This window comes from Bubalus kerabau, chromosome 22 (assembly GCF_029407905.1).
Source record: "Bubalus kerabau isolate K-KA32 ecotype Philippines breed swamp buffalo chromosome 22, PCC_UOA_SB_1v2, whole genome shotgun sequence".
Lineage (NCBI taxonomy): Eukaryota > Metazoa > Chordata > Mammalia > Artiodactyla > Bovidae > Bubalus > Bubalus kerabau.
In genome coordinates this window covers 15,267,378-15,389,273 of record NC_073645.1, presented here as the reverse complement: position 1 = coordinate 15,389,273, position 121,896 = coordinate 15,267,378, and the positions used below count along the sequence as shown (strand labels likewise).

The 121,896-nt window shown below is 42.3% G+C and overlaps 2 long non-coding RNA genes across 2 annotated transcripts; both read right to left on the bottom strand.

Annotated features, from left to right (window-relative positions):
* Positions 1-9,105: 9,105 nt before the first annotated feature.
* On the bottom strand, positions 9,106-67,673 carry LOC129636688 (uncharacterized). The gene is made up of 3 exons (XR_008707077.1): positions 67,354-67,673; positions 10,246-10,351; positions 9,106-9,560 (listed from the first exon to the last, which is right to left on the bottom strand). It is a non-coding gene; the product is annotated as an uncharacterized LOC129636688 (long non-coding RNA).
* A 25,082-nt stretch (positions 67,674-92,755) lies between these two features.
* Positions 92,756-105,196, bottom strand: LOC129636687 (uncharacterized). The gene is made up of 3 exons (XR_008707076.1): positions 105,034-105,196; positions 94,973-95,122; positions 92,756-93,229 (listed from the first exon to the last, which is right to left on the bottom strand). It is a non-coding gene; the product is annotated as an uncharacterized LOC129636687 (long non-coding RNA).
* Between the last annotated feature and the right edge of the window lie 16,700 nt (positions 105,197-121,896).

Genomic DNA, 121,896 nt, shown 5'->3' with positions numbered 1-121,896 from the left:
TGCACAATATGGGTAATCACTAGCCACACTTGCCTGCTTAAAGTAACTAAAATTAAAAATTCAGTACCTCTGTTAACTTAGCCACATTTTAAGTGCTCAATAGCCAGACGAGGCTAGTGGCTGCCATATTAAATGGAACAGATACACAGCATTCCCATCACCAAAAAGCCTACTGGATAGTGCGGTTGCCAGGTAGAGGTGGTGGGGGAGCAGGGAGTTACCCTTAGTATGCAGCTCAGATTCCTTAATACGGCTACAGAATCTAGACCTACCCCTTCCTGACCTCATTACTGTCTCTCCCCATACTAGAATACCCTTCTCAGCATGACCAATTTCAACGTCACTTCCTCAGGCAGTTCTCTGTGATCGGGAGGCTTCGCCGCGTGCACTCTATTCTTGCTGTCTACTGAAACTAATACTTAACAGAAACCTCTTGCTTTTTATTTTTATTTTTTTTTAATTTATTTTATTTTTAAACTTTACATAATTGTATTAGTTTTGCCAAATATCAAAATGAATCCGCCACAGGTATACATGTGTTCCCCATCCTGAACCCTCCTCCCTCCTCCCTCCCCATTCCATCCCTCTGGGTCGTCCCAGTGCACCAGCCCCAAGCATCCAGTATCGTGCTTCGAACCTGGACTGGCAACTCGTTTCATACATGATATTTTACAAGTTTCAATGCCATTCTCCCAAATCTTCCCACCCTCTCCCTCTCTCACAGAGTCCATAAGACTGTTCTATACATCAGTGTCTCTTTTGCTGTCTCGTACACAGGGTTATTGTTACCATCTTTCTAAATTCCATATATATGCGTTAGTATACTGTATTGGTGTTTTTCTTTCTGGCTTACTTCACTCTGTATAATAGGCTCCAGAAACCTCTTGCTTTTTAAATGACACCTCATTCTCTGCTTGAATACAGGCTCTGTGAGGCCAGGGATGTGTCACTGTGTCTATCCTGCTTAACTTCTGCTGTGCTGGACAAGCAACTGGCACTTAGTGAATATGTGTTCAGTAAATAAATGTCTGGTTTGCACACAGCCTTGAAGATGGGAGTATAAGTGACTGCATAAAAAACTACAATATAAGTTGGGGCAGCTCTCCTGCATCTGGATGCAACCCATGTGTGTGAGAAGCAGACATGAATCGAGAGAATGAGGAAGGGGAAGATGAGCAGGTGAAGAATCAGAGTGACAGAGTAGAATTCCCTTGGACACAGGGCAGAGAGTCTCAGCAATCACTCCTGGTGTGTCTCCTCACTATCAGGGGAGGTGGGGATGGGAGAGTCAAGAGTTCACATGGAGGACCCACACAGAGCATGTCCACGTAGCTCCCATAAAGGCACAGCCTCCAAGGCCCTGCCCAGGGGAGGCAAGAGCTTGGTAGCATGGTCCACAGAGAAGTTTGCATTTCTCCACCTCACTCTCTCACAAACATTTAAGTTCGTCCCCAAACCTGGTTCTTAGAAATTCATTAAAATCTCCTGTCCTCATCTATCTTTCAGTTCAGTTCAGTTCAGTCGCTTAGTCGTGTCCAACTCTTTGCAACCCCATGAACTGACTGCAGCACGCCAGGCCTCCCTGTCCATCACCAATTCCCGGAGTTCATCCAAACTCATGTCCATTGAGCTGGTGATGCCATCCAACCACCTCATCCTCTGTTGTCCCCTTCTCCTCCTGCCCTCAATCTTTCCCAGCATCAGGGTCTTTTCCAATGAGTCAGCTCTTTGCATTGGGTGGCCAAAGTATTGAAGTTTCAGCTTCAACATCAGTCCTTCCAATGAACACCCAGGACTGATCTCTCTTAGGATGGACTGGTTGGATCTCCTTACAGTCCAAGGGACTCTCAGGAGTCTTCTCCAACACCACAGTTCAAAAGCATCAATTCTTCAGCGCTTAGCTTTCTTTATAAACCAACTCTCACATCCATACATGACCACTGGAAAAACCATAGCCTGACTACAAGGACCTTTGTTGACAAAGTAATGTCTCTGCTTTCTCATATGCTGTCTAGTTGGTCATAACTTTGCTTCCAAGGAGTAAGTGTCTTTTAATTTCATGGCTGCAATCACCATCTGCAGTGATTTTGGAGCCCCCAAAATAAAGTCAGCCACTGTTTCCCCATCTATTTGCCATGAAGTGATTGGCACCCCTAAATTCTTTACAGTTTCTGTCTTCTGCCCTGTCTCTGTTACCCTAGTCCCTGCGTCCCCTCTCTCCTCTCCACATGTACTTCTATACAGGCTCCAGAGGAGTCCCACAAGCACCCTGAAGATGGAGGTTTGTGTTCTATCTTAATGACTTTTCTCACAAGGGTCAGATTTTATTCCCATTTTATTTTTCCACAGGGAGTGAGGGAGAAATAAGGAGCTGAGTGGACAAAGGTAGAAAGAGAATGCTGTGACCTCCAAACATTCATAATTTTTATCCCATCACGTGTAAATTGAAGTGTCTAAATTAAACTCCATGGAGTTCATCTATGGAATACCTTTTTAGTGTCAATGTTCTTAAAAAAATGAGCTAAAGGATTCTCTTCAGATACTTGGGGTCTAGCTGAAGCAAGTATACATATTTTTTTCTTATTCTTCCTGTACTGTAACAGTATAAAGTAAATAATGAGGACTTATAAAACTGGTTCCTTTTCAGGGTGCCAGCCAGTCCATGTAAAATGGATGAGATACCATTTTATATCAACAAATTAAGGGGAAAGTCTGCCTCATACAAAGCCTGGCACACAGCAGGGCTCAGTGAGGGAGTTGAGCACAAGCTAGAATCCAGAGCAGTGGTTCTCAAGCCTCCTACACAGTGGAAGTACATGGGGCACTTGAAAAAAACACCATTCTCTGGTTCCCAGCCTCAGAAACTCTGATGTAATTGGTCTGCAGTACGGCTGGGGCAGTGCGTATTTGAAAGCCCACTGGGGTTTCTGCTGCAGTCAAGATTTAGAAATATACCATAGTTTGGAGGGAAACTCTGAGTCCTTCTCTCCAATTTTCCTTCAGATCTTTATTATGATGCTGCACCATCTTTGGCTTGGTCCTGGGATTGGAACGTCTGGGGCTAATTGCTTTGAGATAAAAATTTCATTATAGAATTTTTCTACTAGATGTAGTCTGCTAGATGTTTACATAGTGGTGTGTGTGTGCGTGTGTGTGTGCCTTTTGAAATTTCATGTCCTCAGCAGTATCCTCATGCTTAGAAATTTGGGAGCTTTCTTTCAAGTAATGTTGTCATTTTATATGCAAAGTCAGAGTCAAAATAGTAGTAATTATTAGCATTTATCAGCAAGCACAATATGGCAACCAGTACAGAAAGGCTGGCCTGATAATCCTCAGCGATACCTTTATTTTCACATATCTGCTAGGTTCAAGATTAGTTTATTAATTCTGCAGCAGGTTAAGGGAATAGAGGCAGCTGGTAATCATTTATTCATTTATATTTTCATTCAGCAGCCATCTGCTGAATGCCTTCTACGTGCCAAATCTTAGTTAGGGTTGGGGATACAATGGTGAATAAAATTACATAGCCACTGCCTCAGTCCAGTGGGAGACACAGAAGAGGGAATGGGCACTTGCTATCTGTCTGAATGTGCAGTGAGGTGGGGGTCCAGGCTGCTGGGAGAGACGAGGTTAGGACATCTGGCCTAGATGTGATTGGCAGGCTGTGGGGGGTGGTGATGGGGAAAGCCTTCTGGAAAAAATTACTTTGGGCAGAGTGGCAGCCATGGAATAATCCACTTGGATTTCCCTTTAAGAAAGAACTTGCCCTTCAGCTACTGAGAGTGCAGTAATCTGAGGGCATCTGGCTATTAATGCTGTCAGGATTTGCCCTCACTTTCAAGTGAGGCCATGCTCTTTGAGGCTGGGGAACAGTGTTGTCTCTCTTCTGTGTCACTGAGCATAAAAAGCCTGAATAGTAGCAGGGAAAGGAGAAGAATGAGGTAAGAGGGGGCTGGTAGGCTGAATCACAGAGCACCTTGGAGGCCATTATGGGAACACTGGTTTCTACTCAAGGTGGGAAGGGGTGGAGAAGGGCATTCAGTGGGCAGGGACATGAGCTGAGCTTGATGCTATCTTTAGCCCCTGCCTTTGCTACACCCCACTTCCTACCCTTCAGACAATAATACCCAGCCCTCCTGAGGCCTGGCATCTGGCAGAGCGATACACCTTCTGGCTGATTCCTAGTCCAACAGCTTCGAGCAGCCTTTCTGTAGTGAGAGTTCCAAAGAAGCTGTAGATTTCATCTCTGACCTAAGAGGGTTATATCTTCATGGATGCAACCAAGTGCATTGTGTCTCAAAGTTGTAGAGGTTCTCAAGCATCAAGACCAGGAAGGATGCTGTGGGAAAGCCCAGTCTTCTATGGTGACAGGTGAAATAAGTGGTTCTGTTTCTTGGAAAAGGAGCCAACATTCCTTCTTGTCTTTAAGGTACAATTGCCTTCTCTGATTTGTCCCATTTGGTGATCAGCGAGTTTGGCAGGCAGGTGGCCTTGGAGAGGTCCTGGGTGCATGATCCCAAATTTGGAGCATCATATTTATTTCCCATTTTCTGCCTTCTGTAGAGTTCCAAGTAGTGTTGAGCTAAGCCCAGTGATAAAGGCTCAGGCAAAAACAAAACTATGTAGGAGAAAATTAATTCCTCCCTGGGCAAATGGTTTTTCTCTTTAGAGATAAGGAAGATGCATGCTTGTTTGCTTTTCTTCTGTTAATTATCCTTCCTAGGATTTCTTTCCCTTAGGTGAGCATTACGTATATATATGCTCCTCTGTCCACAGAATCCTCCAGGCAAGAATATTGGGGTGGGTAGCCATTCCCTTCTTCCTGACTCGGGGATCGAATCCAGGTCTCCTAAATTGCAGGCAGATTCTTTGCCTTCTGAGCCACCAGGGAACTGTCTTGAGAAGTCTCAGGACCTGGTAGCTTCTTGTTCAATTTCAGGCACCACCCCAGGCCTGGATGTCCTTGCAAACTCACTTTCTAATAGATTTCTTGGCAACCAAAATAACTATTTACAATACTATCTGGTCCCAGGAAAATGCCAGTGTCCGGAAGATAAATACTGTTCTAGTCTATGGTTCTCTTTTCTACCCAAGTTTTGGTGTTAACCTGGTCTTGACCATTCTTGGCCCCAAATGATATGATGAGGACAATGATCATGAACATCATCATCACTAGAAAAATTGTCAGAAATGACAATTCATAAATACTAGTGCTGAATAAACATAAAAATATTTTGCATCACTAATAATTATAGAGGAAAAAGGAGAAGGAATGTAGGGTAGACAAAACAACAAAATTGAAAACAACCAAAAAATGGCTTACAACAGGCAATTGGTTAAAATCTGGAGACAATGGTGCATTTTAAAAATTTCTGTTTATTAAATAGTTTTTTTTTTAATTGGCATCATAAAATGCTCACAGGACACAAAACTATATATACAAAAATGTTCTTAACTTTTAAAATAAAAGCATTTACAAAGAAGAAAATATGCCAAAAAGCCAACAATATTTGTTTTTGGGTGGTATAATTATGGATAATTTTTTAATTTCCTCAAAATATTTTTGTATGATTTCTAATTTTCTAGAATAAACAAAATAGTCAGAAAAACCAGACAAAAATAAATTTTAAGAAAAAATAAATAAGAGGGGTATTAAAATTATACTACTCCACATTTTTTCCTACAGTGTAATTTTCACACACAAAAAAAGTTTTGAGAAAATACTTTTAGGAAGTCACCTAATGTTGATGTTGGCCTGTCTTTGCAAGAATATGATGTGATGGCAATAAAGCATTTTTCATGAAGCTGGGATTTAAATGGTTAGACAGTCTCAGTTAACCTCAGGGTCAGTTCCACAGTTTAATCATGCTGTCTCTTTTGGCCACCAAGGGTAGCAGCATGTGGGCATAAGCACTGCCATTTCTTAATTAGTGCAAGAAGGCACATTTAAGGAACACAAAGCCACTTGCTTCTAAGCCCTTCACCACTTGCAGCAGGAATGGGAGAAAAAAAAAGGGAAACCTGAAGAAACAGTTAAAATGATAGAAAAGAAAGAAGGAAAGATGAATGGGTGGGGAGGGAGCCTTAGGAAAGCTTGTGATGCGCATGGACATTTAGAAAGTTTTTTCTCAATCCCAAGTGCTTTACTTAGACGATTCCATTCATTTTTATAGAACCCTTTGAAGGAGGTAATATTACCTCCAGTTCACAGATTAAGACATTGAGATTCATTCAAAAACTATTAATAACTTGGCCAAGATTATATGTGCTTGTAAATAGTGAGGTTGGGATTGAAACTACCTTCCTAAATCATTCTGAGAATAAGTGTATATGTGTATGTTTGCATGTGAGAGCACAGTGAACATACCTTTGCCAGTCTTGGAGTTTCTCCCATCTAGTCACCTGGAACTTGGAGACATGAACTGACTCATCTGCAGCCACAGAGACAGCATGAGAACACAAACGACCTGATTATCAGTCCAGTTAAATAAACTGTAATTTAAATTCAAACTGGCCAGGCACAAGCTTTGAAGTAAGAGTGGAGGCTTCAGGTGCTGGCAGCCATTACAGGAGAAACGACAGTTATGAAAAGCAAGTATGGAAGCTGACGCCTGTGAGGAGTAGGTTCAGGAAGAACTTTGGGGTGTGCTGACCAGAAGCATCAACATCTCCTTGGTGGCACCCAAGGAACCAAGGATCCCCACTTTCTCAGGATCTAGGAGTGGTTCCTGAGGGGGGGCAGATCAAATGGTGTAACTGCCTCAGGTCAAGAAGACTGAGAGCAAGTCTTCAGCATTTGGAGAGAAACAGCAGCAAGCGGGACTGGAGAGAAAAATCACTCAAGGAGCCAGACCAAAAACTACCCGGGATCAGAAAGGACGGATTCTAAAACTTCCTAGTCCTGACCAGGCTTCCTTGAGATGTGTTGTAATATTGCGCACATTGTAGTAAAGTCCTTTCTCTCCATCAATGACCCACTGTGATGCTGCCAGAAGTCGTCTTGTGGGAAGGGAGATGGAAAATAAAGAAGCAAGGCTGCAGCCCCAGAATGGTGGTCTTACAGAGCGTCGTTGCAGTCCTCTTCTGCATCTTTTTTGATTGTTTGTCACAAGACATGGAGCTCTCTTCTGTGTTAAAGCAACCAGGGCAGCTAAGAAGCAGAAAAGCTTCGGGGAAGCTACTTGATGGAGATAAAAATCAGTTTATCTTAATCTTGGATGATCTTGTGAGTCTTATGCAATGTGATGAGACTGTGAGTTCTTAGAGGGCAAGACCCATGTTTATCCATCTTTGACCCTCCCATGGGGCCTAATGTGGCATCTTGCTCCCAAATATGAGTTGAATGAGTGACACTCAGATGCTTTTCCAAGGTTACATTGGAGAACCCACAACCAAATATCCTATATATATATATATATGGTTTGATTTAGTTCTTCTCGAGTGCTTCCTCTGAATTTCTCATGTTGAAATGCCTCAGTCATCCGTTTGCCTGTTACCCAGTATATGCCAAGAGATTCTCCTTTCAACAGTTTTCACCTTCCAAGGCCAACTCTAGTCATCAGAGAGATGTCCCTGAGAAATTTAATAGGCTTTACTATCTTTGTTTGATGCAGAATGTTGGAGAAGGTGGCAGGGCAAGATGCCTCCAGTTGCAAACACAATCCAAATAAGTCTCCGAAGGGATCACTTTTTTCTTTTTGCATGTTGGTCCTTTCATATGTGGAGCTAACACTTTAGGCCCTTCCTCAGTAAGACATATATTTCAGGTGGTTTTTGCATAGTGTGATAGATTAATCTGGCCAGATAGGGGACATAATGGACAAGTAATGGTCTAGGCACATAATGAAACATGGTCTAGGAAACTAGACCATGGACAGAAGCATTGCCATTTCCTGTCCCTCTTCCTAGGGGCTGTTGAAATGGCATCCACGTTCTAAGTCCCCTTATTTGTTCACTATAAGTAGATAGATTAAAACTCATTTATACTCTAACAAATTACTATTAGGGAGCCTTGAAGTTTTAGAACATCTGCCATGCACCAGGTATCGTGCAGTGCCCTTTACATGTCATCCCTCACTCTTGTATTATTCCACTTTATACTAGAGGAAAGGACTTTTGCAGAAATTAAGTAGCCTGCTGCTGCTACTGCTGCTGCTAAGTTGCTTCAGTTGCGTCTGACTCTGTGCGACCCCATAGACGGCAGCCCACCAGGCTCCCCCGTCCCTGGGATTCTCCAGGCAAGAACACTGGAGTGGGTTGCCATTTCCTTCTCCAATGCATGAAAGTGAAAAGTGAAAGTGAAGTCGCTCAGTCGTGTCCAACTCCTAGCGACCCCATGGACTACAGCCTACCAGGCTCCTCCGTCCATGGAATTTTCCAGGCAAGAGTACTGGAGTGGGTTGTCATTGCCTTCTCCAAATTAAGTAGCCTAGCTGAGGCCAAACCACTCTTAAGCAGCAGTTATGATTTGAAAGCAACTCTGTCGAAGTACAAAGTTTTGCTCTTTCTACTAAACCACAGTTCCTTGGTCACATTTCTACTGGAATGGAAGGTCCTTGCTTTGTGAATTATTTATCCCCAAATTGCCTTAATTATGGATTCCTATCAAAGGCTTTTACAAAAATCTAAATAAATCATGAACACTGTATTCTGCTTTTTGGAATCTAAATTTTGTCCCTCAAAGAACCTATGGAGCCAAAGAGATGGTCAAGTGAATCCTTTGATCCTCCCAGCTCAGTCTTCATTCCATTTAGGAGCAAAGCCTCCATGAAGAGTTGAGCAGACGATTGCTTTTGCACAAGACTCAGATACCACACAACTATTTTCTTGCAGAGATGGGCCAGGTTGTTCTAACACCTCTTTGAAATCACTCTTGAAAATATGAAGTCGGACAGAATAAACTAGATAAGACAGTCTATTGTGGGAGACATTTATCATCTACTTCAAATTTTTTTCCTTTTTTAGAATTATTTTTGAATTTGTAAAAATAGTATGTCTATTGTAAAACATTAAAACAATACAGAGGTACACAAATATGAAAGTGAATATCTTTTTTTATAGCCCCTTTCACTCACTCCCTCCTTGGGAAGTAACCACTGATTATACTGGAGTGTACACTGCAAGATTTTTTGCCACAACTTCATAGCCCAACCCTCCAACTCACACACACACACACACACACGTATGCATACACATAGTTATTATGTGGCCTTTCTTTTTTATAGAATGAGAGTTTATCCTTTATTTCATCTGCAATTTGCAACTGAATACATCACACAGAGATTTTTATGTCCACCAGTCATAATTGTTAGGTTATTAGTCAGAAATAAGAATAACACTGTTTTCCCCTCTCTTACAAGCTTGCCATGAGGATTATTCGCATGTTAAAAGGTACTCAATTTTTTTTTTTTTTTAAGAAGATGGTACTCAAGGTTTTGAGATAACCACTGGTGTATTATTTCACAGGGAGGCATTGTACAGGTTAGGTGGTGAGCTCCAAAGAGAGGAAGGGCAAGGAAGTAACTTCTCGTTTTCCCACTCTGAATGGGACACTTCGTGATCTGCATATTATAGAAACATGAAAGTGAGGTAAGGCTTGGCAGCAAAATTGCTGGCTACAAGCTTTTAGGACAATTAAGAAACAGCAGGATCATTCTGGCACAAGCTTCAACCAGTTGGCAGAAAAATGCCTCTTCTGCTCCTATGGTGACTGGCAGTTCTAAGTAAATGGCTAAAATTGCCTTTTATGTCTGTCAGCAACTTCTTTCTTGAAGTTTTAAAGTCTCGTTGAACTCTTTTTGATAATGGGGTATCTTCTCTATTAGGGCAAATCTGACATCTATAAGGTTTATTTCAACTCTAACAGACAAAAATTTATTCATTTCTAGAGTTAGGAATCCTTGAAACCTTGCTCAAGTCTAGAAATGAAATTTGTCTCTAAAAGTCTTTTTCTTTAAGGCTTTGTTACCATATACTATGTTTTATATTATTGTGACATATTAATAAGCATTTTGAAATATTCAAAATAGCTCACAGACCCCTGTTATTATCCTTGGTGAAGTCCAAGGACTTGGAACCCTAGGTAGGACATATTAACTTAAAATGTCCCTACACACTTAAATTATAAGCTGTCAATAAATATTGTATTTCTTCCAACTTCAGTTTACAGTTCTCTCTGAAACTACGTAGCTCCTCCCACCCTCGACACATAGCCAGGGCAGCTCCAATAGTTGCTTGCTGACTTACCACAGAAAGCCCAAGATCGAGAGACTTGGTGGTATAATGGCGAGTGTGGCCTTGGAGCTCCAACAGCTGGTCCAAAACCAAGTTCTACCACATGTTTGCTTGGTCTCTGCAAAGTGGAGAAGATAGTGGCAACTGCCTCATAAGGTTGTTGAGGAAATTAATGAATTCATATAACAAGGCGGGTTTCCCTTGTGGCTCAGCTGATAAAGAATCCACCTGCAGTGCAGGAGACCTGGGTTCAATCCCTGGGTAGGGAAGATCCCCTGGAGAAGAAAAGGCTACCCACTCCAGTATTCTGGCCTGGAAAATCCCATGGACTGTGTAGTCCATGGAGTCGCAAAGAGTTGGACACGACTGAGCCACTTTCACCATAACAAGGCATCTAGAACACGGCCTGGACGATAAAATGTTAGTTATGACTATACTTTTTATATTTAAGGCCACTCTTTTTAACTATTCCTATTGGAATGAGGTCAGTAGCTATTTATGCTACTGAGTGAGGAAAACCTCCTCATCTCATTCTCTGTGTCATAAAAACAACCAGGAAGAAAATGATATAAGTCCAAGTCATACTTTCTCTCCCTGATATCAGATCAGGTAACAACAAAGGCTTGGAGCCAGGCTGCCTGGCTAGACTACCCACTAGCTTGTACCAGGAGCAATAACAATGCCCATCCTGGCCGTAGGGCTGTTGGGAATACTCAGACAGTGTGAACAAAGCACTCACACATAGTAAGTGCTCTATGAAGTTAGCTACTAAGTTGGTTTAAGTGCAATAGATTCAAGGCCATCTTCTGAGCACCTACTGTGTGTCCACTCCAGGGACTTCACTTAACAATAACCCTACAAGGAACACTCATTATCTTCACTTAACTGATAAGGATATTAAGGCTATGAAAGGATAAATTATGTGTAGCAGCTCTCTTTGTTAGAAGGTGATGGAGTTGATTGCATCAAAAGAATAAAAGACCTAGGAGATAAAAGACCTGTATGTAGAAAACTGACACTGATGAAAGAAGCTGAAGATGACATAGACAGATGGAAAGATATACCACATTCTTAGAATGGAAGAATTAATATTGTTAAAATGACCATACTACCTAAGGCAATCTACAGATTCAGTACAATCCCTATCAAAATACCAATGGCATTTCTCACAGAACTAGAACAAATATCTTTAAAACTTTCATGGAAACAAAAAAGACTCCAAATCTTGAGAAAGAAGAATAAAGCTGGAGGAATTATGCTCCCTGATTTAGGATTATACTACAAATCTACAGTCAGCAAAACAGTATGGTACTGGCATAAAAACAGACATATAAATCAATGGAACAAAATAGAGAGCCCAGAAATAAACCCACACACTTATGGTCAGCTAATCTATGACAAAGGAGGCAAGAATATACAATTGAGAAAAGACAGTCTTCAATAAGTGGTGCTGGAAAAGCTAGACAACCACATGTAAAAGAATGGGATCAGATCATTCTCTGATACCATATGCAAAAATAAACTCAAAATGATTTAAAGACCTAACTGCAAGACTGGATACTACCAAACTCTTAGAGGAAAGCATAGGCATGATACTCTCTGACATAAATTGCAGCAATAATTTTGGACCCATTTCCTAAAGCAAAGGAAACAAGAGCAAAAGTAAATAAATGGGACCTAATTAAACTTAAAAGCTTTTGCACAGCAAAAGTGACAATTGACAAAATTAAAAAACAGCTTACTGAATGGGTCAAGATATTTGCAAATGATATGACCAACTCAAATCACCACCATGCTGAAATATCACCTCACACTTATCAGAATGGTAATTATCAAAAAGAATGCAAATAATAAATACTGGCGAGGATGCAGAGAAGAGGGAACCCTGGTACACTGTTGATGTGTAACTTGGTAAGCAGTAAATTGGTAAATGTAGAATATAAATTGGTATATAAACATTATGGAGATTTTACCAAAAAATTAAAAATAGAACTACCATATGACCCAGAAATTCCACTCTTGGGTATATATTCAAAAACAAACAAACAAAACACCCAACCAAAAACATTAATTTGAAAATATACATGCATCCCAATGTTCATAGCAACATCATTATTTACAATTGCTAAGGTACATAAGCAATCTAAGTGTCTAACAACAGATAAATGGATAAAGAAGATGTAGTACATATATACAATGGAATATTACTCAGCCATCAAGAAGAATGAAATGCCATTTTCAGCAACATGGGTGGATCTAGAGAGTGTCACACTAAGTGAAGTAAGTCTGACAGAGAAGGAGAAATATCATACAACATCCCTTATTTGTGGAATCTAAGAAGAAATTATACAAATGAACCTTCTTACGAAGCAGAGACTTAGAAAATGAACTCATAGTTGTTGGGGGGAGGAGAAGCTAGAGACTTTGGGAAGGTCATGTACACACTGTTATTTTTTAAATGGATAAACAACAAGGACTTATTGTATAGCACATAGAATTCTGCTCAGTGTTATGTGCCAGCCTGGATGGGAGGGGGTTTGAGGGAGATGGATCCATGTATATGTATGACTGAATCCCTTTGCTATTTATCTGAAACTACTACCATGTTGTTAATTGGCCATAACCCCAATACCAAATGAAAAGTTTATAGTTTGGAAAACAAAACACAAAACATAAATAATAAATACTGGCAAGGATGTGGAGAAGAGGGAATCCTGGTACAATGTTGATAGGAATGTAAATTGGTGTACCACCATAGAAAACAGTATGGAGATTTCTTTAAAAATTAAAGGTAGAACTACCATATGACCCAGCAATTCCACTCCTGGGTATATATCCAAAAGCAAAAACATTAATTCAAAAATATATATGTACCCCAATATTCATAGCAGCATTAATTATAATTGCCAAGGTACAGAAGCAATCCAAGTATCCAACAACAGATGAATGAATAAATAACATATGGTATATACACACAATGGAATGCTACTCAGCCATAAAAAAGAATGAAATTTTGCCATTTGCAGCAACATGGATGGATTTGGCAGGCATTATCCTAAGTGAAATAAGTCAGACAGAGAATGAAAAATACAATGTAATATCATTTATATGTGGAATCTCAAAAATACAACAAATTGGTGAATAAAACAAAAAAGGAGGAGATTCAGAGATACAGAGAACAAACTAGTGAGGAAGAGGGGAGAGGAGAGGGACCAAGCAGGAGTAGAGGGGAAAATGGTTATTATGGGGTTATATGAAATCATGTGTGTGAAATTTTTGAAAAATCATAAAGCACTACAGAATTTAAAGACTGTTTCATCCAATTAAAAAAAAAAGAAAAAGAAAAGAGGGACTTCCAGGGGTTAAGATTCCATTCTCCCACTGTACGGCACTGGGTTCATTCCCCATCCCGATCTGGTAGGAACTAAGCTCCTGCATGCTGTGTGGCATGGCCAAAAAGGAAAGGAAAAAAAGAAGGTAATGGAGGTGAAATGTGAACCCAGGTCTCCTGAATCACAGGCTAGTGTTTCAACTCTAGATACCTGGCTATCTCCCTGTGCTATGAATATCTGGTTGACCCAAGGACTTTCAGGGTCACTTAATAACCAGGGTGCAGGGATTGTTAGTCCCTGACTTCTTACTGCCAGAAACCTTTTCAATTATTTTTTAATGACCAACACATGTGTAAACACACAACCTACATTTAACAGTTAAAGGATATAACGTAGTTTTTCCATCATCATACTCTTGGGTTCTTTCCCCTCAAAGTTTCACAGACTTTCAAGAATGTCTAAACGACCCTCTGAAAGTTTTCAACCAGGAAAGTTTTTACTTTTCCATTGATTCTAAAACAGTTAGTTGACTCCTCTCCTTCCTGGAATCCTTTTTAAGTCATTACAAATAGCATTTATCTTTATAGTTCTCAAGTGACCTTTAGTGCAAACATCTCTTTCTTCTCCCTGGAATGGGTTCTGACATCATTCTTTGGGAACACAAAGGCCTCCACTAGATTGATTTATCCTGCTGAGACCCTTTGGAAAGGGTCTCTTCTTTGCTGACCATGTCTTAATTCAAACTGCAGGGGAAAAAATATTCTCTTCTCCTAGTTTTCCTTGAGGTTATTATTTTTTAAAAGTCAGTTATTCTAACCTCTGCTTGGAAAACTTTATTGTCCCCTGTCAAAAGTATGGCTTTGTATTTTTTAGCCAATTATTTCTTATCTTTGGCTACTTCTGCTCTTTTTTAATTCAAATCAGCCAGCATCTGTTCCCAGGATTCAGTGCCAAGGTGCCACCCAGCTCAGAGAAACAAACCTTTGATCTTTTTCTTTTGCCTCTTCCTGGTACCACACATTAATTATCATCCCAAAGTCTCCCACATTCTCATGATTCCCTTCCCAAAGTTACTTGGGATTTAGTAAAGAAAGCTGAGCTGAAAGAAGAGCTGAGAAGCTTATTCGTATTAAGTGCTGAGTTAAGGTAGCCAAAGGTTGTGTGATTATCTTTGAGTTTGCTCTGTTTGCCTAGATACCATGTGGCTTAATGGAGAGAGACGCACCAATTTAGAGGGGTTTTCACTGCCAGCTCCTCCCACATTGTGGGTCCTGCTAAATTTTCCAGGTAGTTCTTTCATGTACTGGATATAATGATGGAGGCCACCCCTGGTCAAAATTAATGTCAGGAGAGCGACAGAAGTGACAACTTTCTTACCAAGAGCAGTCTCATACTTACACTTCCTTTTCTTTGGCTTCTTGGGGCCAACATGCCCCCGCCCCCACTACACAGAGCCAGCAATGGCTTTGTAGTTTTACAGTGACATGGGATTTTGGCCAACGTTTGAAGAAAATCTTCTATTTATGCATGATGATTCTTCTGAATTCTAAATCACACTTACAGGCATTTTTAAAGTGAGAGTTACATAACGCACATATGATGGAATAACATAAGTTCTGAAAAGGGCTAAAAAGGAGTTTTCAGTCACTCCCCCAATAATTCAATCAACAATCATTCATTTAATGCCTACTCTGTGTCAGATACTGCTTTAGACCCCAGCAAGACAACAGCAGGGGAAAGTAGACGCAGGTCCTGTCTACTTGAGGCTTAGAGCCCAGCTGATAACTTCTGCGAACACAAAAGTAGCTTGTATGAGAATCGTGGCTTTTCTTAGCTTGTCACTTGCCTTGAAACCACATAAAAAGGGTAATTCCTGGGGAAATACTGTGTGTAAATATTCTGCGATTCCCAGGAGACTTTATCTCCCAGGCATTTTTAAAGAAGTTGAACTTTTTAACCAGACCCATGCATGTGAACAAATTAATCCCTCTCGAGTGCAGAGAGCAGTGGTCAGTAGAAAGGTTATAAAACTGTTGCTTGTGGACCAAATCCAGTCCACTGCCTGTGTCTGTATGGTCTTAAAGCTAAGAGTAGGTTTGACATTTTTGATGCTTTGAAAACAAAATCAAGGGAAGAATAATACTTTGTGACATCTGGAAGCTATGAAATTCAAACTTCAGCGTCCGTCATAGTTTCATTGTTCCCCATTCGTTTACGTATTGTCTGTGGCTGCTTCTGTGCTGCATAGGCAGAGTTGGAGAGTTGCAACAGAGAAAGTATAGTGTGGAAAACCTCAAGTACGTCTTATCTGACCCTTTAAAGAGAGTATTTTCTGACCTCTGGTCTAGAAGACTTACTGGTCGTGACCTCACACTGCATGGTTATAGTCATCTGTTGAGATGCTGAGAGACCCACTAACCCCAAACAGCCTTTCTCTCTATATGATGTGAAAAACAGGGCAAGGTATAAGAAGAAACAGAATGACAGGTTTGAATTTTCTTAAGCCACAAACTTGGGTAGGCCAGAAATATAACGTTATTTTCTGTAATGAAGCTTAATGCGCTGAATGTCAGAACATGCAACTGTAATCATTTCTACAAAACCTCTGCACTTTCTCATCTCTCAGTCTTTTCATCTCAACGTTCAGTTAATCCTGGATTTTCTCTACTGTCCTCCTTCTCCCTTAGTGTGGGAAGCCTACATGGCATCCTGCAAAGTCTGTTTCTTTTGAGATATATCCTGATCTGGTTGCTGGCAATCCAGGGGTGTTCATGACCCCATCTGGTCTGGCTGCTTTCAGCTTCAACTGTCCCATTGTTACTTCTGCCAGATACTAGCAGGGTCCATCAGCACTCTGCTGCCCCGAACCCTTCTGGAAACATACACGGTGCCTCCAAGCTTCCTCTGCTGGAGATGTAGACCACCCCAGGCCTATGAGCTAGTTTCCTTGCACTTGATAACACCCTTCCTTCCTTTTCATACAGCCCACTTCTCAGACGGAAACACCCCCAGGTCACCTAATGCCCCATCTGCTGGGTGGTGAAGAGTGGGATGGGTTCCCTCTCAGGGCAGTGCTCTGAGACAGGTGGGGAAGAACAGACTTCTGCTAGATAGGCTTTTCAGAAAGGAGCCTATTTGTCTTTCCCAGCTCTGTGCATGTTCCAGCCAGCTCCAGTCAGGCCTACTGGCTCTGTTTGATTCAGTAACTTTGAGCTCTGGTTAGGCCAGATGGAAAATCAGTCCTGGAAAAACGAAAATGTGGAACACCAAGTCAGAGAAGGTCATTCACCCCCTCATAAATCTAAACACACTAAGTCCATTGAAGGACTTGCCAGGAAAATGTTATTTTCAGTTTTCTCTGTGGGTTCAATTTATCTTTACTGCTAAGTAGTCAGGTTGAATTGGTTCCAGAACCAGATTACAATTCGACCCTTTTTTCCTTGAAGGGAGTTATCCCCATCTCTCTGTCAGGGACCTGGCTACCTTGTCCTAAGGGCTGGCTTTTCCCAAGTTAGGACTTGTAGCAGATCTTCCTTTTAGACACCTGAACTGGGGGCCACTTAAGTTTCCTCTTCTCAGATAAATGTGTCATTGACTCTTCTCTGTTACCTCTCACAAAGGATGAGAAACAGTTACTCACGATTACACTTTACTTTTCCCTCAAAAAAGCTTTTGCTTTTCGAAGATAGTAATTTTTCTGCATCTTATGAGCCATGCTGGCCTGAAGCACAGCCACATCTATCATCCTGACCATTCAAGTTTGGAGTTTTGAAAGATACGTCATAAAATGGATTACAAGGGAGCACATGCCTGTCCAGGCAACTTGGATGATCAGGTGGCTCCTAATCGCAATGGAGTGATTGAAACAGGCATGAGAATGCCCACACCTCTGTACCATCACCCAAACTAAGAGTAAGAATGAAATACACAGTGTTTCAGAGCATTCTCCAAGCTTTTATCAACAAGAATCAGTTCCCATCATACAGAGATAGGAGCAGAGTAGGAGACAGCAGTCCAGAAGTACCTCCCATCTGAATGGCATAGTGGAAACTGATTGCTAATTTTCCACATGGAAAGTACTTATTCCCCCACATTGGTTGCATAAATAAGGGCATGTGCCCTGAGGCAGATATCTACAGGACAGAGTGAGAGAAACCTCGTTCTCAAACTCCCTGTGCTGGTCTTGTATATAATCACACATTCTTTGATGTGAATCCTTTCAAGAGGTAGGGCTTAGCTCTCCTCCCCTGAGTGTGACTTAGTAACTCACTTCTCATGAATAGAATATGGCAGGTGCGACCTTGTGTCACTTACAGAGATTTGAACATAAAAGGTACCATGGATTCCTCCTCGCATCACTCACTCTGGAAGACGCCAGCTGTCATATCGTGAGAACACTTCAGCCATCCTATAGAGGGGCCCACATGGTGGGGAGCTGAGGTCACTTGTCAACCCCTGACGAGGAACTGTGGCCTCCTGCCAAGCAGACACATGAGTGAGCACCACTGGAAGCAGATTCTTCAGCCCCAGTTAAGTCTGCAGATGACACAGCCCTGGGCAACACCTTGATGGCAACCTCATGAGAGACTCTGAGTCAGAGCTACTCGGCTAAGCTGTTCACGAGTTCCTGACCCACAGAAGCTGTGAGATAATACATGTTTGTTGTTTTAAGCTATTGAATTTCAGAGTAATTTGTTATGCCGCCATAGATAATAAAGTTGCCTTTTGAGAATATTTCATTGTGGTGAAAATTTTAGTATATATGTTATTTATGATCTTTATGTTTACTGGTCATAGGAAACAACCAGTCAGCTTTCCAAAGGAATAGAGCTGGTAAAATAAACTACGACCAAATTAGCTTGTATCTGAGCCACTTGAACTTGATCCAACATACATGTTTGTAGATAATGGAGTGAATACATTCAGCTATTCCTCCATGTGGATCATTTGATTGGACAAAGAGGAAGGAGGTTCCAGTTTATCCATTCTACTCCACTCTGAGAGCAGAGTGAGGACAATATTGGGGTGGTTTTACAATATGCCTGCAGATTCTTTGACACCTCTCCTATGGAGAGCAGCGTGAATCTGTCCCCCACCCTACTCCCCACCCCAAGCAGTGTGAATCTGTCCCCCACCCCTACTCCCCTCCCCATGGGATCTGGGCCAAGCAGAGTGACTTCTTTATCACCAGTAGATGGCTCAGCTGACAGCCCCTGCTAAAGTCTCAGCTGACAGCCAGTATCAACTACCAGACACAAGAGGAAAGACATCTCCCAGTGATTTCTGCCCCCAAACCAGCCAGGCACTCCCAACTGTCAAGTCACCCCCAACCTGAGGGGCTTGAGTCTCCCAATCTGAGGCTCCAGATATCATGGAGCAAAGTTCCATGAGCATCACAGAACAGTTGTTTTATGCCACTGAGGTTTGGGGTGGCTTGTTACATAGCTGTAGTAACTAGAACAGACTTACAGAGACCAGTTTTCTTCATCTTTCAACTTAGTTGATAACAATCCAATTTGGAGATAAGAACTAATTAGTCAACTGAGTTTAAGTGATAGCCTTTAGTAGACTTAACTTCAGGGCAAAACATCAGGTTTAGTAGGGGGGGACAACGGGAGAGACCAAGTGGACCGACACAGTAGGGTTTTTACTCTGTTGTAGTTTTCGCTGCACATTGCAGTTATCTGAGGAGAATCTTAAAAAGCTTGTTAGGCAGATGTATTGAGACAGAAACAGTGAGCATAAATTTCCCCCTAGAGGCTTCCCTCCCCCTGTTTAAAAAAAAAAAAATTGGCAATTGTGAAAAATTTCAAACACAGAGAAATACATCTAAGTGTTCAACCACCCAGAACTCATCCAAGGTTAACATATTTGGATGTATTTTCTTCAAATCTATTTTGAAACAAGAAATCAGCAGTTAGATACATTTGGAGCTCCCCACAGAGCTCCTCACTCCAACCCAATTCCAATGTATCCCCTCAGAGGGGTAACCATTATCCTGAAGTTAGTGTTTCTCCTTTGCTTCTGCCTCTTAATTATTTTAAGAACAAATAGTTCTGAGAATTATCTTATAGCTACATTTTTTGGAAAGACATTTTTAATGATATTGTCATCAATATAGAAGTTGATTTGGTTAAGACACAAAAGACAAATGTTTGCTTTCTCACTAATGGATTGAAAATCCTAGGATACGTGCTCTCCATCTAGTGGTAAAAACGGGATAACCATATGTGCACGTATGTCTGATATAGAGGAATGAACACATAGAAAATGACTTCTCTGGATAGGACACTCTTCTGGACTCTGTGAAGAATCTGAAGATGAATGAAACACAGACTCTGGCTCTCTGGGTTCACAATCCATAGAATATTTACCATGTGCTCAACCACCATACGAAGAATATGGAGGCTCAGAGAGGCTGAGGAACTTTCTCAAGGTCAGATAAGAAGCAAGAGGCAGAATGGCAATCCAGACTCTTACCGTTCAGACTGCCAAACCCATTCTCTAAACTTCAAAGCTTGATAGTATTTTAACATGTTATTTTTATATTAAACAAATACAGAGTTCTTATGAAGCAGAATACAAACTTTGATGAATTATAAGGTTTCAAATAACCCTGGCTTGTTTCTTGGGTGGCCCCATAACTTCATATTTAGGAATTTCTGCCTTTAGCAGACCCTCAGAGAAAACTTTGAAAAGTCCTGCCTGAGGACGGACTTCTAGCATAGAGCAGGAAATGGTTCAGAGGGGGACAGGCACTTGAAAGACCACTAGCAGCCATGATGTTAAAAACGGGCGCTGACCAATCAGACCAGACACTGAACATAGCAACCAGCTTAGCTATGACTATGCTTGTGTATCCTAGACAAGGGAAAGGGATCAAAAGAAGGGTGAGGGTTTCATAACCGATGCCCTGGAAGTTCCTTTAACATGTCCCATATTCGTTCTTCCTCTTCTCTTTTCCTGCCCCCATCAGAGTGCCAAATGAGCAACGTAGATGTTATCCTCCATTTAATACCTCAATTGGACTAGAATCTAACCTTGATTTCTGCTATTTATTTCATTGGTCCTCTGGTCCCCACTTTGAGGGACAGAGAGAGAATATGATGTGTCTGGGACAAAAAGCCAAGAAGACATGAGTCTGTTGGGAAGGGAATTTTCTGGATGGAAGAACAGGAAAGAATTAGCACGGGTGAGGTTTGGGCAAAGAAAGTGGTCATCCATAGTGGAGGAGGAGGCAAGCACAAGAGGTAAAGTCAGAGAGCTAATCGGGGTCAGGCCATGGGGATCACGGAAGGCCTGCCACATGGCTTATGCTTTAGTGTAAGTGTAGTTGGGAGCCAGTTGGAGAATCTTAGGTAGCGGGGTGAGGGGGAATGTGATAAGATATGATTTGTGTTTTCCAAAAGATTACTCTGGGTGTGACAATGGATTTTAGGATAGCAAGGCAGGAAACAGGGAGACATCAACCTACCTGACTTCAGGCTCTACTACAAAGCCACAGTTATCAAGACAGTACGGTACTGGCACAAAGACAGAAATATAGATCAATGGAACAAAATAGAAAGCCCAGAGATAAATCCACGCACATATGGACACCTTATCTTTGACAAAGGAGGCAAGAATATATAATGGATTAAAGACAATCTCTTTAACAAGTGATGCTGGGAAATCTGGTCAACCACTTGTAAAAGAATGAAACTAGAACACTTTCTAACACCATACACAAAAATAAACTCAAAATGGATTAAAGATCTAAATATAAGACCAGAAACTATAAAATTCCTAGAGGAGAACATAGGCAAAACACTCTCTGACATACATCACAGCAGGATCCTCTATGACCCACCTCCCAGAATATTGGAAACAAAAGCAGAAATAAACAAATGGGACCTAATTAAACTTAAAAGCTTCTGCACAACTAAGGAAACTATTAGCAAGGTGAAAAGGCAGCCTTCAGAATGGGAGAAGATAATAGCAAATGAAGCAACTGACAAACAACTAATCTCAAAAATATACAAGCAACTCCTACAGCTCAACTCCAGAAAAATAAATGACCCAATCAAAAAATGGGCCAAAGAACTAAATAGACATTTCGTCAGAGAAGACATACATATGGCTAACAAACACACGAAAAGATGCTCAACATCACTCATTATCAGAGAAATGCAAATCAAAACCACTATGAGGTACCATTTCACACCAGTCAGAATGGCTGCTATCCAAAAGTCTACAAGCAATAAATGCTGGAGAGGGTGTGGAGAAAAGGGAACCCTCTTACACTGTTGGTGGGAATGCAAACTAGTACAGCCACTACGGAGAACAGTGTGGAGATTCCTTAAAAAATTGGAAATAGAACTGCCTTATGATCCAGCAATCCCACTGCTGGGCATACACACTGAGGAAACCAGAAGGGAAAGAGACACGTGTACCCCAATGTTCATCGCAGCACTGTTTATAATAGCCAGGACATGGAAGCAACCTAGGTGTCCATCAGCAGATGAATGGATAAGAAAGCTGTGGTACATATACACAATGGAGTACTACTCAGCCATTAAAAAGAATACATTTGAATCAGTTCTAATGAGGTGGATGAAACTGGAGCCTATTATACAGAGTAAAGTAAGCCAGAAAGAAAAACACCAATACAGTATACTAACGCATATATATGGAATTTAGAAAGATGGTAACAATAACCCTGTACTCGAGACAGCAAAAGAGACACAGATGTATAGAACAGTCTTTTGGACTCTGTGGGAGAGGGAGAGGGTGGGAATATTTGGGAGAATGGCATTGAAACATGTGTAATATCATGTATGAAATGAGTTGCCAGTCCAGGTTCGATGCACGATACTGGATGCTTGGGGCTGGTGCACTGGGACGACCCAGAGGGATGGTATGGGGAGGGAGGAAGGAGGAGGGTTCAGGATGGGGAGCACATGTGTACCTGTGGCAGATTTGTTTTGATGTTTGGCAAAACTAATACAGTGTTCGAGGTTTAAAAATAAAATTAAATTAAAAAACAAAAACAAACAGACAAACAAAAACAACAAAAAAAGAACCTTTTATGATTGTAGAGGAATGAGACAGCGCCGGCGTGGACGGGAGTCGTCGTGGACATGGAGGCAAGGGTATAGATTTGGGATATGGTCTGTAGGTAGAGCCTATAAGGCATCACCTGCTATTATGATAATGCAAATCCTTCCCATACAGAGGAGTTCAGAGTGGGGTTCAGAGAAGCAATGTTGAGTCACTATCGGCAAATGGCAGAACCACTGCCATGATATGGGCTCTTGATTTCCAACCTAGAACACTTCCCACTGAAGCACACTACTTTATATATCTTTTTAATGTGTATGTGGCTTTATCTCTTACTAGATTATACATTTCCTGAAAGCAGAGAAGTTGCCTTGTATTTGAATGATTGATTCATTCAACTTTTAGTTTGCAAAGGCTCCTGGCAAGCCATGTGGTAGATGAAATGTGATAAGACTTAGCCCAACCCTACCAGGATCACTCAGTCCTAGGCACAGAGAAGGAGCTCCTTTGACATGCCTTAAAGTTAAAATAAAGTTGAAAAATATTTCAATCTACATAAAGCAATATCCTGCTGAGATTTGGACTCCAGGAGAAGTTTAGAATCTTGGTTAAGAGAAGGGAAAATACTAGAGGAAACCCACATTAACTTTTTACAGAGGATAATAGCTCTTGTATGAATGGTCCAAACTGACCCTAAATTGGAAAGTGTTTGCATAATGTTTCCCCAGTTCTGAGCCCAAGAAGGAGCTTTACGTGGCCTTAGCAGAGGGTTCACACACCCTCCTCCAGACCTGGCAATGGAGATCCTGGTGGAAAAGATGAATGAATGACAGATAACCCTGGGGAAAGTTTCTTTCTCACTCCTGCTTTCAGAATGGTAAGAGAGCATTGGTTGAGCCGTCGTCATCTTAGGAGGTGTTTTTATCCAGAAGGATATGCAGGGCCAGGTGGAAGCCCAGGCCAAAGCAAATCAAAGGACTGATTTCTCCTGATTGGTTCTGACTTAGGCTTCAGGCTAAAATAAGGGAAAAGGCAAGAGACTTGGAGTTCATATGTTGTTTGATCTGATTCATTAAGATATAGGAGCAAAGAGGGATTAAACTATAACCAGGAATAAGGAATGTTCATTTAACCCAACCACATTCCATGTTATCTCACTCAGAAGTCCAAGTCTGACAGGTAACAACTGCAGGGATGTACAGATTCAGTCCAGCTAAGGGTACCCTTCCCATCTGGCATCGTTGGCAGAATCCAAGGCGGCCATCTGGAAAACCTCTAATAAGAGGATGCTTCTTGGCTCCAGAGGGCATGCCAAACACCTGTGTCTATTATTAATCACCAAGTCATTGAAAATTAGCTTTGACTAGCTCAGGTACTAATGACGAGTGAGTTTAAGATCACTTCTTATACTTTAGAGCGCTCATACTGCACTTTTTCTCTGTGCAGTGTTGGGGAAGGCCCTCTTTGGGATAGATCTGTTTTCTGTGCTCTTAGCTTCTCATTCTGTCTTATTCTCCCTCTTTCTCTGATCTGGCACCTTCTTGCTGCAAACAGGGGTTTCTGGAGCTTCCTGACCGGATTTGTCCACCAAACAATTTCCAGCATCCTCAAATTATTCCTTTAGTTTCCATTGATTTCATTAATCCTCCTACTTCCTGAGAACACTGATCTCATGCATCTGTTTGATGGAAAACAATGTGATTGAACTTATTCTTGCTACAGCGTGGATGACTTCCTGCGTGAACTCATCCGACCCTCACATGGATAGATCCCAACGGTAGAACATTGGAGAAACGAGGTCCATGCCCTAGCACTTCAACTGAAAAGGAAAAGTTAAAATTTTACATAACCTCCTGCTCCTTCTGCTTCTGTAACTCAGCTTGGTCTTTGCAAAGTTTAGATCACGCAGGTCTCAGAAAGTGGGGACTCACAATGTTAGGAACTGGAGCTTATCTCACTTACCCTTGTCTGGCTCTTACAATCGCCCAGCCCCTGCAAACCTGCAAACCCGCTTAATCATGCCTATCCGTGGATAAAAACTCTGTAACCCCTTTGGAGTGTTAAGTCCTCTGAGTCCGCCAGTATAATAAACCTAAGTTCTCCGACTCTCCAAGTGTGGTGCTTGCTTTCTTGAGTACTGGTTTCTGCAACACAACAATATCATGTGTTTTTTCTCAACACTCGCATCACAATTTGCAGTTGCATTTCTTTCTTTCAATAAGATGACAAGCTTTGAGAGGGCCAGGCCCATGTCTACGTGCATTTCTCAGCCTAAATCACCAGGACCGACACAAAGAAGACGAATAAACAGTCGTTGTGCGAATGAATGAACAAACAAATGAGGTAAAATTTTAAATACATGTGAGATAAACCCTTTTACATCTGCTCCCAAGTGTAAAAATTTGTTTGACAACGGTGACACAGGCTCAAGAAAAAGGAAAGATTTTAGGGAGCAGAAAACTTACTACTGTTTTGTTTTAAAATAAAGCAAATTTTACAAATTTCTTTCTATTAAAAAAAAAGAATAGAACTCATTGAGGCTGACAGGTTTCAAGGAAGTGAGTCTATATTTAGTGCCTTTTACTTGCAGGACACCACCCCTCAGATCAGAAAATGAACCAATACCACCCTGTCTTCCCTCTCTCCCCTCTGCTCTCATGAGATGAAGGACTCAGAAGCATAACTGCCAGCCCAAGCCCTTTTTTTTTTTTTTTATGAAAATGAGATAAAATAAGTAAAAATGTTGAGTGCCTTGTAGGTACTCAAAACATACAAGTTTTTTTCCTCCTTCCTTCTTGGTTCATAAAATAATCGTCCAGCCAGGATCTCTCTTTATCTTCTGGCCTGAGAGGGAGGCTAAAATGTTTGTAATTCATTACACTGGAGGACAGTGAACTGGAGTTAGAAATGTGTACATGTGACAGGCCACTAAGAAACACGAAGTGTCAACAGCCTGTAATTCCTGAAATGGAAGGCTTCTTCAAGAGGGTGATTTATCTTTAAGGCATCACTCAGGTGCCTTTGTTATATTCCTACTGTTGCTATGGAAACCACCCCTCTAAGAACACATGCAAATGTAGAATATATTGCCAGATGCATGAATAGAGGGGTGTGTGCAAGCGGTGGGCATGTTGACACTTGTCAGTCTCCAGCTTTGGATCTGAAGGAAGAGAAGTATTACTTGAAGGTGGTTGAGGACGATAGGGAGGGTGCTGTGGAGCAGGGACCATGACTGATACCTCAATGCCTGATAGAACCCAAGATCTAGAATCTCCAAATCCCTACCCTACTACTTAGGTGACCATTCTGTCCATTGTTTCAGAATTCCTATTAATAGCATCTCCTTTCACTGTCCATGGGCTTCCTGGGTGGCTCACTGGTAAAGAATCTGCCTGCCAATGCCTGATCCACAGGAGATGCAGGTTCGATCCTTGGGTGGGGAAGATGTCCTTTAGAAGATAATGACAACCCACTCCAGTATTCTTGCCTGGAGAATCGCATGGACAGAGGAGCCTGGAGAGCAACAGTCCATAGGTTCTCAAGAGTCAGACACGACAGAGCACACAATCCTTCTTTCCTTCACTGTCCATATCATCTGGGTTTAGCTGATAAACCAAATTGTCACACAATCACCACAGAACCTAACTTCCCCCCATAAAATGAGAGAAGCATCACTGAAGTGATCCCATGAGATCTGTGATTTTATTTTATGCACAGAACTGAAGTTTATAAATAGCTTTATAAAGCTATTTTCTGCGTCCAAACCACCTCTTCCTTCCTTTGCAATTCTATCACTTCTATTGCTGCTCCAATTGACTGGCTGTGCCTCCTCCCCTGGCCCCACCAAAAAAAAAAAAGAAAAGAAACCAGCTGCTAATACCATTTCACAAGGAAAGAATCAAGTTGTGCTGAGTCGTGGATCCTGGGTGTCAGGCTCATTCACCAGCAAAGCAACTAGATCTTACATGTGAACCTTCCAGATGAAATATTTCAATTTGCGCCACAAGAGAAAAACAAACTGTTGCATATCATGAATACATTGAGGGTGCATCATTCATGGTTTCTAGCTGTGAGCAATTTAAAGAAAAAAGAACACTAGGAAAATTACACAGTCCTTGGGGAAGGCTGTAGAATCAAATTGAGAAATGAGCAGTCACAAAGTGGAGCTAGGCAGCCAGTCCTCAGCCAAGATCAATGCCATAGACGTTGTCCGACATGGACATTACTGCCGGGCTGCAGGGCGCTTGACCCCCAGAGGCACCAAGGCCAGGCTTTCCCTGCATACTGGATGTTGCTGCTGTCCTTGCTGCCATTGCCAGAACGGATAATTTGTGAACCTTTCTTATTTGCTGAAATAGCTTCCAGGTCTCAGTTGTGTGCATTTGACAGGCCACTCTTAATTTAGGTGCTGACATTCTAGCTGCAAGAGAGGCTGGAAGAGTGACCATCAACTCTTTTCAGCTTCTATAGGAGGTGAGTTCTGTCTCCTACCAATTTCAGAAACATAGGAGGGAAATTCAAATGTTCTGCAGGCAACAAATGCCTGCCACACGGGGAGATGGTTAGTATTCAGTCTGAGACTGTCAAGGGCCTCTGCGTATAATCTTTAGAAATAAGATCCCTAAAAGCCTATCGGAATTGAGGTCAAATGTTTCAAATGAAGCCTCAAAGTAGGTTTTAAAAGAGAGGATAATTTTCAATTGTCCAGGGGTTTGCATCTAATGCTAACAGAGGAAAGGGGAAGGAGAAAAAAGGAAGCTGATTAAAATTCTTAGGGGCAGGGGGAGTTCACAGTTCTGGGTAGAGGAGGGGGCATCATTGTTCAGTTTTGTGCCATCACCTGCTAGAAATCCCAAGCAAGCAGAGAGAAGGGGTGGGGGTGTTGAGGTAGTGAATAGGGGGGCGGGGCACTGAGCCAGGAGACATGGAATTTCTTCCCCAAGGAAAAGGTAAGGACGTGACTACAGCAGGGAAGAGCAATGTCATGGTGAACTCTGGGCCACCAAAAGTGGCGTTCTCAAAAAATCTTGAACACCTGGGTGCTGCAAATAGTAGGCTGTGACTCAGAGGCATCCTCGAGGACAGAGAGGACAAATGGATGATACGAAGCAAAACAAAACAAAACCAACCAACCAACCAAACAGGAAAGCTCATCTAACTGTGGGCCAGGCCAGCTGTCAGGATGAGAACATTTGCCAATGTGTCATTCTGGCTGCAAGTGATAAAAACCCATCACTAATTAACTTGGGCAAAAGAGAATTTATTGAAAGGATAAGGGGCTGCCTCATATAACTGGCAACACAAGGAGAAAAGGGCAGTTGGACCCCAAGAAATAGTGTCCCCAGGACTCCCTGTCTCTATATCTCTCTCATCTTTGGCTCCCTCTGAAGAGAGCTGGCATCACTGCCTTGAACGCAGATCATTGCTCAAAGGGTTATGGTCTTGCCCATGGTTTCTGCCTCCAAAGGGGAGATGACCCTTTTCCTTTGGTTATGCAGACAAACTCTACTGAGCTTGCCCACCCAGGTTAGGTATATCAGTTCAAATTTATGCCAGTTTTTAAGGACAATTGCTAGTTGTAAGCACACTGCTCACATTTTAATTTACCCCTGGGGTGATTGATTATGCATAGGAAGGTGGGGTCCTGATGCATCCACATTGGGCTCACTTTCCCCTTGGATCTGCCAGCAGCGCAAGGAACAGGGCCATGTGACACAGACATGGCTGCTTGGGTCCCATCCCCAGGAGTCAGAGAAGTTCTTAGAGAAAGGAGAAGCACTGTGAGCTCCAGTTGGTATCTGTTACATCCAGGAATCTAAATGGGAATTTGAGCTCAAAGCCTTTTCCTGGGAGGAAACTGGTAATACTTTGCCACGCTGTTCCCAGTAAAAAGGGAGCTAACTTGAAAGACATGTCTGTCTCAAGGGCCAGGATAATACCTACATCACCTCTGGGTATATCACAGTGCCCCTGTGGGTGCTCCATGATGGTAGAGTTGAAGAGAGCTTGTTCCCCCAAATCCAGTGACGTATAGTCAGCTGCACATTGGGTGTGTCTTACAATGGAAGAGGGGATCTCAGGCTTAAGGGGGGTTGGGGCAGGGCTGGCACACACCATGTACCTTAAAAACATGGGGATCGTGGTTGTGGCGGTGCTAAGAGTGGTCAGGTTCTCATTCCACACTCAACTTATTATCCCAAGTTTCCATACCTCCCCCCATGACAAGGCAGCTGTCTGACTGGTTTCACAAGTGGCTGGCTGGGAACTGGCCAAATATAAAGTGAGTCTATCTTTCCTGCCTACTGCTCACTCTTAATGTACCTAAGAACACACCGTTCACATTGGAAAAGCAAAAGACAGAACAGACTTTGGTGGGCAGGGTGGGGTAGGATGGACTGGGAGTTTGGGATTAGCAGATGCAAACTATTATAGATAGGATGGATAAACAACGAGGTGCTACTCTACAGCACAGGGAGCTGTATTCAATATCCTGTGGTAAACCATAATGGAGAAGAAGATGAAAAAGAATGTATATATAATATATACACAGACATGTATGCATATGAAGATGTATATGAATCATTTTGTCATATAGTAGAAATTAATACAGTGCTATAAATCAACTGCTGCTGCTGCTGCTAAGTCGCTTCAGTCGTGTCCGACTCTGTGCGACCCCATAGACGGCAGCCCACCAGGCTCCTCCATCCATGGGATTTTCCAGGCAAGAGTACTGGAGTGGGGTGCCATTGCCTTCTCCGATAAATCAACTATACTTCCATAAAAGTAAGAATGAATTAATTAATTTAAAAAAAGAAAAGTAGGGACAAGCCAATCTATATTTATGTTCCAAGCAGCCGCCCTGAGAGATTCTTGATGGAGCTGACTTCATCACACCATTGTTTTGATATCTGACAAACGGAGCCACGATTTGTAGTTTGGAAAAAAGTCAGTGTGTATTTCCCTGCTCTGATGCTCTCTGATGTCAGCTCTGTCTCCCAAACTGGCCTGGCTTTGTGGAAATCAAACCCTGAAGAGAGGACTTTGGCTATACATTTGTAGCTCATGGGGCTGGTAGACTTTTCACAGTGGCTTTCTAAACAGAACTGGATATTTGGAGAAGGACAGGGAGAAGCTCCTGGCAAACTCTAGTCCAGTTTTTCCTTCACTGCTCATGGGAGTTGAGATTGGCACCTGCCTCCTGAGTTCCATGTGCTCCTAAACACAGGTTTAGGAGCATGTGATGTTTTAGGGAACCAATTACATGTTCCATCCAACTCTCTGTCTCCTGAGTCATGGTCTTACAGCCTCCTTTTAAGGAAAAATAAAGTTACACGTGCCATGCTTAGTCAGTCATGTCTGACTCTTTGCGACCACATGGACTGTAGCCGGCCAGGCTCCTCTGTCCGTGGGGATTCTCCAGGAAAGAATACTGGAGTGGGTAGCCATGCCCTTCTCCAGGGGATCTTCTCAACCCAGGGATCAAACCCAGGTCTCCTGCATTGCAGGCGGATTCCTTACCATCTGAGCCACCAGGGACGCTACACAAGTGGATTCAATTATCATTTGTTGCTTGGAAATACTTCAGGTTTATCCTTTGTTATTTCTACTTTTACTCATTCTTGTTTTAAAGTTTCTGACTTTCGGACACTTCTTGCTTTAAGAAATTAAAGCAAATTAAAGCAAACTTCTTGCTTTTAGGGATCTATGTCAACGTGTCAACTGCCTTGTCACGTTCATTGCTAATGCCAATGTCATCAGGATTTAAAAAGCTGAAGCAAGGAGTTGCATTTTGAGATGAATGCCACGTGAGCAGGGAGGCAGAGAGCCAGGACATTCTGCTGAAGAGAATGAAAGCATAACGCTGGTGGAGAATGTTTAAATCCCCTTTATAGTCCTGGTCTTCTTCCCCACTTTCCCAGCCTCTGAGCACTGGAACAAAGGTGGTGTCTCATTCCCCAGGCACACTGCCTGCCGCCACACGCACCAAGCGTTCACTCTTCCTGTCCCCACCTGTCAAAGCATGCGTCTTAGAGTCATTTTCTCACCACCAACTTCCCCATCCGGGTGAGAGAAAATCAGATTACACACGAAAGTCCAAGCATCATGCTTCCCCATTGGTTTCCTGGCACCCGGTGTCCTGTTCAGGCTTAGGGTTTTCCTGTTTGGAAACCAAGTGCCTTGGCCACCTCAGTGGCTGTATTTTTTATTTTATTTTTAACCAGATATAATCAATATATTCAGTGTGCCAGTCCATGCATCTGAGCACCTTCTGTGTATTTGTCTTTATTTGAGATTTCTCTATCATGTGAACGATAATGGTTAAAGTTAGGAAGCTCTTTGTATTGGGCATTTTTTTTTTTACATCAGGAGAGGCACAAAAATGTCTCTGGGAGCCCGGCATTTCAGAACAGTTAGTGGCATGTAGAAAAGTGTCCAAGAAGCTATTTCATTTCCATGGCAGCCAGGACCCAGACGCCAAAGCTTTATAGATTAAAATCAATGCCTGAATTGCATTCAGAAAGCCTGAATTGCCTGTCAGACTTCAGGACCACAGCGCTATGTGATAAATGAGGTGGAGAGCCTCATCCAGGCAAGGGAGTGCGAGCCGCATTAGTGAGCACTTCTGTGCCTTTCTCAGAGCAAATACCAAGCAGAATGAATTACTGGGAAACAGCAAATGAATGTCAAGAATTTGAGATGCGCGGGTTATAATTTACTAATTACTGGGAAAAGATGAACACAAAGTCAATGTGTGAAAGAATGTGATAGGGGGAAGGGAAGAGCAGGGGAAAAAACGAAAGTGAACAGTACAGAAGGCTCTTATTTTCTTCCCTGGTAAAAAAATATGGATTTGACAGGTATAGATACCTGGTTCAGGTCCCAGATGGGTCACTGCCAGTCCAGGTCATAAATTGCAACGAGTGTTAAATGAGATACATGTATAAACACCGAGGCCAGTGCCTAACAGATAGTCGGCAGTCAGCCAGTGTTCTTTCTCCCTCTTCCCAGCCCCTATCCTATGCCTTTCTTATTTAGTACAGGAATCCCAGCACTAAGACATGACTGATGTTGCTCAACCATTCAGCGTTAGAGCGTGAAACTCACTGCCTCACACAGCAGGTCATCAACATTTAGAGACAGCAAAGCAAGGATGGAAGGATGGAGCATGGAGAAATTCATAGAGATGCCTTCACAAAGACTGGGTCCACTATAAAAGTGCATGCTAGCATGACTTTTGATGCTGTCCTATGTTCATTGGTGCAGATCTGTTCAACAACAAAATAACAACATTCTTGAGTGTCCCTGCCTTTCCTGTGTGATGCTAATGCATTCTCTGAGCCCAGGGGGAGCTGGGCAGGGCAGCCTATCACACGGGGGCTCCTAACAGGGCTGCAGCTTTCAGCAGTGAAGATAGGAACTCCCTGGGGCCCCTTGGCCATGAGGGATAGGAAGGATGATCTCTAGAGAGGAACCACAGAGTGAATGAGCATGACCTGGAGTGGAAGCCAAGAGATGCTTCTCCTGGCTCATCCACCAAGAAGTTGTAGAGAATGATGGGGTTAGACCACAGCAATATTTCCCAAACTCTTTTCTACTATTCTTATGAGACTGTGATGGAAACAGCTTGTTTTTCCCTAATATTCACTGCCTTCTTCTGGGTAATAGTACTCTTGATTTTTAGCTATAAATATGGTTGCTCAGAATAGAGACCACATTTCCAAGCCTTCCTTGCTTCTCTACCATGTGATGAAGTTCTGGGCAATGAGATGAAAGCACAGGCAGTGTGTGCAATTTGGAAGTGTCATTGGAAAGGAGAGTGTATGTGACCTTCTTGTGTCCTTTTCAATCACATACAAGCTCACACATGGGCAGCTTGTCTGGCCAATCAAAATACCAGTAGAATTAGGTTATATGATTTGTGAAACAATAACCAGTTGGATCAATCCCACTTCCTTTCTGGGTTATGGTTCATCTGGTGGTGGTAGGTTAGGGGCTGTACAAGGCAGTGGGAAACACCTTGTTCTCTGGAGCATGTGCTGGTTGCACAATATAGCTCAAGCTACTTAATTAACCTCTCCAAGGCTCAATTTCCTCATCTATAAAATGGGAGTAAAAATGGCATTTACCTTCTAGATTTGTTGTGAGGATTACATAAGGAATGAATATGAAGCACCTTGACTTGTTCCTGGCACATAGAAAGCACTATAAAAATAATAAAAATTCAAATACATGTACCTTTATATACATAGCTAATAAGTTATTACCATTATATTGTAATCTGAGGGATCAAAATCTAAATTATGCGGATACAAATCTAAAAGTGAGGAAAGAAGTCTAAATGTTGTGTGAACTACCACCAAGTTTTTCAGCCCTGTTTCTCCCAAGGGGTATTAGCTAAACAAATAACTGTTTCACCAAAGCAGAACAGGCAATTTGAGCAAGTACGTATTCACTAAGCATCTACTGAATGCCAAGGTGGGCACTATGGGGAAGGAAGTGATGTAAGAGATGAGGTACCTGCTCTTTCTCAGTTGAAGAGAAAGACAATTGCACAAGTATCTTCATTCAAAGACAAATGTTGAAAATGCTTTAATATGTTCTATGAAAGCTGAAAACCACATAGTTAATGATAATAATAATAATATATGCCAGGAATTCTACATGAACATTGCATGCTAAGTCACTTTAGTTGTGTCCAACTCTGTGTGACCCTATGGACTGTAGCCTGCTGGGATCCTCTGTCCATGGGATCCTCCAGGCAAGAATACTGGACTGGGTTGCTGTTTCCTTCTCCAGGGGATTTTCCCAACCCAGGGATCAAACTCACATCTCCTAACATACATTATTATTTTGATATTCAAAACAAGCCTATGATGGCAGTGAGAATCATACTCCATTTTATAAATCAGTGAGTGGAGCTTTACAGACATTAAGAAAATTGCTAAGTTCTCATACCTGATGAGTGAAAGACTGGGATTCAAATTCCAGTCTGTGTAACGCCAGAGTCCTTTCTTCTTCTATCACACTAGTCTGACTGCAAAGATGAACAAATGCTTCACAGAGGAGACATTTCCACTGGGCATGGGAAAAGGAGTCAAGTTTTCAGTCAGAGATGGGGACTGGAGAAAAGGGAGCTGTGGGGAATTGAGGAGCCTGGCCCAGTGCAGAGGGGGCTAGGCTAACAGGAGAGCAGACCGGGGCTGGGAGAGGTAGAAGACTGTGAGACATAGTGATGGGAAAGTGGACAGCGGTGATATGGTGGAGGATGTTGAGCAAGAGATAGAAGAGCTCAGACATCGCAGATCCATGTCTACCACTCAGATGTCTGCAGGAGCGTCAGCGAAGAGGAAGGAGTGACTGGGGGGGTGGGGCTCCAGAGGGTAGAGCGTGAGGCCGGAGGTGATGCCCCACGTATAAGGGAGTCTTCGTTTGAAGGCATTAGAAATCTAAATGGAGAAGGCAATGGCACCCCATTCTGGTACTCTTGCCTTGAAAATCCCATGGGTGGAGGAGCCTGGTGGGCTGCAGTCCATGGGGTCGCTGAGAGTAGAGCACAAATGAGCGACTTCACTTTCACTTTTCACTCTCATGCATTGGAGAAGGAAATGGCAACCCACTCCAGAATTCTTGCCTGGTGAATCCCAGGGATGGGGGTGCCTGGTGGACTGCCGTCTCTGGGGTCGCACAGAGTCAGACACGACTGAAGCGACGTAGCAGTAGCAGCGGCAGAAATCTAAAATTCCAAAACCAAACAATCCTTGCAAAGCCAGGTCTGCAGTGAGCCTGGGTCCTCAATGACCAGGTTGCAGTTTCTCTGAGGCCATGCTATCCTAATGAAAAAGGACGTAAACCAGGAGGCAAAGAGACCCACTGGTAGGTCTATGTGTGGACCCACCGGACCACTGGAGGCCGTGTGTAAAGGATGATAAGGGACAGAGCAGGACACTGGTGGTGGGGGTGGAGTCTGATGTTGAGTTAGGATATTTAAAAATTCTCCTATAGATCCCTAAACAGCTGGATTTAAATCCTGGCCATATGCTTCTCTGGTGCTTCAGACTGTGAAGGAGCTGCCTGTAATGCAGGTGACTGGTTCAATCCCTGGGTCAGGAAGATCCCCTGGAGAAGGAAATGGCAACCCACTCCAGTATTCTTGCCTGGAAAATCCCAAGGACAGAGGAGTCTGGCATGCTGTAGTCCATGGGGTCGCAAAGGGTTGGACACGACTGAGTGACTAAACAACAGCAACATATCCCTTCTTCAGTGATCCCTTGCAGGGGAGAAAGAGACATATTCACGAAGCATTCTCCACAGGTCTGCTTTTGAAGCCTCTAAAATTCAAATGGATGAAATTATGTTCTGTAATTCTTGTGGTTTAACTGCAAGCAGCCTCACAGCCTGTGAGGGTGGGGGTAAGAGAGAGGAGAGAGGATGGTTAAATAAAAACAGTTCTATTTTTGGCGTGCTTTAATGACAACCTCGTCTTCGAAATATTTTTCATGCGGTGCCTTTTCTGTTCGGTGTCATTGAAAGTGTTTTTAATTTCAAAGAGAGGCTGTGGCACGGGATGTTAATCAATGAAATTCTGGCATGCGTTTCTGTGAACATGGCTCATTATTTCTATTTACCAGTGACAGAGATGAGTTCCTAAGCCCAGGCAATATTATCATTCATGCCTGGTTAATAAAGGAAAAAACAAATGTCGTAGGAAATTCATCCTGATGGGAGGGGAAAAGAAGGACCTATTTTAGGTCCTTGGCTATTTCACAGTCCCCAAGTCCTTCCTTGTGAGTCACAGCACAGAAATCCGAGGCAGAGAAGGCAGAATAGCATAGTCGTTTGGACTAAAAGATCAGTTTCTGCTGTAATGCTGGATAATGGTATTTATGTATTCCTTGCTGCGGATTTCTGCAATGCTTTCTGTTATGTATGCGCAGGATACAGCCGGCAATGCCAGCGTTTTTGTTCCTCTGAATTCCTGTCGTTGGACACTGCCAGGATTTAGGGTGGGGTCAGCCTGGGGCCACTTTTGCCCCAATAAAGGTCTGTTTCATTAAAGGCCTGCTTGTCTCTTGCCTGTTTACTGCTGCCTAATACAACACTTTCTTTATCTCCTTTTGGCACTGCCCCAAAGAAAGCAGAGAGCCTTGCTGCCGCTGGGATTCTAATTTCTATCTCCAGTCTGGTTTTATGGGGTTTAGGGGCTTGAAATGGGGCAAAACTAGAGCACAGCATGAAATTCAGGATTAAATTTCATGTATTCCAGATACCAGTTTAAAGCAACAGTAACGACGATGATGATGGTAGCGATGTTGCTTCTGACCTACCTTATTGGGCTGCTTCTCCCATGTCATTTGGATGAACTCTGCTGTGTCACTCACAGGCTCCCCTCCTTACTCCTGACAACAAAGTTGGTAGATCTGAGACATGAAGACTGAACAGGAAGGGCAGATTTCCTTGGGGAAACAAGCGGGTAACTTGGGAATGCGAGCTCTGATTCTATCGAAATTATTACCCTGTTCTCACAAGCTTATCTGGTCTTGATAGTCACTGAGCTAATAGGCTGGGGCAATGCAGGCCTGGCTTCCTGAGCCTGTGATAACACAGGCCTCCACACTCTGAAGGGCCCCGAGCTTGTCTTAATGCCTGCTGTCACTGTCTTGAAATTTCCTAATACTTTTTAAACAATGGGACCCACATTCTCATGGGTGATGGTGAGACCAGAGCCTCAAGCATTCCTCAGTTAAGACAGCCGATCATGCAGAGAGCCCCACTCGGGCTCCCCAGCACTATTCCAATTTTCAGGGGATTAAAGGAAGCCTATGAGGCAGTGACAAGTAGAAATGCTTGTGAAATACTGAGATCTGTTCACAGTGAAGGAGCTGGGCTCATTGATTTGTAGAAAAGGCGAAGTGTGATGTGGCCTTGAAGTGACCGCCCATCAGAGCTTGGACGTTCAGAGGAGAGGGTGATTGGCAGAGCCAGATGCAGCTGTGAGGTCGGGGTGGGGGGAAGAGTTGATGATGGAGAGGTTTTGAATATGCCCTTGAAGAGGTAATTGGAGACATGGAGAAGCTATAGAAGAGAAGGGTAAAAGCTGGCTAGAACTGTGAGAATTCCAAATGTAGAACTGGAAACAGCGAGACAGAACACGTTGGGGAAACTTCACAGTGGATGAGTTGGTGAGGGCTGGAGATTTGCGAATGGTGGATTGCCCCGTCTGAAGGTCATGGAGACAGCAGCAAAGGGCAGAAGGGAGGAGTGATGGAGGTGGGGAGGAAGTGATATGGTCTAGAAACTGGCATCACTGGGGGAAGGGCAGAGAGGGAATGGCTAATGTAGAGGAGCCAGCGTTTATCAGCTCGTCTCCACATCCTCACCACCATCACCACCCCAACTGGTAAGATCTGAGCAGTGAAGGAGTGATGTAGAAGGAGGGGGATAACAATGCTTCTGCGATCTGGTGGGAATATCTGCATCAGGATCACCTCTGGTACTTGTTACTAATGTATTTTCTGGATGCCACGCTGGACCTCCACTATCAGCATCCCTCAGGGCCCTGGGGTGGGAGGCCAGGAATCAGCATTTTATACTAACACTCGCAAGTAATCCAGATGGTACCAACCACTTGAAAACCAGGAGGATGCGGGACTGCAGCTGTGTAGGGAGAGCAAAGGCAGATGTTGGAGGCTTGACTGGATGGACAGTGGTGCAGAGGTTGGGTCAGAAAGGGAGGGCTGTGAGCACAAGAGGCCCAGACCCTCAAGTGTGGATGACGACCTGAGATGAGTGCAGTGTACATCTGGAACAATGGGAGGTTCCTACCAGCAAAGTCCCTACAGGGGCCTCCTGCCAGCCAAGGTCCTGCCATCCTGGCATCTCACTGGGAGTGACTGTCTCCTACAAGCACCAGTGAGGATAGAGAATTTCCAAAGAAGATTATGTTCCTGAAAGCCGTACTCTGGTCTACCTTATTGTTTCAAGGCAGGCAGTTGGTAGAAAGGGTCCAAATAACTCCAGCCCCACAATGAGGGTTTTAGTGTAAAATGAGTGAGCTGGGTTTATAGACCATGCCCAGTACTGACTCCACCCCCAAGACAAGCACCATCATCTGGTCCCTTCTTCCTTCTCCAACCCTGTGGCTTGTTCAAACTCTCCTCACTTAAATATCTAGGAAACTTCCAGGACTTGGCTTGGGCAAAATCTCTCATTGTTCTGGGTCCAGCCTTTCAGTCTTGGATAAATCTGATCTCTCCTTAAACCACAGATTCTGCCAGCATGAATAAGCTGAAAAATTTTATTCTTGGTTCTTACATTCTGCCTCTTACTCAGTTTCCAGAACTGCCAGCTTTCTCTTCTCTTCACGTTTCCCTACAAATCCTTGTTGATTAATCCCCGATGGATGTCTCACTAATCTACTCATGATTCCTGCCAGAGAGACTTGTTTTGCCGCTCACCTGTCTGATCCCTAAAGAACCTCTTCTCACTTTCCCTGAATGTTTTCAACAGCACTTTCTCAAACTTGCATACACAGACAGATCACCTGGGAATCACCTGCTGACTCAGTGGGTCTGGGGCGGCGCCCGAGATTCTGCTTTGCTACAAGCTGCTAGGCGATGCTGATGCTGCTGGTCCGTGAACCACACTCTGAGTAGCCAGGATCTACATGATACTGCTGCTGCTAAGTCACTTCAGTCATGTCCGACTCTGTTTACATGATGAGTAGCTCATAATTATCTTTTATATCCTACTTCATCTGCTCCAGTATTTTTTTTTTTATCATCTCATCATTCTACTTTAAACACAGGAATAGAAATATATTAAGGTTTGTATACTCAAATCTATGGTTTTTCCAATAGTCATGTATGGATATGACAGTTGGACTCTAAAGAAGGTTGAGTGTCAAAGAATGACACTTTTGAACTGTGGTGTTTGAGAAGACTCTTGAAAGCCCTTGGACAGCAAGGAGATCAAACCAGTAATTCCTAAAGGATATCAATCCTGAATATTCACTGGAGGGACTGATGCTGAACCTGAAGCTCCAATACTTTGGCCACCTGATGCAAAAAGCCAACTCATAGGAAATGCTGGGAAAGATTGAGGGTAGGAGGAGAAGGGGGCGACAGAGGAGGAGATGGTTGGATAACATCACTGACTCAATGGACAACACTTTGAACAAACTCTGGGAGCCAGTGAAGGATGGGGAAGCCTGGCATACTGCAGTCTGTGGGATGCAAAGAGTTGGACAGGACTTAGCAACTGAACAACAATAGAAATATAATCTATCTTCAGTTAATTCAGATTTAATTGTCTTGCTTCCAGTCACATTGATCTCTTAAAAACTGACTTCAGATGCAGAAGATCTGAGCTGGGGCACTGGCATCCCACACATAAGTTTCTACCATTTTCTCTGCATTGTTCTCTAAGAGCTCTGTTGAGAACAAATTGGGCACAAAACATATTGCATTATGTGGAGAGAACTGTGAGGTGTAGAAAGCTGATAACAAGCAAGCTTCCAGAAGTTCCCAAAGAAAGACCCAGCTCCCCAAGCCCTGGGCCATCTGCCAAGTTGATCTCACACACTTTTGACTCCACAGTTCTCTCACCCACCACCCCACTCCCCCTCTTTGCAACTGTTAAGTAAAAGGGAGACATTTTCTAGAACCTCTGATTTTGAAAAATAAATCATACTTTTCCTACTTGTGTTTAAGATTTGAAAATATTTATTGCTTCTAACATTTACATTTGAAATGCAGATTTCTTTATTTTTACACTTGGTGAGTGAATTGAATGAATCATCTCTAAAAATAAAGCTTTGGAATTATAACAATGTTTCACAATAGTAATATTTGAAGATGGTAAAAATTGCCATTATTAAATAGACATCTTTGGTATTTCTTATTGGTAAAACTTTCTTATCAGCTGACCCTTGAACAACCCAAGTTTTAACTGCGTGGGTCCACATATATGTGAATTGTTTTTAAATAATACAGTATTACACAATCTGGGGTTGGTTGGATCCTTGGATGGGGAAGTCACTTGGATGGAGAAGCTACTCATATGGCAGGCCAACCATGGGACTTGAGAATCCAAGGATTTTGGTATCAGCAGCAGGTTCTGGAACCAATCCCCTGCAGATAGTGAGGGGTGACGATATTCATACTCAAGTTCTCCCTCAAATCACTGCTCAATTTCCCTTCTTTTCATAGCCAAACTCTTAGAATGATCTACACTTATTCAGAGGCATCTTCACCAGCCCACCCTGTTTCAGTGTCTGAAATGGGCCCCCTTTTCACAATATACTAAACTTGTATTTATGAGAACACGAACCATCTCTCAGTCACTGGATCTAATGGCTCCTCAGTCTCAATTTCCTTTGCCTCTTTGAGCACAGGATAGTAACAACCTCCTCTTTCTTCTTTTAGCTTCTTGATTATTGGAGTATGCTGATTTACCTACCCATCTGAGCACAGCTAAATCTTTGCTGTTTCCCTTTCCTCTCCTGTGTTCCCTTGTGTGGCTGCATCAGACTGATCACCACACAAGAGAACCAGAATACGTTAAACAGGATGTTCTAGACAGTGCCATCAAGCAAGACAAAGAAATAAATGGTATCTAGATAAAGGAATAAATATGCAAAGATGAAATGATTATTCATGTGGAAATTTATATAAAAAGGCTATTCAAAGTAGTAAGTGTGTTTTATAAGTTTGCAAGAACAACTGGAAATTTAAATTCCAAAACCAAACTCATTTATGGAAGTATCAAAAAGATGAAATGCAGATAAATCTGACAAAAAAGATTTGCAAGATATGTACACTGAAAACAACAAAACATTGCTGAAAAAATTAAAGTGGGCCTAATGGAGGAAAACAACAGAATGGGAAAGACTAGAGATCTCTTCAAGAAAATTAGAGATACCAAGGGAACATTTCATGCAAAGATGGGCTCGATAAAGGACAGAAATGGTATGGACTTAACAGAAGCAGAAGACATTAAGAAGAGATGACAAGAATACACAGAAGAACTGTACAAAAAAGATCTTCACGGTTCAGATAATCACGATGGTGTGATCACTCACCTAGAGCCAGACATCCTGGAACGTGAAGTCAAGTGGGCCTTAGAAAGCATCACTACGAATAAAGCTAGTGGAGGTGATGGAATTCCAGTTGAGCTATTTCAAATCCTGAAAGATGATGCTGTGAAAGTGCTGCACTCAATATGCCAGCAAATTTGGAAAACTCAGCAGCGGCCACAGGACTAGAAAAGTTCAGTTTTCATTCCAATCCCAAAGAAAGGCAATGCCAAAGAATGCTCAAACTACTGCACCATTGCACTCATCTCACACGCTAATAAAATAATGCTCAAAATTCTCCAAGCCAGGCTTCAGCAATACGTGAATCGTGAACTTCCAGATGTTCAAGCTGGATTTAGAAAAGGCAGAGGAACCAGATCAAATTGCCAACATCAGCTGGATCATCCAAAAAGCAAGAGAGTCCCAGAAAAACATTTATTTCTGCTTTATTGGCTATGCCAAGGCTTTGACTGTGTGGATCACCAAAAACTGTGGAAAATTCTGAAAGTGATGGGTATACCAGACCACCTGATCTGCCTCTTGAGAAACCTATATGCAGGTCAGGAAGCAACAGTTAGAACTGGACATGGAACAACAGACTGGTTCCAAATAGGAAAAGGAGTACATCAAGGCTGTATATTGTCACCCTGTTTATTTAACTTATATGCAGAGTACATCATGAGAAACGCTGGGCTGGAAGAAGCACAAGCTGGAATTAAGACTGCCGGGAGAAATATCAATAACCTCAGATATGCAGATGACACCACCCTTATGGCAGAAAGTGAAGAGGAATTAAAAAGCCTCTTGATGAAACTGAAAGAGGAGAGTGAAAAAGTTGGCTTAAAGCTCAACATTCAGAAAATGAAGATCATGGCATCTGCTCCCATCACTTCATGGGAAATAGATGGGGAAACAGTGGAAACAATGTCAGACTTTATTTTTGGGGGCTCCAAAATCACTGCAGATGGTGATTGCAGCCATGAAATTAAAAGATGCTTACTCCTTGGAAGGAAAGTTACAACCAACCTAGATAGCACATTAAAAAGCAGAGACATTACTTTGCCAACAAAGGTCCATCTAGTCAAGGCTATGGTTTTTCCAGTGGTCATGTACGGATGTGAGAGCTGGACTGTGAAGAAAGCTGAGTGCTGAACAATTGATGCTTTTGAACTGTGGTGTTGGAGAAGACTCATGAAAGTCCCTTGGACTGCAACGACATTCAACCAGTCAATTCTGAAGGAGATCAGCCCTGGGATTTCTTTGGAAGGAATGATGCTAAAGCTGAAACTCCAGGACTTTGGCCACCTCATGTGAAGAGTTGACTCATTGGAAAAGACTCTGATGCTGGGAGGGATTGGGGGCAGGAGGAGAAGGGGACAACAGAGGATGAGATGGCTGGATGGCATCACTGACTTGATGGACGTGAGTCTGAGTGAACTCTGGGAGTTGGTGATGGACAGGGAGGCCTGGCGTGCTGCGATTCATGGGGTCGCAAAGAGTCGGACACGACTGAGCGACTGAACTGAACTGAAATAATAGAATCACGGATCAGAAGACTCAATATTGTTAAAATGCTAATTCTCTCTAAGTTTATCTGTAGATTCTTTCTGTTGGTGGGAATGCAAACTAGTACAGCCACTATGGAGAACAGTGTGGAGATTCCTTTAAAAACTGGAAATAGAACTGCCTTATGATCCAGCAATCCCACTGCTGGGCATACACACTGAGGAAACCAGAATGGAAAGAGACACGTGTACCCCAATGTTCATCACAGCACTGTTTATAATAGCCAGGATATGGAAGCAACCTAGATGTCTATCAGCAGATGAATGGATAAGAAAGCTGTGGTACATATACACAATGGAGTATTACTCAGCCATTAAAAAGAATACATTTGAATCAGTTCTAATGAGGTGGATGAAACTGGAGCCCATTATACAGAGTGAAGTAAGCCAGAAAGAAAAACACCAATACAGTATACTAACGCATATATATGGAATTTAGAAAGTTGGTAACAATAACCCTGTATACGAGACAGCAAAAGAGACACTGATGTATAGAACAGTCTTTTGGACTCTGTGGGAGAGGGAGAGGGTGGGATGATTTGGGAGAATGGCACTGAAACACGTATAATATCATATATGGAACGAGTTGCCAGTCCAGGTTCGATGCACGATACTGGATGCTTGGGGCTGGTGCACTGGGACGACCCAGAGGGATGGTATGGGATGGGAGGAGGGAGGAGGGTTCAGGATGGGGGACACATGTATACCTGTGGCAGATTCATTTCGATATTTAGCAAAACCAATACAATATTGTAAAGTTTAAAAATAAAATAAAATAAACTAGTCATTAAAAAAAAAAAGAAAACAACCAAAAAACATTTTATATTAAAAAATAGCTAAAAAAATGGGATGGAGAGGGAGTTGGGATGGGAGTTCATGATGGGGGGAACACATGTACACCCGTGCCTGATTCATGTCAATGTATGGCAAAACCCACCATAATATTAAGTAATTAGCCTCCAATTAAGATAAATAATTTTTAAAAAATCGCTAAAAAATGGATCATATGTGTTAAGTTGCTTCAGTCATGTCCGGCTCTTTGTGACACTATGGACCGTAGCCTGCCAGGCTCCTCTGTCCATGGGGTTCTCCAGGCATCAATACTGGAATGGGTTGCTGTGCCCTCCTCCAGGGCATCTTCCGAACCCAGGGATCAAACCCACATCTCTTGTGTCTTTTGCGTTGGTAGTCGGGTTCTTTACCACTAGTGCCACCTGGGAGGCTCCCCAAAACGTATCATAGACCTATAGATCCTGAAACTACAGAACTTACAGGGAAAGACATGGGAGAAAATCTTTGGGAACTTACTGTTTTTTTTTCTTTTAGTTATAAAATCAAAGCACAGTCTACAGAAGAATACATTGATAAATCAGACATTATAAAAATGAAGAATTGTTCTTTGAATGACACTGCTAAGCAAAGAAAAAGAGAACCACAGACTGGGAAGTATGTTTGCAAATCACATGGCTGATCTATTCAGTATTTATAAAGAATTTTCAGATCTCAAACCCAAAGTCTATCAGCAGATGAATGGATGAACTAACTGTAGTATATCCATAGAGTTAAATACTGCTCAGCAATAAAAAGGAAGGGACTATGTATATAACAACATAGATGGATGTCAATGTAATTATACTGAATGAAAAAAAGTAGTCAAACAAGAGTTGCTACTTCTAGTTATGTATACTTGTCACTATGCTTCCTGTTAGGCATGTGTCTATAAAATGGAAACGAATTAATGGGGACTGAAACACTGGTTGTCTCAGAGTGTGAGTGGAGAGGAAAGAGAGGAAAAAAGTAATTAAAGAAGAACACGAGGACAATTTGGAGAATAATAGATATGTTCATCCTCTTTATTATAGCGACTGTTTCAATGATGTATACATATGTCAAAACATCAAATTATTCACTATAAACTGATGCATTTAATTCTATCTCAATAAATCTGTTAAAATAATTTAAAAATATTTTTTATTGAGATATTTCAAAAATTCACACAAACATGAAGGATATATAGCAAACATCTGTGCACCCAACACTGTTGCGACATTTTGTTACAGTTCAAGTTAAAAAAAAAAAAACTATTACAGACACAGGTGAAACTCTAGGACCCCTTTCTGATCCAATTTCCCTCCTGTCCCATTGCCCTAAGTGAAATCACTATCTTGACTTTAATGATTCTGGAGCCCTTGAAGGTTTCCCCTTTTTGCTTTGTGTGTATGTCCATAAATAATACATGATATACTTTTGCACAGTTTGCATATTGGAAATCTTTATATAAACGGAAATTTCCTCCTGAAACATGTTCTTTATATTCAACATTGTGTTTCTTTAAATCTGTCTATGTTTTAAATCTATCTATGTAACTAACATGTTACTCTAGTTCATTCACTTAGTGGTCCACTTGAATATATACACTGTTTTTAAAGACTCTCCTGGATTTTAAGATGTTTTCAATCTTCCACTCTTACAATGTTGCCCATCAATATTCTTGCACCTGTCTCCTCCTGCATACCTGTGGGAGCTTTCCTAGGGTATACATCCAGGGGATTTCTGAGAATCTTCAATTTTACTAGATACAGCCAAATTGCTCTCCCATATGGGGTATACTAACACAGCATTCCTATTGCTCCTCATCCTCACCTTCCTCATCCTCACTTCACACTTTTAAATGAGAAATACAGGAATCTTCAACTCTTCCAGATGAACCTAGCTTCTGTTTTCTCCAAGATCATCTTTTACCAGCCTCTCTGAAGCTAGAGATCTTCCTGGAGGGAGCAGCCACTGAGTGGAGCTGGGCATACACTTCTCATGGGACACTTTCTAGCCTCTTGGAATCCACCTCTGCTGCCCTCTTTCTCTCTCTCTTACCTTGAACCTCCTTTCTCTGCCACTAAAGCCCATCATTCTAGGGCATTCAATATCATCCTTTTGTGAGTTTTGACTTTATAAAACACAAGGAGAGCTGAAGCTCTTCAGGAAAAAATCATTCAAACAAAATAGTATGAAAAGCTTGCCTACTTGTGTGGAATCATGGGGATTGAAGGTAGGGACCAGGGTTAGGAAAAACTCGAAAGCAAAATGCAAATTGATATCTCAAAAACTAATCTACCCAGGTGAATGGTACCACTCACCTTATTATCCAGACTCCAAGCCCCACGTCTTGCACTAACATTTATACAATTCTCACACCCAGCCATCACATTCTGTCAATTTTTCATTCAATATGCCTTTAGCAGTTTGTGCACTGACCTCTATGAGAGACCTTTAGGTTCAGTTCAGTCGCTCAGTCGTGTCCGACACTTTGTGATCCCATGAATCGCAGCACACCAGGCCTCCCTGTCCATCACCAACTCCCGGAGTTCACTCAGACTCATGTCCATCGAGTCAGTGATGCCATCCAGCCATCTCATCCTCTGTCGTCCCCTTCCTCCTGCCCCCAATCCCTCCCAGCATCAGGGTCTTTTCCAATGAGTCAACTCTTCACATGAGGTGGCCAAAGTCCTGGAGTTTCAGCTTCAGCATCATTCCTTCCAAAGAAATCCCAAGGCTGATCTCCTTCAGAATGGACTGGTTGGATCTCCTTACAGTCTAAGGGACTCTCAAGAGTCTTTTCCAACACCACAGTTCAAAAGCATCAATTCTTCTGGGCTCAGCTTTCTTCACAGTCCAACTCTCACATCCATACATGACCACAGGAAAAACCATAGCCTTGACTAGACAGACCTTTGTTGGCAAAGTAATGTCTCTGCTTTTCAATATGCTATCTAGGTTGGTCATAATTTTCTTCCAAGGAGTAAGCGTCTTTTAATTTCATGACTGCAGTCATCATCTGCAGTGATTTTGGAGCCCAGAAAAATAAAGTCTGACACTGTTTCCACTTTTTCCCCATCTATTTCCCATGAAATGATGGGACCAGATGCCATGATCTTCATTTTCTGAATGTTGAGCTTTAAGCCAACTTTTTCACTCTCCTCTTTCAGTTTCATCAAGAGGCTTTTTAGTTCCTCTTCACTTTCTGCCATAAGGGTGGTGTCATCTGCATATCTGAGGTTATTGATATTTCTCCCGGCAATCTTGATTCCAGCTTGTGTTTCTTCCAGCCCAGCGTTGCTCATGATGTACTCTGCATATAAGTTGAGAGACCTTTAACTCACAGTTATTTCCTGGCTTCCAGTTCCTTACTTTCCCATTTCACTTCCACGATCCCCAATCCTTTCTACAAATGAGCACCAGGGTACTTTTTCTTAGAACACCACCTTAAACATTTCAGTTTCCTGCTTACAGGCTTTTTTAAGGCTTCCAACTGCCTGTATTTCTTTTTCTTGGGTATGGTCTTGATCACTGCCTCCTATACAATGTCACAAACCTCCGTCCATAGTTCATCAGACACTCTATCTATCATATCTAGTCCCTTAAATCTATTTCTCACTCCCACTGTACAATCATAAGGGATTTGATTTAGCTCATACCTGAATGGTCTAGTGGTTTTCCTTACTTTCTTCAATTTAAGTCTGAATTTGGCAATAAGGAGTTCATAATCTGAGCCACAGTCAGCTCCCGATCTTACTTTTGCTGACTGTATAGAACTTTTCCATATTTGGCTGCAAAGAATATAATCAATCTGACTTCGGTGTTGACCATCTGGTGATGTCCATGTGTAGAGTCTTCTTTTGTGTTGTTAGAAGAGGGTGTTTGTTATGACCAGTGTGTTCTTTTGGCAAAACTCTATTAGCCTTTGCCCTGCTACATTCCATATTCCAAGGCCAAATTTGCCTGTTACCCCAGGTGTTTCTTGACTTCCTCCTTTTGCATTCCAGTCCCCTATAATGAAAAGGACATCTTTTTGGGGTGTTAGTTCTAAAAGGTCTTGTAGGTCTTCATAGAACCGTTCAACTTCAGCTTCTTCAGTGTTACTGGTTGGGGCATAGGCTTGGATTACTGTGATATTGAATGGTTTGCCTTGGAAACGAACAGAGATCATTCTGTCGTTTTTGAGATTGCATCCAAGTACTGCATTTTGGACTCTTTTGTTGACCATGATGGCTACTCCATTTCTTCTAAGGGATTCCTGCCCGCAGTAGTAGATATAATGGTCATCTGAGTTAAATTCACCCATTCCAGTCCATTATAGTTCGCTGATTCCTAGAATGTCGATGTTCACTCTTGCCATCCCGTTTGACCACTTTCAATTAGCCTTGATTCATGGACCTAACATTCCAGATTCCTATGCAGTATTGCTCTTTACAGCATCGGACTTTGCTTCTATCACCAGTCACACCCACAACTGGGTGTTGTTTTTGATTTGGCTCCATCTCTTCAGTCTTTCTGGAGTTATTAGAGTTCCAAAGAATAGCAAGGGGAGATAAGAAAGCCTTCCTCAGTGATCAATGCAAAGAAATAGAGGAAAACAATAGAATGGGAAAGACTAGAGATCTCTTCAAGAAAATTAGAGATACCAAGGGAACATTTCACGCAAAGATGGGCACAATAAAGGACAGAAATGGTATGGACCTAACAGAAGCAGAAGATATTAAGAAGAGGTGGCAAGAATACACAGAAGAACTGTACAAAAAAGATCTTCACGACCAAGATAATCATGATGGTGTGATCACTCACCTAGAGCCTGACATCCTGGAATGTGAAGTCAAGTGGGCCTTAGGAAGCATCACTACAAACAAAGCTAGTGGAGGTGATGGAATTCCAGTTGAGCTATATCAAATCCTAAAAGGTGATGCTGTGAAAGTGCTGCATTCAATATGTCAGCAAATTTGGAAAACTTAAATTTGGTCATAGGACTGGAAAAGGTCAGTTTTCATTCCAATGCCAAAGAATGTTCAAACTACTGCACAATTGCACTCATCTCACATGCTAGTAAAGTAATGCTCAAAATTCTCCAAGCCAGGCTTCAACAGTATGTGAACCATGAACTTCCAGATGTCCAAGCTGGTTTTAGAAAAGGCAGAGGAACCAGAGATCAAATTACCAACATCTGTTGGATTTTTGAAAAAGCAAGACATTTCCAGAAAAACATATATTTCTGCTTTATTGACTATGCCAATGCCTTTGACTGTGTGGACCACCAAAAACTGTGGAAAATTCTGAAAGAGATGGGAATACCAGACCACCTGACCTGCCTCTTGTGAAATCTGTATGCAGGTCAAGAAGAAACAGTTAGAACTGGACATGGAACAACAGACTGGGTCCAAATTGGGAAAGGAGTACATCAAGGCTGTATATTGTCACCCTTCTTATTTAACCTACATGCAGAGTACATCATGAGAAACGCTGGGCTGGATGAAGCACAAGCTAGAATCAAGATTGCCAGGAGAAATATCAATAACCTCAGATATGCAGATGACACCACCCTTATGGCAGAAAGTGAAGAAGAACTAAAGCGCCTCTGATGAAATTGAAAGAAGAGAGTGAAAAATTTGGCTTAAGGCTCAACATTCAGAAAACTAAGATTATGGCATCTGGTCCCATCACTTCATGGCAAATGGGGAAACAGTGGAAACAGTGTCAGACTTTATTTTTGGGGGCTCCCAAATCACTGCAGATGGTGATTGCAGCCATGAAATTAAAAAAACGCTTACTCCTTGGAAGAAAAGTTATGACCAACCTAGACAGCATATTAAAAAGCAGAGACATTACTTTGCCAACAAAGGTCCGTCTAGTCAAGGCTATGGTTTTTCCTGTGGTCATGTATGGATGTGAGAGTTGGACTATAAAGAAAGCTGAGCACCAAAGAATTGATTGGTTTTAACTGTGGTGTTGGAGAAGACTCTTGAGAGTCCCTTGGACTGCAAGGATATCCAACCAGTCCATCCTAAAGGAAATCAGTCCTGAATATTCACTGGAAGGACTGATATTGAAGCTGAAACTCCAGTACTTTGGCCACCTGATGCGAAGAATTGACTCATTTGAAAAGTCCCTGATGCTGGGAAAGATTGAAGGCGGCACGAGAAGGGGGCGACAGTGGATGAGATGGTTGGATGGCATCACTGACTCAATGGACATGAGTTTGAGTAGACTCCGGGAGTTGGTGATGGACAGGGAGGGCTGGCATGCTATAGTCCATGGGGTCGCAAAGAGTAAGACATGACTGAGAGACTGAACTGAACTGAATTGAACTGCCTGTAAGACAAGGTTCAGATTACTTCACCTGGCAGTCAAGTCCCTTTGCAATCCAGTCCTACCTAGACTGAACTCCATCTCCTTCCTGTATGCTAACCCTCTGTTTCCAGCAAGCTGGTCCCTTTCCTCCTCCAAAGAGCTCTATCCCTTTCAGGTGCTTCTCCTCCTTGACTGATGGATCCCTTCCTTGCAGCTTAGCTCCAGCTCTTTCAATTCCACCCAGCATGTCCAACTCTAGTTCATCTCTGAAACTCAAGTTATTCATCATATCCCTATCAAAATATGGGCAGTGAAATGCAGCTTGCTTTATGATACTTTTGTTTTGATATTTAACTTTTCACATATGTATTTATATTTCTCTTTCCATTAAGGCTATTGCTTCCCAACATACGCTGCATAGACATTTGTCCATCCAGCTGTTCAAACCTAAAAGCTAATTGTGTTCAAATAATTTTAGGAAAAGCTTCCTACTATGTTCCTTTTTAGAAAATTCACACTGCATGTGAGCATATTAAGAGATTTTAAAAGACCTGTGCCAATGAAACTTTGCTTAATTTCTGATTAATTTGTTTGCTTAATTTTCTGGTTCATAATTATCAAGAAAAAAATTTCTGGCTTATAACAATGCTAATATTTCTTAGAATAATTTAGTGCTCCTTGGAGGAGACTCTGAAAAGTGTGGAATTGGATTATAACCTCCTTACCCATCATGGTAACCCTACTATGGTACTTAGTCTACTGACTTAGCACTTAGTAGGGGCTCAAGAAGTATTTGGAGATTTGGCAAATAATCATTAAACTTTAAAAACTTTTTATTTTATATTGGAGTATAGCTGATTTACAATGTTGTGTTAAAAGAATTGTTCATGTTTTACTCACTCACTGACCTAAATTCTAAGAGTTTCTTTCTGCACAGTCTTAAGAATGCTGTAAAACAAATAAATAACCTTGCTTCCATTTCTTATTAAATTTATTGGCAGTAGACTCTGAAACTAATGGGATTTCTAAGTCCTCTATATACTTCTGTGTCTGTCTGAGAAAGACTGTCTGTGCTTATACACAGTGGGAACACAACAAGTGCACAGAATTTTCCACTTCTATTATAGTACAGCAGACCCAGACTTCACTTGTTGTCATTGAAATGTCTGCCTTCCCATTTTATTTCACGTAGAGAAATTCAGGGAGAAGCTGAGAAGTTTAGACCCCTGCAAAGAAACTGACCCAGAACTTCTACACAGAGGAGTCCCACTTCTAAGCCTCATTTTTCACATTTGTGGGTTTGGATTTACTTTCACTAGCATGTGGGATGGAAAAGCTAATGAATCTAAGATAGCAAAGGAAAAATAATAATTATTTCAACAGCCAAAGCTGTGGTAGAGTTACTGGGACTTAGAAGCCATTTTAATCTTGGGACTCAAAAATAACAGAGGACTTTAAAGAAGATTGAGAATAAGTGGTTTTTTAAGTTAGTAGGCCTTTTAAAAAAATGTGCTTTTAATAGGTAGTATAAATATAAGTATTAGCTCAGACGGTCTGCCTGCAATGCGGAGACCTGGGTTCAATCCCCAGGTCGGGAAGATCCCCTGGAGAAGGAAATGGCAATCCACTCCAGTACTCTTGCCTGAAAAATTCCATGGATGGAGGAGCCTGGTAGGCTACAGTTCATGGGATCGCAAACAGGTGGACACAACTCAGCAACTTCACTTACTGATTTCCTGTGAAAGTGAAAGTGTTAGTCTCTCACAGTTGTGTCTGACTCTTTGCAACCTCAGGACTGTAACCCTCTGTAACAGGCTCCTCTGCCCATGGACTTCTCCAGGCAAGAATACTGGAGTAGGTTGCCACTTCCTACTCCAGGGGATCCTCCTGACCCAGGTTTCAAACCTGCATCCCTTGTGTCTCCTGCACTGGCCAGTGGATTCTTTATTTCTAGCACCACTTGGGAAGCCCCTGGGATAGGTCTTAGTTGTGGTACATGGTATCTTCAATCTTTCTTGTGGCATATGGGTTCTGACATGTGGGATCTTAAGCTGTGGCACACCAACTCTTAGTTGCAGCCATATGGAATCCAGTTCCCTGACCAGGGATCAAACCCAGGCCCCTTGCAGTGGGAGCCTGGAGTCTCAGACACTGGATTACCACGGATGTCCCAAGGCATCCCTTCTTGAAAGATGCTTTTCAAACCTTCTCGAGCCATTCTATACATACATGAGGATATATTTATGCAATCTTTAAATGTTATTATACAATTTATACTTCTTACCCTTACTTCTTTCACTTAATATATATTGGAGATGTGTCCATTTCAGTACATATAGAGCTGTAGCTTTCTAATGGCTTCAGTATATTGCATTGTTTGAGAGTACCATGATTTATTTTATTGTCACATTAGTGGGCATTTAGTTCATCCCAAAACTCTTTGCTATTGTAAGTGATGCTAATGAATATGTGTGTATCTCCTTTCACAAGTGTGTGAATAAAACCGTGTAAATACATCAACATGAATCTGCCATGGGTGTACATGTGTTCCCAATCCTGAACCCCCATGTTGATGTATGGCAAAACCAATACAATATTGTAATTCAGTTCAGTTCAGTTCAGTCGCTCAGTCATGTCCGACTCTTTGCGACCCCATGAATCGCAGCACGCCAGGCCTACCTGTCCATCACCAACTCCCGGAGTTCACTCAGACTCACGTCCATCAGGTCAGCGATGCCATCCAGCCATCTCATCCTCTGTCGTCCCCTTCTCCTCCTGCCCCCAATCCCTCCCAGCATCAGGGTCTTTTCCAATGAGTCAACTCTTCGCATGAGGTGGCCAAAGTACTGGAGTTTCAGCTTTAGCATCATTCCTTCCAAAGAAATCCCAGGGCTGATCTCCTTCAGAATGGACTGGTTGGATCTCCTTGCTGTCCAAGGGACTCACAAGAGTCTTCTCCAACACCACAGTTCAAAAGCATCAATTCTTCTGCACTCAGCTTTCTTTATAGTCCAACTCTCACATCCATACATGACCACAGGAAAAACCATAGCCTTGACTAGACAGACCTTTGTTGGCAAAGTAATGTCTGTGCTTTTGAATATGCTATCTAGGTTGGACATAACTTTCCTTCCAAGGAGTAAGCGTCTTTTAATTTCATGGCTGCAGTCACCATCTGCAGTGATTTTGGAGCCCAAAATAATAAAGTCTGACACTGTTTCCACTGTTTCCCCATCTATTTCCCATGAAGTGATGGGACCAGATGCCATGATCTTAGTTTTCTGAATGTTGAGCTTTAAGCCAATTTTTCACTCTCCACTTTCACGTTCATCAAGAGGCTTTTTAGTTCCTAATTAGCCTCTAATTAAAATTTTTTTAAAAAGTGTAAATAATTACTTCTTATATTTAGAAATTTGATGGTCAAGAAGTACACATACTTCTAGATTCTAACGGATCCTGCTAATTTGCTCTCCTTAGCAGCCATGTAAATTTTTAATTTCACCACCAATGTATGATAGAGCCATTTCCCAACACCTTTGTCTACATAACTGATTATGCAACTTTCTTTTTAACTTTTTTCAATATTATAGGTGAATTATAGGTGAAAACCATTGTTATAATTTAGATTTTTTTTAAACAATGAGTAAAGTAAATCAAAACATTTTTATATGTGAAAAGCCTATAGTATTTCCTTTTCTGTGAACTGTGCATGTTCTTTTTCCATGTTCTGTTAGGGTATCATCTTATTATTGATTCCTGGGAACTCTTTATACCCTGTCTGTGATATATATGAAAATAATGGACTTTCATCGCCAGTGCTAGCTCCTGAAAGAGACTCAGACCATGATTTTCAAGAGTGTTGTTATCTTTAACCCTGGCTTCCTAAAGATATGACAGAGACTACCTCAAAGAAGATTGATTTCCTTCCTTCTGCTTTGGCTTTATAAACTTTTTCCCACCAAAATAAGACCACACTTACATATCAATGCATTCTGTATCTTCTTTCTAAAATTAGCCAGTAGATTTAATGATTTTTTTTTCTTTTATTTTTTCTTTTTGGAAACATCCTTTCATGCCTTATGTTCTGGCAGAAGTGGGCTGCATATCTGCCATGGCTAGAGGGATTTATTTATCTCAGTCTCCCTAGAGCAGAGGTTACAAATTAGCCACCCCAGGGCCAAATAGAGCCAACGTGTTTTTTTTTTTTTTTTTTTAATTAAGTAACAGGCTGTGCCAGGCCTTAGTTGCAGCATGTAGGATCTTCCATCTTCGTTGTGGCATGCAAATTCTTAGTTGCGGCATGTGGGATCTAGTTCTGTGACCAGGGATTGAACCTGGGTCCCCTGCATTGGGAACGTCTCTTGAAAAGTTACAAGATCTGGCCACACTGCGTTTCCATGTGACAAGTGGCTGGAGCTTGCGGGTATCTGCCCCTTTCATAGGCCACGTGCTTCCATGTTCTTAACCAAGTCTGCTTCACAGATCTATTCACGTCACCTGCCCGGTTCTGGATCCGTTTGCCTTCATAACCTCTGACCACCATTTGTTCCCAGATTTTCCTCTCTCTCCTCTTTGCTGCTGCTGCTGCTGCTACTAAGTCGCTTCAGTCGTGTCCGACTCCCTGCGACCCCATAGACGGCAGCCCACCAGGCTCCCCCGTCCCTGGTATTCTCCAGGCAAGAACACTGGAGTGGGTTGCCATTTCCTTCTCCAATGCATGAAAGTGAAAAGTGAAAGTGAAGTCGCTCAGTCGTGTCTGACTCTTTACGACCCCGTGGACTGTAGCCCACCAGGCTCCTCCGTCCATGGGATTTTCCAGGCAAGAGTACTGGAGTGGGGTGCTATTGCTTTCTCCGCTCTCTTCTCTTTACGGGAAAGGAAAAAAATGAATCTCGCTCCGCCCTGCCCCCCAGTGTCTTATCTCACTCAGACTCAGGTCTTTTCCAGTTCTGCATTCCAGCACCCCTCCCCTTTATTCTTTGAAAAGTTGTCTCCTTGCAGCCCGTGGAGTATTTCCTTGCACTTTGCATCCTCACATTGCCCTTTCAGCATTTCCCTCAGCTCTCAGGGCTGTTTCCTGGGAGGCCTTCCAGATGGATTTGGAATGATAAAAGACTGCTCTACTAGGGCATGAATTTTAAGACACAGTTCAACAGATTTTAGCAAAGTTTTGAGAAAGACGAACGAAAGCATATTTCCCAGGCTTCCCCTGGGAACTAACAGGTGCTTTAACGTGAACATGTTTTCTTGGATGGCGTCTGTGACCCAGGACTGGTTTGTTCCTCTCCATTCCTACTACTTCTCGGTTCTGGATGTGTTCGCCTTCATAACCTCTGACCACCATTTGTTCCCAGATTTTCCTCTCTCTCCTCTTTAGACGAAAGGAAAAAAAAAAAAAGAATCCCGCTCTGCCCCCCTTGAACTGTAGTTCAAGTCTTCGTCAGCATCAACTACTGCCCCAACTTCGAAACTGGTCTCTGCTGCCAGTCTCTATTTTTCGGTTTTATTCTCCAGAAATAATCTTCTTAAATGTGGATCTTACTCCACCAGCCTCCATATCCTTCAAAAGCCTTTAGCGAGTGCCTGTTGCTTAGATGTGTTGTTGTCAACAAAGCTTCTGAGGTCCCTTATGACCCAGGCTTAGGGCTTCATCTCCCACCAGCTCATTTACTCAGAGCCTAGGGCTCTTGGCTCGACCCTGAACACGTCTGGAGCACGGTGTCCCCATCTGATACAAATAGTGCTCTCCTTCATTGAAACACTGAATCCCTACTCTTTTATAGCCAATGCTCTGCCCTCATCCTTTAGGATCCAAGACACTATCACTTCCTCTATATCTTCCATTTTCTTATACTTGGTCTCACTCTCTTGTCTATTTCTATGATACTTAACACACAGTTATCTTAAAGATTCTTTCTCCCCCATGAGATGGTGAAGTCTTTGAAGGTATGAAACATCTTATTTATCTTTATTTCCAAGATCAAACATGGTGTTTGATATATCATGGGTGTTCACTAAATGTTTGGTGAATGAAAGAAGGAACCATTCATACCTTAACTTGTGTTAATTAGCCAGTCATTTGGTAGCTTCTAGAAAATATGTTGTTCTCCCTTTTCAGCCAGTAGTAATTCCTGTCTATAAACTTGAGCCAGTCACTATTTTCACTGGTTTTCAAGTGAACTCATAATAAGGAAAGTCTCACACTGTTCTCCAGTACTGTGTACCTCACTGCCTACCCTTCCGGCTTTAGCTGTTGTTATGCTCCATCTCTTCTCCAACATCATGGAAACACTTCAGTGTCCTAAAGGAATCCTGCTGTTTAGATATGGATCTTAGCTCCTCACTCAGCTTGGAAAATCTTCCCCTACTTCTTCCTCTTCTTCATGGCAAGGCATGAGGACATTTTGGAGGAGGTTTCCCTGACTTCACCCGCCTTGGACTATGTTAGATACCCACCCCCTACTCTTCGTGCTCCCTTGTCCATGTCCTTCAGTCACTCAGTTGAGTCCAAGTCTTTGCAACCCCATGAACTGCAGCACACCAGGCTTCCTTGTCCATCACCATTTCCCTGAGCTTGCTCAAACTCAAGTCCATTGAGTCAGTGATGCCATCTAAGCTCCCGTGTTGATGTTGTTGTTTAGTCACTAAGTTGTGTCAGACTCTTCTGTGGCCCCATGGACTATAGCCCACCAGGCTCCTCTGTTCATGGGATTTCCCAGGCAAGAATACACGAGTGGGTTGCTCTTTCCTTCTCCAGGGAATCTTCCCGACCCATGTCGGGAAGATCAAACCTGTGTCTCCTGCATTGGCAGGTGGATTCTTTACCATTGAGCCACTGTGGAAACCCTGCGTGCTCCCACAGGTCTTCTCATACTGTGATCTTTGTCTCTTCTGATGTCCCAGCCCCACCCTGACTCTAAGCTCCTCAGGATAAGAACTGTCTTTTTCATCCTTTTACCAATGGTGGGAGCATAGGCTCTGGTCCAAACTAGATGTTCAATAAATGTTTGATGAATAAAAAGAAATCATGATAAAGAGAAAGTAATCTGACATATATAATTCTCACGACTATGTGAATGTTAAACTCTATCATTTGTATTTAAAGAGATGCTTTTAAAATTCGTATTTGTATAGACAGGAAAATCATTTCAGTTCAGTTGCTCAATTGTGGCTGACTCCTTGGGACCCCATGGACTGCAGCACGCCAGGCTTCCCTGTACATCACCAACTCCTGGAGCCTCCTCAAACTCGTATCCAATGAGTCAGTGTTGCCATCCAACCATCTCATCCTCTGTCGTCCCCTTCTCCTCATGCCTTCAATCTTTCCCAGCATCAGGGTCTTTTCAAATGAGTCTGTTCTTCCCACCAGGTGGCCAAAGTGTTGAAGTTTCAGCTTTAACATCAGTCCTTCCAATGAATATTCAGAACTGATTTCCTTTAGGATGAACTGGCTGATCTCCTTGCAGTCCAATGGACTCTCAAGAGTCTTCTCCAACACCACAGTTCAAAAGCATCAATTCTTCAGCACTCAGCTTTCTTCACAGTCCAACTCTCACATCCACACATGACTACTGGAAAAACCATAGCTTTGACTAGATGGACCTTTGTTGGCAAAGTAATGTTTCTGCTTTTTAATGTGCTGTCTAGGTTGGTCATAGCTTTTCTTCCAAGGAGCAAGCATCTTTTAATTTTATGGCTGCAGACACCAACTGCAGTCATTTTGGAGCCCCCCAAAATAAAGTCTCTCACCGTTTCCATTGTTTCCCCATCTATTTGCCATGAAGTGATGGGGCCGGATGCCATGATCTTAGTTTTCTGAATGTTGAGTTTTAAGCCAACTTTTTCACTCTCCTCTTTCACTTTCAGCAAGAGGCTATTTAATTCCTCTTCACTTTCTGCCATAAGGGTGGTGTCATCTGCATATCTGAGATTATTGATATTTCTCCCTGCAATCTTGATTCCTTCCAGTTTGTGCTTTATCCAGCCTGGCATTTCGCATGATATACTCTGCATATAAATTAAATAACCAGGGTGACAATATACAGCCTTGACATACTCCTTTCCCAATTTGGAACCAGTCTGTTGTTCCATGTCCAGTTCTAACTGTTGCTTCTTGACCTGCATACAGATTTCTCAGGAGGTAGGTAAGGTGGTCTGATATTCCCATCTCTTTAAGAATTTTCTACAGTTTGTTGTAATCCACACAGTCAAAGGCTTTGGCATAGTTGATAAAGCAGATATAGATGTTTTTCTGGAACTGTCTTGCTTTTTTGGTGATCCAATGGATGTTGGCAATTTGATCTCTGGTTCCTCTACCTTTTCTAAATCCAGCTTGAACATCTGGAATTTTATGGTTCACATACTGTTGAAGCCTGGCTTGGAAAATTTTGAGCTTTACTTTACTAGTATGTGAGATGAGTGCAATTGTGCGGTAGTTTGAGCATTATTTGGTATTGCCTTTCTTTGGGATTGGAATGAAAACTGACTTTTTCCAGTCCTGTGGCCACTGCTGAGTTTTCCAAATGTGCTGGCATATTGGGTGCAGCACTTTCACAGCATCATCTTTTAGGATTTGATATAGCTCAACTGGAATTCCATCACCTCCACTACCTTTGTTCATAGTGATGCTTCGTAATGCCCACTTGACTTTGCATTTCAGGATGTCTGGCTCTAGGTGAGTGATCACATCATCATAGTTATCTGGGTCATGAAGATCTTTTTTTGTATAGCTCTTCTATGTATTCTTGCCACCTCATCTTTATATTTTCTGCTTCTGTTAGGTCCATACCATTTCTGTCCTTTATTGTGCCCATCTTTGCATGAAATGTTCCCTTGGTATCTCTAATTTTCTTGAAGAGATCTCTAGTCTTTTCCATTCTACTGTTTTCTCTATTTATTTGCATTGATCACTGAGGAAGGCTCTCTTATCTCTCCTTGCTATTCTTTGGAACTCTGCATTCAAATGGGTGTATCTTTCCTTTTCTCCTTTGCCTTTCACTTCTCTTTTTTTCTCAGCTATTTGTAAGGCCTCCTCAGACAACCATTTTGCCTTTTTGTATTTCTTTTTTTGGGGGATGGTCTTGATCACTGCCTCCTGTACAATGTCACAAACCTCCATCCATAGTTCTTCAGGCACTCTGTCTATCAGATCTAATCCCTTGAATCTATTTGCCACTTCCACTGTATAATCATAAAGGATTGATTTAGGTCATACCTGAATGGCCTAGTGGTTTTCCCTACTTTCCTCAATTTAAGTCTAAATTTGGCAATAAGGAGTTCATTCTCTGAGCCACAGTCATCTCCTAGTCTTGTTTTTGCTGATTGTGTAGAGCTTCTCCATCTTTGGCTGCAAAGAATATTTATATTTTTTATAATATTTATATGCAAAGAATAATTATAATTAATATATAACTATATTGATTATATAGTATACAGTCAGATTGATTAATCTGATTGTATACTATATAATCAATATAATTATATATTAATTATAATTATTATATACAATAATATATAATTATATAATATAATCAATCAACCTGGTGATGTTCATTTGTAGAGGCTTCTCTTATGTTGTTAAAGAGAGTATTTGCTATGACCAGTACATTCTTTTGGCAAAACTCTGTTAGCCTTTGCCCTGCTTCATTTTGTACTCCAAGGCCAAATTTACCTGTTACTCCAGATACCTCTTGACTTCCTACTTTTTCATGGCAAATAGATGGGGACACAATGGAAACAGTGACAGCATTTATTTTAGGGGGCCACTAAATCACTACAGATGGTGACTGCAGCCATGAAATTAAAAGACACTTACTCCTTGGAAGAAAAGTTATGACCAACCTAGACAGCATATTAAAAAGCAGAAACATTGCTTTCCTAACAAAGGTCCATCTAGTCAAAGCTATAGTTTTTCCAGTCATCATGTATGGATGTGAAAGTTGGGCTCTGAAGAAAGCTGAGTACCAAAGGACTGATGTTTTGAACTGTGGTGTTGGAGAAGACTCTTGAGAGTCCCTTGGACAGCAAGGAGATCCAAGCAGTCCATGCTAAAGGAAATCAGTTCTGAATATTCATTGGAAGGACTGATGCTGAAGTTGAAACTCCAATAATCTGGCCATCTGATATGAAGAACTAACTTATTAGAAAGGACCCTGATGCTGAAAGATTGAAGATGGGAGGAGAAGGGGATGACAGAGAATGAGATGGTTGGATGGCATCACTGACTCAATGGACATGAGTTTGAGTAAACTCCCGGAGTTAGTGATGGATAGGGGAGCCTGGCGTGCTGCAGTCCATGGGGTCGTAAGGAGTTGGACATGACTGAGTGACTGAACTGAATTGAACCAGGTATCTCTTGACTTCCTACTCTTTCATTCCAGTCTCCTATAATGAAAAGGACATCCTTTTTGGGTATTAGTTCTAGAAGGTCTTAGAGGTCTTCATAGAACCATTCAACTTCAGCTTCTTCAGCATTACTGGTTGGGGCATAGACTTGGATTACTGTGATATTGAATGATTTGCCTTGGAAATGAACAGATCATTCTGTCATTTTTGAAACTGCATCCAAGAACTGCATTTCAGACTCTTGCATTGACTATGAGGGCTACAGAAACCAAGATAGGCATTTTGAACAGAGGAGTATTAATATGCGGAATTGTTTCACAAATGTTGTAAGGCTGGAAGAACAAAACAGAAGTTGAGGTAACCAAGTTATTAATCATTATTGGAAGAAGCTGTTGACCCCAGGGTTGGGGTAAACCAGCTATCTGCCTGGGGACTGGGCAACAAGGGGGAAATGTGGGGTTATCAGAGCCTGCGGACTCAGAAAGAAGAAAGGAAAGAAAATCAACTGTATTAAAGACACACGTATGTCATATTTTAGGTCCCACATGTAAGTGATATACTGTGGTATTTGTCTTTCTCTGTCTTATTTACTTCACTTTGTATGATGATCTCTAGATCCATCTATGTTGCTGCAAATGGCATTATTTCATTCTTTTTATGGCGGAGTGACATTTCATTGTATACATAGCCCACATCTTCTTTATCCATTCATCTGTTGAATGGCAACCCACTCCACTATGCTTTTCTGGAGAATCCCATGGATAGAGGAGCTTGGCGGGCTACAGTCCATGGGGTCGCAAGTGTCAGATACAACTTAGCGACTAAACTACCAACCACCAATATTCCATTGTATATATATATACCACATATTCTTTATCCAGGGCTTCCCACGTGGCATAGCAGTAAATAATTCTCCTGCAATGCAGGCAACGCCGGTTCAATCCCTGAGAGGAAGATCCCCTGGAGGAGGACATGGCAACTCACTCCAGTGTTCTTGCCTGGAGAATACCATGGACAGAGGAGCCTGGTGAGCTATAGTCTATACTGTTGCAAAGAGTTGAACATGATTGAAATGACTGAGTACAAATGCATACTTTACCCATTCATCTGTTGATGAATATTTAGGTTGTTTATATGCCTTTGCTATTGTAAATAGTTCTGCTGTGAACATGGAATACAGCATGTATTTTCTGAACTATGGTTCTTTCTGCATATATATGCCCAGGAGTGGGAATGCTGGATCATATAGCAACTCCATTTTTAGTTTATTTTAGGAACCTCCATACTGTTTTCACAAGTGAACTTGTCTATGAAGCAGAAACAGACTCACAGATAGAGAACGGGCTTGTGGTTGCCAAGTGGTAGGGGGGAGGGATGGATTGGGAGTTGGGGATTAGCAGATACAAACTATTATATATAAAGTGGATAAACAATGGGTCCTACCGTATAGCAGGGAACTATATTCAATATCCCGTAATGAAACATAATGGAAAAGAAAAAAAAAAGACACACATGATTGCAAAATACATCCTAAAGTCGAAAATGTCAAAATGCGAAGAAAAAAAGAGACATGATATAAGATCTCTAATTGACAGACTGTGGAGAATGTGAAAGAAATCCAGAGTGGCTAAAGAGATTGGTTACATTTAACTGGTCTCTCTCAATGAGAATTCAGACCATGTTATCAGACAGTGTACATGCCCAATTAAACGAGTCTATGATTCAAAGGGTCGGTGTGCCTAAAACTCATATTCGGTAATGAACTTGTGTCCAGAGAAATCCACTTCTAGCCATGATGATGAGATTTAAAAAAAAAAAAAAAGAGAGAGAATTTGGGGCAAAGGACATCTCCTACCACCCACTGGTGCTACATCAGATTAAAACCAGACTTCAGATCTTGCCTGGGTAGGAAGGGTAAATCCAGGGAGTGTTAACTTCGGCTAAAGATAATGCGGGGCTTTCTCTAGAGGAGGTGGGTAAACGTTAGATAAGACGAAGAGTCAGCAAGGAGGGGCTAAAATCTGAGGGCCTGTGAGCTGAGTCAATGTGAGAGAATCAGGGGAAGGACCTCATCCTAGAGAGAGATCCAAGTCTTCAGGTTCCTTCCTGTGAAACTCAAGAAACTTAAGTTGATGGGCCCTTTTACCTCACCAAATGCAGGGATCAGTGTTAGAAGGGAATTCGAATGAAGGAGGGGATGCTTAGCTGTGATTCCCTCCTGGAAGTGACTCACTGTTCAGTATACTTATGTGTTCATGTCTGCCTGAAGGGGAAACTGAAAAGGCAGAAAATGGAATACTGCCCACCGGTATCCTCACTGGATCCAGAAGAGATGGTGCCTATCTTCCCATCTCCTTTTCCAAAGGATTCTGGCTAGAAGTCCTGAATGAACTGGGTATTTGGAAAAGAGATGCCTGGCAGAGCTGGTAGAAAGAGCAGTCCAGAGCAGGCAATCTCGAGAAAGGTGTCGAATCAAATCTTTTTCTTACCCCATAGTTTGGACAAGCTGCCTCCTGAAAGACGACTGGGGAGGCTGGGCCTCCTGGTAACAACTGACTGCCTTGTCTCTAAGGTGGCATCCCAGACCCGCGCAGACAGATGTCTGAAAGCACGGAACACACAATCCCAAAGACATGCGGCTTCAGGAAACAGCTCATCTCTCATCTTCACTGACGAACCAGTTGGTCAGTATCCCTAGCTGAGCTCTCAATATACTCAGAGCAGGAAGACACCTCTGTCAAGGTACATAACCAGAAGACATTAGCTACTCTGGGACACCTGCCCACAGGCCTTGTGGTTGGTGTCTGTTTTGTTTTTAATTAGTGACTTTCCCTGTGGCAGTCCCCTTGAGAGATTCCGGAATCTGCTCATTTTTTTACTACTTTCCCTCCAACCCCCACTGCATTGCTAGATAAAATCCAGGACACTCTATTAACTTGGAAGTTCAGATAAACAATGAATAACTTTTTAGTATGAGTGTCCAAAAACTCACAGATTAACTGTGCATCCTTAATTCACTAAATCCTACCCCCAAGGGACTCCCTGAGGCAGCAGATATCTAATTCTGGCCCTGTGGGCAGTGAGTTTTGGTTCTTTCTCCTACACTGAGATTGCTCAGTGAGCACTGATTTTATTACATATGAAAACTTCCTGTGTGATCTTTAAGGAGGTGAGAGATAAAAGAAGTGACTATTTCTCAATGCCGTGGGCATACTTTGGTTTGCCGAGCACAGCAGTCCAGTATGGAAACCGGGAAGAGAAATGCAGGATGATTGGGTCTCTGTGAAGCCCCCAAGTCTTAAGTACACAATGCTGGGGTGTAAACTGGAGGCATGCAGGGAGAGCACAGAGGTGACCAAGGCCCTGTGAGCTGAAACTGTCAAGAGGATTGTTTGACAACACCCCCTCCAAGGATGCCTTGGTTGATTAGTTGTGAGTGGGTTTTTTTTTTTTTTTTAAGCACTGCTACTGTACTCTGGTTTTGAGAAAGCAACTTGCCCTGAGCCAGAGTGAGAATTAGATAAATGACTCCCCTCACATCAGATTTTTAATGACCGAAACTGCCTGAAGATTTTTGAAACTTTGATGAGTATAAACTGGAAAAACAGTCACTTAGCGCGACAATCAATTTTCTACTTCATAGGAAGTAAAGATTTCAATCATCCTTTCACAGCAGAATCTTTCTTTATTAGACCCTCTCAACAAGCCCCTTTATTTTACACAAATGTAAAGCCAGTATCGACCCATTGCTTCTTGCTGAAAAGTGTCAAGTTACCATTAATCTGAATGCCATTTAGACTGGAAGCTAATTGTTCCATTTGGAAATAAAAATTCTTGTTTGCCCAAATCAGAGCTGCCTCTGCGTACACTTTCTTTGGTTCTGGGCATTGCTTGCAGAAACTGAGGATATTGGGTAGCGAAAACAGAAGAAAAACTTGAGATCCAGATCTTATGCTAGAGGAATTCAATGGAGTTTGGCACAGATCAGCCCATCCATACTGGGCCCTAGCTGTCGTACACACACTGTTATTTAAAACTGAGTTATACAGAATATACTGAGGTTGGGCTAAACTAACGAAGTAATTGTCATGTTGAGGCATATAGGGCAAGTTCACCCCCTAGTGGTAGGGGTTGGGATTGTTCCTTAAGGAATGAGAAATTCACTGTGTCAATCATTCCAAGAAAGACCAAATATTAATAAATTAGGATTAGGTTAAACCCCAATAATGTGTATCTTAATAATGTGTGTATCTTAAACACACAATGAGTTGTTTAATCTTTCTAAAAGAAAGGCTAGAAGTAGACAGAGCTGTTAGAGTAGCTGCTCAGCCTTAATGAATGGCTTCCTCAGGGTCACAGGAGGGCTGCTAGAGAGCCAGTCATCATATCCACATTGCAGCCTGGAAGGAAGCATAGTGGAAAAGGAAAAAATAGTGTGTGTAGGTGAATGTGTTTTAGAGTGAGGTCTCTGAGCTGATTCTCCTTTAAATAGCCTTTATAAAGTCTCCCAGACACTTCCAAAGCTGACTGAGGGGTTGAGGAATATTCTTTCACCTGGGCAGTTTGCCACGCTCAATGAATGAGGCTGCTATTACTGAGGCAAATATTTGGCTACCTGACGCAAAGAACTGGCTCACTGGAAAAGACCCTGATGCTGGGAAAGACTGAAAATAGGAGGAGAAGGGGATGACAGAGGATGAGACGGTTGGATGGCATCACTGACTTGATGGTCAGTGTCTTGTGGTTTGGCTGCTTTATGAGATGCCCCCTGAGCAGAAAAACAAAAGCAGGAAGGACAGACTCCCAGTCACTGTTAGGATGACCACCTTGGTTTGCCCTGGGCTGAGGACTTTCCAGGGCCATGAGACATTCAGTGCTAAAATGGGAAATTCTGGGCAAACTGGGTGAGCTGGCCACCTTAATAACACATGTAAGAAAGCATCTTGTAGAGAACCTTAATTTGCCTGGGGACAGGGCTAATTGCCTGAGATGCAGCAACTGTAGACCCAGAGCCATGGGGCTTTTTAAAAAATATTCTATAGAGGAGTTTTATGTTTACAGTCAAAATGTGAGAGGAAGGTGCGGAGAGATCATACTGCCCCCATATGTGCAGCACCTCCCCCATTTTCAACACCCCCTGCAGACACAACATTTATGACAAAAGATGAACCTGCCCTGACACAGCATCACCACCCAAAGCCCATAGTTAATATCAGGGTTCATTCTTGGTGTTGTACATTCTGTGAGTTTAGACAAATGTAGAATGACATGCAGCTATCGTGATAGTATCACACAGAAGAGTTTCACTGCCCTAAGAATCATCTGTGCTCTGCCTACTCATTCCTACCCCCAAACCTTGGCAACCACTGGTCATAGTTTCCTTTTTCAAGAATGTCATATAGTTGGAACCATACACTACACAGCCTTTTCGGATTGACTTCTTTCATTTGGTAATATGCATTTAAGTTTTATCCATGCCTCCAAGACTTTGGCCACCTGATGTGAAGGCCAACTTACTGGAAAAGACCCTGGTGCAGGGAAAGTTTGAGGGCAGGAGGGTAAGAGGGTGACAGAGGATGAGATGGTTTGATGACGCCATGGACTCAATGGACGTGAGTTTGAGCAAACTCTGGGAGATAGTGAAGGACAGGGAAGCCTGGTGTGCTGCCATCCATGGGGTCACAAAGAGTCGGACGTGACAGAGAATTTAAGTGCTGAATAATACTCCACTGTTTGGATGTACCACTGGTCTTTTACTGGTGTGAACTGTAGGAAATTAGCTCTGATGATGCCTGAGGTTTATGATTCCACAAACTCTACCCCTCAGAATAAAACTGTATCTGAACTAGAGTACAAAAGAGAAATAATTAAACAGGTCAAAACAAACATGGCAATAAATGAAGGAAAAAATAAATCAGTTCGTTCAGTTGCTCAGTCACATCCGACTCTTTGCAATCCCATGAATTACAGCACGTGAGGCCTCCCGGTCCATCACCAACTCTTGGAGTCCACCAAAACCCATGTCCATTCTCTCGGTGATGCCATTCAACCATCTCATCCTCTGTCTTCCCCTTCTCCTCCTACCCTCAATCTTTCCCAGCATCAGGGTCTTTTCCAATGAGTCAACTCTTCACATGAGGTGGCCAAAGTACTGGAGTTTCAGCTTCAGCATCAGTCCCTCCAAAGAACACCCAGGACTGATCTCCTTTAGAATGGACTGGTTGGATCTCCTTGCAGTCCAAGGGACTCTCAACAGTCTTATCCAACACCACAGTTCAAAAGCATCAATTTTTCAGTGCTCAGCCTTCTTCACAGTCCAACTCTCACATCCATACATGACCACAGGAAAAACCGTAGCCTTGACTAGACGGACCTTTGTTGGCAAAGCAATGTCTCTGCTTTTGAATACGCTATCTAGGTGGGTCATAACTTTCCTTCCAAGGAGCAAGCATCTTTTAATTTCATGGCTGCAATCACCATCCACAGTGATTTTGGAGCCCAGAAAAATAAAGTCAGCCACTGTTTCCACTGTTTCCCCATCTATTTGCCATAAAGTGATGGGACTAGATACCATGATCTTAGTTTTCTGAATGTTGAGCTTTAATGGAAAAGTCCAAATTGCACAGCACTGTGTATAGACCTCCTCAAACACAGTCTGTGCTTGCTCACAGCACAGCCTCATCTCCTATGCATCGCTCCTCCTGCCATGCCCTGCCAGGTCACCTCTCAGCTCTGTTGTGTCCTGAATCTATTGCGCTGCTTCCAATGCCTCTGCCTGGAATTCCTGCCCCCAACTTCATGTGCCTGGGGGACCCCAACTCTTCCTTCAAGTCATCTGTATGGCACCTTTGCTAACCCTCCACAGATAGAGCTGGGTACTCCCTCCCTGCAGCCACCTGCACACCCCGGCATGTCTCTGCCAGGCTAAACCCAGTGGCAGGTGAGTAACAGTCTGCTTCTCCCACTGACCAGTGAGCTCTCTGAGGCCAGTAAGCCCTTCTTATGTAGCAAAACTCAAGTACATGATACACAAAATAGATGCTTAATTAATGTTGGTTAATAAAAAGAGTTAATCAGCATACATTTATTCATTTTTTTTCTATTTAGGGCATCAAAATATTGACTGTAATTTTCACTGGATCCTCTCTGTTCAGATTTATTTGTTAAAATACCTAAAGGATTTATTTCATGTGGGACTTTATAAATACACACCGAAAAAAGGGTTCACTGGAAACATCATCATTGAGAATAACTAAAATCTATAAATACAACAAAAGGATTTATTATAAATACTATTTAATTGGGAATAACTAAATCTACAAAATGGGATAAATTATGTTATCCTTCTTTAACAACTTAAGCAGACATAAAACTAGCAACAAATATTTATAGTGCATTCAGATATTAATTCATGTTGCTTCTCCCTCTGGAATTAGACAAGTTTCGAAAAAATATAGCTAATGTGTTAGATAAGACAGGGTAAGCCAGGGCTTAGAAGGAAAACAAACCCACAAACCAAAACAAATCCCAAATCTCAGTGCTTTAACACAGTGAAGGTTTATCTTCTACTCATGCAAGTCTCCTCCGTCTACACCACCTCTCACACACTGAACACCCCTGAAAGATCCCTGGGCTACTTCACTCTGCTCACCTCCCATTGGTCAGCACTCAATCACATGACCCTGGTGTCTTCTGGGAATTGCAGAGAAAACCACAGCTTTTCCTGGGAAAAGTCCTGGGTCTGCTGGGAGGGAGATTCTGAGGTGGACACTCACACACAGAGCTTCTCTGAGGGAGTGCTCTTGGAGTCACATCTATGGAAGGAGTTGGGCAGAGAGACAGATCAGGCCTCAATGTAGTCACCTCTGGAGTCTTGGCTGATTTTGTGAGGGGTTCTATAGACCAGACACCTTCAGGACTGTCCTGAGTTGGGGCGAAAGGGCTAGACTTCTGTACCCCTACATGAATACAGGCACTGGATCAGGTGTCCTGGGAAGGAGTGTGACCCTGAGCGAGGCCCCTCCGCCAAGGCAATTCCAGAGGACTGAGCCCTGAGGGCTATGTGCTGGCAGCTGGGAAATAAGCCGGCTCACATCTCTTTCAGGAGTCTGGGAGCCTCATTCATCACAGCCCTCAAACAGTGAGCTCAAGAGCCCCTTCCAAGCAGATGTCTCTGCATAGATGACATTTGAATCCTTTTTCGTCATCCTGGCTCTAAACCAATCATTGGCTTGACCTGTGAACCACACCAGTTGTCCCCCCTAGGAATTCCTCTAAGCTTAGGCATAAATGACATTCTTCATCCCTAACTGCTTTAGCTATCCCTGCTGGCTACTGCACAGGTTCGGGCACTGCTAACCCTCCCTCACCCCCAAATGTTCTGCAAAATTCCTGCTGCCCACTTAACTAAAGAACAGCTTGTCCTCATCTGCACCAGCTCTTTGCCAAGATCACTATAAATCAGGGGTATCTGTCTCTCTTTGAGCTGCTTCTGGCTACCAGAGGCCAGGACTCTTCTACAGTAAATAACCTCTTCCAGACTAGACTTCCTGTTTAGCATTATCAGACATCTATTCCTCCAGTAGTGGGAACCAGACTTGAGTTTTCTGTTTAACCATTTGATGCCCACTATCCACTGATTACATGGAAAACAGCCCAGCCCTGTTGCAGAACATGTGTGCAAATCCAGCATTTGTTTAATGGGTATCCTGTGGTAAAGGGTGTAGGCCTGAGCCCCCATGTTCCAGAGGATGCTTCTGGGACCCCACTTTACTTGATCTAACCACGTTTTTTTCTGTGGAGACAATACTAATGATTGACATTTATTATAAAGTACTTTATACTTGATAATGCACTGAATTTTCACAACTAACCTACGTAGAGATACTATCATTTTTTCTGACTTACATATAAGAAATCCAAGGCACAGACTATTGTAGACACTTGCACAAGGTCATATGAGGCATAAATAGTGGAATCAGTATGGACTACCCTGGTAGGCCGACTGTGAAATTCAGGCTCATTATCACTATGTCATACAGCTTGTCAATGCCCAGGGTCTGGGCCAATAAATCAGCAGGACATATTTCTTACCCTCTCATAAGAATCATTTAACCCACTGAAGTCCAAGGCCTTCATGGAAAGTCCAATAGGGAATGAAGCCCTAGCTAGGTACTCCCTTGACAAGCCAGAAAAACAAATTAAAAGTGAGTCAAATTAGGAAGAGGAATTCCTCATAAAAGCTTGGATCTAGTCAGTCAGTTCAGTCCCTCAGTTGTATCCAACTCTTTTTGACCCCATGGACTGCAGCACGCCAGGCCTCCCTGTCCATCACCAACTCCTGGAGTTTACTCAAACTCATGTCCATTGAGTCGGTGATGCCATCCAACCATCTCATCCTCTGTCATCCCCTTCTCCTCCTGCCTTCAATCTTTCCCAGCATCAGAATGAGTCAGTTCGTCACATCAGGTGGCCAAAGTATTGGACCTAGTAGTAAATTATAAATGTATGGACTTCGAGTCAGATATGCTAAGTGCTAAGTTGCTTCAGTTGTGTCCTACTGTGTGTGACCCTGTGGACTGTAGCCACCAGGCTCCTCTATCCGTGGGATTCTCCAGGCAAAAATACTGGAGTGGGTTGCCATGCCCTCCTCCAGGGGATCTTCCTGACCCAGGGATCGAACCTGCATCTCTTATGTCTAACCTGCATTGACAAGAAATGGCAACCCACTCCAGTACCCTTGCCTGGAAAATCCCATGGATAGAGGAGCCTGGTAGGCTGCAGTCCATGGGGTCACAAAGAGTCAGACACAACTGAGCCACTTCACTTTACCACCAGCACCATTATATGATATTGCTTACATGCAGAATCTTTACAAAATGATATAAATGAACTTATTTACAAAATAGAAACAAACTCACAGACTTAGAGAATGAATTTATGGTTACTGGGGGAAAGGGAGAGGGGGAAGGATAGATTGGGGTTTGGGATTGACATCTACACACTGCTATATTTAAAACAGATAGCCAACCAGGACCTACTGCATAGCACAGGGAACTCTGCCCAATATTCTGTAATAACCTAAATGGGAAAAGAATTTGAAAAAGAATAGAGACTTGGATATGTGTTACTGAATCACTTTGAAGTACACATGAAATGAACACAGCATTGTTAATTAATAATACTCCAATACAAAACACAAATTTTTTAAATATATGAGCTTTGATGCTTTTGGTATGGGACAACTAATGATTAGCTTTGTGAATCTGAATTGTGGTACCATGAAGCAGTAAGGTAGTAAGATACATTTAGATTTGGAGGAGAGATGGCAACCACAACTTGTGGGTATGGTCGGGCAGGGCTGGAAGAGCAAGCTGTCTCCTAAGACGTGGAGACTTGTGTCTGTCCCTGAAGAGCCATGGCAGATTGAAGAGCCATGTGACTACTGCCCCACCATTCTCACCTGCCTCTATTTGCACAGGAAGCCTGTCTCTAAGTTACAAGGTGGCCTCCTTTATATGAAATTGCCAGGTGAGAGTCAGGAGACGCCCTAGGAACATGATCTCAAAGCTGGACAGATCACTCCTTCTTCAGGTGTGATGACATGATAGAATCTGTCCACACTGCATCCCCTGGGAAATGGGGCTGGAAGGGCGCTGGTGCTGGGGTTTCTTTGACAGGAATGCCAACCTGTCATGTCAGCTCCAGTGTCAGGATACAAATAGCTGTAATGAGGCCATCAACCGAGCTTAGTGAGTCCTGCCCGGTGATGAAATGTGCTAGCAATAGGCAGGATCTGAAGGTGATTTGGGCCTGACAGCTCAGTCTCCAAACCACATTTTCCATGTGTCAGGAAAATGAACACCATGTCCACTGCATATGGTTTTAGCAATTAGACCTTTACTAATACCGCAGAGCAGCTGGAACTAGAAATAGTCTCAAGTGCTCACATTCTTTCAACATGCAAATTTCCAGAGTGGTGTCAGCTGCAGAGGCCAGGTTTATTTATCTTGGGCCAAAATTCTCATACTCTTGACCCCAGGTTTTGGGGCCTGAACTTTGTGGCCCTGTGAAAATATGGTTGCAAAGTGCCACTCTGGGGAATCAGATCTTCCTCATAAAAGTAAGTGTATTCTCCCCCTGTGCCTTTGTTTCCCCCATTGTGAGTGGTTTGTCTTTTAGAAAGGAACTCCCCTTCCTGTGTTGGGGTTTCATTTCTCCCCCATAGGAGTGCTATTGCTCATAACGCTCTTCCTCTAGGCCTCACCCATACCCCACCAAGGTTTCTCCCTGGTGGGGAGAATTGGTTTAACCCAATAGCCTACCCAATGACACCCTTTTGTGATTCTGCCTCAGTTTCCCCCAGGGATGCCCTTACCTGAGGGTGCAGAGATGATTTCCACTAGAGAACCATTCTGGGTACATGCAACTTCTTTCTTGAGTGCCCTACATCTACTCACTTACTTTGGTGTCATCTGTTGTATCCCAATTTATATTCACTGCATGAAATAAAGGGCTTCCATGGTAGCTCAGATGATAAAGAACCCACCTGCCAATAGAGGAGAAGCAGGTTCAATCCCTGGATTGGGAAGATCCCCTGGAGAAGGGAATGGCAACCCACTCTAGTATTCTTGCCTGGAGAATCCCATGAACAGAGGAGCCTGGTGGGTTACAGTCCATGGGGTCACAAAGAGTTACCTCCTGAGTGTCCTGGTCATTCCAGATCATTCTTTCCCCCATATTAATCCAGAGAAATAAAGGAGGGAGTTGTGAAATTAATTCTTCTCCCTGACAAAGAATGAAGATAACTTACACTTCAAGAATGAGATTCAATGTCACCCCCTCCAGAAAGTGTCTCCATTTATTTTCTCCTCTCCTGTGAAATCCTGTCATGTTAAGTACAGTTATCCCTTGATATCCTCAGGGGATTGGTTCTAGGACCACTTCCCACACCCAAATCTGCAGATACTCAGTTCAGTTCAGTCGCTCAGTGGTGTCCGACTCTTTGTGACCCCATGAATCGCAGCACGCCAGGCCTCCCTATCCATCAGCAACTGCCGGCTTCTATCCAAACCCATGTCCACTGAGTTGGTGATGCCATCCAACCACCTCATCCTCTGTCGTCCCCTTCTCCTCCTGCCCTCAATCTTTCCCAGCAATCTTTCCTGCCCTCAAATTTTCCCAGGGTCTTTTCAAATGAGTCAGCTCTTCTCATCAGGTGGCCAAAGTATGGGAGTTTCAATGTCAATATCAGTCCTTCCAATGAACACCCGGGACTGATCTCCTTTAGGATAGACTGGTTGGATCTCCTTGCAGTCCAAGGGACTCTCAAGAGTCTTCTCCAACACCACAGTTAAAAACCATCAATTCACGCTCAGCTTTCTTTATAGTCCAACTCTCACATCCATACATGGCCACTGGAAAAACCATGACCTTGACTAGACGGACCTTGTTGACAAAGTTATGTCTCTGCTTTTTAATATGCTATCTAGGTTGGTCATAATTTCTTCTAAGGAGTAAGCATCTTTTAATTTCATGGCTGCAGTCACCATCCGCAGTGATATTGGAGCTCAAAAAAATAAAAGTCAGCCACTGTTTCCCCATCTATTTCCCGTGAAGTAATGGGACTGGATGCCATAATCTTAGTTTTCTGAATGTTGAGCTTTAAGCCAACTTTTTCACTCTCCTCTTTCACTTTCATCAAGAGGCTCTTTAGTTCTTCTTCACTTTCTGCCATAAGGGTGGTGTCATCTGCATATCTGAAGTTATTGATATTTCTCCTGGCAATCTTGATTCCAGCTTGTGCTTCATCCAGCCCAGTGTTTCTCATGATGTACTCTGCATAGAAGTTAAATAAGCAGGGTAACAATATACAGCCTTGATGCACTCCTTTTCCTATTTGGAACCAGTCTGTTGTTCCATGTCCAGTTCTAACTGTTGCTTCCTGACCTGCATATAGGTTTCTCAAGAGGCAGATCAGGTGGTCTGGTATACCCATCACTTTCAGAATTTTCCACAGTTTTTGGTGATCCACACAGTCAAAGCCTTGGCATAGCCAATAAAGCAGAAATAAATGTTTTTCTGGAACTCTCTTGCTTTTTTCGATGATCCAGCGGATGTTGGCAATTTGATCTCTCTTACATAAAATGTCATAGTTTGCATATAATCTTAAAACCTCCTGTATACTTTACATCACCTCTAGATTACTTATAACAACTAAAGCAATGTAAATTTTGTGGAAATAGTTGAAAATACAATGTAAATACTATATGAAATATTGCCAAAGTGCAGAAAATTCAAGTTTTGCTTTTTGGAATTTTCTGGATTCTTTTTTCAGAATATTTTTTACTGTGGTAGGTTGAATCTGTGAATACAGAACCCACTGGGTTACCATATTCAAATACTTCTCAAAAAGTGCAAGAGAGAGAGGCCTGGAAAAGCTTCTTTCCTCACAGACCTCTGAAGGAACCTACCCCACGCACACCTTAATCTCAGTCTTCTAGCCACCAAATCTGTGAGACCACAAATTCCTCTTGTGTAAGCCTCAGGCCTTCCAGTTTGTAGTCCTTCCTTACTGCACTTCTAGGAAACCAGTACAGGTGTACTAAGAGACCTTTTGTTTTCCACAATTTTTCCCTAAAATGTTTAAAATAGAAAAGTATAAAGAAGAAAATAAGCCAGAAAAAAAAATGGTTTTCAGTTATCCTGCACAGAAAACTCCTGCTGTGTATATATGTAGTATGCATTATCCCGTTGGCTTCCCTGGTGGCTCAGTTGGTAAAGAATCCGCCTGCAATTCAGGAGACCTGGGTTAGATCCCTGTGTTGGGAAGATCCCCTGGAGAAGGAAATGGCAACCCACTCCAGTATTCTTGTCTAGAAAATCCCATGGACAGAGGAGCATGGCAGGCTCTAGTCTATGGGGTCACAAGAGTTAGACAAGATTTAGTGGACTAAATCACCACCACCATTCTGTTATATATATAATTTTCTGTTCTATATATAATATAGATTATATATAACATGTATAATCCCAATATACTATATAGTGTATGTGTTATACATATGTATGCTTACATACATACACATAAGTATATGACATTCATATATATATGTATGTATGGAATATTTCCCCACTCCAGTACTCTTGCCTGGGAAATCCCATGGACAGAGAAGCCTGGTGGGCTGCAGTCCGTGGGGCTGCTAAGAGTCGGACATGACTGAGTGACTTCACTTGCACTTTTCACTTTCATGCATTGGAGAAGTAAATGGCAACCCACTCCAGTGTTCTTGCTTGGAGAATCCCAGGGACGGGGGAGCCTGGTGGGCTGCTGTCTATGGGGTCACACAGAGTAGGACACAACTGAAGCGACTTAGCAGCAGCAGTAGCATGGAATATTTGTCCTGAATTGCCCAATTCAGATACTTAAAAATAGTTGCAAAAAAAAAAAAGAAAGAAGGAAAAAGAAAGGTTTTACTCCTTAGTCCCTCGTCCATGTCTGTTAATAACCACTGTGAACACTTAACCACTGATTCTCCCCATTCTCCAATTGTTTCTACTAACAACTATACATTGATCTATCTTCTTAAAATTTATGCAGAAGAAATCATATTTCATGCACCCTTCTTTCCCTTTCTGTTGTCTTTAAATGACATGTTGGAAACCCACTCATACCAGCACACACTGAACATCCTCATTTCTTTATGGCTGCACCATGTTCTGCCATGTGGATGTGCATTGATTCGTGTAACCACAACTCCCAAGACCCTGGATTTTCTGCTCTCCTAGGGTGGGTTAGGAATGTGTGGGAGTACCTTAGGAGCTGGTAGGACAAGGGAATGGTACGGAGAATGGAAGTGTTTTCCCTGAAGTGACACAGAGAACTAACAGAAACGGTTCTAGCTGTTAGGGATGTCAAGGCATTTTCTATAATTATGTGATCATTTGTCACCAAAACAAGGTAAGGATGTCACTTCTGCAGGGGAAACACCTCATAGCTGTGCATTTACAAAAAAAGAACAAATACAAAATTTGGACACAGAAGTTCCTAACCCGTTTATAGCTCTTACAGATAAAGAGTTTTAGTGAGTTAAACACATACGTTAAATGTGCAAAAATGCAACAAGTTCCAAATAGTTTGTAAAAGTAATTGATTGACATCAGGAGAACTAGAAATGTAATAACAGAATTTAAATAAAACTTTTACGTAATTGACAAATGGGAATAAAAAATGAGTATTTTGACTTAGTAAGAGCTACTACTGTTGCCTCCATTTGTATCCACAGGGGTCTAGATTTTTTTGTTCTTGCTATTAGCTGTTATAATCCCTAAAACTAAGTTTCAAAATTAGCCAAACATGTAACCAGATCTTCCTATTGCTTTATTTTAGAGCATGTTAAATCAAGTGTCAATCAAGATATTTAAAACCAATGAAGCATATATTTATCCATACTTAATAACTTAAAGTATTATTAATTATAACTATTAATTTAGTAAAAGCAAAATGTTTTTTATATATTCGGACAAATTTAGCTTTTAAAATATTTCTTTCACGTATGCAGTCTGTTTGTATTTTATATATGTTGTATTTTGTACATGCTGCTGCTGCTGCTGCTAAGTCGCTTCAGTCGTGTCCGACTCTGTGCAACCCCATAGACGGCAGCCCCCCAGGCTCCACCGTCCCTGGGATTCTCCAGGCAAGAACACTGGAGTGGGTTGCCATTTCCTTCTCCAATGCATGAAAGTGAACAGTGAAAGTGAAGTCGCTCAGTCATGCCCGACTCTTAGCGACCCTATGGACTGGAGCCCACCAGGCTCCTCCGTCCATGGGATTTTCCAGGCAAGAGTACTGGAGTGGGGTGCCATCGCCTTCTCCGATTTTGTACATACTAGTACATTAATACATACAAACTTACTAATATACACAGTAATATATGGGGCTTCTCCAGTGGCTCAGCAGTTAAAAAAGAATCCGCCTTCAATGCAGGAGATGTAGGGAACACAAGTTCAATCACTGGGTTAGGAAGATCCCCTGGAGGAGGAAATGGCAACCTATTTCAGTATGCTTGCCTGGAAAATGCCATGAACAGAGGAGCCTGGCAGGCTAAAGTCCCTGGGGTCACAAACAATCAGACATGACTGAGGAGGACATTAATATATATTATGTGTATTTATATATTACACACACTAGAGGGGTGGAATCAAAATTGGTTTTATTTATAAGGTTGCAAAATCAAAAAATGTTTGGGAAACCATAAATTAAACTTCTAGCTAATTTATTAGTAGCAATAAAAGAAAACTAATTAAAAAATAACTTCAAAATGCTGAAGAAAAATAAATGACCCTTTAGAATTCTGTTCTCAGCTAAACTAAAATTCAAGAGTGAAAGCAAACTAGATATAGTCAGGTAAGCCAAGGTTGAAATAATGGCCAGTTCACAGGCCCCCTGCTGAAAGAATTCCGAAATCCCTCCTTCTCTGAGAGAAATCATGGGAAGCCAGAGCCAAAGGCAAATGGAGTGACTGATAAATACCTGTGGAAGTCTAAATGAACAATGATCACAAACCAACAGAATGATGCTTTGCTTGGGGGATTATAAAAACTAAAATACTAGACAAAATATAATACTAGACAAAAGCATATAATACAAGAAAGAATGGTTAGAATGAAAGGAGGCAGGCAATGCTCAGGAGGCAGGCGAAGATACTGATTCACTTGAGGTTTCATTATGTTGAAATTCTGGTGTGAAGATGACAGCAAAAACTGGTGTTTTCTGCATCCCAAAGCATCAAGAAGAATGAAAACTAAAAGTTGACCTCCAATTTTAGCAAAACAGGGAGACAGCTAAAAGTTGAGTCATAAAATAAGTGGAAATGCTCCCCCAAAGCTGTGGGCCGCAAGCAATGGGGCACATGAGTGGAATCATAAAGAGTATTAGTGGCTGAAAATCTCAATAAAAGTGAACAAAAGCTTCTCAGAGGTACAGTCTAAATCTTAATCCTAGAACAGTGGGAATGTGTATGGGCAATGATGGCAGAATCCTCTGGACTGGTTTAGTTCCTAGAGGAAAGAGTGGAAACAAAGGAAGAATTACTATACAAATAGGCCAAGAATTGTCCATCAGAAAGATCAAAATGTTCTGAAATTGTTGACTTTTAAGACAATAGTCTCAAAATATATGAACCAGAAATGACCATAATGGGAAAAATAAAATCAAGAAATCCACCATCATAATGAGATATTTTAACACAATGCTCAATTTTAAATAGCTCAAGCAAACAAAATAATTAGTAAACTTACAGTGCTTTGAATTGTGCTGGAGAAGACTCTTAAGAGTCCCTCAGACTGCAGAGAGACTAAACCAGTCAATCCTAAAGGATGTCAACCCTGAATATTCATTGGAAGGACTAATACTGAAGCTGAAGCGCCAATACTTTGGCCGCCTGATGCAAAGAACCAACTTTTTGGAAAAGACCCTGATGCTGGAAAAGATTGAAAGCAGGAAGAGAAGAGGGTAGCAGAGGATGAGATGGTTAGATAGCATCATCAATCCAGTGGACATGAATTTGAGCAAACTCTGGGAGATAATGGAGGACAGAGTAGTCTGGGCTTCTATAGTCCATGGGGTTGCAGAGTTGAACACAACTTAGCAACTGAACAACAAAATAAAAAATTTAAACAACACATTTAATAACTTCAACATGAAATTTCCTATATCTAACAATTAGAGGGTACAGATTGAATTTATTTTTAAATGACCACATGCTTGACCACAAAGCAAGTATCTAACAGTAATAAATGAATCAATATCATACGGAACACATTCCCTTTCAAAATGCTACTAAACTGAAAGCAAATTACAAAAATGTAACTACAAAAAATGGAAGCAGATGCTTGGAAAATTTCAAATACTTTTGAACTATTAATAGGTTAAAATAGAAGTCATAAAGAAAAATTTAAAGTATCTAGAGTTGCATGATCAGGGAAAAACTGCATATCAAAATTGTGAGATGTAGCTAAATAAGTGCAATGAGAGAGAACATTATGGATGTGGCACAGTGGTAAAGAACCTGCCTGCCAATGAAGGAGATACAAAAAGATGTGGATTTGAACACTGGGTCAGGAAGATCACCTGGAGTAGGAAATGGCTACCCACTCCAGTATTCTTGCCTGGATAATCCCATAGACAGAGGAGCCTAGTGGGTTAGAGTCCATGGAGTGGAAAAGTCGGACACAACTGAGCAATCAACACTCTCTTACACTTCAGGTTGCTCAGTGGTAAAGAACCTGCCTGCCAATGAAAGAAGATACAGGAAACAGTGGGCAATCCCTGGGTTAGGAAGGTCCCTTGGAGAGGGAAATGGCAACCTACTCCAGTATTCTTGCCTGAAAAATCCCATGAACAGAGGAGCCTAGAGGACTATAGTCCATGGGGTCCAAAGAGTCAGAGACACACATATACACACATACTAAACCCGAAAAGAAGAAAATTTGAGGAATAATGAACACATCTAATTAAAGAAGTCAGAAAAAAATTATGTGTGAACCCAAGAAAAGACAAAGGAGAGAAGATACAGATAAGGACAAAAATTAACAAAGTAGAAAAACAAACAACTGGGGCAGCCAATAAAGGCAAAAGATCAGAAGAAAAAGGAAGATGGTATAAATGAACCATTCTGGGAAAGAAAAAATAAAAAGATGTAACCATAGACATAATATATATTTACCAAGTCATGGGACTACTGTGTTTGACTTTATTGTAATAATATTGATATTTTAGGTGAAATGGAAACACATACAGAAAATAAAACTCAAAAAAAAAAAAAAAAGATGAACGGAATGGACATATGGCCTTTTAAGTATTTAATCAGTAATTTAAAAATCTATCCCCAAAAAAAGAGTTGACACCTCAGGGAGTTTTGTGGGTAAATTTTTTCCCAACTTTCAAGGAAAATGGATATTACTATCTTTTGCAATCTGTCCCAGAAAAAAGAAAAAAAAAAAAAGAGAGACATGTTTTCCAACTCATTATGTGATAATAATATAAACTTGACAACAGAAATTGGAAGAAACATTACAAAAAAACACAAAATATAGGAGAATTTCATTTGTTAAAAAATATATACAATTTTGAAATCAAACATTAGCAAACTGAACCTAGCAGTGTTAAAATAATACATCATAACCACATTGGGTTACTCAAGGAATGAAAGCTTAAAAATAGAATACAATAGGAAAGCTATTCATGTAATTTGCTGCACACATGATAAATAAGAAATAACATGTAATCACCTCAAAAGATGCAAAAAATATATTAATAAAGTTCAATACCCATTCATAAGCAAATTCCCTTAGCATACTAGGAATAAAAAGAATTACTCAATACATTTCATCTACTATTAATTTATAGTGGAAATTTTGCTCAGTGTATCTCTAAAATAATTCCACTCATGTTCAGGAAGGAGACAAGGATAACTATTCTCAAAAGTCCTTATTCACTGGTACTTTTTAAGTACTATCTGATGAAGTAATGACAATAAGAAGAAATAAAATTATTAAAGATTCACAATGAAAAATGAGTATCATTATTTATGGATACTATCTTCAAAATTCCAAGAGAAGAGAATAGGCAACTATTAGAAGAAATAAGGAAATTAACAAGTTATCTAATTTAAAATGGATTTTTAAAAATGGTTCTCGAATATTTGCAACAAATGTTTGTGTGTATGGTGTTATGTCACTTCAGTTGTTCCTGACCCTATGGACTGTAGCCTGCCAGGCCCCCTGTCCCTGGGATTCTCTCAGCAAGAATACTGGAGTGGTTGCCGTGCCCTTCTCCAAAGGATCTTCTTGACCCAGGGATGGAACCCACCTCTCAGTCTCCTGCATTGGCAGGTGGGTTCTTTACCACTAGCACTGCCTGGGAAGCCCACAACAAATTTAGAAAACACAATTTTCAAAAAGATACTATTTATGGTATTCATGAGCACTATAAAAACTTCACAATACAGTTTCGGCTAAGTCACTTCAGGCGTGTCCGACTCTGTGCGACCCCAGAGACGGCAGCCCACCAGGCTCCCCCGTCCCTTGGATTCTCCAGGCAAGAACACTGGAGTGGGTTGCCATTTCCTTCTCCAACAATATAGCTAACAAAATGTAAACAGTCTTTACAGGGAAATGTATAAATCTATTAAATAATATAAATATATCATTTATCAAGAAGGCCTATGTAGAAAGGCATATTTCTGACTGGGAAGACTCCATTGTATACAAATTGCAGCATTTCTTCATATTAGTCTATTGTCATGCACTATTGTTATCAATTCCAATAGCATTTTTCATAGGAATCCAATAGCTAATCCTAAATATTGGAAGAATAATGACTACTGGAAGTCAAAACAAATATGAGTCTATAATCAACAGTGCTATATTATATATCTGAAATTGCTGAGAGTAAATCTTAAATGTCTCAACACACACACACAAATGGTAGCTATGTGAGGTGATGGATGTGGTAACTAACATTATTGTGGTAATCATTTGACTATATGTGTATAAACACACATATATATGTAATCATCATGTTGTACAACTTAAAAATATTATCAATTATATCTCAGTAAAGCTGGAAAACAAACAAACAAAAAGACAAATTTGAGGACAAAGAATGAGGGACTCACTATATCAACTGCTAAGTGTAGTTATTAGCTATAAAAATATCAAAATTACTTTATAGCACAGGGATAAACAAATGGACCCAGAGAATGATATAGAGAGTCTAAGAACTGACCCATTTATGCATGGGAACTTGTATCTAACAGAACTGGCATTTCAAACACTGAGAAAGGCTGGACTATCCTTACAAAGTGCTGAAACACTCAACTTTCTATTTGGAAAAAGATAAAATTAGATTCCTACTTCACCATATAAGCAAAAGTAAATTCCAGATGGACAAAAATTTAAATGCGAAGAACAAAATTTTAGAATTTTTAAGAAACAATATGGGAGAATATCTTGGATGTAGAATCATGAACAGATTTATTAAATAAAGAACAAATACCCCCAAATCTTTAAAAGATCTATGATTTTGATTACATTAAGTTTTAGAAATTATTTATAACAGAGGAAATCATAAACAAAATAAAAAGTCTAGATACAGTTCAGGAGAAGATATTTGCAATTCAAATAATAACCAGAGTAAATAAAGGACAGTTATAAATGTATAAGAAAAGGATAAACCAGCATTTTCAAAGGAGCAAAAGATTAGAACTAGTCTCTCTCTTTCTCTCTCTCTCTCTCTCACTCACACACACACATACACGCAGACACATTCCTGGCTAGCAAACATATAAAAGTGCTTAAGCCTATATATAATCAGGGAAATGTAAATTAAGACAATAAAATGCCTTTACATCTGTCAGACTGGAAAAACTTAAGTCTCACAAAGGATGGTGAGGATGTAGGAAAATAGAAATTTGGAATCTGGTAGGAATGTGAATTGGTATAACCACTTGGGAGAGCAATTTGTCAATATCAAGGAAAGGAAAGCATATATTCCCTACTACTTACCAATTCCACTCCTTGGTGTCAGCACTAAAGAAACTATGTACAGGTGCACAAAGATACATGCAGAAGCACGTTCACACCAACAACCACAGAAACGCAACTGACTGTCCCTCCAAAGAAAAATGGAGAAATTGTGGTATGCTCAGCTGTGGTTGTGAATATTATGAAAAGGCAAAATGATAGGACACTGAAAGAGGAACTCCCCAGGTCGGTAGGTGCCCCATATGCTACTGGAGATCAGTGGAGAAATAACTCCAGAAAGAATGAAGGGATGGAGCCAAAGCAAAAACAAGACCCAGTTGTGGATGTGACTGGTGATAGAAGCAAGGTCCGATGCTGTAAAGAGCAATATTGCATAGGAACCTGGAATGTCAGGTCCATGAATCAAGGCAGATTGGAAGTAGTCAAACAGGAGATGGCAAGAGTGAATGTCGACATTCTAGGAATCAGCGAACTGAAATGGACTGGAATGGATGAATTTAACTCAGATGACCATTAAATCTACTACTGTGGGCAGGAATCCCTTAGAAGAAATGGAGTAGCCATCATGGTCAACAAAAGAATCCGAAATGCAGTACTTGGATGCAATCTCAAAAACGACAGAATGATCTCTGTTCGTTTCCAAGGCAAACCGTTCAATATTACAGTAATCCAAGCCTATGCCTCAATCAGTAACACTGAAGAAGCTGAAGTTGAACGGTTCTATGAAGACCTACAAGACCTTTTAGAACTAACACCCCAAAAAGATGTCCTTTTCATTATAGGGGACTGGAATGCAAAAGGAGGAAGTCAAGAAACACCTGGGGTAACAGGCAAATTTGGCCTTGGAATACGGAATGTAGCAGGGCAAAGGCTAATAGAGTTTTGCCAAGAGAACACACTGGTCATAGCAAACACCCTCTTCCAACAACACAAGAGAAGACTCTATATATGGACATCACCAGATGGTCAACACTGAAATCAGATTGATTCTATTCTTTGTAGCCAAAGATGGAGAAGCTCTATCCAGTCAGCAAAAACAAGACCGGGAGATGACTGTGGCTCAGATCATGAACTCCTTATTGCCAAATCCAGACTTAAATTGAAGAAAGTAGGGAAAACCACTAGACCATTCAAGTATGAGCTAAATAAAATCCCTTATGATTATACAGTGGAAGTGAGAAATAGATTTAAGGGACTAGATCTGATAGAGTGCCTGATGAACCACAGACAGAGGTTCATGACATTGTATGGGAGACAAGGATCAAGACCATTGCCATGGAAAAGAAATGCAAAAAAGCAAAATGGCTGTCTGGGGAGGCCTTACAAATAGCTGTGAAAAGAAGAGAAGCGAAAAGCAAAGGAGAAAAGGAAAGATATAAGCATCTGAATGCAGAGTTCCAAAGAATAGCAAGGAGAGATAAGAAAGCTTTCTTTAGTGATCAATGCAAAGAAATAGAGGAAAACAACAGAATGGGAAAGACTAGAGATTTCTTCAAGAAAATTAGAGATACCAAGAGAATATTTCATGAAAAGATGGGCTTGATAAAGGACAGAAATTGTATGGACCTAACAGAAGCATAAGATATTAAGAAGAGATGGCAAGAATACACAGAACTGTATAAAAAAGACCTTCATGACCAGGATAATCATGATGGTGTGATCACTCACCTAGAGCCAGACATCCTGGAATGTGAAGCCAAGTGGGCCTTAGAAAGCATCACTACAAACAAAGCTAGTGGAGGTGATGGAATTCCAGTTGAGCTATTTCAAACTCTGGAAGATGATGCTGTGAAAGTGCTGCACTCAATATGCCAGCACATTTGGAAAACTCAGCAGTGGCCACAGGACTGGAAAAGGGCAGTTTTCATTCCAATCCCAAAGAAAGGCAATGCCAAAGAATGTTCCAACTACCGCACAATTGCACTCATCTCACATGCTAGTAAAGTAATGCTCAAAATTCTTTAAGCCAGGGTTCAGCAATATGTGAACCGTGAACTTCCAGATGTTCAAGCTGGTTTTAGAAAAGGCAGAGGAACCAGAGATCAAATTGCCAACATCCGCTGGATCATAGAAAAAGCAAGAGTTCCAGAAAAACATCTATTTCTGCTTTATTGACTATGCCAAAGCCTTTGACTGTGTGGATCACAATAAACAGTGAAAAATTCTGGAAGAAATGGGAATACCAGACCACCTGACCTGCCTCTTGAGAAACCTATATGCAGGTCAGGAAGCAACAGTTAGAACTGGACATGGAACAACAGACTGGTTCCAAATAGGAAAAGGAGTACATCAAGGCTGTATATTGTCACCCTGCTTATTTAACTTCTATGCAGAGTACATCATGAGAAATGCTGGGCTGGAAGAAGCACAAGCTGGAATCAAGATTGCCAGGAGAAATATCAATAACCCCAGATATGCAGATGACAACACTCTTATGGCAGAAAGTGAAGAGGAACTAAAAAAGTCTCTTGATGAAAGTGAAAGAGGAGAGTAAAAAAGTTGGCTTAAAGCTCAACATTCAGAAAACTAAGATCATGGCATCTGGTCCCCTCACTTCATGGGAAATAGACGGGGAAACAGTGGAAACAGTGTCAGACTTTATTTTTTTGGGCTCCCAAATCACTGCAGATGGTGATTGCAGCCATGAAATTAAAAGACACTTACTCCTTTAAGGAATGTTATGACAAACCTAGATAGCATATTGAAAAGCAGAGACATTAGTTTGCCAACAATGGTCCGTCTAGGCAAGGCTATGGTTTTTCCAGTGGTCATGTATGGATGTGAAAGTTGGACTGTGAAGAAAGCTGAAAAAAAAAAAAGAAGAAAGTTGAGCGCTGAAGAATTGATGGTTTTTAACTGTGGTGTTGGAGAAGACTCTTGAGAGTCCCTTGGACTGCAAGGAGATCCAACCAGTCCATTCTAAAGGAGATCGGTCCTGTGTGTTCTTTAGAAGGACTGATGCTCAAGCTGAAACTCCAATACTTTGGCCACCTCATGCAAAGAGTTGACCCATTGGAAAAGACTCTGATACTGGGAGGGATTGGGAGCAGGAGGAGAAGGGGACCACAGAGGATGAGATGGCTGGATGGCATCACTGACTCAATGGACATGAATTTGGGTGAACTCCAGGAGTTGGTGATGGACAGGGAGGCCTGGCGTGCTGCAATTCATGGGATTGCAAAGAGTCGGACACAACTAAGCAACTGAACTGAACTCAACTGAAGCTGTGGTTAGAATGAATGAATGAGGTATATACTGTATCCTTACAAGTTGAACAAATGTCTGAAATAAATCCTCAAGTAAGAAAAGCAAGATGCAAAAGAATACAGACAATACAATTCCATTTAAGTAAATTCTTAATGTACATAAAATGATAGTAATTGTTGTTTTGGACCTACAGATGCTTAGTAGAAGTCCAGAATCAAACACAGGATCAACATATATCAACTGGAGGCAGAGATACCTCTACAGAGGGAAGAAGGGAAGGGATAAGAGTGAAGGGGGAGTGCAGATGGTGGGTAGTTACATATATTTTTTTAATCTGGCTTCTGTTATAGGTGGTCTAAAGTAAATGGGAAAATGTTAAAAGCTATTTAATCTGGATGGAGGGCATATGGTGGTCTTTTTTTTTTTCTACCCTGTCAATATGTTTGAAATAGTTCTTAACTGTAAAAAATAAAATATAGAAACATTTTTAAAAATCTGAGAACCAGAATTCAAGTCTTTTCCCTCTGAATTTTCTTCAATACAATTTTATACAACAAACGTTTATATGTATTCCTGGGCCAAGTATAGGAAAGTCAGTTGTCAGAGACATGTAGTCCCAAAGTCAAAGACAACATGTCCTAATGAGGAAAACAGTAATAATGATTCCTTATCTTTTTTTTGCTATTGTTTGGTACCTGCAACTGAGGGAAACAAATGTGGCTTTTCATTTGAGCTAAATATAAATGCAACAAGGAAAGACCCATCTGAAGGGCTTTCCCCAGGGCCACACGCTTGGCTGTCAGGTCTACAGATGACAGTCACAAGCTCCCTCTGATTTCCCAGGTGTCCCTGGATGGCAGCCTCTATCTTTGTGCACGTGACGTAGCCAGGGCCGCTGTGATTCCAGGCGGTTCACAGGCTTCCACAGAGGCCACGTACTCCCAGGATGACCCCAGATGATCGGTTTACTGGGAGAGAGAGGGAAAAAATGAGCTCACTATGCACATAGTAAAAGGATCAATGATTAACAAGGTTTCGGGGGGCCGGGAGGAAGATAAACAGGCAGAGCACAGAGGGTTTTTTTGGGCAATGAAACTACTCTGTGATACTGCAATGGTGGACACATGTCCATTACACATGCAAACCTATAGAATGCAGAGCAGCAAGAGTGAACCCTAATGCAGACTATGGACTCTGAGTGATCTAATTTATCAGTGTGGGTTCACTGATTGCAACAAATGTAGCACTCTAGTGGGGCATGTTGATTAAAGCTAGTGGAGGTGATAGAATTCCAGTTGAGCTATTCCAAATCCTGAAAGATGATGCTGTGAAAGTGCTGCACTTAATATGCCAGCACATTTGGAAAACTCAGCAGTGGCCACAGGACTGGAAAAGGGCAGTTTTCATTCCAATCCCAAAGAAAGGCAATGCCAAAGAATGCTCCAACTACCGCACAATTGCACTCATCTCACATGCTGGTAAAGTAATGCTCAAAATTCTCCAAGCCAGGCTTTAGCAATATGTGAACTGTGAACTTCCTGATGTTCAAGCTGGTTTTAGAAAAGGCAGAGGAACCAGAGATCAAATTGCCAACATCCGCTGGATCATAGAAAAAGCAAGAGAGTTCCAGAAAAACATCTATTTCTGCTTTATTGACTATGCCAAAGCGTTTGACTGTGTGCATCACAATAAACTGTGGAAAATTCTGAAAGAGATGGGAATATCAGACCACCTGATCTGCCTCTTGAGAAATTTGTATGCAGGTCAGGAAGCAACAGTTAGAACCGGACATGAAACAACAGACTGGTTCCAAATAGGAAAAGGAGTATGTCAAGGCTGTATACTGTCACCCTGCTTATTTAACTTCTATGCAGAGTACCTCATGAGAAACGCTGGACTGGAAGAAGCACAAGCTGGAATCAAGATTGCCGGGAGAAATATCAATAACCTCAGATATGCAGATGACACCACCCTTATGGCAGAAAGTGAAGAGGAACTCAAAAGCCTCTTGATGAAAGTGAAAGTGGAGAGTGAAAAAGTTGGCTTAAAGCTCAACATTCAGAAAATGAAGATCATGGCATCCGGTCCCATCACTTCATGGGAAATAGACGGGGAAACAGTGGAAACAGTGTCAGACTTTATTTTTCTGGGCTCCAAAATCACTGCAGATGGTGACTGCAGCCATGAAATTAAAAGACGCTTGCTTACTCCTTGGAAGGAAAGTTATGACCAACCTAGATAGCATATTCAAAAGCAGAGACATTACTTTGCCAACAAAGGTTCGTCTAGTCAAGGCTATGGTTTTTCCTGTGGTCATGTATGGTTGTGAGAGTTGGACTGTGAAGAAAGCTGAGCGCTGAAGAATTGATGCTTTTGAACTGTGGTGTTGGAGAAGACTCTTGAGAGTCCCTTGGACTGCAAGGAGATCCAACCAGTCCATTCTGAAGGAGATCAGCCCTGGGATTTCTTTGGAAGGAATGATGCTAAAGCTGAAACTCCAGTACTTTGGCCACCTCATGCAAAGAGTTGACTCATTTGAAAAGACTCTGATGCTGGGAGGGATTGGGGGCAGGAGGAGAAGGGGACGACAGAGGATGAGATGGCTGGATGGCATCACTGACTCGATGGACCTGAGTCTGAGTGAACTTCGGGAGTTGGTGATGGACAGGGAGGCCTGGCGTGCTGCGATTCATGGGGTTGCAAAGAGTCGGACACGACTGAATGACTGATCTGATCTGATCTGATCTGATACATGTATGGGGGGTGCAGGGGATATATGGGAAATCTCTGTACCTTTCCCTCAGTTTTGCTGTGACCTCCATAATGCTCTAAAAAAATTAACTCTAAAAAAAAGAAGCTCACAGTCTTCTTTTGGGGAAGATAAAAGATGGGGATGATAAATATGCAGACCAAGATTCATGGTCCATTAAAGAAAAAAAAAAGGTAGAAACAATATATTAAAAGAATTAGTGGCAGGGGAAGAAATGAGATTGCAGAGGATTTCTTGGAACTACCAAAAAGTTCAGCCTTCTTTCTGGTCAATGACCATGTGGAGACTGATCTTCAAATCCCTATCTGAAGGTTCATACAGTATCATCCCAAGTTGCTATTGACTGAGGATGCTTTATAGAGGTGACAGGAATCTGATAATTGGGCTTAAATGACTATTCCACTCCCCTCCCTTGCCCACTCTGTCCAGACCCCAGGCCATAGCATGCCTAAGAATGTTATTCCAGCATAGAACAGACAACCACCAAGGTGACTGAAGACACAGAATTTGGTGGGTTAGAGGGGTAGAAAGAAGACAGGGAGAGAGAATGAGTTCTAGCACTAGCAGGTAAGAAGTAAGAATTACTGTTGTTTGATAATAAAAGCCAGAATCAAGAAGTAGGTTTCCCCAGAATTGAAAAAGACACATGTACCCCAGTTGTTGAGGTCCTTTAATGGACCGGAACCTGGTGGTCTGGAGTTGATCGATAAGAAAGTAAAGGAGAGAGAAAGAGGCTGATATTCCTTGGTTTATGCAGAAAACCAATAAAGCCCCTGCACGGGGGTTGCTCTGGTTCACGAAGGCCTCAGGCGCCCTCTCAATGGGGTGAAGGTGCAGAGCGCCTTCTTGAGAGGGTCTAAGAAGCCCGGGCAGGAAAGTGAACTCAGAGGGCCTCTGTGCTCCAGAGGATCAGCCTGAAAAAGAGGAGCGAGAGAGAGAGAGAGAGAGAGAGAGAGAGGGAGGGAGAGAGAGAGAGAGAGAAAGACACGGGGACCAGAGCTCTAATGGAGCAAAGGTGTTTTATTCAACATTGTGTGAGTATTTATACTGTCTTACAAGGCAGCTATTTTCAGCAGAGATAAAATCAAAACTTACAAGTTATCAAGGAACCATGAGGTCATCCCTATGAAAGAGAGAGAGTTGTAAATAATCACTTTTACCGTATAGTTCATAAAAAGGAAGAGGGTACTTATCACTGTATAGAAAAACTAATGAAGGAAATGCCTGGATTCCTCAGCCCCCGGGAGAGGCTTGCCTCTCCTCCTAATTTCTGAGTATTCAGGAATTAATCGGAGAAGGCAATGGCAACCCACTCCAGTACTCTTGCCTGGAAAATCCCATGGACGGAGGAGCCTGGTAGGCTGCAGTCCATGGGGTCGCGAAGAGTCGGACACGACTGAGTGACTTCACTTTCACTTTTCACTTTCATGCATTGGAGAAGGCAATGGCAACCCACTCCAGTGTTCTTGCCTGGAGAATCCCAGGGATGGGAGAGCCTGGGGGGCTGCCGTCTATGGGGTCGCACAGGGTCGGACACGACTGAAGTGACGCAGCAGCAGCAGCAGCAGGAATTAATAAGAAACAGAGAATTCCTGAAGATCCAAAACAGCACACAGGAAGCCTCCTGTCAAATGCTTCCTGACACCCAGCATTCACTGCAGCACTGTTTACCACAGCTAGGACTATTGTAGCAATGGAATAATGTACAATGGAAGCTACCTAGATGTCCATTGACAGATGAATGGATAAGGAAGTTGTGGTACATATACACACAATGGAATATTACGCATCGATAAAAAGGAACACATTTGAGTCAGTTCTAATGAGGTACATGAACCTAGAGCCAGAGTGAAGTAATATCAGTTCAGAGCCAGAGAAAGACAAATATCATATATTAACGCATACACCTGGAATCTAGAAAGATAGTAATGATGATCCTACTTGCAGGGCGGCAAGGAGACATTTTGAACACAGTGGGGGAAGGAGAGGGTGGGATGATATGAGAGAATAGCATTGGAACACATACATTACCATATATAAAACTGACAGCCAGGGGGAGTTCCACGTATTCCACAGGGAACCCAAAGCCAGTGCTCTGTGACAACCTAGAGGGGTGGGATGGGAAGGAAGGTGGGAGGTGGGGTTCAAGAGAGAGGGGGCATATGTATGCCTAATGCCAATTCATGTTGATGTATGGCAGAAACCATCACAATATTGTAAAGTAATTAATCTCTAATTTTTTAAAACGAAATAGTTTTCCCAGCTGAGACCAGGCTAATTGGAACAATAAGAAATGGACTGCAAAAAGCAGATCTGGAGGCTGCCTCACTTTCAAGTAAACAACTATAAACTACACCTCAAAATCAGAGTGTGTGTCCCCCAGGGTTTACTCCATGATTCTGTGCAGGCTAAACAATGACCTACAAAGATATCCAGGTCTAATCCCCAGAATCTGTAAATGCTGCCGTGTATGGCAAGAGAGACTTTGCTGTGGGCTCAGATTTAGGCTCTTGATGGGAGATTATCTGGGATGATCCAGCTGGGCCCTAAATGCAGTCACAAGTGTCCTTATAAGAGGGAGACAGAGGGAGCTCTGACACAGAGGAGAAGGAATGTGACCACTCAAGCAAGATGCTCTGTGGCTGGCTTTTGAAATGGAGGAAGAGGCCTTGGGCCAAGGAATGCAAAGAATTCAGTTCTTGAAACTGAAAAAGGCCAGGAATGGATTCTCCCCAAGAACTTCCAAAGGGAGCCTAGCCTTGCCAACACCCCGCTTTTGGCCCAGTGAAACTGATTTCCGGCTTCTGGCCCACCAAGTTCATTAATAATAATTTGTTATGGCAGTCATAGGAAACAAATGCAGATTTCTTTGGCTGTTTTGATCAAAAGAGATTTCTAGGCATTTTGATATGGCCAATGGGGTGATGGCCATTTGATAAGAGTCAAGATTCTGGCCCAGAAGAAGGCGAGAGGGAGTGTGTACTGATATTCTGGGACAAAAATTTGCTTGTAAATCTGGGGGGTTAGGGGGGCCCTCTGGGGAACACCACTGTACAGGGGTGAGGGAAGCAGGCTGGGCAGAGGGGGGAGTTGTACTTTGGGGCAGTAGCACAGAGGCCCCAGCCATCCCACAGGGAGCTCTGGAGTTGGGGTGGCCCTGCAAACATGTCCTGAATTGAGCAAAAGGGCCAATGCTTTGTACCCCAACAATGACCAGCCATCAGATGCAGGTTGTTGTAATCTTGAGTGATTATCAAAAGGTAATCCCTGGGGAGGAACTCATCTACAGCCAACACTGCTCATACCTCCGGGAGGATGTGCCTTGGTCCTGAGGTGAAGATCGGAGCAGCATGCGTGGCATCTGCTGGTCCATGAGAGCAGCCCCCACCCAGCACAGGTTTATCTGATTAAGCCCCTGGTGCAGAGATGCACAGGAAAGTTTCCTATAGAGCCTGGACTCAGACCATTCCTTCAGAGACGGTCCAAATCCTGTCTGTGATTCTTTGAGAAGCTTGCTGAAAGCAGCTCAGGGACACTTCGAGCAAAGAGGCTGACATAACTCTGAGTGCTTTGGTCTTGGACTGAGATTTGAAAATAAATCTCCCCATGGAATATTTGGAAAGCCTTCTGAGAAAGCCCCTGAATAAATACCGTCACCCCTTGCGCCATTGGTCACAATTGTTTTGGCCTGGTTTTCTGGGACTCGCACTGTGTCCTGGCTGATAAATGAAGCCATGTGGAAAGCACGGGGAGCCCAGGGCCAAACCCTGTCCCCGCCATCACACCACACCGGGCACCAGCCAGCTCTGGCTTCACATACCAAGGCCCGAGGCTCCAGGACAAAGCGGAGTTGAGGTTGATTTGCTGTGAGCCTGCCCTCTGGAAAGACCTGCTGTCAGAACAACCTTAAACAAGCCGCAGGCCTTTGATTCCAGCTTTTGTTGCTCTACATCCTGCTAAAAGGGCCTGACTGCACTCATCTGCTTAAGTACTGCCCTGAGCATAATTTAGTGGTACTTTAGTGACTTGGAACCAGTCAAGGGCTCAGAGGTATCACTCCGAACTGACTGTGGTGTCTGAAAGTCTGGGGTCTGGTCTTACTTCTGACACTTCTGACCTTGGATAAAGCACTGCTCTCTGCACCTCTTCCCACTCCCCCTCCCCAAACAGAATGGGTGGCACAAAATTATCTCTAAGGTCCTGTCTCATCTTCATGCTCAGGGAATCTGTCTCCTCCTATGGGCATGGAGGTTGCAGAGAATGACATGCATTTGTACAGATGCTGGCACATGCAAAAATCTGAGAATTTGGGAGCAAATTCCTGCCATCAGGTTTCTTTCAAATGGATGAATATATGAATATTTCATGTTGACTTGCATCGGCTGCTTTTGCTCAAAATCAGCAGCTCAGTATTTACTTTCATCACCGAAATGGACTCCTGTCATCAGCCTGTGAATTTTCCAGGGGCTTGTGCATGAGTGGCCATTACATTTTCTTTTTTAATCCACAGGATTATTTTAGTTTAGTGGAGTGGCAGAATAGAAAGCCAGCTAACTTATTTGTCAGAATGTTTGCATTGCAATTGGTGCCAATGACTCACCTTGTGACATTGGCAAGTCATTTAATCCCACTGAGCTGCTGACAGCGAAGCTGGTCAAGGTCAACCCTGCCTCTTTCACGTGGTAACTGCAAATATCAAATGAAATGGAGCTCAGAAGAGAACTCTGGAACCCTTATCAAAATTTAAGCAATTACTATTATTCCATTAACACCTTCAAAGCCACACGACAGAAATCTCTTTCGTCAGTTGCCTTTGTTTGGGATAAACCTTTCCTCTTTAAAGGAGAGGTTTTTAGTCAGTGTTATCAGAATATAAACAGAGCACAAGATTTACTTTGCCAGCTTCTGAGGTTCCCAAGAGAATGATTCCCAGCAGTGAAAGTTGCTAAAATGGTTTGTGAGGTCACCTGCTCTTAGCAACTGAGATTGGTGGGGAAGGAACTAGCTCCGAATCCACCCAGAGGACGGATGCTCACGCTTGGCCCTCCAGCTGTAAGAGCAATTGCTTATGCAGCCTGCAGCGCCCAGAGCCACATTGCAATAGGCAGTTCTATTGGCGCCTTCAGAGCACACATTTGTCAAGTGGCTCTTCTAGTTATGAGAAAGACTGCAAATGTGAATATGGTCACAATACAACAGTCACGATCCTTCAGACTTGAAAGCATGATTCCTTCCAGTTTGCAGCAAGGTCACAGAGCAACACTTCACCTGCTCTCTTCTCGCCAAGATGGACTCTGAGAAAAACCCTACAAGTGAAAAGACAACTCCAGCAAAAGGTATCATGGCCATAAATGCGGCACAATGCTGCGTCTAGATCTGAAAACATCTTGAATCAACTGCCGTTCAAAAGGACTATTGCAAAATATGTCACTGCAAGGCAATGATGGCCGATTTCCTAATCTCACTGTAAACTTTCAAGAACCTAGATAAAGCAGTGGTGAAGGCAATACGAACTGTGCCAAGATTAGAATGACTTACAGAAGCTCTCCTTTTATTGACATTTACTGATTCTCCATTTTCCTCTTTGCACCCGTGGGAAACACTGATGCTCAGTGCTGGTGTCTGGGTGGGGACAAGCATGGGCAGGCTGAGGGCTGGGCAGAGTCGGGGCAGATTGGCAGGTGGCCTAAACTCAGAGTGAGAGGAAACTCTGGGGGCACGGGGTCTGTTGTTATAGAAACCAGGGTCTTCCTGGGTGCACACAGGCAGGGGCAGCAGGTCTCTGGGAACACAAAGCAGATAGTCAGGCCTGGAACGGGGTGGTAGGATTCAGTGCCAGCTGACAGGCAGACCCACGCACAGTGCACCTGAGTGTGACGGCAGAGCACAGGTGAGGGGCTGGCACTCCTCTGCTGGGTTGCAGGCCTGTCTTCCTTCCTCCAGGCAGATATTGGCTGCCAGGTGTACCCTGCTCGGTCCTCAGCCAGGCAGAACTTTGCAGGTGCTTGTGATTACAGAGCCAGCAAACGTTAGGTCCTCTGGGAGGTTCTTAATGGCCCTAATGTCAGTTCCCGGTAGGTTTCTTTTTACCTTCAGCCAATTAACTAGCGTTTCACATGATTTAAGGTAAAACTTGGAGCCACTTGAGTTACCTTCCTCTCTCCTGGTCTGGATTTCACAAACATGCAGACACATACATGCAGCTACACAGAGTAACACAAATACACACAATAAACCAGACACACACTTGAACACAGTCACATTCTCCTAAACCCACTGTCATGGGCCCCCCTACACAGACACATTTCTGAGGTTAGAGAAAGCTTCTACTTCAGAGGATAGGGCTTAGCTTTGTTTAAACATCATGGCTGGCAAGGGATGTTTGTTTCAGAATTGAGAGGTTGCCAAGTTCACAGGAATTTGGGTTTGAAGTAATGAAGCTCCCGCCCTATTTAGAATAGCTGGGATGCCTCGGTTATTGTTGTTTGTTTTTTAACTGCCCAGAGATTTGTCTTGGTGTGTGGTTTTAGAATAACTCTGCCAGGGACTCGGCATTTGATGCCTGCTCACTCACTCATTTTTCCAGGCTTGAAGAGAGGTGTGTAGCATGGCATACAGGAATAAATCTGCCCAGGGTGGCCATCCTGAAGGTGAACCCCTTCTTGCTCTGTGCCCTGGGCCAAGAATCTTGACCTCAGTTGTAAGACTCTCCCTGCCCAAACACCTCATGTTAGAAATACCCAATATGGTTCTTTAACCCACGACCTTATAAATGGCCAACTGAGAATGATTGACTCCAGTTATGAAGTGAGAAGGATGTGCAGTTTGTTACACAGTCTCAAAGTCATCCATAATAGACAGCCTAATTACGGAATCAATTTCCACATTCTTTTTCACCAAAGATTTGTCTGTGTATCTCTATCTGATTCTGTTCAGATCTTTTTTCTTTTCATTGTCTCAGTTCTTGCCTATGTGGTGCCCTCTTCAGTGTCCTTTACCATTGAAATTCTAAGATTGTTTATGTTGATAGAGTAGAGAGATTGCTGTGTGTGTGTGTGTTAATCGCTCAGTCATGTCTGACTCTTTGCAACCCCAGGGACTATAGCTCGCCAGGCTCCTCTGTCCATGGAATTCTCCAGGCAAGAACACTGGAGTGAGTAGGTTGCCACTTCTTTCTTCAGATTGCTGTATTTACCTTAATTCTTCGTTTTCTCCCAAGCACACTGGAAAACTCATTTCCTAGCCTCCCAAGCAATGGGAACCATTCACTGGGCCTTGGTGATGACATCACCTCTGTGATCACCAGAAGTACAGTCCCCCAACCCCGCCCCATACAGCCACTATCTCACCATGGCAGAGGTAGGTGTAAGGTTGGAGGCTAGCTTGTTACAGCACTCAGAACAGACTCTTTCATAGACCAAGGTTAGAAATACTAACTTTGAAGAATTCGTTACTGTGTCTACTATGGCTCAAAGATTAGCCTGAGTAAATTCCTTGTTGACCAAATATATACACACAGTTACTGCATCGGTACAATGGGTATTGTTTGGTGACCCCAGAATGGCTTGCAGTGCTGGAGTTGTTCTTTTCCATGCCACCCTGTGCTGCATTGCATGGCAAGGGTTTTGAGTAGCTCATAGCATTTTCGTGCACATAATATGAAAAAGTGTTTCCCGTGGTGCAAAATCAAAATTCATTCCCCTCTGGTTCCTCCTGGGTAGTGGTATCAACCAAAGCTCAGACTTACCTTTTATTCCTGAGAGATCCTCTCTGTTCATCTTCAGCATAAGGGAGCATCAGGGCAAAGTTATAAGCAGTGAGGCAGTCATTGGCCAACTATAAACTGAGACCTCTCCCAAGCCCAGTATGTTCAGAACACTTCCTTTATTGCTGAGAGCTGGATAAACAGGACAATATAGATTAGTGAAAAGGCACAGAGTTAGGTTATTGAGCTGGGTCATTTATTTTTTTTATGTGGACTTTTTAAAGGTCTTTATTGAATTTGTTACAATATTGCTTCTTTTTTTTTTTTTTTTTTTTTTTGCCAGAGGCATGTAGGATCTTAGCTTCCAGACCAGGGATAGAACCCATATCCCCCTGCACTGGAAGATGAAGTCTTAACCACTGGACTCCAGGGAAGTCCCTATTATTATTTTGAGCCTGAATCTTAATCCAGACTCTTCCACTAACTTGCTGGGTGACATCAAACTAGCTGCAATTTTACTTGGCCTCTATTCTTTTGTTTTCTTACCTGTCATAGCATGTAGTCATTTTCTCTGGATAACTTAATGGGGTTCTTGAATTATTACAGAACAAAACAGATAACATATATAGAAATATGAGGAAATTATATTGGGGAAAATGTAAGGAATTATTTAAGGAAAACACCTGTATAGTCAGGCAGTTATAGACTGACCAGACTGCTGTCAGAAAAAGTTTCTCTTTGAAAATAGACATTATTTCTTGGGGTTCACTTGATGGTTTTCCCACTTTATTACACATACAGAAGTGTGGTGCATTGGTTTATGAGGGGGATACATATCATCACTTTTCTGGCTAGCTTGTCAGATTAGAGATCTTACTCAGTTCCAGTGTCTATTGAAGAGTACTAAAAGTTAAGGACTTCCCTGGTGGTACAGTGGGTAAGAATCCACCTGCCAATGCAGGGCACGTGGGTTCGATCCCTGGTCTGGGAAGGTTCTACAGGCCACAGAATGCAGGGCATGTGGGTTCGATCCCCGGTCTGGGAAGGTTCTACAGGCCACAGAATGCAGGGCACGTGGGTTCCATCCCCGGTCTGGGAAGGTTCTACAGGCCACAGAATGCAGGGCACATGGGTTCGATCCCCAGTCTGGGAAGGTTCTACAGGCCACAGAATGCAGGGCACGTGGGTTCGATCCCTGGTCCGGGAAGGTTCTACAGGCCACAGAGCGCCTAAGCCTGTGCGCCACAGATGCTGCTCGTACTGCAGCTACTGAAGCCCATGGACCAGAGCCTGCGCTCTGCAGCAAGAGAAGCCACTGCAGCGAGAAGCCTGTGCTCTGCAGCAGAGTTGTCCCCTCTCACCACTACTAGAGAAAGCCCGAGTACAGCAACGAAGACCCAGTGGAACCAGAAGAAAATTAATTAATTTTAAAAAGAGTATTAGAGGTAAGTTTGCCTATGTTAAAAACGATTAAAACCATGGTTAGATAATTCCATGTTTGGGAATTTACTCTTAGCAACCCCATGGACTGCAGCCTACCAGGCTCCTCCGTCCATGGGATTTTCCAGGCAAGAGTACTGGAGTGGGGTGCCATTGCCTTCTCCGAGATACAGGTGAGAAACAAAACATATTAGAGGTTCATTAGTGTTTGGGATAGTAAAAGGGTAGAAACATCTAGATTTGCACTCTAAAGGAGGACTAATTAAATCAACTGTGAGCCATCCATGCATGGCAAAATAGGTACCTATGAATGCTGGAACTCTGATATGCTGATCTGAAATGTTCCTCAAGAAATTTCATTAAGCTGAAAAAGCAAACTGTAGAACAGTGTAAGTTTGATACCATTTGTGTAAAAATATATATATATTTTTTAAGTATTTGCTTGTGTCTGCATAAAATATCTCTGAAAGAATACCAAAACGCTGGTATTTACTGTTTGCCTCTGGAGAAGAAAATGAATTGGCTCAAAAAGACAGAAGAGGTGCCATTTCATTTTTTAAATTTAAAATCTTGTGAATATATTAACTGTTCAAAATAAAGCAAAACAAAAACCAGGATTAGATTCACTTTGTCCATTTGTTTGCTTTACCACGGTAAAAACATACATAACTAAAATTTACCATTTTAATCATTTTTTAGTGAATGGGTCAGTGGTTTTAAATACATTTATATTGTTGTGGAACCATCACCGTCATGTCCAGAACTTTTAGATCCAGTTCACTTTTAATTCAGAGCTGCTGTACATTTCCATAAAGGACAAGAAACTTGTATTTCTTCCCCAGGAACAGAAAGCATCAGTGGAAGGTTTTTCTGAAGACTTTCCAACTCTTCACTCCTTCTCCCCAAGGGTAGATGAATGAATAAGCTGATTGATGATTTGGGAGAAGACTGAAATTCAGCTTACTCTGGATATTCTCTTTCACAGTAGCCTGCCTCAGGACATGCACATTTGCTGCTCCACTGAGAAGTAAACTCCCTTAGGTAGACCTTGCCCCTCCCCAAGAAGGCCTGCAGTTGGGTGAGGCTCAGAAAGATATGTCTTAATTTGTCTGAGACTGGTTTTTACCAATCAGCCTTCTAGAAAAGGAGTTGGCTGCAAAGATCTCAGGAAGCAATTTACAGCCCCCGGCTGAAAGCAGCCAGTCCTAGGTAATCTCTAGGCTTGGATGCAGCCTCCAGAACAGGCCAGGAGAAAGGTCCTGAATCCTGGGATGAGCCATGCTGCTCCAGCTGCAGAGGCAAAGCCTGGACCCACCCCTCCCCCACACCCAAGAGCCAGTTATACAAGGGGAGGGGCCGGAGCCAGGGTTCTCCTATACTAGAAACTTGTGTGGTACTCTGACCACCAAATACTCCAGAGGATGGCTTGGTGTTTTCTTAATAGTGTAAATGAAAGTGTTAGTCGCTCAGGAGTGTCCAACTCTTTGTGACCCCATGGACAGAGGAGCCTGGTGGACAGTAGCCCTCCAGGCTCCTCTGTCCATGGAATTCTCTAGGTAAGAATACTGGAGTAGGTAGGCATTCTCTTCTCCAGGGGATCTTCCTGACCCAGGGATAAAACCCAGGTCTCTTGCGTTGCAGGCAGATTCTCAACCATATGAGTCACCAGGGAAGCCTGTTTCCTTAAAAAACATATCTTTATAAGTTCACAATCTAAGAGTCAGGGTCTGTTTCCTGGAATCTGACATCTGGCTCCACTGATCATGCCTAGAAGGCAGAGGACAGTGAGCACTGACACGTATTCTACTGCTTCTGTCTCTGTGTTTTCCTCCGAGGAATACTGCCCCTGCAGGGCTGGTGTGTCTGCTGTCTGATCATTTGCCGTCATTTGGATGCAACATCCAAGTCAGTGCTGGTGACAATAGGCTGATATTTTCGTATTTTGACCCCTATGTCTAAATCTCTATCCATTTCAAATTTGGAAAAGGGATATGGAATTGCTTTATATGACCTACTTAAACCCTAACACTTTTTATTAAATTGCTAAAGTATGATTTTGGCCACTGGCTTCTGTAGAATCTCTCCCAGTTATTTCAGAGAATTCCTTGTAGGGTGTCTGATGTCTCATGTCTAATAACATCCTTGCAAAACCACCAAGCTCCCACCACTGCTGCCCATGGTCCCCAGGGATTGCTGTGCTGTGGCGCATGGCAGTTTTCGTATAATGCTTTCATCACCCTGGCCTCTGAGAAAGGCCCTATTCTGCCCTTCCTCATTAGGACCCAAACACGTCCCAGTGCATTCTTCTTTCCCCACTACCTTGCTTAGGCTGAACTTAACTTAAGGCTAGGGGAAGCACGGGAAGAAGACTGAGACTTTCCTCAACCTGCGGGGACTAAGAGATATGGTTTCTCTGAATATACAGGCTGATATACTGAGTTATAGTTGCTTAAAATTTGACCTGCCTACAAAACAGTCATCACACCCATCTGTGGAAGTACTCAAAGCATGCAGACCCATCACCCAAGTCCCAGTGAATGAAAGGAATTTCTCCTCTTCTCTAGTCTAAGATCAACCTTCCCAATCTTTATTTCCTGTTCTAGGATCTAGCTCTTCCCTGGGTGATTGACAGCAATGATATTCATTCCTTTCAAGAGAAACATAGCTTTCCTCTGCGGGAGGATTTCTGGACAACCACATCCTAATACAGTACTCTTATAATAGTACTTTCTGGGCTAATCGATCTTCATTGATATGATGGGCAGGAGACAGACGTTCAGACCAGGTTAAATCCTGCCAAACTCAAACCAGTCCCCTTGGTAAGGTGAAGTCATTTTCCACTCACCATTCCCACCCTTCTGCCTTTGGCCTCCTATGAACATTGCCTGAACAAGAACACATCCATCCAAGTAGAACACAAGCATCTGCCAGTGAGTGTAAGAAACCATTTTTCTGAGGGAAATATCTGCAGAGATGCAACTCTTTCTGCACCCTCAGCAGTAACCTGTTCCCTTGTCTTACAGAGGAGCTTAGCCTCTGGAGTTAATACCATCTTCATTTTAGAGAGCCACACACTTTACATTTTTGTAGTATAAAGACCCATTCAGATGGCTTCCCAAGAAACAGAAGTCTGTACTTTTTTAAGTTTCTACTTTTTGAGTGACATGAAACTAGTAGTGGTTTTAAAATTTCAGTTTTTTCAGGTTGTGTTCATTAAGCCTTCAAGTAGAAGTCTCAGCCTGGGCACCACATACATGCTGCTAATTTCAGCTGGAATCCAAACTCCTCAGCACAACCTTCAAGGCACAGCACACGTGGGCCTCTCTCACCAACACACATGAATGTATCTCCCCATTGTCTCAAACATGCATATCTCTGCCCAAGTTGGGGAAAAGTCTTCCTAGAAGATGCTACACTTACATCTTTATTCATGCCACACTCCCATGGAAAATCCTCCTGATCACTCATATCCTCCCTGCCCCACATCATTGGGTGAAGTCTTTTACTTCATTTGATGAAGTGTATTTCTACGTTTGGATTTCTCTAAGACTGCTCCCATTCATCCACCCACCCACCTATCCAACAGGAGTGCCTCAGGGGCCTACTTGTGCCAGATGCCATATTAGCTCTATAGGGTTTCTGGAAATGGGTATCACAGGCTCATCCCTCAAAGAGCTTACAATTTTGTAGAAAAGTATACAAGCAGCAGGCCACCCCTGTGGCTCAGCAGTAAAGAACCTGCCTGCCAATGCAGGAGACATGGGTTCGATCCCCAGGTTGGGAAGATTCCCTGGAGAAGGAAATGGCAACCCATTCTGGTATTCTTGTCTGGACAGTCCTTTGGACAGATGAACCTGGCGGGCTATAGTCCATGGGTTCACAAAAGAGTCAGACACGACTGAGTGACTAAACAACAACAACAGTACAAACAGCAAAGCCGTGTTGCTTTTCCACTCAAGAGCTATTTACGTTTCTTTTTTCACCTCAAATCTTCAACACTTTTTCTCTTGTCCCTCATCCCCAATAGTCAGAAGAGAAGAGCCGTTCTCTGACTCCAAATGTCCATGCTGTACAGAGAAAATAGATGCGATCCGATGAGGACACCTCAGTGTGCAGCACCAGATCCATCCTCAACCTGCATTGGTAACCACACTCTCCACCATCCCTCTGTCCTGGCTCTCACTTAAGCTAAATGTTTCCATCTGGACCCAGATTCCTCAGCAATTATCCCCATTCTTTCCTGCATCATCAATTTTCTTTTCTACTGGTTCATTCCCATCCACACCCAAATATGCCTGAATATCACACATTTAAAGTGAAAATCCAACTACATTCCTTTGGGCCCACACTCCTCTAGCTACTGGCCTTCTTCTGCTCCCACCACACCTACACTCTTTAAGAGGGATGTCTCCAGGCATCGCCATTGCTTCCTCATCATCCACACTCTCCCAAACTCTCCACACCCAGTTGTTCTTTATCCACCACTTTAGGGAAATTACTCTTGTCAGAGTTACCAGTGGCCAAAGCCCTGGGCCAGCTCCATCTTTGTCTTTCTTGGCCTCACAGCAGGGTTTGGCCTGACTGACCTCCCCATTTCCATGGAGTCATTTCCTCCAGGCCTCTGGGCTCCCACTTTCCTGGCTTCCCCGCTCAGCTATTGCTGCCAAGCCTCTTCTCTTGAGTCTTTTTTTTTTTTTTAACTAACTATCTAAACGTTGATGACCCCAGAGTTCTGTCAGGAACCTGCTTCTCTTCCATCTCTATAAACTCCTTCCCCAGCTAATTTCATAGACTCTTGGGTTTTAAATACCAACTGTGCACTAATTATGCTCAATCTGATGTCTCCAACCCAGAACTCTTGAGCTCTAGAACTATTGATTCCACTGTCTAGCTCCATTTGGATGTCTAATGGTCATTTCTAACTTAACCTAGGCTCATCCCTTCAAAAAAAAAAAAAAAAAAACAAACCCACTACTGATAACCCATCCAATACCACAGCCCCCAAAACAACAACAATCTTCCGCTCCCTGCCAAGACTTCCCTATCTTGTAAGTGATGCCGCTAGCCAGGGGCAGGTTTTTTAGGCCTAAAGCTTAAATGATTTGCAGAGCCCTCTTTACATAAATAATACAAAATTAAAATACAAATTGAATGTGACAATAAATATTCATTTAGGCTGAGAAATAACAATGAACTGCAAATTTCAAAATGCTGACAAATACCATAATCATCGCAACATCAAGAAAGATCATGTAACATTTTATTAATTACCTTCCTGACACATTTCTATCATACTTCTTCCCTTAAATTTTGGCTGTGTGCTCTTTATAATCACCTCTTTGTGTAACAACAGTTTTATACTATTTTCTGTAGTGAGAAAGAACAGATCATTTCTCTTGCTAGGTTGATCAAAATTATTTAAATTATGGATAATTTTGAAATATTTACTTTACTTTCAAAACTCCTATTTGCTAATAGTTACAGAATTGCAAGGAGATCCAACCAGTCCATTCTGAAGGAGATCAGCCCTGGGATTTCTTTGGAAGGGCTGATGCTAAAGCTGAAGCTCCAGTCCTTTGGCCACCTCATGTGAAGAGTTGACTCATTGGAAAAGACTCTGATGCTGGGAGGGATTGGGGGCAGGAGGAGAAGGGGACGACAGAGGATGAGATGGATGGATGGCATCACTGACTCGATGGTCGTGAGTCTGGGTGAACTCCGGGAGTTGGTGATGGACAGGGAGGCCTGGCGTGCTGCGATTCATGGGGTCGCAAAGAGTCGGACAAGACTGAGCGACTGAACTGAACTGAACTGACAAAATATTCACTTAAAACTTGATAGGCATATACTTTGAACTAACAAGAACTGTGGCAATAAGAATTCCCCCTCAAAAATGGACCTAATTTTCAGAGATTTTATGTGGCAGATTTCATGCCTGGTACATGGATGGTGATTTGGAGCAAATAGCCATGAGTAGGATCCACATTATTGCTTTTCCAGGTAGATTTTCAGGCTGGCGCTCTTGGTCACTTAGTTGTTGTTCAGTCACTAAGTCATGTCCGCCTCTTTGTGACCCCATGGACTGCAGCACACCATGCTTCCCTGTCCTTCAGGTCTCCTGGAGTTTGCTCAGATTTGTGTCCATTGAGTTGAGCCCCTTCATAGATCTTGTTGTGGCAAAGGGGCTTGCATAACTCAATGAATCTATGAGCCATGTCGTTCAGGGCCACCCAAAACACACGGGTCATAGCGGCAAGTTCTGACAAAACATGGTCCACTGGAGAAGGGAATGGCAAACCACTTCAGTGTTCTCACCACAAGAACCCCATGAACAGTATGATAAGCCAAAAAAAAAAAAAAAAAAAAGCAGTCAGTGCCATGACACAGATAGCTGCCCAGCACCACTGGGTTCAAATTTTCTGATGTTGAAATATGTCATAGACATAGTTAAGTAATCCCACTTAATAGAATTTATCCTACAGGTAGATTCTTTCCCTTTCTTTACAGTCTATATTCATCAGTAATTCCTGTAGGCCTTTTCTACAAAGTATTGTCCTAATTCACCGCCTCTTATAGCTCTATTCCTCCTCCCCTATCCTGAGACTCTGTTCTTCCCCTTGTGGACAGTTGCCTTAGTCTAAGGCCACCAGCTGTTTGCTGGTTTTATTCTTACTTCTGCGTCATCCACTGCCTCATATCTTAGTATCTGGAATGATCTCTCTAAAACACAGCTTAGCTCCTATCATTCCCCTGGTAAACTTCAAATGGCTATGGACTGCACTGAGAACAATAGGCAGCTCCCACAGGGGCCTACCCAACCTGGCCCTGCCCATTTCTCTGGCCTCACTTTGCTCCACACCTCCCCCGTCCACCGTGCTCCAGCCATACCAGCCTAATTCCTGCCACTCATGTGCACCCAAGCATAATCCCAGTGGGACCTGTGTACTTGCTGTTCCGCCTGCTTAGAACGTGCTTCCCCAGCTCTGCATGCTGCCTGTGCTTGTCCTTGGACTTCAGTGCAGTGGCACCTGTCACAAGGCCTCTCCCAGGGTCTTTCTCACACAGCACCCTCCCTCCAGAATTTTACCACTGGCTGCTTCTTTATAGTACTTTTTAGTAAGTTCCTATATTTTAATAAAATGTTTTCTTCTTCACTAGAACACTGACACTCAAACTGAGATGCCTATTTCATTTCTTAAGTTTAATAAGTACCTTTCTAAGGGATGAGGGTATAAAGAGTGAATTTTAAGGGCGCCTTTTTCCAGAGCCTTAATTTCCATGTGAGTATCGACCTGCAGAGGAGACACTGTGCCCATCCTTTTCCTGCCCCCATCACAATTGTGCTTCTCTGCTCTGTGTACCACTCACGCATCCTGAATCTCACAGTGGGTGTAGAAGTCCAGAGCTTGAAAAAAGGGGCAACTGAAATTGATAGCTTTGAGCAAGTAAATGGCCTTAGTGATAGAATTTAAAGACTAATTTTCTAAATATTATGATGTCTAATGCTTTGCTTTCAGCTAAATTAAAGGAAGGCCAAGTAATTTTTTCAAAGATCACTAAAAATTATCTTAACATGGAACATTATGTGATTTTCTGAATATAACATAGCAGAACAGAATATATAGGAATCAAATATTTGAATATATAATGTTTGTTGCTGTTATTCAGTCATTAAGTCATTTCTGACTCTTTGTGACCCCATGGACTGTAGCACGCCAGGCCTCCCTGTCCCTCACCATCTCCCAGAGTTTGCCCAAGTTCATGTCCATTGAGTCAGGGATGCTATCCAATCATCTCATCCTCTGCTGCCCTCTTCTCCTTTTGCCTTCAATATTTCCCAGCTAATATATTATATATATAACATATTATATAGTAATTGTATGTTATATTAATCATAAGAATATATATATGAGCTTAAAGTCCAAAAATATAAATAAATATGACTATAAATTAGAATATAATTGAGTTGAATTGAGAAAACAAAATTGTTTCCATTCCCATCTAATTGGTTATGTGAGCCAGGTTTATCAATGCTTATATTTATAAAAGCAAAAAGAAGCACTAGAACTTATGTTGAATCCTGTCTCATCCTACCAGTAAGTAATATTCATCCATGCATATACAAACTAGTGAAAAAAGTCCCATTGATCTCATCAAGAGGAACCTATTTCATAAAATGTTATTTCTTATGTTTAAGTATGTATTATAATTTGTAATACAGTTATGTTGTTTTGATCAATCACATATTAATATCTATTGTAATGAATAACTGAATCCAGTTGAAAATTTTAACACTAAGAATTTTATAGTCACAAGAATTAAAAAATTAATTTCAATTTACAAAATGTACTTGAAGATAAATATCAGCAAAAGACTTTCACATATAAAAATATATTACATTAGAATGAAGTTCTATGGAGGAAACAGAGTGGAAATACAAACTGAGGGAAAGGAATACATTAAAATTTGTGCCTATTAGAGATGAACTTGTTTGTACATTAAAAAAATGGATAATGACCATATAAATAAAAAGAGTTGGTAGGACACTGCTGAGCTGCACCCTGCAGGCCTACAAGGCCTGCCCTTGCCCAGCTTCAAGATCAAAGAAAGAGCTTGCAGTTGGCAACAGAGACATCAGTGGTTTAGTGGAAAGCCGAGCTTACCCACCAGAAAGGTCCTGAAGCAACACTCCACTGTGTGCAGCTGATGGCAGGCAGGACATGGCAGCAGTCTTCACTCCCGCAGAGGAGGGGAAGGAATAAAGAGGTTGCTAATTACAGTGGGAATGGACTTCAGGTGGGCTCACTAGTTACCACGGAAACCAGCAGAGGGGCAAGCCCCTCACCGCCCCCTTGATAAGCACAGTCACCAGCTGGGGTCTGGGGCAAATAAGTGGGAAGGTCAGCTGCGTGCACAGGGTGTAGGGGGAGCAAGCACTGGTCAGGCAGCGGGTATTCAGAGAGCAAGAGAGCCATCCTGAGCGGCCTGACCATACAGACACATACAATGCTAAAAACCTAGCTTCCAAGATTACATCCAGAGAGTGAAGTGTTGCTAGGGATGTTATAGACTTTTCCGTCTCAACAGGAGCAGAAAACCTTTATTAGATACACTTCGAGGGCGCGATGATCACACATTCAACTCATATGTTGAGAAACATCTTCTGCCACCAAGCAGGGACTGCCTGGCTTTGAACTCCACCGTGCTAGCCACACAGTTAGTGCTGCAGGTCAAAACTTCAGCAAAGTAGTACCGCCTCACCCTGGTCAGAATGGCCATTGCCAAAAAGTACAAATAATAACTGCTGGAGAGAGTGTGGAGATAAAGGAACCCTCCTACACTGTTGGTGGGAATGTAAACTAGTACAGCTTCTATAGAGAACAGTATGGAGGTTCCTTTACAAACTGAAAACAGAGCTACCATATGATCCAGCAATTCCACTCCTGAATATATATCTGGGAAACAAACAAACAAACATAATTTGAAAAGATACATGTACCTCTATGTTCGTTGCAGCACTACTTACAATAACAAAGACATGGAAGCAACCTAAGTGTCCATTGACAGATGAATGGATAAAGAAGATGTGGTATATTTATTCAATGGAATACTACTTAACCACTAAAAAGAATGAAGTAATATCATTTGCAGCAACAGGGATGGACCTAGAGATTATCATACTAAGTGAATTAAACCAGATAGAGAAAGACAAATATCAGGTGATTTCACTTATATGTGGACTCTAAAAAACATGATACAAATGAACTTTTATACAAAACAGAAATAGACCCACAGACAAAGAAAATAAACTGATGGGGTAACCAAAGGAGAAGGGAAGGTAGGATAAATTAGGAGTTTGGGACTAACATATGAACACTATTACATATAAAATAGATAACCAACGAGAATCTACTGTGTAGCATAGTAAACTATACTCGATATTTTTTACAAAACATATAAGGGGAAAACTGAAAAAGAATAGATACATTTGTATGGATAAGTGAATTACTTTGCTGTACACTTTACTGAAACCCTGTATAGAAACTAACAACATTGGGACAATCAGTGGTTAATTAAGAACCAGCTCTTCCACTGCAAGGGGGCATGGTCAATCCTTGGTGGTTGGGGAACTAAGACTAATACCCTGCATGCTGTGTGGTGTGGCCAAAAAAAAAAAGAAAGAAAGAAAAAGAAACTAGCGCAACATTGTGCCTCAGCTATACTTCAATAATAATATAAAAAAAGCAACCTCATTAAGAAAAAAAGAAATTCAACAAATAGAAATTAAAAAAAAAAGAAAAAAGAAATTCATTAGATTAAAAAGCAGCAACAAAAACCCTGTGTCTCTGTCAGATTGTAGGCAGGAAGACTCCTTTAAATCAGGGCGGTATCCCTTCTAGAAAACTAGAGAGGAAGCCTCTGTCTTGTGGCCCACTGTCTTCTTTGTGTATGACATTGCATTAAGGCATGAAAGTATAAATGGCCTCAATAGACAACGATTCATCTAATTACCACAGAAAATTAGACATAGATCAGCTTCCCAAAGCAAAGGAATTGTAACTGGGTTATGGCCCTAAACCGTTTCCGTCACCTAGAGGCGGATGTGGCAGCATGTTCCCGTTGGAGGAGTCACTTTGACCAAGCGTGTTAGCAAAGAGCCATATCCGTGACTGGCAGAACTCCTGGACTGTAAAGCAGTCCTCATTGAGTTAGGCTCTGGTGTGATGTCATCGGTCCACTTTAGAAGACATTACTAGAAACAGTCCCATGAAAGTCATTATTTCATTGTTGGATTTATCGTAGGAATATTTTTGAGGGTGTGATTCATTCTTTCACACGACATCTTTACAAGGAGCCCAAAGGAGAAATTTCTTCCATTTTTATAACCAGGAATAATAATATTTCTCCTGAGCATTTGCTTAGTTTTCTTCTTCTGGGTCCTCTAATTAGTGTCAGTGATCAGGTGGCCCCTGCGTTACCTGCTATGTAGTTTGAGGTGAGTTTGCAGGCCAGTGCCAACAAAGATACTGAGTCCACTGCAAACATTTTGTGGGGATGTGTGCTCACCTTACTATTAGTCTCATTTTTCCTTCTCTACGCTAATTTTTTTCTTTGTCTACTTTTCTGATATGTTGAACTAATCAAGACCCTCAGTTGAAAGGGGCTAGAAACTCAAGAAAAAAGGGAATACATTAGGACTACTAAGAAAACCCATGAGTTGGTCTAACTTCAGCCATGGCTGGATCTAAGAATTCAAAAATTCTCATCAACACTTAGTGTCTTTTCCTCCATCTCTTCGCTTTGTTCTGTTCTATGGAGCCTCCATCCTCAGGCTCCTGCCTACTCCTTGAAGGCTCCTGGCAGTGTCAGACTTGTATCACCGTACTGATAGCAATGCCAGTGGAAGAAGAGCTTCTTTTTCCTCATGATTCCAACAAAGTTTCTAGAATTGAGTTTCCACGGTGGACTTGGCCAAGCCACAGAGACCGGGCTGATGGAATTTTCAGATGTGCCATGTGTAGGAACTTATTATGAGATGGTACCAGTTCCACCTGAGAGGTAGCTAGCTCTCTCAAAGAAAATGTGGACATATGAGCATAAAATGGATTTGAGACAGGGAAAACCAAAACCCTACAGTAACAATTTATATTAAATTTTATTTTTAAATGGAAGCATGCCCACTTTCATAAGCTCCCTCATGTATTTTTTTAGAACAAATTGCGGTATTAATAAATACATGGAAAATCAGATTGTAATTTGATTACAATTACAGATGCTGAGTGAACATGAAACGATATGAATGGTAACTGCGTGTATGATTCAAATATTTTATGTCTCCAGGCTCTGACAGCTGAATCATCTGTCTGCACAAGCTGGAACAGACAGGTGACACCTGAGGGTCAGCTCTGGAGACACATCGCAGGCTCTTTCTTCCTTGTCTGTCCTTTACTAGAGCTACAGTTATCTAACCATCCTGAACTTCCTGGGTTACAGTAATACCATTCACTCCATGCAGCTTTAGACAAGTCGATGGAGCCAGAATTGCTTGGCCTTCCAGTTTCAGGCTCGGAAGCCAATCTGTCTTCTGCCAGTCTTTGTATATATCTCATCTCATCCATAATGGGCTGACTTTATAGTGTGAGTCTCAGTGCTTGGGAGGGGAATGCTGTACTTTCTGAACAATTACAAGGGAGGTAAAACATCCCTCTTTTCTTTTCACAAAATGTTGTAAGTAAAGGGTGATGGGAGGGCAGCTGGCATGCCTTTAGTTGCAGGTGGTGGGGCAGACTTTGCCCTCAGATGGCCCACAGCCTCAGGTGGGGAGTGGTGGTTGTTATTGCTCAATCGCTAAGTCATGTCTGACTCTTTGCGATCCCATGGACTGCAGCATGCCAGGCCTCCTTGTCTCTCACTATCTCCCAGAGTTTGCCCAAGTTGATAATGCTATCTAACCATCTCATCCTCTATCACCCTCTTCTTTTGCCTTCAATCTTAGGGAGTGGTAGAGATGACACTAGGTTGTGGACAATAAGGATATAGGAAAGGGTCACTCCTGCAGCTTCCCTAGAAACCATGGAGAAGGCACTGCAGTTTCACGTGGTACCAATACTTCCTTGGACTCCTCGGGAAAGATGCTGTGTGAATTGACTTTAGCTCCTGTAATCCATTGTTACGAGGCTGGCTGAACCTCCACCCTTACCTGCCGCCTAGTCTTCTGCCTAGTAAGAAGGAGAAATCAGGGATAACAGGCACCCGTCAATGTCAGTTAATGCCAGGAAGCTTCACAATTACCCAGATATGGAGGGGACAAACTCTCTCAGCTCGGTAAAACCAGAATTTTTATTTCATCAGAAACAGGACCAAAGTTCTGTTCAGAGGAGGAATAGGAATGGCTCACACAGGATACACTGGAGTGGATATTAGCAGAGAAAAGCTGGTCTTCTGGTTCACAAATACTGTGTGATTTTAGATTATCGTGGAGGAAATGAATGGCAATCTGAAATGGAAAGTCCTTCTTCTCCCCCATCCCGTTCTTTCTGGTACTTCTCCCCTCCCCTCATCCATGGGACCAGAACTCACACTTCTCCAACCTTCACCTTCCACCCTGGAAGATCAGAGAGAACTGACTGAGGAGAAAGAGATGGGACAGGGGTGGAGGGGGATGTCCATGGGAGAAGCCCTGCTGCCTGCAGGCATGAGGATTTGCTCCTTTCTGGGGTACAAGGAAATTAGGAGAGGGGAGCAAAGCCAGGAGCACAATGCACAAATAACTCTCCCCTTCACCTCTGCCCTGCCCCCCAGCTTGTGCAGCTCCAAATCTTTGAGGCAATAACTGAATGTTTTAAAGACGAACAGCAGAGCTCCTGTAATGTCCAATATATATTTGTTTTAGGAAAACAGGACATCTAACAAGTAGCAGCAGCTTCCTTTCTGTGTCTCTGTGGGTCACTAGGAAGCCAGGATCATCTAGCTAGACAACTCTTGTCCCAACAGTTTCTACTCCCAAGCGAATCCCTGGCGTCACACATTGAGGGAGAGCAGAGGAGAAACCTGCCAGGTCAATTACCTATCTGGTCCCTACATAGAACTAAAGGTTCCTAAAGACAAATCTTACTCCTTGATGGTCCTTCTTCCTCTCCCCTCATTAAAGTGACCAGATTTTGCCCAGAGGAAAATGTTCATAAATGATTATTAACATTTTTGGCAAAATCAAGTAAATTATAAACATTTCTTGAACAGAGGGTCCCAGCTTGGCACTGTGCCAACAGTGATAGCCAAGGCAAGACAAAGCGTTGCAGGTGAGAAACACTGCCTCCAAAGAGTTAAAGACTGTAACACCAATGATACGTCACGAGAAAGTGAACTGCTCAAGGCTTTAGGAGAAAAACTTAGAGAGGTTAAGCATATTCCCAAGGGCATATAACTGGTCAGTGATGGCACCAGCATTGTAACCTTCTCAAGACATCAAAGCATTTAGCACCAAAGGCATTCGGGAAGGAACTCTGTGCTATTCATCAAGCTCCAGGCTCCAGGAAAAAGGTTTCTGAAAAATTAGTGTCAAAGCCTGGACTAGGATCTGGGCCTGTAACTTTTGGCTCAAATTATTGTAAGGTCTGGAAATTATTTCCAAAAAGAAAGAAAAAAAGGCCAAAGATGTCTGAGTAATAGGCACAGTTTCACTTTTTCTTACTGAAGGTTCTTTCTCAAATCTTAACACGGTGAACAGGTTCTGACCCTGTCATTATTTCTAGCCACCCCTTTTAAATGTCATCTTTAAGTCAACAGGTCAACTGTCGCCAGAATCATGGACTAGGAACACGGGAGTCTTCCTGCCTTATTTCTGTCTTTCAGGGACTTGACAGCTTTCCATCAACGCTCCCTGTCTTGTTATCCAGTGCTTTATCTTTTTTTATTTTTATTATTGCTGGTGATCCTAAGGCACCTACAATTTAAGATTCTTAGGCTCCCCATGACAAAGGCCATTAAAATCAGAAGCACGAGTAACTAAAACGCGACTAGTTGTATTGCGATAAAGGCTCACTGAGCTCTGCAGCTTGCCACACGCTTTTCCATTACTTCGTCACCCTGCCTACACCTTCTCCTCAGTAACAGCACTGGCAGATCACCATGCGCTCCACCTACTGCGTTCTTTACAAATGAAGGTCTGTGACAGCACAATATTGTCAGAGGATGGCTAGCATTTTTATCAATAAAGTGCTTTTAAATTACAGCACGTGCATTGTTTTTCTAGACAAAATCCTACTGCATACTTAATAGGCCACTGTGTGGTGTAAACATAATTTTTATATGCACTGGAAAACCAAAAAAATTCATGTGACTCGCTCTCTTGCAATATTTGCCTTATTGCAGTGGTTTGGAACTGAACCCACACTCTCTCTGAAGTGTGCCTGTAGATATGCAGAAAGAAGCCAAGATAAAAGACCATGTAGCTGGATAGCTGGTGAGAAGTATTGCCCCAGCCCCTGGGACCCACCCCCATGGGGTCTGCTACCCCATCTGCTCTTGGGTTCCAGGAGATCCCCATGTGCCCTTCCAACAAACCCACCTTGTAGTTTTAAGATCATTTTAATAGTCCTGGACAAAGACACCCCTGCTTACTCCTTATCCATTTGTCACTGGACTCCTTTAAGAGATTCTGTGTGTTTCAGTTGACATCTTTGCCATGCCACTCTAGTTTTATGAATTTGCTGACAATTTTGAAGTCCAAGTTACTTGATTTTTGCTTTTATTTAATCAGGACAACATCTCTTTGGCTTAAATCACAAATGAATATAACAATAAGCCAGAGAGTAAATTGGGGACATTTGACATAGGAGAAGATTATCTTGGGTTATAAATCTGAATTCTATCTCTAGTCACAAATTCTGAAGGGGATTTCCAGATAGCTAAAAATAAAGTGACTTGTTTCTTTTATTTATACAACATCAGCACATTCCGTCATCTTAACTCTTAAAAACCGGAGCTGGGAAAACCAGGCAGATGAATTCAAGGCTAATTTTAGAGATCATGAAACTGAGTCTTAGAAAAGTTAAATGTCCCATTGGGCTGATTGGCCCAGAAAAACTGATTTTAGACCAGAATCTCCACCCCTTGCCTTGGGAAATGGGTATTTCCACATCTCTTCTGTTGGAAGGCATTTCCCTCATTGCCTTGGGCAGGGGCCACTCTTTCTGATGTGTGTTCTTAGGGACAGACACGGCTCTCTGTTGCTTCATGGCAACAACTCATCCTGTACATCATGGGATGTTTTGAAGTATTAAGGTTTTTTTTTTTTCCCCTCTGCTCCTGACTTTGCTTTATGGAGCAAAGATAACTCTAGTGAGATGTTAACAAGTTCTCAGAACTCCAGTTCAAACAAAGTCCCACTCTGGCTCTAGGACGACCCCTGCTGCTACCCTTCACCATCACCTGTGCAAGAGAGGGGACCCTGGGGAGAAGAGATCTAAGAGGGCACTGCAGTCTGGAAGGAGCCGCCTTTAAGAAAACATATCATTTTCAGAAAGATGCTGCCCTCTCTCAGGGAGAAGGCCACCAACTGTCCCTCCCTCAAACTACGGAAGCGAGGCCCATGAGAACTGCCTATGAACTCTGGTGGAGAGACTGCCATTTCAATCCCTAGATGAAAGTCTGTACTGCCTCTTGAGCTGCAGACTTGCTCCCACTGGTCTAAGCCCTGGGGAGAGAGAAGGGGCAGGTAGGGAGGCAAAGCATGATAAGGACACCACCCTCAAGTTCTCATTCCTCTAAAGGCACATAAAACGGCCTCCTCTTGTGCCCAAAGCCTCCAAAGGATAGATGAACGTGGACACTGGAGGGAGGGCAGGGCTGCCAGGCATCAGCACAGTGAAGGGTACAGAGCTGCTGGCCCCAGAGAAATGTGGGGAGTGGGGGCAGTGGCTGGTTGGAGCTGAACAACTGCCCATTGAAGGTCATTGCATGCACCATGTGTCCAACTCATAGAGAAGGAGCCTGGATCCAGGGGAGGACCTTACCCGAGCAGCCACATTTGAAGAGGTTATCTAGTGTCTTCCATCTCCCTGCTCCACTTGGCAGTGAAGCCCTCCCGATTACTCAGAGAAAACCCGGAGTAATGGAGTAATGGAGCCATCTCTAACTCTTCTTTTTCTCATACACCACCACTTTGCATCAGAAAAATTTGGTTGATTGCACCCTTAAAATGGGCTTCCCAGGTGGCGCTAGTGGTAAAGAACTCACCTGCCAATGCTGAAGACATAAGAGACGTGAGTTCCATCCCAGGTTTGGGAAGATCCCCTGGAGAAGGGCATGGCAACCTACTCCAGTATTCTTGCCTGGAGAATCCTATGCACAAGGGAGCCTGGCTGCTACAGTCCATGGGGTCGCAAAGAGTCAAACATGACTGAAGGGACTTAGCAACCTTAAAACACATCTGTGCTCTGATCACCCTTAATCACTTCTACCCTCATAAGCCAGAGTCAAATTTCACCTATCTTATTGCAATAGCCTTCTAACTGGTCTCGCTGCTTCCAACCTTGCAGTCTATTCTCTCCAGAGTGGCCAGAAGATCTCTTAAAACTTAACATCAACAGTTGTCACTCCCACTGTAAAGTTTTATCTCCATGAGGGCAGGGACTTAGTTTTGTTTACAGTTCCACCCCCAGAACATCACCTGTGTGCTAAATCCCTTTGGTCATGTGACCCCATGGATTGTAGCCTCCAGGCTCCTCTGTCCATGGGATTCTCCAGGCAAGAATTTTGGAGTGAGTTGCCATTTCCTTCTCCAGGGGGTCTTCCCGACCCTGGGATCGAACCCATATCTCTTATGTCTCCTGCATTGGCAGATGAGTTCTTTACCCCTAGCACCACCTGGGAAGCCCGAACATTACCTGGGTACACTGTTAATATTCAACATGTGAAGGTTCGATAACTTCAGGTGTTATTATGTATTATGACGTTTAAGTAACAAGTAAGGCTTCATTATCCTTCTCGTGTGTAGAGGACAATTTGCCTGAAGCGGCCCAGGATGAGAACTTGGGTTTTTACCTCTTAATTCTGTGATTTCTCTAATACGTTCTGGGAACTCAGCTGCTGTGGTTGAGGCAGGAGCTCCAAGTGGGGAAATTCAGACTCAGCTTTTCCCAGATCTCACAGGTTCCAGCTTTCATTGTTAAAGGCCGGAAGAAACACTTCTGTTTCTGTGGTTACCTACAACTGCATCTCCTGCACAGGAAGTCAGTTAACCATGGCAGTACTCAGAAAACAAGCTGATGCAAGATATTTCTTCCCAGGTTTGTCTCAGAGCAATTCAGTTACCAGTGATGAGGATGCCAAAGGAAAGAATAAACTGTTTTCAGGCATTTTCATCCAAATCATAGGCTACCAGTCTGTTGGCATGACATCCTGAAAATCAGAGATAAGGATGAAATCCAGTGTGAACAGAGGGCATTTAACACAGATTGGTGGAGAGTTTTGGTTCTATTAATTGTTTGCTCTCTACACTGTTAGTTAAATGTAATTAATTACCTGAAAAATCTCAACTGTGCACATGGGAAAAAAAAAAGAGAGAGAGAAGTTTGGTTCAGATCGTCAGTGAGAGGGATATGGATTCTCATTCTGTGGCCTGAAAGATGAACTAGCGTGGAGTGTATCCAGTGCTGGGTGGAGTTTTCAGACACTGTTAACCATTGTCGTCATATCGCCGCATTCCCTAGATTACAAGATGTCACCAGTATGCTCACTCCTCAGTTGACCAGAATACCCCGGTCCTCAGGCACTCAGGCCAAGAGGGCGCTGTCAGTATTCTCTCGTTTCCCGTAATAGCATTACAGAGTTGGGTTTAGCAAAGAATGTGGGCTTAGGAACCAGGAGATCTGATTTCAGACTCTGGTTCTGCAGCTTGCTAGCTGGGTCAATGTAGTCTAGTTACCTAATATCTGTTAGCGTCAGAGTCCCCACCTATAAAATGAGAACAACTAGAAGTGCTCACACTGCACTCAGCATGTGGTTCCCCATTTTAGTCTTTAATATTATTCATCTAAAGCATATTATTGGGCTTCCCTGGTGGTTCAGATAGTCAAAAATCTGCTTGCAAGGCGGGAGACCCGGTTCGATCCCTGGGTTGGTAAGTCCTCTGGAGAAGGGGATGGCGACCCACTCCAGTATTCTTGCCTGGAGAATCCAATGGGTAGAGCAGCCTGGCAAGCTACAGTCCATGGGGTTGCAAAGAGTCGGACGTGACTGAGTGACACACACACACACACACACACACACACACACATAAACAAAGTATATTATTAATTGGAGGGTGTCAGTTCAGTTCAGTTCAGTTCAGTCGCTTGGTCGTGTCCGACTCTTTGCGACCCCATGAATCGCAGCACGCCAGGCCTCCCTGTCCATCACCAACTCCTGGAGTTCACTCAAACTCACGTCCATCGAGTCGGTGATGCCATCCAGCCATTTCATCCTCTGTCGTCCCCTTCTCCTCCTGCCCCCAATCCCTCCCAGCATCAGAGTCTTTTCCAATGAGTCAACTCTTCACATGAGGTGGCCAAAGTACTGGAGTTTCAGCTTTAGGATCATTCCTTCCAAATAACACCCAGGGCTGATCTCTTTTAGAATGGACTGGTTGGATCTCCTTGAGGGTGTAGTTAAGTGTTAAAGCAATGAAGCCGTGGAGGACAGGGCATTGTATAGTGACAGTCACTGGTGTTGAACACTTGATCACACAGTTTACCATCCAGAACATTTTTATTCTGAAAATTGTTAGCATACTTTGTTCCTGTAATCAGTCAACGGATCCAGTTCCCCTTTCTGCTTTGGCTGCCAAGAAGATCAGAACCAAGTCAGTGGCTTAACCCTGCTATCAGTGCAGGACTGGGAGGCCTGTGGACTTTTGCTGTGACTTTCCTTTCTCGTTGATTATCATTCTATTCTGTTTACATTTTTTCCTATCATAGATTTTATTTTCCATTGTGTTAAATGGCGTTTAATAAATGACTTAAGCCTTTTGTGGGACAAGGTCAGGCATGTAACTAGGTTACTGAAGAGTTTAAACTTCTTGGAGTATAAACATGAAATATTTTGATTTATTTCAATGGCTATTCCCAAGTCCCTATTATACTCCATCAAATCATTCTTTAGGCTTTAACAGAATTTAGATATATTCCATAACTTTCCCTTCACTTTCAGCTGTTAAAATTTTGCCTGACTTAGTATAAAACTTCAATGTTTTATGTGATTCAAAGCTCTATACCTTTCCTCTCCAGTTGTCAGGGCTCTAAATATATACAGAGGGAGCTATACTCAATATTTTGCAATAACCTATAAGGGAAAAGCCATGAAATTAAAAGATGCTTACTCCTTGGAAGAAAAGTTATGACCAACCTAGACAGCATATTAAAAAGAAGACATTACTTTGCCAACAAAGGTCCGTCTAGTCAAGGCTATGGTTTTTCCAGTAGTCATGTATGGATGTGAGAGTTGGACTATAAAGAAAGCTGAGTGCCAAAGAATTGGTGCTTTTGAACTGTGGTGTTGGAGAAGACTCTTGAGAGTCCTTTGGACTGCAGTCAGTCCTAAAGGAAATCAGTCCTGAATATTCACTGGAAGGACTGATGCTGAAGCTGAAACTCCAATACTTTGGCCACCTGATGTGAAGAACTGACTCATTTGCAAAGACCCTGATGCTGGGAAAGATTGAGGGCAGGAGGAGAAGGGGACGACAGAGGATGAGATGGTTGGATGGCATCACCGACTCGATGGACGTGAGTTTGTGTGAACTCCGGGAGTTGGTGATGGACAGGGAGGCCTGGTGTGCTGCGGTTCATGGGGTTGCAAAGAGTCGGACACGACTAAGTGACTGAACTGAACTGATAAGGGAAAATAATCTGAAAAAATAGGTATATATGTATGTATACCTGAATCACTTTGCTACCTGAAGCTAACACAGCATTGTAAATCAACTTTACTTCAATAAGTTAAAAAAGAAAAAGAAATAAATGCATGCAGAAAGAGATTTATTGTAAGAATTGGCTCATATGATTTTGGAGGCTGACAAGTCCCAAGATCCACAGTTGGCAAGCTAGAGACACAGGGGAATGATGGTGTAATTCTAGTCCGAGTCTGAGGATAGGTTAAGATGAACTGATATCCCAGCTCAGAAACAAAGATCCATTTCTCTCTTACTCAGTCTTTTACTCTATTTAGACCTTCAACAGGTTAGATGAGGTTCGTCTACATTGGGAGGGCCATCTGCTTTACCGAGTCCTTGGATTCAAATGTTAATCTCATCTAGAAGAACCTTCATAGACATACACAGAATAATGTTTAACTAAATATCTGAGCACCCTGGGGCCCATCAAGTTGACACATAAAATTAACCATTGCAAGTGGGGAAGAGGGAAGAAGAAAGGGAAAACCTGTTTTCACTCAACTAGTGAAGGTCCTCCCTCGTGTTGCTAACTATCCGGGTCGTAGTGTTCAGTGTCCATGCCGCCCATGTGACAGATGTACATGCAGCAGTTCTTCGGACACTCCCGAGGAATCCCTCCTCCTCCCTAACAAAAGCAGTTAGCTCCAGCTCCATGCCCTCTACTCCACACTGGATGGACAACCCTCTTAGGCGGGATGATAGAAAGATGGCTCAAGCCCAGCTCCCTGCAATGTCGTGTTTCCAGCTGTCCCATGGGAAGTTCAAGCTCATGGCCAGGCCCAGTGGTGGGCACGCAGCTCTGAGTGGTGGAGAAGCTTTCTGTACTTTCCACATCTCTCCAATCCTCTTCGATGCAGAGATGGAAGAGCTGGTCTGCTGTGAATATCCAACCAAGGGAAAGAGGTGCCCATCTCCTTTACATGTTTCTTTAATCTCTATACTCAATTCTCTGGGCAGTCCCCCTTACCACGGAACATCTTATTACAGGTATAAATTAATTAATAATACTTAATATTATTCATTTATTGGTGATTTCTGGCTATTGGGCATGTTGGATAGAGAGCTGCTCTGTATTTTCCTTCTCACAAATTCTAGCTCTCTTCCTGTTTTATTTCTTACTACAATAGTTCAATAGTTCTTACTACAAAGGTCTCCATAATTTTCCCATATCCACTGAGGCTTGGAGCCAATTTTCTCCCTGTAGCTGAACTCTCAGGTGTCGAGTCTAGCCATGGGACATGTATTTAAAAATACAGACTGTAAGGTCAGTAGACCTGGGTTTGAATCCCATATTTCTTCCTTCTTAGCTGTATGAACAAATTGCTTTAACCCATGAGGCTCAGTTTCTTCCTTGTAAAATAGAGAATAGTAATCTTATCTGTGTGCTTCCCTGGTGGCTCAGATGGTAAAAAATCTGAGGTGGTAAAGAATCTGAAAAAGTAAAGAATCCTGCAATGCAGGAGATCTGCATTTGATAGCTGTTGGGAAGATCTCCTGGAGGGGAGCATGGCAACCCACTCCAGTATTCTTGCCTGGAGAATCCCCATGGACAGAGAAGCCTCATGGGCTACAGTCCATGGGGTCACAAAGAGTCAGACACGACTGAGTGACTAAGCACAGCACAAGCACAATCTTATCTGTATTGATACAAAACTAATTAAACATTTATCCCAGAATGTGGCATATAGTGAGTATTCAATAAATGGTAATAAATAGGCTGGGTTGAGGGGAAGGTCCCATTACAGTTTAGAATTTGTCCTGCATGTGTGCCAAGTTGCTTCAGTCATGTCCAGCTCTTTGTGACCCTATGGACTATAGCCCTCCAGGCTCCTCTGTCCATGGGATTCTGTAGGCAAGAATACCAGAGTGGGTTGCCATTTCGTCCTCCAGGGGCTCTTCCTGACCCAGGGATTGAACCCAAGTCTCTTATGCCTCCTGCATTGGCAGGTGGGTTGTTTACAGCTAGAGCCACCTGGGGGGAAGTTTCCTAGGTGGAAAGTTTCACACCCTACATAGCCTTTCCATAAGACTTAAAAAAAAACAAACAAACAAACAAAAAAACTTTCTAACAAATTTCATGAGTCATGAATTTAAGCGATAGGCTCCCCTGCCTTTCTGATTTGGATTCCTCTTTAAAAATATATATATATATATCACAAAAGGGAAATACAGAAAAATGAGGCTGCACCCTTGACACACTGCACTGTAGCCTGTCTTCTTTAACCCTCACTGCAACTGTTTTCTGTAGCTGAAGTTGGTGCTGTCCATTTTGAAGTTTTTTTGCAGGTTCTGGAAGGATTCAGTAAAAATGAAATCTCTAAAATGTCATAGATTAATGTTTGATTAAGCAAAGCCCTTTAATAAAAAAAAGTTATTTCCCCATAGGTTGGTTGAACATTTTTCAGTCTTTTGCTCAAGGAGGACCTCGAAAAAATACTTCTCAGGTAGGTTAAAGCACAGGGAAACAAAATTATCCTTTATCCTTCACTCTAAAGAACAAGCAATTGCAGTGTTCTAGAATGTTTCTGGCATTAGCTACCACAAGAAATAAGAGGAATTCTTGACATTTCAGAACTCTGATGTGGCAATTTCTTTGAATGTTCTTTTAAAAGAAGAGTGAATTAAAAAAAAAATAAGATTTTTCAATAGTTTCATTGTTGTACCTGAGCTTTCCTTTATCCAGTGGATTTACTCTAATTATCTAAATGATTCTAAGGAAGACAGCTTCCCCTCCAGTAAGGGAAGAGCAAAGTAATCCTCACAGAGACATGAATGTAAATTGCTTTGGGATGGAAAATTGACTGAATTATGACAAGTGGTGGTTGCCAACAAAGAGCCTCTGATGCCTTTTATAAACCAGGGACTGGCTATATCTCTCTCTCTCCTCCTGATCTCAGGAGCCTGGATATGAGGTGTGAGGTGTCTGTGAGCGTCCTGAGTTTCCTGATCACTGTGCAGGGTTTAAGCATTGCCTGGCTACCATGACCTCAACTCTGATTGAAACCCGTTACCGTATTTGTTCATCCTGAATGCTCACACCATTCGTAGAAAATGCATCCCAGCAGCAGGGCAAAAGGCCAAAGTAAGAAAGAGGAGGGAGACAGAGAGAGCAAGAGAGAAGGGCAAACAGCCTGTGACTGAGAGCGGTACACTGAGCTCCATGGAGACACGAAAAGACATACATATTGACCGTCACACAGGGAGTGCACACAGAGGCAGAGAGTTAGATCAGACGGGAGGAGACAGAGAAAAGACCATGCAAGGAATGGAGAGGGAGAGACAGAAATTAATATCTACCCACCTGCAGTTATACACACGTATAGACATACACACATGCAATTACACGTGTGTGTGTGTGTGTGTGTGTGTGTGTTCAACCCATTCAGACCAAAAAGTCATGTTGGTCAATGACCTAATAGGGTCTCCATTCTACATCCCCACAGAGTTTGGAAGTATTTATGGGGTTTGGACATAGAACACAAAAGACTCGTGATTTCAACTTACATTAATTTTCCTTCAAGTGCTTCCAACTTACTCATTGTCTAATTTAGGCTTACTAGACTAAATATTCTAGATTTGTACTTACTAGCTTTCAGTTTCCTTTAATATCGACTCAAATTGTGTGCCCCTCAGAAGACATCATTTAGAACCTAGGTGCTTACTCCACAATCTTCCCCCTTACTAGGGGTCACTGGGCCCCTTTCCTCCACCAACCCAAGCCCTGCTGACAAGATGAGGTTTGTTCAAGAACTGAACACTTTAGTTCCCGTCTTTTCCTTACTTTCTTCTCACCTTTGAGAAGCTCTCAGCTGCACCCTCACTCTCTTGACTAAAGCGCGGTAGATGTGAGTTGAAGTAACTGGGTTTCTGTCTTTATTTCCATTTCTGGCAGGAAGGGGTTCAATTTTCTGGCATAAATTCCTTCCCTGGATTCATGCCTACGGTCCTGGAAGAGTTTAGCCATCAATCCTTTAAAGTTTGATTGATTTGTCATTTTCTGATGCTGGAATGAGTTTGTTAGGGGAAATTTATGAACACATTACCCTAACTGGCAAGGGCTTTGAGTGCTTGAGGATTTCCTGAAGAGACACTCCAAGAACCTTCTGTGGCTTTTTGTTTTTCCTTAGGATGTGGTGCGATTTTCACGGTCTATTTGTTATAATGCTTCCCTGACGTAAAATACTCATACAGGGTAAATAAACTCTCCCTGAAATACTTCGAGTCTTTCCAATCTAGAAATCTGAGCTTAAGCTCCTTGCTTTAAATACACTGCATACAAATTACACACTGGAAGAGACAGCAAGTTCCTATCGGACCCAGACAATACTTCTTACTGAGTGTACCCATTCTTAGCAGGCCCGAGTACACAGATTCAGTCTTTAGAAATTTTTCTGCTATATTGTTGACTGTATAAAAATTAATTATTGGTAGAAATTCTCACTGGATGGTGTTTTTCATCCTTTTTAGTCTCATTTAGTGCTTTTTTGCTTTGAATTTATTCTGTCTTATACTAACATTGCCCCTTCTGCATATTTTGGTTGCATTTACATGGTATCCCCTTGTCCACCTCTTTATTTTCATCCTCTCAGTGTCATCCTGGTATAAATGTGTCTCTTAGAAAACAGCAGATGTGTACATCCATGCTCAGTCGCGTCCAACTCTGTGTGATCCTGTGGACTGTATCCCGCCACACTCCTCTGTCCATGAGAACTTCCTGGCAAGAATACTGGCAGGGTGACAATTTCCTCCTCCAGAGGATCTTCCCGACCCAGGGATCGAACCTATATCTCCTGCGTCTCTTGCATTGCAGGTAGATGCTTTACCACTTAGCCATCAGGGAAGCCCTGGCAAAACAGCTTGGTTCATATTGTTTTACCCCATAAAAGAGCAACTGTCTTTTAAAAGAGGCATTTAACTCCTTCATAGTTATTGATTCAGGCATATTTCTGCCACTTCATTTCATGTTTACACCTATTCATTTACTAATGTGGTTAGCAAATATTTTCTCTGCTTCTTGTTTCTCAGATATGGAGCCTTTGTAAATTGCATTTAAGTTGTGGCTGGAACTATGGTGATGTTGATGAATAATAAAAGT